Source organism: Drosophila virilis, chromosome 2 (genome assembly GCF_030788295.1).
Source record: "Drosophila virilis strain 15010-1051.87 chromosome 2, Dvir_AGI_RSII-ME, whole genome shotgun sequence".
NCBI lineage: Eukaryota > Metazoa > Arthropoda > Insecta > Diptera > Drosophilidae > Drosophila > Drosophila virilis.
This window is the reverse complement of record NC_091544.1, coordinates 26931912-27043646: the sequence shown is the minus strand read 5'-3', so window position 1 is coordinate 27043646 and position 111735 is coordinate 26931912. Positions and strand designations below refer to the sequence as shown.

Here is a 111735-nt window from a genome sequence, read left to right as displayed (position 1 = left end):
GTACATTTCGTCGTTTAGGAATTACAAGGAATTGATTTAGTTTGGTTTTGTTTTTTTTTTTTAGTTCTTTTTTTTTTTGGTTTTTTTTTTGTACTTTGGCAAGAAATTTGTAACATAACGAGAACAAACGTGAACAAAAATTCGACTACAACATTGACAAAGATAAAGATGACGCGCGGCGGCGTTCAACTCAAAATTCAACTAAGAAATTGATTTAGTGCATTTTGCGGTTGGAAGTTCGAATGGCGGGGACAAGAGGTTGGGGGTTAGCACACTAGGCGGGATGTACAGGTAACTCAGTAAGCAAGTTTGCTAAAAAATGAAAACCAAACGATGAGTTCATCAAATTGTATTTGCAAAAAGTGTTGCATACGCCGCGGCGCAAATGCAATAACTAAGCTATTTCAAGTACTTACGATGTACTGTATGTATGTGTGTATTTATGTATTTATGCGGCGATTAACATGTTCCTACGTCGTACAAGTTGCTCTATATCTATGTATCTGTACCTAAAAGTTGCGACTAACTGCGATAAATGCTCTTCAGGAGATGAAAACATATTAAACAAAAACCAAAAGAGAACAAAAATCTTGGTTATGCTAAGTTTTGGGTAAATGACTCTGTGGCCAGGGGCGACAGGACCTTCCACTAAATCTAAACAATACATTTTGGTAAAGGTAACGCACCGGGGCTGCCCGGTAAAATGTACTCACTAAATGGCTTCACTCGCGGATTAAAAGAATGCAAAACTTGGCAGTTTTTTACGAATTTAATTATAATAATCATAAATTCATACAAACCAAATAAATAATCATTACGAAATGAAAACCAATAAAAAAATAAAGGAAATTGCATTTTTAAATAATACAAATATATCTTTTAATCATTTGAAAATTCAACAAAAATTGTATATTTATTAATTGTAATAATAATAATAGCAAAAAGTTATGTAATGAAATTATTTGTGTGATTTTTCTTATTGTTTTCTGTTGTCCTTTTTTGTTTTATTGAAGTAAAATTAAATTTATTTAGTGTTCATTCATGTATAGTAATAATAATATAATAATAATAATAATAAAAAATCAACTAAAATATTCAACTAAATTACATTAAAAAGTAGACAAAGATGGGAGTTTGTATTTTTGTTTTCTGTTTTTTTTTTTTTTTTTTTTGTGGGCGTTGTGAAGAAACACGAAATAAAAAGTAGGCGTGTGGGCTGCTTTTCTCAATTCATTTTTGTTGTTCTTTTGTTTAACATAGGTAAAAAAAGGTACAAAGTATTATATTACACATTAAACAAATAATGCTTAAACCAAAAAGTGTGCTAAATTTCGAATTCACATTGAATCAGAGGGGAATCAAAAGAATAAAAAACGTATGCTAAAAATTTGATTTAAAATGAAAATGTATTTGGGTAGTTGGTAAAAATAAAAATTGTCATCAAAAAAATAAAACAACAAATATTTGCTACGCTGACATCATATTAAAAAGATTGCGTGTTTAATTTTGCGGCCCAATCAAATTGCCTAAACTCGACCAATTTGTACATTTCGTCATCAGATGATCTGAGAGAGCTCGTGGATGCTACTTGAAAGTCCTCTAAAAGTGTTTGCGAAACTTAAAGCAAGCGTTGGGAGCTATCAAAAATTGTTTTTAAAGAATTTTGGTTTGGGTTTAAACAATTTGAGTTTTTGTTAATGGAACGTCGCACAATGCGAAATTTGACCTAAAGATTATTTGAAGGGACAGCATAAATATACATGTATATGGTATATTATATGCAGAAATTTGAAAAGCGCGCAAAATTTATTGTTTTCTTTTTTTTTTTTAATTTTATAAACAAAATCATTAAAGAAAACAAACTTCCTTTCATTTATGCATATAGTTTGCTTTATATACACACACATATTTTCAAATAAGACTAAACAAAAACTGTCTTCATTTTAAATGTTGGTTATCAATTTAAATATGTTGTTGTTGTTTTTTTTTTAAGTATGCTTTTTGTTTTTTAATATTATGTTATGTATTTATAAAATATTTGTTATTGATTTTTGCTAAGGAGGTAATATAAATTACATTTAAATGTTTTTAATTAGTTAATTTAATTATTATTCATTTTCATTTAGATTTAATTTATGTATTGCTATTTGCATTAGGTAGAGCAATGTGTATTGGAAGTTGTGACTATTATTTAGTTTATTTATAGTTTAGTTAGGGCTTTTATTAAATTATTAATTTAGTTTTTTGCAATATATATTTTCTTGGTGGCTGAGGTGGGCATAAGTTTTTATTTATTTATTATTTTTATTTTAATGTTATGTATCTTAAACGTCGCTTCAACTTGTTCATTCCTTTAACAAAAATGTCAATAAGAGTTAGTTTGTTGTTGTTTTTGCTTTTTTAGTTTTAACACTTTACTTGCACATTGAACTAAAACAAAAATAAAATTCAAAACTAAATAAAAAAAAAACTAAAAAACACGGGCTGACTTATATGGTAGTTGGTGGTGCTGCCTTCGACCTTGCATATAGGGTTTGTTTTTTTTTTTCATTCTCTTCATTTCTAAAACTCTATTTAGAAATTGGGTGCACTGTGTGTGTGTGAGTTTGAAATGCCAATTAAATATCTAAACTATTATTATATAGTTGGGTGCAGTTGTGTGTGTGTGTGTGTGCGTGTGGTGTGTGTGTGGTGTGTGTATGCGTGTGAGTTGCCTATAAATAATTTATGTTTTTTTCATTTTTGAATTCATAGTTATACGTAAATCTTAAATTTAGACGAAAATTATATATGCTTGTTTGTTTGCCAGACTCATATATATATATATATATATATATATATATATAATTCTCTCAAGTAAATGCCAAAAAGTGTTGTTGCCGGGGGGTTTAGGTTAGGGTGTATTATATATATGTATGCATACTTATTAACTTAAGCATAATTCTATATAGGTAAGTATGTAAACGAACTTTTCACGTTGAATTGTGAATAAAAGTTACTATCACTTCGTTATTTTCCCCAATTTTTTCGGTTTTACTTATTGCTTGCTAAAAGTGTTGAATTATTTGAAGTACTTTTTTGGTATGTTAAATGGCGGCAAAATCGAAATGCCCAGTTATTAAGTGTTGGTAAACGCGGCACATGCGAAAGTTCTTCCACTCATAAAATCTAAGGCCTAGTCCCAGCTCAAAGAGCCCATAAATGGTATTTCGGAGATAACCAGGCCAAAAAGTCACCAATGCGGTTTGATGTAAGCCGCTTGTAGGGGGGAGGGGGGGGGGTTCAGTTAGGGAAGGGGCGGCAGGTAGGGTAGGAATTATGTTAATAATATCAAATTTATCACACTGCTGTTCATAATAATTTTTTTATAATTTTCCAAAAATTATTTACGTTACGTAGATTCACAAATGGGGTGGAGAGTTTAACAACAAAAATTTTCAAATTGTATCACAAGACAAGAAAAGAATAATAAGAAAAGAATAATATTTGAAATGAATGAAAGACTATTGGAAAATTCGAAAGGTTAACGGAAAACGTGCTTAATCTAAACGTGTTCACAGTTATTTGAGGCTTGTTTTTGGAATTTTTTACAAAATTTTGTTCGCAACGAACGACAACTCACAAATCGCAAATGTTTAACACTAAATTTTGAATTCGGGTCACAGTTTGGCTGTTCATTTTTTTTTTTATCCAGGCAATTGTGGTTTAGGACAATTTAGACATTTTTACAAAATGTTTAACACAGGGGCGGGGTTCGGGGGTAGATTTTTTAAATTTTTATAAAATTTGTTGTTTACGATAAACATTCACAGGTGAAAGTTAGGTGCGACGCAAACCAACTTGGGATCACTAGCCAAAGGATCTGAAGGATGCGACGCAATTCACAGATAGTTTGACGAAACTTAAGGGGAAAAGAATAGTTGATCTTAGGATCGGCACGTTTCAAACGCTATGCACAGACAAGGGGAGCTAAGAGTAAACATTTAACACAGTGTCTGCTGTTCAGGGTGGCCCTTTTTTTTAAGTTAAATAACTCGCTGTCACAGTTTGATCATAAATCAAATTTGGTTTTTTCTTTTAATTGAATTAAAAGTAAAGATTGAAATCTTTTAAAATTTTTACACAATTCTGAGTATAATTTTCACAGTTGGGATCAATTTGGTTTTTGCTTTTAATTTTAATAATTAAAAATATAACACAATTTTTTAGTTTAACTGAGGGAGGCTTGTTATGTGGGTGATTGGAGAGGATAAGGAATAAGGGAGACTGGTGACTTTCTGCGATGCACAAAAATAAACACAAAACAGGAAACATTGAACCGCTCTTTAAATTGTTTGGGATGTTTGCATACCATATATAAACGTACTTGTTAAATTTAGAAAAAAATACTTTGCTTAAACCTATTAAACCTATCGATAGCGAGTGATTTGTGAGTGCAAAGCACACAAAACACAAGAGATCCATCACAAACGGCTGTTCTGCTAAGTTGCCTTGCTGCTACAAATACTACAGATAGATACATAGATACACGAACATATATATATACGTATATATATATGTATATAATATATATGCATATATATATGTATAAAGATAGACAATGGTTAGGGTTGGGTCGGGTTGGGTTGGACCTAGACATATTCATACATAGTACAAAATGATAACCTAGCCAAAATGTTTATCAAAAAATTGCTTAATTGGGGAACTACTAACTTACTTAAGCTTATTAATTAATAATCACGCTGCGCCAAAATATTTGTTTGTTTATTTTTCTTTTTTTGTTTGTTATTAAAAAAAAACTTATATTATAGAATGGGTGGGCAACTGGTTGGCTCCTGATATACCAATTAGTTAGCTTGGGCGGGGGACTGCATGTGCCGGTTCACTAGCTGAATTATGGAAATGATTATAAATTTTTAAATTGAATTTGTTCTCTTGAAAACTGGTTGGGAAACTGCTTGTGGGTTGTGGGAATATGTGGTCGGGCCGTAGGGAGGGGGTTGGCTTTGCTGCTTTTTCAATTTGCTGACTAAAATCTAGAAATAATTACCAATCGTTTAGGTAAAGATGTGCAACTTATCGCTTAATTTAGTATGTAAATTTATGTGTTTTAATTTGTTTTTGTTTTTTTTTTTTGTTATATATGTATATAAATTGTAGCAAAATTTGTTTTTGTCGTACATTCGATTAATTATATGCATTATTTTTAGATTTTTTTCTTAAGTTTTGTTTCTGATTTTTATTGAGCAGCACAGCAAATTTTCATTTGTTACAACGAACATCAAATGCTTTGCTTTCAATACATTTTCTTCTCTTGCTAAATAAAAAACAAAAATGATACCAAAAAACAACGCGAATTTGGACGCGTGATGTAAACCGCATTTGCTTGGTCTCGTTTAGTTTCTTCTTCTTTTCTTTTCTTAATTTTTTTTTTTTTTTTTTTTTTGGTTCGGTTTTTTAGTATAAAAATTTCTTTTATAAAATAAAACTAAGAATTGCTTTTATTTAGGTTTTTATCTTCTGTTTAAGCTCAACAAAAGTAACAAGAAAATTGTTTTTGTTTCGTTTTGCTTAGTTACGTTTTGTTTTCTGCCCTTCGCGCAGTTTTTGACGCCGCGTTTTTTTTGTTTTCAGTAAAATCGTTTGCCATCTTTTTTTTATGTTAGTTAAAATTAGACACAGCAACATGGTTTGTTGGCAGGGGCAAGTTTTTTATTATAGTTGTTTTTCTTTATGCTTTTTGTTTTCTGTTTTTGGGTATATTGCTAAAAAAGTTGTTGGAAATTTGCTTTTTACCTGCCTGCTGGTTATGCGTGTTGCTGTTGCTGTTGCTGTTGCTTTTGCTGTTAATGTTATTGTTAATGTTACTATTCTCTGTTAAATTTGGCTAGAGTAACATTTGTGATTCAGTTGTTCATGTTTAGATAGTCGTTGAAGAGCTGCATGCAGGCTGCACCACCAGCCGGCTCCTCAAAGAGTTGCAGCTGCTGCTGCTGTTGATGGGGCGTGGCATTTATGTTGTTGCTGTGCCGCCAAATGTTGGCTGCTTCCAGCAGCTCGCCCGCTGTGGAGGACGAATTGGAGCTTACATCTGAGGCATCGTTGGCCTTGTGGTTGTTGTTGCCAGTGTTGCCGTCCTGGCTGATGTGCAAGTTGCAGAGGAGATCGCTGAACATGTCCGGTACGAGCGTTGCTGCATTACTTTGAGCCGCCGTCGGCAGCTCCCAGATATTCTGTGCCGCACTCAGCTTGGCATAGTGTGCAGCAGTTATATTGCCCCAGCCACTGCCGCCGACGCCGCTGCCACCACCACCGGTGGAAGACGCGCCCGATGAGCTGGTCAAGGAAGCGGTGGGCGATGCAGCATGCGGCAACAGCTCTTTGGCCGCATAGAAATTGTCTCTGAGCTGGGCGCAGCTGGGCGAGGTCTGTGCCCATAGCAGCTCCTTGCTGTGGCTGGTGGTGGGGCTGAGCGACGGCTGTGAGCCGCTGCCCGATGAGCAACCGCTGGTCGAGCCGCTGGTGGAGGCATTGCTGCCACAGCCCCACAATGCTGATATGGCCTCCGCCTGGGCCATGTGTGGGCCTGGCTGTGACCAGGCGTTGATTTTGAGGCCATTGTTATTGCCGTTGTTGTTGTTTTGTGAATTATGGCTAATCAATAAGTTATTAATACTGCTGCTAACACCAATGTTGTTGCTGTTGTTGTTGCTATTGTTTGCATTGCTGTTGTTTATGTTGTTCAATAAAAGTCCGTTGGCATCATGGCCCAGGCTCAAGTTGCCCAATTGCTTGAGCGGCTGCTGTTGTTGTTGCTGATACTTGCTCATAACATCCGCCATGGCCTTTGAGAAGCTATTTGAGAAGCTTAATTTGTGCTGTTGTTGCTGCTGCTGCTGCTGCTGCTGCTGCTGCTGCTGATGTTGTTGCTGTTGTTGTTGCTGCTGCTGCTGTTGTTGCTGCTGCTGCTGCTGATAGCTGGCAGCGCGAGCAGCTGCTGCTGTTACCAAATAGGCGGCTTCTGTGGCACGCTGTGTGGCAGCAATCGCTGTGGGGACTGTTGCGGCAGCGGCTGCTGCAACCAATTGTTGCTGTTGTTGTGCCGGCTGCTGTTGCTGCTGCTGTCTTACCTGCTGATGTTGCTGGGCGTGCGGATGGGCACCAATTAAATCGGGATTAATTTGCTGCTGCAGCGGGGCGGAGTAGTCAATGGCTGCATTATACAGCGGCTGCATGGAGGCCGTTGAAGCACCATTGGCACTGGCTGAATTTGGATTTGCGCCAGCAACCGTTGGTGGCTCCAACGGGGCCTCATGTTATGCGATCGCCTGCAGCCGCGTCGTATTGCTCTTGGCGTAGCAGTAGCTAAGCGGCTTGACAAAGTGTGTGTCCTGTGTGTTGCAAAAGGGGCAAGTGACACCATGCGAGTAATCGCTGTAGAAGCTCAGCCGCTGCTGCGGATGCATTAGCATCTTGAAGCAATTATTGCACTGCAAGAAAACGAAGAGAACATATAACATAAATCAATTTGGGATTAGCTTCAATTGCAGTGGCAGAAAACTAAGTGGCTAGCAAATTGCAAAGTGTACAAAAAAGGGTAGAGCAATAATCATTATGGAGCTTCAATAAACAGGATAAAGCTATGATTTTATTTAGATAGTTGAGTTTTTTGCTTTAAGTGAGCTTTATTGTAAATAAATGGTTCCCAGATTGATTGGAAAAGACATTAGAGCTTATAGTATTAAATTCAAAAATCTGTGTAATTTTACTAAAACCGCTCTCTGGAAGCGTTTAATATGTTTTTAACTTCATTTATTAGAGTCTTTTGCCTAATAATCTTTTAAGATAAGCTCTAAATTTTTCGATCGTTAGAGCTTTTGGATTAATAACTACTCTTCTTAAAACAATTAACAGAGTCAAGTGAGTAAGCTTAAGCATTTGGGATGTTTTAATATGCTTTTATTATTTATAAATATTTTTATTGTATTTAGTATATACTTGTTTAACAAAATTTAGTCACTTTCAGTTCTTATGCTTATTCATAAGCAAATCTCCTACTTTTTCTAAAACTAAGCTTGCGAATTTAAAACGATTGTAATGCGGAATTTGGACTCACCTTAAAACGCTCGGCACAGCAGGGCATGGCCGCAAAGATGTCATAGGCATACATGGTGCCAAGCACCAGACTGGAGCCATCCCAGGGCTCATTGCAGAATCTGAAAAGAGATGGTTGTTTTTTTTTTTTTTTGGTATAACGATATGCAGTAGAAACAGATTTAGTCCAGATTGAGTCCACTTGGGCACTCAGCACTCACCTGCAGCTGATGACACGACTGCTGGAGGTGCCATCCAGGCAGCTCATGCACACACAGGTCAAGTAGAGCATGCGTCCCTCGTATTTGACCTGGAAGGAGGGTATGAAAGGCACGTATTAAAAAGGGGCGGGCAAGAGGCTGGCTGCAAAGCCCAAGTTCACTCGCATAATTCATTCGCACAACAATGAATAATGATTTCTGGCAACTTTCTACACAGACGGAGGGGCAGCTTATTTTTATTTTCCTTTTCCTTTCCTTTTTTTTTGTGTTTGCTGGCGTATAAAAAGGGCTTTAACGGGCGACGCGACATAATAATTTCAAATAAAATGCAAAATGCATAGCAAACGCCCACGAGACGCAGGCCCTGACAGTGGCAGCCAAAAAGCAGCGAAAGAGTCGAGTCGGGGCGAGGACCATGCAATGGCACGGGCACATAGCCAGGGCTCAGACCAGCCAGGCCAGGCCAGTTGGCAATGAATTATAAATCCAGGTTTAAATTAAAGCGCAGGCAAGGGAATGCAGCATGGTGGTACGGTAGGGAGCGGGGGCGCCATGTCAGACGATGCATGACAAAAAGTTAAGGCTGGAGCAGCGAAAGCAGCGCCAACTGTAAGGCATGCGGCTCTGGCGTAGGTTGCTGCTGCCGCTGCTGTTGCACGTGGGTCGCATCGTGTGCGTCTCTGTGCAACTGCCACAAATGCAACAACAACAATTGCAACAACTGCGCCCGCTGGCAGTTTATTAGGCGCTGCCGTAATTATGCTGACTGAAATGGGTCATAAATTGCGAATGCTACAAAGGCAACTTAGGTGCGGCATGCCCCCAAATCCTACACTCAATTGCCCATTTTCCCCCTTGCCACATAATTTGTGTGCAGCTAGGCCAAGAGACAGTTTGCGACTTGGCTTTAATATATATTTTCTCTTCTCTATATATATATATTTTTTTTTTTGCCGCCTGTCAAATTTGCAACAACTAATTGCAGCTGAAAGTTCTGGCCACGTGTGGGCGAGTGAAAGCGGGCGGCTACGCGTGGGTGTCCCCCAGCCACATTTTTGATGGTTATTAATGATGAGCATTTAGGGTCTGTCTAGAGATCGAGAGAGACAGATAGAGAGAGAGGAAAAGGGTAACTTACCTCAATGCAGCCGCTGGAATGCTGCTTGGGACTTAGAAAGAAGGAGCCATCGACTAGGGGATAGCGATCGAATACAAGCAACGGCTCCTCGCACAATATGCAGGCGACGCGGCTCATCTGGGATTGGGCCAGCGAGGAGAGTATGAAGAGGCGTGTCTCATCGTTGCCATGATTGCCCTCGTCCTCAATCTGTAAGACGAACAAGAAGAAGAAGAAAACAAATACAAAACGGTTAGCATATGTGGTCGGGAATTTAAAGAAAAAGTATATGTATAATCAAATATTGAGCGAAAATTTATGTGTATATATATCTAACGAAAACTATAATAATGCCAAGGTGCCAGGGCATAAACTCAATATGCTTACGTACCATATATAGCTACATATGTTTGTGTGTGTGTGTGTGTGTGTGTATGTGTGGCAGACCAAAAGCAGGACGTTGGCGTCTAAGCGCAACAACAAATGAACCATAAAATCCAAACGTGCCCAAGCAGCCAGCCAGGCAGCCAGGCAGCCAGTCAGCCAAGCAGCTAGCGACGTGAGTGTCTAGTTGGCTAAGCCAAATGGCTAACAGGATGGCTAAATTGAAAGCACACACATACGGGCACACACAGAGAGCAGACCTGAGTCAGGGCAATTCCCCAATCGATAATCAATATGGCGAGCCGCAGCTCTAATAAAGCCGTCAAGCAGCCAAAGTCAATACGAATCCCAAAAAAAGCAAGATAAATAATAGTTGCCCAACTAGTAGATACCCTGTATGCTGCCTCAATACATTCATATACATCAAAACACATACACATCTTAGGCAGTGGCTGTGCTTCTTCTTGAACTCATCGTTCTCATTAGGGTAAATAATATTCTTGAATAACTTTTGTCTTTATTGGTCGTTTATGCTAATATTAGCACTTAATACTGGAAATGGAGTTTTCAACAACTGCATATTATACCAAAAATGAGTTTTTCGGCGGGAGTTGTGGAAGAGACATATGTATAACATAAGAAAGTTAAATAAACTTGATTTGTGCATATAAAACCAGAAGCTATATGATAAGTTTATTTTTTAAGTAACCAAGGAAATATTCATCGTTTGTATTCAATAATCAAAAAGTCTATGCAACAGGCGCACCTTATAAAACTTAAAGTCTAGGCTTGAACCGTTTACGCAGACAGATATTAAAAGTTGTTTTAAAGCTGGCTGCTATCGATCTTCTCCCGTTACATTTTTCATGCACAATTGTTGTATACCTTCTTATAGCACATTTGCACTGTTTATAGGGTATTTGAAAAGGTGTTGAAGGATGCACAAAATATGGACAAACACACAAAAGCTGGTTGGCAGACACTAATCAAAGTTGTAGGAGTTCGACTACCGCACAGGTAATTGCCGTTTGCCCAGGTGACCGCGCACACACGCACACACGCACACACGCAAACAGCTAAATACCGGCACAGACATGCTGCATTATTTAGTAATAAGAGCTAAACACAAGAATGCCAGGACACGTACGTCCTAATCAATTGCAGCAATGGGACCTCAAGCACTACGTGTTATGTGTCTTAGCTACAAGGACAAGTTTAATGCACTTTTAATAAGACGCTCAGCAGCAGCTAAACAGGACAAAGTTCAAGAAGTGCTACATGTACATATCTGCCGCTGCTGCTTCTTCTTCTTCTTCGTTTGACAATATGCAGAGAGAAATATTGTGAAATGTTGTGCAAATATTTACCAAGAACTTTTAATCTAAAGCCAAAAAGCATTTCGAATGTCTTCATTGTTGCGAGTTGGCCACACAAAACGAGTCGAAAAACAAAACAATCAGCAAATTAATATTTACACAAGGTGCTCTGCGCCCTCTTACTTTGCCCCGCCTCTTAAGTGGCAGCTAGTCTCATAAATTCTGTTACAACAATAAAATCAACGCGAGCTGGCATTAAACTCGATTAATCAATGTTTGCATTCATTTTTGGCCAGGCTCTCAGCTCGATTGAGACTGTTGACGGTTGGAGGCGTGGCAGTTGCCAAGTAAGCGATATGAAGCACAAATTTCACTCATTAAACAAAAGAACATTTTGTGCAAGGAGACGCTTAAGCAGCAATTGTGTTGATTGAGTAAGGGGTGAGTGCAGCGACAGGGACAGGCAGGCTGGGATCAGGGTTAGGGGTTTTGGCACAGAACAATTGCGCATCTAGGGTTACAGACAACAATAATAACAATATATATATCTATATATATCTATATATGTATTGAATGACATAGAATCAACGTTAGCTCTGGACAAACCACTGCCACAGACATGCCATCAATTTCAGGCAATTCCTAAAGCTGGCCAAAAATAAATTTCTATATAGCTTTGCTACGTGACAATTTGATAATTTGGCTGACCGAGCGGTCAAGTGGCACAACTTGTTGCAACTGCCACAAGAACTGCACAGAAATGTTCCAACATAATTTATAAATGTCGCGTGCTGCTTTGCTTGTTGGCCATTTGATGAAAAGCTCTTGCGGCATTTTCATATGCATGCAAATCATTTTCATTTTTATTGCTGCTCATTTTCTATTTTTACCAAATTTGTCAAGTGCGTTGGCCGAAATGTTGCCAGTCAAAAGTCGAAGTGCAATAAACTTTTGCATTAACTTAACTAAGTTGTCTGCGTGGCCAACAGCGGCAACAACTGGCGCTAATGAAGCCATTCAGTTGTCATTTCCTTGGCCAATAGCAGCAGCAGCAGCATAAATCAGCTTAGACAGCGTTTCGCTTTGACCATAAATATTCACATGCTATTAAAGGGTCGTGAAGTTGCCCCAGCAATAAACTCGGTAGCTCGTTTTTCGGCTGCCACAAATCAAAGTCGAGGCATTCCGTTATTTCTTTTTTCTTCTTCTGCACTCACGAGACGAGGACAACATGTGCCACACCCCCATCGAGCCACACCCCCTGGAAGACAATGGCAATTCAATTCGCGTTGCCAAGTGCTACGATTTTCATAAACACATTAAATTAAATTGCATTTCAATAGGGCGGCGGCAAGCGGAAAAGTGTCTCAAAAGTTGCCGAAATCCATTAAAATTGTTACTTTCTGTGGCCCATTTGATGGTCATAAATATTTTGAGAGCAAAATTTCATGCGTTGACTGGCGCCACTATTCAGACTGAGAGAGAAAGAGAGAGCGAGAGAGAGAGGGAGAGAGGGGCTGAGAAATCACGAGGATTCGCTGTATACATTTGAATTATTTGCTTCGTTATTTAATAATAATGCAATTTAATTGCTTGCTATTTTTGAACCTTTTTCACATATTACGTTTGGTTTAATTTCCATTTGTGAATCCAATTAAAATTGAAATACAGATTCCTTTTTTTTTAATTTGCAAAATAGTATGTGCGTAATGTGACGATTTTCGTTTAATGTATCTGTTGATTTGACTTGCATAAAATCTTACAACGTTCATTTAAAATATTTTGCATGTAAATTCTGTTTGATATCCAATTAAATATTGCATTAACATGCCAATATTATTTTACAAAATATGCGGCTGTTTTTTTTATATTCCTTAAAACAATAAATTAAATTAAATGTTTCCTTACAAGATATTAAAATAGAATTTAATTTAATACGATAGTTAATCGATAGTTAATGAGCTTTAATATCCACGCTGTGCTTTTCTTCAATTGTATCTCAAAGTTTCAATTTGCCACTCGTCCATTGACATTGCCTTTAAATATGCTTTGACTTGCTTTGAGCTTTATTAAAAAGGCAATAAGGCAACTTTTATATTTTAAACATGTTAACGTTCAACATGTGATAGACTCATGCGACACACGCACACATTGGTACTAGTGCGCGTGTTTGTGTCGTGTTTGTGCAGACAGTAAACAAACATGAAAGTCGTTTTTTGCCCCTTTAGGTGTATCTACAAACTCTTATTAAATATTTCAGTTGGTTTTTTCGCTGGCAGAACTGCAAAATAAATGGCGCTGCTTAATTTATGCGAGACTGTGCAACGCCTCATTAATCCACAATTGATGTTGGAAGTCACGGCCTACTCTTATGGTGGGCGTCCTTTTTGCAACCATTTGATGTCAAACGTTTTTATTAAGCCTGCTGCTGCCTGAGATCACAAGCCGGAAAAACTATCAACGTCAATTGACGATTGTCATTTGGGGAAATTGAAAAATCGTATTGGCGGAGGCTGGAGACAGGTTTGAGGAGCAGCAGGCGAGGCCAACAAATGAAACGCTTAAGTGTGGGCGAGAAAAGACAAAAGAAAGCTGCAACAAAATGAATTACAAAATGCCACTCAAGGTGCTGTGGGCGTGGCCACAGGCTCTGCTTAATTTAGCCAAGTGGCAGCCCAGATACAAGCGACAGCCTCAAATGACTTTTAATATTGCGGCATGCGAACTAGCTAAGCTGAACTGCTAGAGAGCTGCCAGCCTTTAGTCTGCTGCAGCAGTAGCATTAACAGTAGGAGCAGCAGCAGCACCAGATTAACTGGCAGCATTCAAAGCCAATGACAAGCCAGAACAACACAAGCGGACGCCGTATGACACTGACAATGAAATGGAATTGCAAACATGCCAATCCCCTACATCTAGCTGGCAAGCCCCTACACGCAACCCCCAAGTCGAGCAATGGCATCTGTGACTGCAGCACAATTTTCTTTAAAAGCAACTGAGGCGAGCAAACAGTCCACAGTTAAAAGGATATTAAATAAGCGATAAGGTAAAATGAGCGATAACAAGATACCCTGTGTTTTAGTAAACAAAATTAATCGTGTGTGTGTTTTAATCAATGTTGGGAGGGTACTGAATATGAATATTTAAACTCTATTGCTGCCGATAATCAACTACAGAACTAATCAAATGAAAGCAACTACCTTAACTCATGAATCAAACAAAGTGTTAGCGTACAAATCAGTGCATATTTGATATAATAAGTATTTCTTCTATATAGTGTAGCACAAGCAATAGCTCAAATCGAATACGCTCAGTTTACAGTTCAGTATATAGACTGAGTATGAAAGCAGAATAAAACATTGTCAGAACTTGTACAAATAGAGGCAAGAGCTAGGTATGGGTGTTTAGTAGGGATTTGGCAGGCGGGCGTGTAGGAATAAGAGCATAAGGAACTAGCAGGCGGCACTCTTATAAATGAAATGGAGTAATAATATTTTGCGACAACAAACGCAGCGTGGGGCACAAAATACAATAGCAAAATGGCAAAAAGGAATGAAGGCTGTATAGGGACTCGCAAACAGGGACTTAGGGCGCAGCTGTGCCACGGGACGTAACAATGCAACCAACAACAACAACAACAACAACAACAACAGCGCTGCAGACAAACAAACATTTCAATAAATTCAGAGGCAAAAAATAAAAAAGAAAAACAGCAGACAGACAATGAAAAACACGCAAAAGGAGTGCCAAAAGCAGCCAGGCAACGAAGCAACGAGGCAACCGACCAAAACAGATACCAGACCAATGCCAGACGGAAAGAGACTTCGCTTTTTGGTTAAAGAAAATCGCTCGGTGGCAGCAGGAGGCATGTTGCGGGTTAAGCGCTACTCGAAGTGGCTTAAGACCGTGTCGTTTGTGGCATGCAGCATGCAGCATGCAGCATGAAACCCACAACCCACCTGCCAGCATACAGCAAACTCGTGTCATTTGCACTTAATTCAAATGCGCGACACAATTGCAAACTGAAAACTGTATACAAAAAAGAAAATAAAAAAAAAAAACAAAATACAATGAAAAACAAATGAAAAATTTAGAGGAAACTAAGCAAAAACAAATGCACTTCTTTATGTCTGCATTATAACTTCATTAGGCGCTGTGCAAATTTTTGATAAAGCTGCCCACGAACTGCTTGGCTCTGGTTCAGTGAACTTGACGTTTGCCTTTCGGTAATTTGAGAAAATTCTGTTGAAATTTTCATATTGGACATATGCCAGTTAAATGTAAAGCTTGTCATCAATGTGCAGTGTCCTCTTCGGCCTGTCAGAGCCACAGAGTTGACTCTCAGTCACTTTTAATTCGTTTCTACACTTTTGCTGTGGATGTTATGCGTTTGTTGTGAGATACGTAACGCACTGAAGGACTCTTCATTGAGTACATAAATTAAATAAAAACATAATAAGCTAAGGCTATTTGCTATTTAGAAGAATATTATCCTGTACTGTATACAAACAAATTTTGAGGATTTAATGTACAATATATAAATTATCATAAATCATAAAAAAGCCCATCTATTGCAGTATTATATTTTTTTCTAGCTTTTTTCCATTATTTATTATTATTATTATATTATTTATTATGTTGTAATTTTTTTCATATTTTACAATTGTCGGTCGCCAGTGTATTTAATAATCGGTAGCTTTTATACGAATAATTCCTATGGTTTCATCTCTTGCTGTAATTTTTTATTCAGCTTTTCAATGACATTTTTTGCATTTTGCCATTAGCTTTATTTGTTGTTATTGTTGTTGTTGTTGTTGTCGGGAATTCAGTGTCTCCTACTATCATTTATTTGTGCGCTGACTTCGCTTTTTGCCTGGTCTGACCCTTAAATATCAATTTGCAAATAAATTGTATTTGCCCTTTTAAGTTGTTGTTGTTGTTGTTCTTGCTTGGCCAGTCTGCTTTATTTATCGTGCGTTCAATGTTCTATAGCATAATGGACTTTTATTGGCAAAGCCAATGCCAATGGCAAATGCTAAAAGCTGTCAGTCCTTACCCCTCTAAAAATTAAATGCAATCTTCAAGCACATTTTATTCTTTTGCCGGGCGCCTGTAAGTATGCTCAGCATTTTTTTCGTTTTACAGTTTATTGAACCGGCCCCCGCGGGTTGTCTGCCACATCATTTTGTATTTTAAAATGCCCCAAAGGCAATTATATTTGTGTATATTTTTTACATTTCGGATATACTTTATATACATTGGGCGGTCATGTTAGAGCTACCACGCCCCCTGCATTTAAGCAAGTCATTTAAATGCATTTGACGGTGTTAATAGTTTTATTATGGCCAATTTCTATGCAGCTAAAAAGCGCAGCAAATTCCACAGCCAGTCATAAAAGTTAATTGTTTAATTATTTTTCTATTTCTTTCAGATTTTTTTTTGGCTTTTTTCAAGTGCTGCGGTTGCATGCGTTTTATGATGTTACAGTAGATTGCTTTGATTGGAACTTAAGCCCTGGCATATTACCAGGCCAACTAAACGAACTGTAAGCCATTTGGCTGGCAGAGAGACACACACACACACACAGGCTTACAGAGAAAGAAATTATACTCTGCTCTTTGGGTGTAATTTCTTCCACTTAAGTTAATACCCAGTCGATTTAGCGCTTAGACATATATGTGTGTATGTTGTATGTGTGTGGTGTTGTGTGTACTGTTACAATGTGCATTATTGTGTAGTTGCTAGCGCTATTTCTGTGCGCTGCACGCGCTTATCAGTCCAGAACGAGCACACGGTGCGTATGAGTGATAAACTAGACTATTTTTATATAGGGGCACATATAGGGAGGAGGCGGGGGTGTTTAGGATGGGCCTTATCGCCGTTGCGGATCAATGAACTTTACACACAGAGAACTACACTAATAATGCGTTCTGCTCGCATTGCAATTCTCAGCTGATAAGCTGCCAATAGGCGCGGCAATTGGCATTTGCTTTTATCACACGCGCCGATAAGGCAGCAACAAGAAGAAGTTGTGGAGAAAAAAACTGCACTTTTTTTTTGCAGTCAACTAATTGGTCGCGGCAGGGGAGACGGGACGTCGGGGGAACAGTTGAAACAAAATACATTTTTTGCTGGCCCCTTTATTTTTATTTTATTTTTTATCAACTGCGGACGCATTTTGAGCATATCTTTATAATTGCAAAAAACGGAAAAACTAAAGGGAAAATGGAAAGAAAGCAAAGCCAAGCGGAAAGCAAAGCAAAACTGAAATGCCAAATGGCTGTCTGCATTTTAATTACACGGGCATACACACACAAAAAAAAAAAGAAGATGAAACGAGCGAAAATTCTAACCTCGAATGCTCGAATACAATGGCCAAAATGGGCGTCAAGTTGCACTCTGGAAAACGTGGAAAACTTCATGGCAAAAGTTTGATTAAGAAAAGGCGCACGAGGAGCAGATGGGATTCGGTCTGTGGTTAGGTTGGGTGTCGCAAGTTCAAGTTGAAGTTGAACTTGCATTTAAAAGATTTTTCGGCTGCAACTTTGCAGCCACAATTCAGACACATTTTCAGCTAAGCAAAAGTTCAAAATGTGCTGCGTGAAAAATAAAATATAATTAAAAGGCAGCAACAACAAAGCCAGCTCAAGCACAATGCAGACAGACAACAAACACGCACACCGCACATAATGAAAATGTCAAAATAAACACGACATTAAAAAATCAACCCCCCCCAAACAGAAAAGTGACAAAAACAAGAAACCGAAGCCAGTGCACTGCAAGCCATTTTAAAGGGGCCAATAAAAGTCAAAGCAGCGCAGCAGCTAACTAGTAAGGCAATAACCGCACACACACACCGACAAACACACTCACACGTTTACACACACATATATGAGAGCACTAATCGACAAAAGGCTGCCAAAAAAAGACGATGCACTCGCATAGGTGTCAGACGTGGCGTATACGCAATATCGCTAAGTGGCTTTGCCGCGCGTTCTGATTAGCATTTCTAATTAAGGCGACGCTCGCATGTGCGCAGGATGATAATGACTGGCTGCCAGACATACACACACTCTCACACACGCACACACACATACACACACACCCGTTTTGTATTTAATTAAGAACATTATTTTTTTACGGCTTATTAAGCGTTCTTTTGTGTTTTTTTTTAGCGGCTATACAAAGCGTGTCCAGACAACCACGCCCCGTTCTTCATTTCAAGTGAAAACATTTACATAAATAATTAGCGACACTCTCAACTGCTGCATGCCACACTTGCAACAACACAAATTTTCAGCAAGTGCCACACAAATTGCAATTAATCAAGTGGGCGGTTGGGCGTAGTAATTCGTTTTTTGTTTTAGCGAGAAAAACATAATACTCGCCGTCTGGCTGACAGTTTAACTGACTAAACAAGGTGCGATAAGTGTCCACGGGCAGCGCGAAATCAGCGCAGGACAATGACCAAGGCCGAGGAGCCGGTATGAGGAGCGGCCAACAGCCAGTAGAGAAGCAGCAGCAGCTGTTGAAAATGAAAATGATTTAAAGCACATGGTCGTTGGTCGACTACGAGGACAGCGCCCCAGGATCATCACCCCACTGCTGTCGCTGCCGCTGCCGCTGTCGCTGCCAACGTTCCTTTTGTTAGCAAGCTTTCCGTTGGCTAAAGCAAAGTTTTTAATGCTGCACTTTAAATTTGAGTTCAAACACTCGGGAATTGTATTTTAAGTGGAGCCAACCAGGCTTACCTTATGCTATGCGAAAACAAATTAAATTACAAATTGAAATTCATGATCTGAGACCGCAAACAGTTGATGGTAATCACACTAATAAACATATTATATACACAAATATATTTAGTCCAAGCACAGAAAGCCTACTCTAGGCATATAAATAGCACCTGATCGAATTGTTTTAAAAGGCGTATGCAGATAAGTACAGTAAAAATGTACTGTTAAGATGATAAATATTTTTTATAAGTATGAACAAAATCGAAACTTTTTTAATATATTATTAATTATTATGAAGAGAAACTTTTATAGCCCGTATTTATAAGTTTCAGGTTTGATTTGTGCAAATAAGAAATATATAAAAGCTGCTTAACATAGGCAAGCCCCACTGTACATCTGTATTTGTTAACCTAAAGCTATGCGGTCAGGTTACCGTCATGAATATATTGCAGCTTGTTGGTAAATGGCTAAATTTTGTTTTCGTTCTTGCTCGAGTTACATTTGTAGCAATCATCCACACACACACTCATGCATACACACACAGAGATAAGCACCTGAAATACCGAAAGCAACCATAGATGTAATTAAATTGCAGTTGCGAGCAACTCCGTCAGTAATTTGTGGCTGAAGGACGAATTTTGAACCTGTGTCGGCGGCGGAGGACATTGAGTGGCTGGCAAAGTGTGGTGCTCAGGAGGGCGCAGGGGCCTGCATGTTGCTTCTTGCTTGGCTGGATTATCATTGTGAATAATTTCATTACACACACGCACACCTACACATATACACACGCACCTACAAAGCAAATGCAGTCGTGAGAAACAAATAAAATTTCGAAAATAAAACACAAGCTAAGAGAAAACTTCAAAGCAGACAACAGAAAAAAAAAACAAGCAAAGGGCGTAACATGATTGCGTTTTCGACAACTTTTGGGTGCAGTCTTAGGGGCGTTGGGGGCGTGTCTTTGCTGGCAACAGCACTCTTCGATAATTAATTTTGCCGTCAAGGACTCGCTCGCATCACATTTCAAACTAAGCGCCTTATTGGTAATGAAAGAAAAACTTGGCTAAACAGAATTGCTAAAAAAAAAAAATACAAATCAAAAACCAATAAAAGGCAATACAATGAAAGTTATATATGGGAGCAGGCCAGGACATGGCCAGGAGCAGTCGGTTACTTCTCGTCAGGTTCAATGCACCACGCGAGGTGCTTTATTTGACTTGATTTTATCTTTATTTTATTTTTTCATATTATTCTCGTTTTTTGGTTATTTATTTAAAAGACGCTTAGACAAAGCCAGCCGCAAGTAGCAGGAGTTTAAGGAGAATTGGGCGACAGCACTTGGCCCGACTGATAGCAAAGGCAAGGCAAGCAGCGCGCATAAATTTTGCAAGCGCTGCAAAAATGGTGGAAAGGGTACACCACGCCGAATATTTAATACCCTAGGGCATGAATTTAGGAACCATATAAGGAAAATCCCCGATTTAATACGGCTTTTCGGATATATCTAGGCCGATTCTTCGTATCGAATTATATTCTATAGTTTTCCTGATAAGCTTCCCCTCATTTATAACGAGCATATAGACACGAAAAATGAGAAATAAACTCCAAATATGAACGAGATACCTTGATAAGCAAACAGAACTGATCCCTTGCCTATTATTCGACTATAATATATATATGTATTAAGTGAATGCAACAGAAGTGCGACTATTTGAGAGACTGAAAGACTATATAACATAGAAAAAACACATAGCATATAGTTCCATCGACTCGACTGTTGGCGTTACACATTTCGTGACAAAATGATAATAGCCTCTACAAGGGTATAGAAAAGCTCGTGCTGCCCGAAGGATTCAAAAGGATACGCAGCGCAAAACGTTAAGTGCGCCGAATAAAATAAGAATGAAAAAGGATATGCCAAAGAAATTGCAAACTTAAATCAATAAATAAAGCATAAAGCGTAGCAGAGCAGATCAGAGGCACTAGGTGTGTGAGAACGGTGGCAGGGGGGCTGGTGTAGATGCCGCAGTAGGAGTCAAAGGAGTCGCGTCAACGTCATTAAATCAATGCTGCCGCCTGTCGTTTGCCGGCAATAGATAACGAGCAGGACGACAAGGAGCAGAGGACTAGCAGCAGCGACTGCAGCTAAAAAGTTTGCCAAGTTTACCAAGTGACATTAACACAAACGACGCCGAATGCGGGACGCAGGACTCTGGAGCAGCACATTAAAATATTCAAGTCGAGGTCTCCAGGACGAGACAAGTGTCTGCTGCTGCCGCTGCGTCCTCCTTGCCTCGTGCTCGTCTGCTGCGTCTGCTGAGATGCTGTCAGCGACAATGCGTTAGACAATGCCAAAAACACAATTGGGGCGTGTCCAAGACATCAAGTGAAGTGCGCATCAAGTGTGGGAGCCAGCTGAAGTGCGGGCTAAAAGCTTGGTCCTAGTCTGGTCTGGTACTAGTCCAGGCCAGCCAGCACAGACGCGGCTGCACAATTGTTTTTGTGCATGCCGTGGCAGCAGAATTTGATTGAATTGCACATTGACGAGTTGATGGATTGGTTTAATCAAATAGCAGCCAGGAGTTGCCAACGGTTGTGCCAGCCAAACCTTAAAGCGCATCGATTTTGGACAGCCTTGGCCTTCAGACGTGCCTCTTTTTGTGGGCAGAAAAAGCACGTGCGGCCGGAAATATATATATGTTTTGTCTCCCAAGCTGTTGTTATTCTTGCCAAAAGTCTTAAAGCCAAAGCCAATGTCGCCGATAAGCTGTCAAAATGCCGACAACATTTGGGCAACAACAAAATTCGCAAATGGCTCTGCAAGAGCCGATGGCTATGAGAGCTGAAATCCTTTAATGTCCTGTTAACGATAAGCCGGCGGGATATGCAAAGGACTTGGCCAAAACTAGCTAGAGACAACGAGCAGTGAATATTAAAACAAATAAGCCAACATAATGGACTGCCCCCAGGACACAAACACAGAGAGAGAGGGAGAGAGAGAGAGAGAGAGAGAGAGAGAGAGAGAGAGAGAGAGAGAGAGAGAGAGAGAGAGACAGAGTGAGCGCCAGACACAACGCAGTGTGTACACTGAAAGGGCAGGCGGTGCGGTGCAGAAATTTGTCGCACACTTTGACCCATGTCAAACAAGTTAAACAGCAAGGAAAACGTCAATAGACCAACATGGAAAACGTGTTGGGCCAAAGTCAAAGCCGTTAAGACAGGTCTAGCTCTTTAATATTATTTGCTCTGGTCAATGACATGCAGTCGTCAGGTTAGTTAGTTGATTTAACTGCCAGTTAAAAATGAAAATATTTATTTGGCAATCAAATAGCAGACCCAACATGAAATGCAAATGTTTGTGTGCGCGCCCCAACTCGAGGCAGAGGATGCGACTAATTGCTGTTAACTTGAAGCTGTCTCCATGCCAAAATTAATGGTCACAAATTTGTGCAGGCTGCCCAAATACCCGCCTGGCATTCAGGTAGTTGCTGCTGCCCACAGTTGGCCAAAATAAAAGGCAGGTTCAACAAACTTTACCTTTGCCTCGTAAAAATCAATAGGCGGCGTCGCTGTTGTCGCTGCCGTCGGTCGGCCTGTCCCGACTGTCGTCCAGTCGGGTTGCCAGTTTTAAAATACATTTTTCGAAGCGGCCAAAAAACGAAATGCGCATCAAAGGCACTTCAAATATCAGCATAATCGTTGCCAGAAATGAGCTCTGCCACGGAGTCGAAGGCAACGTCGCCGCATAAACATTAACAGCATCTGCCACATCTCGAAAGGTCTGTTATGACATAAGATACCCTGCATTGTTAGACAGCTTAAAATTTGAATTTGCACTGCCTATTTATATTTTACTATAAACTGAACTTTAACCATCAATCAAGCATCTTAAGCTGGAGTTTTGTAAATTAAAATGTTCACCATAAATTAAAAAAACAATATAAAGCCCCAAAATTGTCGACTCCAATTTAACGCCAGATATATGGTTCGTGAACCGAATCACTGACAACATATTTGGCAGCCCTCAGATAGGTATTAAATGGGCACTAGAAAGCATTTAGCAGCTTTTGCTTATAGTTCTTGGTATAACCTTAGTATAGCTTATCTTTAATATGAAGATACTAGGCAATAATAACTGCCTATGTTGAAATTTAAGTTGCATTTTTCATATAAACGCTGAACTACTCTGCCAAACCGTGCGTACAGGGTGTTTGCGACAGGCCCTTATCAATGAATAAAAAGCAGTACACATAAGCATTCACTCACTCATATTCATACTCAAACTCACACTCACAAATCAGACGAAACGATTCAAGTGGAAGTTTGCAGCAGACAGCGCGGGTTTCTCTCCGTTCTTGTTGTTGCTGTTGTTGTTGTTGTTGTTGTTGTTGCTACTGGTTGCCTTGCCAAGTTTTTAAAAGCTATTTTTGGGCACCTTTTTTTAAGTTAGCGAAAAGCAAAAAATTATGAAAACGAAATTTGCAACTGCAGTTCGTGCCACAGCCGCACACAGTACAGGAAAAGGGTGGTGGGGAACTGTAGGAGGAGTGGGGCGAACGTTTCTGTGGAAACGTGACAAAACTTCTGGCAACTTCGCGTCAAGGAAATGGGCGGCAGTTGGCGACGATTGGCAGCAATCGATAAAACACGATCATGACCAGCAGTAGCGGCAACAACTGCTGCAGCCGCCGTTGCGGCACTTAATTGAGTTGTAGCCTTACAATTGCCTCAACAGCTTGCCACAAAATGGGGCGTCGAATAGTTTGCCCGCCTGCAGCAGGCGGCACGCGCGATAAGCAGCTGCAATAAGCGCCTCTTATCTGAGATAGATGCAATTATTAATTGGCGCAACATGTGGCCCACACTCCTTGCCTCTTGCCACTTGGCTAAAATATTACGCACACCATTGAGCCGCTAACTGTTCATGTTGTAGTTGTTGTGGGTGTTGTGCAGCCCGAGTGCCGTTAACTTGCCACAAATGGCCGGTGTTGACCCCCGGGGGGCTCAGTTGCACAACCCAAAACGGCAGCGTCGCCAACGTCTATGGGAGTAGGAGTTAAAGGAGCGGCAGATGAAGTGTAGGGTAGGGAGGAGGACTTGGTCAATTTGATCGACTGCCTTTAACAGAAATTGTCTGGCCAATTGGCAGCTGTGCGAGCGAGCTGTGCATTTATGTACATAAGTAAATTTGTCTGCATTGCCAAGTCAAACACAAGCGGTTCCATTGACTTGGCTAACAACGTGCAAATGTTGCCAACTCTTTTAAACTGTTGCCAACTGAGCTAACGAATCAATAAACACAAAGTTTTACAAAACTTTTAAGCAGTTGAGTGCACTCTAGTTGCGGTTGTTAGCTGACGATCGATGTATAATTAATTTTATACAAGATATTTTCATAATTATCAAGAAAAAATTAATTAAATTAAATTAAATTAAAAAATTAATAAGTTTTGGGACAGAATCAAGCTTTGAGAATCGAAACAATTCAGACAAAATGATGACAAATGTTTGCTTACGAGAATCAATGCGATTAAAAATATAAAAATTAGCCTATTTTACAAATTTTATAAGCAATTTGTGGCTAATTTATGCGCTTTGCTAAATTTGTTGTCTACTTTTTGGCTGGCCTTGAAAAGCGCTCTGTGAACGCAGAGAGAAGGCATGGGAATGGTAATGGCAGAGCGGCAAAAGCTTTTGCCTAATTGCGTCGCAATCAATTCGCTGGCAGCAACAACGATAACAACAACAACAACAACCACAACAACAACAACAACGATAACAAAGCACCAAAACCAAGCACATGTCATTTTTTTCATGCTTATAACACTTTGGTTTTGTTGTTGAGGCTTGCTAATTATTGTCATAGGTTAGTGTAGGCAGAGAGTCCAACAACAACCGCAACAGCAACAACAACAGCCACAACAACAAACGAAAGTAATAAACATTTAGAGCTGCTGCCGCTGAGCAGCTGAAAGCAAAAGTGTTCCGAGTCTCAGAGTTTCAGTTTCATTAGTTGTTGGTGTTGGGGTTGCTGTTGTTGTAGTTGTTGCTGCTTTGCCATTTTTATGGCACTCTGTTTGGCATTTTAAGCATTTTCACAGCAACAATGTTGCCCACACACATTTGCGCCGAGCAGACAAACTTTTGTAGAATGCCAGCACGCCGCATTTGCAATAATTACAAAGTGACAACAACAACAGCAGCAACAAAAACTGGCCCAAACATTAGGCAACATAAGCAAAAATTTCTGGCCTGACATCTTTTGGGCTTCAGTTTTTTTTTGTTATTTTTATATCTATCTTTTTTTTTTTTTGAATTACATTTTTAGTACGTATTTAAGTGCTTATTTTGTGGAGGGCAGTTTGCGGTGGGGAAACTTCTGCATATGTTGCCACGCATTTGAGTTGGCATCTTGTCAAAGTAAAACATGTGGCAGGCAGCTTTTTTCTATCATTTTGTCTATTCATTTTTTTTTTTCTTAGCTTATAAACAAACATTGCATTGCGCCTGTCATTAGAATGGATAATTGTGGAGGATGGGGACGGCATGACGATGATTGACAGCCAAAGCGCGGCAGCAGCTGGACAACGTGTTGGGGGGAACAACGTGTGGCAGATGTCAACTAATGTTGGCACACACACACACACAGACAGATACAAGTAGCAACAGCTAAAAGATTAACAATATTCGCTCGTAGTCAGCTTTGGCTGAGCCAAATGGCAGATTACGCTTAAGTAAGAGTATCTCTTACAGCTGTAAGCTGACCGCTTAGCCCATACCCTAACCAAAACTTCCTGCGCAAAGCACAATGGCTATATTTTACAGCATTTGTTTAAATCTAAAATTATTTTAAATTTGTTCGCAAAGAGGAGACAAATAAATTTAGTTTGAAAAACTAAGGTATATTTCACATTTTATTGCGTTATTTAATGCATTTTTTATGAAAATGTGCGTTTCTTTATTTACTTATTTAACGCCTTTTTAACCTTTTCATTATCTTTTAATGAATTATTTTAAGCCAAAATTCAATTCCATTTTTTAATAATCGCTTAAAATAATTTATTTTATAAGAATAATTAATATGTGTACTTATAATAATTAAATTAAATATTTAGATTAATTAATATAAGTTATTACTTATTCCTTGTTTTTAATATTTATTTTATTTATGTAATTAATTATAATAATAATAATTATAAATTATTACTCATTCTTTGCCTTTAATATTATTTTCTACCTTTTCTTCTAGTCATTTTACGATTTTTATAAATCTATTTTATGAATTTTTAATAATTTGCTTTTATTGATTTATTTTATTTTTTAGTTTTATTATTTCTTTGTTTATTTCCGAAATATGTTCTTTGTTAATCGAATAGAGTACTCAGCAGTCGTTGTATGTCTTTTAAGCTGCTCGGTCTTTCTTTTTCTACATATTTATTTTTTCTTTTCCTAATTTGCATTCATCATCAGTGCACAAACTAATTGCAAATTGTTTGCGTGTGTATGTGTGTGTATGTGAGTCGCGCTGTGCTATTTCTATTTTTCACATTTTCCGCACACACACACATGCAACAGACGCCGCAGCTAGGCGGGTTAGCGACCGCAAAACTATCTGACATTAGATTGCGATGGCGGCCAAACGACAACAGCCGACGCCAGCAGCAACGCCGGCGGCACCGGCAGCACCAGCAGCAGCAGCTGTTGTTGTTGTTGCAATCGGCAACGTTGGCGACGTTTTCTGTGCCGTTCGGCACGTACGTTCTTTCAGTAGAGAGAGAGAGAGAGCTTGCTTTAGGGTCAGAGCGGGAGCGGGAACGCAACAATTATGACACACGCTGCCAATTGGATGGGCTTTTACAGGCATTGGTGTTGCAGCAACATGTTGTGTTGCATGGCAACAGCAGCGGCAACAAAATCATATATTTTGGTCAACTATTTTTATGTAGAATTTTAAGTGCAAACTCCTGTTGCAATGCGCTGCACAAACATACATACATTGTGCAACATATACTTTATCTGCTTGCAGCAGCAATTGCAGTCGCAGTTGCAGTCGCAGTTGTTGTTGCATAGAAAGAGTTAGCGGGAGAGTTAGCTGTAGATCTGCCAGGCAGATTGCTGGCGAACGCTTGATTGAACGTTCGCTTTTATTGCCACAACAAATCAATTTTGCCAGCTAAGCAGCAGCAGCAGCAGCAGCAAAAGCAACAACAACAACAACAACATGTTGCAGCAGCAGCAGCAACGGACACTCCCCAAAGCGCTGCTGATCAAAAACTTCAGACTACTTTGTAGCCACTTGCAACAGCGCAACAAACGCAAATGAAATGCCGCAAAATGTGTTTTTTTTTTTTACATTTTGTATTGTCTGCGCAATTGCAACATGCCACGTATTCAACGGTTGCAACTTTGCTGCGCGTTGGTGGCGCCGCAAACTCGAAAATTGCGAGTCTCAGCGAGTCGCTGCGCGTCGGCGTTTCATTTTTATTGCCCATGTAAAATATACATCAATTGACGGCACCGGAGGGGGGCGTGGTCGTGTCTATGATTTCTTAATTGATTTAGCCGTTGCCTTAAGAAGCGAGACAGTCAAGCGAAAATGCAACTGATCGACTGTGAGATACTCTTAAAACAACATTACACAGTTTTTAACCATTTTCAATGGGTTTGGGTATGTAAAGCAAGTTCGTAAGAAACGAGACAGTCAAGCTAAATATGCAGCTAGTAAGCGTGATCGACTGTGAGATACCCTGCAGCCTATATTGACTATATATTTCGTGTATGAAATCCCATATACCCATTTTGTTGTATATAGCTCTGTTAAACTCTGAGTTCAACTTTGATATACTCTAGACATATAAATTTGTCTTCTTTTCATTGTTGCCGGCGTTTTATTAAAATTAGATAATACCCTTTCTCGTTTGTTTTAGTTACAGGGCATAAGCAATGTTATGCAAAGCGCCAAATGAGGTGATCTACGTATAGCGGAAATGCCCTCGGCGCGTTAAGAAAAAACAACGCCCACCCAAAAAAAAGAAAAGATATACAAATAGATTTCCAAACGAGATAGTTGAACAACAAATTGATCGAACCCAATGCTCTCATCTATCTAACTGCCTCTCAGAGCTATTCTACCTGGCTGGAGCCGGGCTTGGCTCGTTGCGAACGGGTCTAAGGAGTTGTAAGCCCCAAATTTATGGGTTTCGTATAACTCAAATTTATGTGCTGAGCGTTTCGCTTTTCAGATTTTGATTTCGATTTTGATATTATGTCGTTTGGGGCTTTAATCAGCTCAGATCTTTTGATCTTGTGCCGAAGGTTTATGTTCAAGATGTTGTTTTTGTGGTTGTTGTATTTATTGGCCAGCTGACCCGTTACCGTTATTAATTAACAGCTGTGCGCTTATTATGCAAATTGCCACAGATGCGATGCCAGACAACAGCAAAAGTTAACGTGGGGGTAAGCCAACAACAACAACAGAGACAAAAGCTAATAACTATATATATATATATATTTATAGACATATCAAGGTAGCGCACATCTACTATATATATATCACAGACTTTGATAGCATTTGCGGTTTTTTGTGCGAGTTACTCACGATTGCGTTCAAGTGTGGTTAATGATTCATTCATACATATAGGAAATGTCTGTAAGAGTTTGTACATACCTGTAATAAAAATAGACAAAGTTTAGATTAGTTAAATCACACAGAATTGCATATAATATGGAAAAACTAATACTATATACAACCAAGTAAAACGTAATAGTTAAGTTAAGTGATTTAGAGAATAGCTCAATAAATTTAACTTTATTAAGGAAATGCTTGAAATATCCAGAAAAATCATAAAAATACACTTAACTAAATGGAAGTACGTGGTTTAATGAATAACTCAATGAATTTTACTTAAAGCAATCTCTAAAAATATCTGAAAAATATTAAAGAAATTTTGTGATTATCTAGAACATTCTTAATATGAACTTGCCTAAATCGTGCTAAGTAAAGTGATTTAGAGAATGGCTCCAAATTATGACTAAATTAACAAACTGTTTAATTTATCCACATTTTTATATTAAGCTTGGCAAAATCTAACATTTTTATCTTTAGAAAAAATCATGGAACTATAAGACTAAATTATAGAAAATATAAATAATGATAAATATAATTTACTATGTTAGTATATCATATTAGCTGATTATAAAGGTTATTAGTAACCAGTACAGTTGGATAATGTATCATTCATTTTAGCTAATGTTGAATTTTAAGCTTGACCAACTCTGACTATCTTATATGCAATTAATATTCATATATAAAACTCTCTAAATCCCAAAGATACATTAACCTGCGCGTATACCGACAACACACCTTTCATAGATTAATCGCAGGCAACTCCTTTAAAAGGTGATCACAATTTGTAGAAGAAGCATATCCATAGACGACTATTTAAGCAGTTGTAAGGTCTATAATTTAGCATTAAGTTATGCAGATAAACGCAATGCTAAGGAGCTGCATGCATCATCTTTTTTGTGACCGACAATGCATTGGAAGTCTTTAATTTGGCCAGCAACAGCAACAATCGGACAAATACAACAAACAATTTATTTCGCAATCAATTTGACAAATGCTTAAAGCTTACACATATGGCCAAAAGGCGATGGCGCGGCAGATAGGCACCGCCGAGTCGTTGAGGCTGGCCGACCAGCTGGCTTTTTATAGGCCAAACAGAGCTGTGGTCGCAGTTAAAAGTTGCTGCGGCAACATCGCTGGGCAACAAGTAGTCGTTTGTTGTTGGCCTGGTCGCCACTTTGTGGCACATCGTAAATATTTTGTGGCCAATTCTAGAGTGTGGCACCAACATAAATGCGCACAAACAGCTGCCAATCGCTGCTCTGGCTAAATGTCTAAATTAGCAATGGGCGACATTTGCTGGCATTGACCCACACTGGCTAAAGCCAGTGTTGTGGGTGCGAGGGTCAATGCAGCAGTTATTCAAATTTATGCGTGCCGCGCGACAAAAATTATGCAAAAAACATGCGACGCGGGCGCAGTTGGCCCCAAGCAAGATCTATGCAAACTTCAACATGCTGTGTGTGTGTGTGTGTGTATTTGAGCATCAAGGTGTTAATTGCAAGACACACACGCATACACACACATAGTCGCCGACTGTTGGCCGTTTGTGTGTGTTAATTAAATTGAATCTCATTAAGTTCAAATTACAGTCAAAAGTTGTCGTCGTTTGTCATTTGTCACAGGCGCTGCACGGCGCCTGTAATTATGCAGCGCTAATCGACAATGACGGCGACTGCCACCCCACACCCCAAACGATAGAAACCCCCCTTTCCCCCTCTAAATGCATATAGAGCCTTAGTTATTGCCCATTTGCAAGCATTCAAGAACACGGCAAATAATCGTTATTTGCTCTCGACTGTAGGTGTCGCAAGTCGTGATAGCATTTGAAATTTATTTGAGCTGTATGCAAGTGTTTGGCAATCGAATTAAGCTAGAGCTACACTGAGAAAAAAGGTGTAGAATATGTACATTATATTCGTAGAAGCTATGCCAAGCGCAAAATTCAAATTTAGCTGAATATCTTGATCAAAATATCTGATTTCTACACTAATCTGTTAAATTTCGACAATAATCTTATAAATAGTGTTGGTAAATACCACAAAAAACAAAATGTGTTACAAATAATAGAATGGTACGTTGAAATTCCTTAAAGGAAATGCTTAGACTTTAGTTTATAATGTTTTTTATTTTTGTTTGTCTAGTATTTAGATATATATTTTTGTATTGTGATTTTTATTATAATTTTTATTATTTATAAAGTATTTAGTTATGCATAGCCCGGCTTACTTTGAGCACACGTGCCAGGTGACGTACGCAGAGCGGTTTTTCCAATGACAACAAAGTAAATCTTTTTTGGCCCAATACAATAAAAAATCATTTTTATTTTTACTGGGAATTTTGATTTAATTAGAATTTTACCAATTTGTTATTTTTAGTAACCATCAAAATAAATGTAACAATTTTTAATCAAATTGTGAAAAAATATTTACAGCGTGACTAAAGTGCAGCTTATATGCAGCTTATGCTCTTAAAAATAATAAAAAAGAAACATTAAAAAAAAAATAAAATTTGTTATTAAAATGATATGCGACACGTTTGGTGCTCGCTTGTTTGTCGTCTCGTTGACTGTTTGCGTTTGTTTATGCATTTTTAAAATATTTTTTTTCTGTTGTCATGGACACCATTTGCGAGCTGCCGGTCATTACCATGAAAAATGCAGTAACCCCCATAAGCCCACCCTGCCACACACAATTGGCAAACAAAAATATTTTAATTGATTTTGTTGCTCAAAATGTTTGGTGTGAAATAAATGTGTTGAAATATTGAAAAATTGTCATGCAAATTGCATGTTAAAGGCTAAATCGAAGGACGCGCCAATATGCTAAAGTGTGCATAGAGTGTGTGTGTGTCTGTGTGTGTATGTGTGTGTGTGTGTGGGAGTGTGCGTGTGAGAGTGTGTGTAGCTGTTAAACAAATGCATTTTACATGCAGGCTGCATTAAAAGGCTTTTAAGCAGAAATTGTTCGGCTCTTGATTTTTCGTGCTGCATTCGACTTGAAAACTTTTTAATAGTTTTTTATGTTCTAATGAAACAATTATTTGTTTGGCACGTTCCCTGTGCCCATCTGCTGTTGGGCAAAAAACAATTCTTTGTTGTTAGTATTCAACTAATCGACGCTCATAATTAACACATTTAGCTAATAACTTCAGGCGAAATAAACAACATTAATCACGCTTTAATGGCGTATTAATAAGACAAACAGACCAGAGCGGAGCTGAGGGCAACATCCACATTAGTTCCATCATTTCCTAGAGCCCACTTTGGTAGTTGGCCCACGGCTGCTGCTGCTGCCAACTTTTATAGCAACTTTCAACACACACACACACACACACACACACCAGCTCATGTGTGCAGAGCGGCTTTTCCAATAACAATAAAATAAATCTTGGCCAAGAAAAACAGATAAAAACAGCATTAGCTGGCCATAAAGCAAACTGGCCAAGGCAGAAGGCAAAACCCACGACGCTTACAGGTTAAAAAACAAAAAACGACGACGACGGCGACAATGACAAAGACGGCGACAGCAATGTCTGGGGACAGACGGCAGCGACTTGCAGACAGACAGTTAGACAGATAGTCAGACAAGTGCCAAGTTAATTGCATTAAAAGTGAAATAAAAAGCGAGCGCGACAGCAGCTCAGATAGCAAAAATTATGAAGTGCAGTTGTTGCTGTTGCTGTTGCTGCTGCTGCTGTTGCTGCTGTTGCTGCTGCTGCTGCTGTTGTTGTTACTGTTGATTGAGGCGCATAATCAGCGGGGCGACGCCATCGAGCGCATTAAGTTGTTAACAGAAAATGTTTGCTTCATTTGCGCTATGATTGCTGCGAGAGATGGCAACAGCGATGGTGTGTGTGTGTGTGAGTGAGGGAGATGGGTAGTGCAGAGCAACATCCGGTGGGTCAGGCGTTGGCTCTGGCAACATCTGCTGCTTCTAGCTCGCCGCCAACTTGTTGCCGGGCAATGCAAAATAATTGCCATCACAATCATCTCGCTACCTCACTCTACCTCTTACTCTCACTCACTCTCTTTCACTCATTCTCTCGCTCACACACTTACACATACTTGGACACTCCATCTCCATCCGTCACGCGCTCGCTTGCGCAACGTTTCTTGGCACTCTTGCCACATTTTCTTATCTATAAATAGTTTTGCTGCCCACGCCGCGGTCAATAAACCCGCGACACATGCAAATTGCACTGCAGGCAGCAGCAGCAACTGCAGCAGCTGCAGTGGCAACAGCCAAATGCAAACAATTAGCAGCGCTGCAGTTGAAAAAAAAAGAAAGAAAAACTTCAAATAGCATGCTAAAAAACAACTATTCAAATTCAAAAATACCCTTTAATTATATTTTTAATGCGAAAAACAATGTCCAAAAATTGGTATATTTCGATTAAAACAATCGTATATTTGAGAATGTTTTGTTGTCTAAGCTCTTTTTCATTTAAAGTTCTAGTTGCAATGTACATAAACATATTATGATTGTTAAATATAGTTCATTATTTTTTATTGGTTTTAAACATTGAGAAGACATTAACATAAATATAACATTTTTATCAAACCTGTTATATAGAGTTAGTTAGTTTTAAAACCAAATCTAAATTGCTTCCTTAAAATTGATAGGTGTAAATTATATGTAGTAATATTATTTAGTATTATTGTGCAACAACTCAATTTGGTTAAAATTTGAACTTTTAATTATACTCTCTTTTCTATGATTATTATTATTTTTGTATATTCTCCAATTAAAATTCTTCTAATATTTTTTTAGTCACATGTTTATTGCCAGCACAGCAACTTTCCGGCAAGTCGCATATGCCTACTGCTACCCTACAAGTATTGCTTGCACGAAAGAGAAAAAAAAGCACCGACCTATCGCACACTTTTTGTCATTGGGCCGTTGTCGTCGAGTTGATTTTTCGTTGTTTTCGTTCCTTTTTTTGTTTTTTTTTTTCTTTTTGCTATTATCAGACAGCGACGCCGACAGCGCAGTCATGTAATGCGCGTAACAATTTCATTTTGTTTTACAAAAACAACAGTTCGCTCTACCGTGCATTGTTGTTAGTTATTTTTTGTTTCGTTTCGTTTTGTTTTTTTTTTTTTTTTTTTTGTTTCGCTTTTGTTGCTTGTTTCCTCTGCTGCGCCGCTCGTTGCATTTCGTATGCAGTTTTTAGCTGGTTGCGGCAGCGGCAGCGGCATCGTCCATTGCACTCGCAGCTCAACGTTCGAGTTCGACGCTGCTGACGTGGGCGGCCCCCATATTTAAGCGACGCTGACAGCGCAGCGACTGAGCGGCTGCTGCGCTCTTGGCCGTTGCAGAGGCACATTAGCAAATCACATAATGAAATTCATCATTTATTGTTGCTGTTGTTGTTATTTTTCTTGCTGCTGCTGCTGTTGTTGTTGTTGGTGTTGTTGTTGTTGCTGGCAGGCAAATTTGACTAATTGCAGCAAGCGATGTCATTTTTTTTTATTAGATTTTTGTTGTTGTTGTCGCTTTTTCTTTTTGGCTGTTGCATGTGGCAGGCTTTTGATGTTTTTGGTCGATAGCTGCACTTGTTGCCTGTTTTATTTTAATGTGCAACATGCAGCAACTTTGTAATTAGGCGACTGCATGACTTTTAATGTTAAATGCCGCTTGTTGACATTAATTTGCATTGTTTTTTATTTGGTTTGGGGGAAATAACTTTAACATAAAAAAAAGCGTGTTGTTCAACAAATTTTATGTCTGTCAGACGGATGTTTGGCATCGTTTTTGTATTTTTGTTTAAGTTTTGCAACGAGAAACTGGCACACAAAATTGTGAATACACCAAGTAGCGAGTAATGTAAACAAATGCGAAATTCGTAAGGATATGTACTCATAAAGAGCCAAATATGTTGACTCTATAAATTAGTACGAGCTAAGCTAAGTAGCTCGCTTTTAAGCGTATGCTAATCAACTGTTTTACTAATTAATGACTAACATAGTGCCGCCATAACTAAACGAGTTTCCCATCGAATTGACATAATTAATGCAAAGGCTTATGCTAAACCCGTTTAGCATATGTTACTTGGCGCTTTACTAAATTGCTAAATGTGATCAAAGTCATTTCAGCCGCGACAGCAAATCACATTTTGTTTACAATTGAATGTCAATCATGTGTCATATGTTTATAATATGGAAATAAAGTTGTTGCACATTGCAGGCAATTAGGTAAATCAGTTAAGTTAATCGCTCGCAGATATATTTACATAAACACATACATACATACACGAGGTTGCCCCATTTAAATGCACAGCACTGTTGCTGCCGCCGCTGCTGCTGCTGATGACGTCGTCGCCGCCGTGAGACTGCCAAAGATCAACGCGCAACGGAGTGAATGCACTCGGAATGCGCTTCATGGCAACACGGCCAAGTGTCAATAGCTGCCGCAGCTCCGCTCATCAGCCAAACAAACTATCGTGACATGCACGAGGGCTGCTACAAAAGTACTTTCCACTTATAGAAAATTTTATAATACTCATTTTCTTTTCTTTCTTGGCAAAAGGAATACAATCAAAATAAAATTTTTTATTTTGCGAGCAATTACGGTATAACTTTACTACTCTTGAAGTAATTTTTAATAAAGTCGGGTGGAACATGAGTAAGCGAAATACAATAAATAGGCAGGTATTTAACTAATATAGTGGCATATAGATATTTGCATAATTTAACGCTCTTTTATATTTATTTTCAATCGAAATTGTTTGTGTCACCCCTCGTGTGCCACTTTTTGGGATTTTCTTTTCACATTTACAATTGCATTGCATCCAAAATTGCGGAAAAATGATGACAAGATGCGTGAATTGCAGCTGCTTCTGCTGGTCTGAGTGGCCAGCGGCCAGTGGCCATCGCCGATAATAGAGCCCACAGTGTGTGCACACACTATCCATATAGTGGCTGAGGCGGCATAGGTATAGCATTGATTTGGAGCGATGAACTCGTGCGGCCTTCCACCTCCACCTCCACCTCCAGCCAGTTGTGTCTGCCCTCTGCGTGTGCGATGTTTGCGTTTGGCTGTTGTTTACATGGATTTGCATTGGGGCAGCAAAATTGAAAATGCAAGCATTTCGCAGCAGCAACAAGAACAAAAACATAACAACAGCAGCAACAGCAACAACAACAACAATTATAGTAATAATAATAGTGGAATGCAATTATTTAAGTGTACATTACGACTTGGCACACACATGTTATTAGCAATAACAATAATAAACAATTGAAGGCGATAATTATGCTGAGCACTTTTACGATTGAATTAACAAAACCAAAGACAAAACGAGAGATGGTGCAGGTTGGGGGCGCAGTCAGTCAGTCTGTCATTCAAATGTTTTGCAAAAACAATTGCAAACTGGCAAAATTAGAAGAAAATAATGGCATTCACTGGCCGAAATTTAAATACCCTTGTGAACATGCATAGAAAGCTTTATTTCCGATCGATTTACTTTGCATATAATATACTAGTCTCGTACGGGACTTTAGATATGCGAGAACAGCAAAGTTCTCAACAGTATTCCGTACAAAAACTCATTTCTAGTACAATATGGTGTGGAAATCTAATGATAATCAGATTTTTCATAAAGATTTGTTCAGGATATATTGAAAAACTATAGATTTTTGAATACAAAAACTTAGTTTCTGAGCAATTATTCCTACGGCAGCTATATGATATAGTAATCCGATCCGATGATGGGCTTAAAACTGAGAAACTAGTATACTAGTATATAGTAAGCCCTTCGACCGATCGTTTCAAAGGCAGCCGTATGATATAGTGGGCCGATCCGGCTAGTTCCGAACTTTGAACTGCCTGCAAAACAATAAGACGAACCTTTGCAAAGTTGCAAGACGACTGAGAGACGAGTCCGCATAGAAACAGATAGGCGAACAAGGCGTGATCAACTCATCTGTTGGAGAATTCTCTTACTCTAAACGTTACACAGTTATTAACAAAACTAGAATACCCTCTACAAAAGTTAAGATTCTTCCACTAAAAATTCGCATGAAAACTGCATAAAAATGGGGCATGAAATAAAAACATATTATTACGGTTTCAGTTTTCACAGCTGGCCAGGGGCGGACATGGACTGCTTTTATGTTGTACGCGTTCTGACCCAGACAAGGTTTATGGACTTGTTTTTCAAAATTCCCATCAAGAAATAAATCGCATAAGTCACGTCCTGCTCAGCATATAGAAACGGGGAATAGTAGTTGTTGGTCGAGATTATGGTCAATATTTTTGCTATTTACATATAAAGCATTACGTTACATAAGCCACACTCATAAATATTCTCTCCCCGTGTGTGTGTGTGTGTGTGTGTGTGTGTGTTTGTAGTTTCACTATACTATACTCTTATCGTATACCCTAACCCCCGTACCCGACGACAGTTGCCTACTGCCTTTTGCTGATTAACTTGCGCTTAAAAAAGCAATTTGTTTCCATTTTTATGACTTAAATATTGTATGGCTTTTTATGATGTCTACATCCTTGAAACAATGCTCAATGGGTATGCGTGCCTGTGTGTGTGTGCTTAAGGTTTATCAGTTACGCTCTACCCCACAGGGAATTCATACTCAAGTTGTGCACTGTTAATTGACTTGATATGTAAGCCAACTGAGCTTTTTAATTCTTGACTTAAATTGATAAAAAAAAAATCATAATAATAATATATATAAACCTATAAATAGGATTCGTTATTGTTGTTGCTGTTGCATGACGTAAGTCTTTTGGTTACTTTAGCTCAATAATTTTTATGCAAATGTTCTAATTGTTGTTGCTGGTTTATATATTTTTTTTTGTTTTTGCAACGGATGCTGTCCAATCGTAAAAACAATAAAAATAACAACAAAAGCGCTCTTAAAAATTTGCATGTACATTTTCAGCAGCAACAACAACAACAATCGCAATAACAACGGCTACAACTACGACATTTCAGTGTGCATTTCCCTAATGCGTCGCCGACATGCCACAGAAAATTTTCAGTTGTATTTTTCTTCAATTTTTTTTTTTTTTTTCTATACTATATACCCCATACTGACAAAAATGGTGTAAACGGGGTATGATTAAATTGTTAGGGCCTTAAAAATATTTTAAAAAGGCAGCTTGTTTTGCCCTAAAAGGTACTAACTGGATTTGTGATCAGTTGTAAACGGTTGAACTTTCATCAGCCTGGCGCTAGTTAACCCAAATATTATCATAGTTATGTGTGTTGAAATTGGTATGTAGCCTCTGTTATACCCTGTATCTAAGGAATAAAGGCGGCTATAAAGAAGTTATATGCTCTACATGCAGTAAAAGTACACGGTATTTCATATAGACCACTTCAAGCATTTCGTATTCCATACGAATGTTCCATTTGTTAAGTTTACAGGGTAACGCTAGGTTTATTTTAGTTAACTAGAGCATTTCATACATGAGGTTTCAGTCGCATGCTGAACATTTTAACAAATTGCATTGCCTGATTCTTGTTTTTGGGTTAATGTCTCATTGTCTTACGCGTGACAACAACAACGAGCAGCACAGTGGCTACCATAACTACATCACCACCAAAAGCAGACGATACAATTTCTGTGATAAATAAAATGATTACAAAAGCGTCCCAGGCCGAAACAAAGACCAAACAAGTCGCGAACTGCGAGACGGCAGCGGCGACAAGGATTGCCAGAGACATATATGAAATTTATATAGAGAAATATATATATATGCCTTATATGTGGATGGAGCCCACAACAACGCCAGCAATTGCTTGATTTATGTGCGGCCCGATAAAGAAATAAATAAGAAATAAAAAAATACAAAAATGATTATGCCACCAAGTTGGGCCACGTTGAAAAATATGTTGAAAATTGGATTTCAAGCGTATTGTAAGTATTTAGCGAGAAGTCGAGCTCCAGCTAGTTGTTAAAGCCCTCGATAACGATGATATTCTCAGTTGCGATAGCCACACACCAAGTCATAGAAGGGAGAGCTGTTCCCGAGATTAGCTGGAAAATTGTGTTTACACGCGCCTTTGATGACCTAAATTTGATTAACTAGCTGCGAACGTGGCCCTTAGCATGGGCCTAAGTCAGCTAGCCACAACAACTAGTAGTTGTTAGCACTAAGCTACAAGACAGAGCGTGAGACGGGGCGCAGAAGCAGAAAAATTCCAGCGTTTCGAAATTAATTATGTCACATTATGTAATCTGATAAGAGCGTTGCGGTGGCTGTTATTGCTATTGTCATTGTCAACCCTGTTGCTGTTGTTGTTCCTACTGCTTCTTGGGTAAATTGAGACCATCGACAGTGCGCAGCCGCAACGTCAACGCGCCCTGCAACACGCGGCGCGACCCTCTTCAAAAAATATCTGCCAGCGAAGGATCGATTCACAACAATGGGCCAAACATGTAAGAAGTACCCTAAAAGAACCCAAAAGGTTCTGGCTCTGTTTCAGGTTCTACTAATTCGCTCAGGTAAAAATACTTGCTGCGGCAATTTCTTTTTGTTGTCTTTTTGGGCAAGAAATAATTTTTTCTCCTTTATCAATATACTTAATTCGGTAGTTCAGTTGAGAGCATGCGCCTTCGATATGGTTTATGCTTTTGTTGGGTTTCATTCAAAAGAAATTCCTTCGTAAAAAAGAGGGGGGCAAAATGAAATGAAATCTCGGAATCGGTCACTGGAAACTTAAGATGGCTATGGCATATTCCAATAACAGGTAAAATTATGGTATATTGTAAGTGCTCTAGTAATTGAGTGTTGATCAAGGCACGGAGAGAGTTGTCCAGCATTGGGTTCAAGCTGAAATACTGAAATAAAAAGCCGAACGCTTGCACAAGCGATGTATTTCAAAGCGCGAGAATAATAATTCAGAAAACTGACATTATTTTATTCTCGCGGAAAAAAACCTTTGAGATTTGGATGAAAAGTTTGCTTGGAATTGGATCGATTATCGGAATTAATCTTAAACTGCACCTAAACGACCTACGCTCAAAATTGGAAGTCTTTAGCTCTTATAGATTCTACCTACTGCCTGTTACATACATTTGCACAAATACATCATACCCATTTCATTACATTCACCCATTTTTAATGGGTTAAGGGTATAACAAAAATTATTGCTGATGAAACGTTCAGATATGTACATATATCATCTTATTCCTAGAATCTGTTAAACAGCTTAAACATAATAAATAAAACCAAAAAGAGAACTTATTTTCGCAATTATATATCTTAATAACAACCCCTAGGTTCTTTCTATAATCGTTTTTAAACAATCATTTTTTGCCATAAAATCCCATTAGCGACGTACAATTCAGTGACTTCTCAAGTGTCCCGCAGTTGGTTTCTGCGCGACCAACTTTTGGAGTGGACTTTTGCTTACCCCGCAGCTAACGCTTCCAAACTTAATCCGCTTTATAAAATCTACAACGTCATAAATACAAGTTATGAGCCTTAATGTGGCCTGCAACCCTTTCGGGCGCTGTGGCAGGCGGGGGGCGAGTAAAATCGAAAAATTACTAAAAGGTGGCCAGCAGTGCATATAATATAAAGCATAAATGGGCTTAAAATTAATTGAAATTGTAGCCCACTTTTATTTTTATTCTTTTTTTTTTTTGTTGGCCATAAATCGCATTGGCTGAAAATTCCAAAGTCGCCTGCATATCGTAAAATGCATAATTGACGTAAATTTCGCTTTAAGCCAAAATAATTTGTGCATAATTTAAGCGCCGCCGACGCGATGTCTGCGAGCCAAGCTGAAACTCTAAAAAAAAGGGAAGGAATCCAAAAGCGGAGGTGAGTTTGTGTCAACTTTATATGCAGGGCACATTAAAAGCAGCACGCCCACTCAACTTTCCCACTGGCCGTGTCCTGTTCAGGCGGCAGCAGTGCAAGTGAAATGTGTATATGTTTTTAATTACATTTTTCGCAGCGAAGGGCAATTAGCCAGCTAGCCAGCCAAGAGTTGGCCATATTTTAAAGTGCCAATGGTTAAAGTGACGCATTTTAGTACGTTTTACAACACTGGCAGTCGTTTGTCGCAGTCCTTATCCTCCTTGTCATTTACATCAAGAGCACAAATGCACTTTATCAGCGGCAACTTATCTGAGCGCCAGGATGAAAACACACAGGAGTCAAGGTCCAGCTGGGAATTGGCCATTTTGGTTGAAAGTAAAAGCTGCGACGAGAGAAATTTGTGCAAATGGCATTTTGGCAAAGAAGCGTTTCTTGCTCTGCGATTTATCAGGCGGCCATTTAAATTCATAATTTTTGGCAAGCAGCATGAAATTTATTTAAATTGTTCGGTCCGCAAATGCAGCAGACAGCTTGCGGCATTTATTGTTGTTGTTGTTGCAACACAACAAAAACATGCAGAGTGTGCGGCGAGCTGAAAACGGGGAAACAGCAGCAGTAGCTAATCCCGAGACGACGTTGTCCTGCGATGCTCGCTTTGCGTCTGTAACTAAAATTGCGGATTATGCAAATAATTGTTAGCTACAAAAAAACAACAAACAAAAAACCAGAGCAACGAAACAATGTACCAAAAGGAAAGCGGAAATGTTTTTCCAATTTAGTTGCAAGGACATGCGCCGAAATATGCAATTATGCAACGGCGTGCTGCAGTTTGTGGCAAGAGGCAATTAAAATGCGTTGCATAAATTAGCAGAGAAGCAAACAAAAAGCAGACAGAAATACAAATTAGTTGCGGCAAATGCGTACAAGCTGCAACTTGCACTTGCCGCAAGCAGCAAGCGGCCAAACAGCAGGATGCAGGGTGTCGTTGCACATGATGCAGACATGCATTATATACACGCACACATAAGTGCACACACGCGCCAGCCAGACAGTTAATCCAACCCTTAAGCGCACTTAATATAATATAATTGCAAACATTATAATAATCAAATGAATTTGCTCCGCGAAACATAAAACAACATCTCATCATACGAAATTTTAAGCCTATTTATTCTGGAAATATTTAATGATTTGTTGCAGCTGGGAACTCATTTCATTTCTGATTTGCTCTAAAATAGCATTATAAATAACAAAATATGACATAAGTCTCCTCCTGTTTCTGTCCGCCTATCGATTTCCTATTCCCGGCAATCGCAGCGAACTTTAAGCGCATCGCACTGTTTCTTCATATAGACCCCATTTCCTTTTATATAACGTAGTTGATTCTCTTAGTGATATTCTCTTTTAATTAACCGCTTTTGCTTTTTGTATTTGAAAATATGTTTTGTACTTCTCGTTCTCGTTTGATCGTTGTTATAGCAGCTATATGATATAGAGATCCGATAAAACCGCTTCCTACAGATGCTATGCCTGCAAAAGAAAGACGGACCCATGCAAAGTCTCAAGACGATTGCTTTAAAACCGATTTTATCGAAACTGTCAGATGGACAGACTGACATGGCTATTCCAACTCGGCTGTTGATCAAAAATATATATATACTTCTATGCGTTACACGTAATAACGTCTTTAGTCCTTTAAAACCACTTGATAGCTCGATTCCGCTTTGAGTCACATCCATAAACGTTTTACTTAGAAATAGCATTGACTTGGTTTGATTTTTGAATAAATAAGTGTTGTTATGTACACATATTTTATATTTATCCATATTTTACAGTTCATAAATTTTCAAATACTTCAGCGTCATGCCTAGTAGAATATACATATGAGCTGGCATTCGAGCAGCTTAGCAGCAATTGTTAGGTCCATAAAAGGTTTAAGTAAACGTAAAGAACTTTGTCTTAAATTTCAATTGTACTCTTTTTTTTATATTTATTTAGCTGACAGACTTTTGGGCTGACTTTTGCGTTGACTCGCACAGCAAATGGCAACGCCGTGTGGCAAATTAATTGCTCGGCGCAACCCCCCGAAGCTGCGACCCGAGCGCTCAGAACCTGCGCAGTTGAAAATTTGCGTCTTTGTTTAGCCAAATGCGCAGTTGCAAACTGAAGGGACCAAGGACGAAGGATCAAGCATATGCGCAGTATATAAAACGCCTGTCGGCTGTCAGGGCCAAATTGATGTGACATTTGAATAAAGGACTCAAAACGTTTGACGCAAAGACAACCGCAGATAAGCCGAAAGGCAAATATACAAAGGCAACACGCATACGTCTCAAATAGAGAGGTAAATAGATGCCCGACACTACTGAGCGTCAATTGATCACAATCAGGGCTTTCTATAGAAACAATGGACAGCAGTTTGTTCACCTTTTCAAAAGAGGGACGAGCATGTGGCAGCTTTTGAGCTGCCACCTCAAGCGGCAAACGAATTGAGTGTTGCTGCGCATAAAAGCAGCAGCAGCGGTAATAAAAAGTGTGCAATGCGCTAATAAAAAGAAAAAATACAAATTTAGCCATTGTTGTTGCCTTCCTAATAAAATGTGCGACCATAAACTGGTGTGGCAGCAATGGCCAACGTGTCGTATGAGCAATGCGTTGCAAATTCGTTAAGGTCGCAACTAATAAAGTTGCCCCAAGTGCTTTCGGGCGCAATTTAATGCAGCGGAACTTTTGGCTAAAACTATTTCAACTTTTTTTACAACTGTTTTTGGGCATCAGCATGCATCAACGTGCAGCGCGCAACGCACAACTTGCAACGCGCTACGTGCAACGTGTGTTTATTAAGCGCATTTATGCGTTGTAAATAAAATTCATTCATTCAAACAACCAGCAAACTGTGACCAGGCATCACCAAGAGCAACAAAACAACTAAAGAGAGTGAGAGAGAGAAAGAGAGAGAGAAAACGAGACTGAAAAAGAGCGCGTGAGTGACACAATTTGGTCTATAAAATATTTGAATGTTCGCGACGTGCAAAGCTCTGGCTGCAAGGTGCAACATCCTGTCTGCTACAGTCAGTTGATTCAGCAAATTAATCATAAAAGCCAGCATAAAAACTTCCAGGATTAAGCAATTCGTTAGCTGGAATAAACTGGATAACTGAATATTTAAACTGATCTTCTAGCTACTACTGACTAGATATTAAAAAGTAGACTAAAAATTCGATAAAATATATAAACTAGAAAAGGATACCATTCATTTCACTTTGAATCAACATATACAAGGACTTAAACTGAGATAATTATTTCATTTAACTTAATCACCAATTTATTTTTTAAAATTTCAACAGCACCCAAATTAGAAAGTTAAGTCATTTACCAACACTACTACCAAATTACAGTCACCGTAGCAATAGTAGAATTTAAATATATTTTCCACCCATATACATTTTATTTTATATTTTTCGACATTTACCAACACTAAATAGCACGCACATTACATTCACATTTAACTCTAACATTGTCTTTCCGCACACATCCTCCAGTTTGACTTTATGTACACCTTTGCGCTAAAACTATCATTTTTCTGCAATTTTAGCCTCAGGTAATTAACTTAAAAGTTTATCTAAGCTGAGTTGGAGTGTGCCTAGAACTTTGTGTAACTTTTGCCAGACTGTGACCACTTTTTGTTTGAGTCTATAAAGTTTTTAGTTTTAGTTTTTCGCCAACTTACCCAACACTACACTTAAATGCAACATTAGATTTATGTAGAAAAGTCCGTAACATACCTGAAAATAAAGCAGAGAACAAACATATGAAATTAATATCAATTAGAAAGCATTTTTAGTCATGTTGAAATGAAATTTTAATTAGCGACTGCCTGACTGGTCAGGTCAACCCGGCAACCAGGTCCAGGCTACAATATAATAAATTAGAGCAGGGCCAGGCGAAAGTTTCCTTCAGTTGAGTGAAAATCAGCAAACGCACATAGACCAACGTTTCTCCATTACACATTACACATGACACAGGATACACAGCCAGACCGAGCGCGGGCGTCATAAATATCACATTTGTGGCAGAGACACATGCACACACACACACACACACACACACACACAAACGTATGTCTGCCGCATTGTGTTTAGTGCTGCATACAACGCGGCGCATTTGGCATTTTATGAGGTGCAAATAAAAAGTTTGCCATAAAAATGCCATAGACATGTGTAGAAATGGGCAAACGGCGCATAAAAATGCATGTCTGGGCCAAAAGAGGCGAGAGAGAAAGAAAGAGCAATCGGAAATGGGCGTGGTGTGGGGCCAGCAAAAACATGTAAGTATCCTGCAAACGGCAGCCAAGCTGTCTGGCGCCACGCTCCACCCACTGCCCTCCACACGCATGCAAGCAAAAGCGAAAGGTGCACTTCAAAGCGCGCCTTTAAAGAGCTTCAGCGAATGCTTTAATTAATTTGATGCTGCCAAAGTTGCCACTTCATCATGCAACACGTCATGCACAGGTGCAATTTATAAAGCAACAGTAGACAAAAGGGGCCAGCAGTGGCAGGGCAGCTGCAGAAGTGCACGCTTGAAACGGTAATCCTGACAAAGCCAGTCACATTTATTATTGAACCCAAGCTATTTGCTACGTGCCACGCCAAGCGAGTGCAACAAATTATTAGCGCACAAACATATATAGTATAAGAAGCATAGGAACTGCAGCGAGGGTTCTGTTTGTGGCAAGTAGGAGGGGGTAACAGACATGCAACGCATAAAAACAATCGATGCATTGAAATTGATTTGCCAGTTGAGCTCAGGCATATTAAATAGTTACAGCCACGGCCACTCAATGTAGTGAGACATGTACTCAAAATGGTTCATAGAAATGCCGCAACCAGCGAATGAATTCATGCATTCATCCATTCAAGCATTCAAGCACTCAAGCACCGATTCAATCCAAAGGCGAAAAGTAATGTAGCTGGAACACAGGACAACACGAGTTAACAAACTTTAATTAGCCAAAGTAAATAATCTAATTACCAGCAGCCACAAAGACAAAGTTGGCCAAATCGAATTAGTTGTGTTTGTCTAACTGATTAAATGCATTATTAAGCCAAGTTAAGTGTTTGAGAAGCGCAAAGAGGAGCGCACATCTCTCCACTTGATACAGATTATGAGAAGCACATGTATATATATATTAATTCAAGGGTTTTAGAAGTAAAAAGTCGTACTTAAATATACTTTTCGATTTACTTTTTTTCGTTTACAGCATGAAAATTATGAAAGAAGGATCTGTATTCGTATTTCAACTAGGTAAAAATAATGAGTATAGCACGGAAATGGGCAAAAATGCATGTTAAGTTGGCAAAGCGCTTAAGCAGCGCATAATAGGACGCAAAGTTTATTAAGTGCATGAGAAGCGCCAACAGAGGTACACTTTTCAATAAACTTGATATTAAATATAATTTCATCGTCGAGCACATATATTCTTATAAATCAATGAACGGAAGTGAAGTGTAGACAGCAACAAAAAGTTTCTTCATTTACTTTGGCTGTTACTTTTTCATCTGCTTCTTGCCAGTTGCTTGAACTGCCACAAAAACGTTGGCGGCGACTGCATTTTACAAAAGAAATCGAATCGAAGCGGCCAACTTTATTTTATCAGCGTCGCGACATCAGCAGCAACACGAAGAAACGTTGGCAACAATTCGTGGCAAGACGCCCTCGTGGCCCTCGGACAGGACAACTGCTGTGAGGTGCAAATTTCTTATGCACATACACACACACACACACACCCAGCACACACATGCACAACAAACTAACAAGCAGCGAACATAAAGCAAGCACTTAGAAAAGCCAAGTCTACTGCCATGTCCTGAGCAGACACTTTGGACCCGGCCATAAAGGTGACAATAACTTAACGAGCAATGAACCTACAACAAGCAGTTGTTGTTCTTGTTCTTGTTGTTGCTGTTGTTTTTGTTGCTTGCTGCTCTTGACGTTTGCTGACCGGCGACATGGCGCAAGGAAGTGCCACTAAATTGTTGCAGATAACAAAAAGCAAGCGGGCGGGCGAGCGGTCAGCAAATGTAACTAAAGGGAACTTTGAAATGTCAGCATGTGGTCGCAGCCACACAGAAACGAAGCGAAACTGGTAACTGACCCCTTCTGACAAGCTCCCAGTCTACCTGTCTACATCTCTCCATTTCACTCTCTCTGCAAGAGTCTCACTTCTTACCTTACCTCGCCGTCCAAGCATAACAAAAATGTTGCCTGTTGTGCATTTTGATCAGCCGCATTTAACATGTGCAGCAAACGCGTCAATTTTGGCAGTTATTTCGCATCGAGTACACACAACTTACACAAACAAGCACACACACCTGGTACAACATTGCGTATGATAAATGGAAGTTGAACTACCTTTTGGATTTGCACGTGCAGAAAAAGGCAGCAGACAACGAACCCGCAGCAAAGCAGGCAAACATTGTGAAAGCAGGCGCAGGCAGGCGGTTGGGGAGAGAGCATTGCGGGTGCGGCGAGAGGATAGCGAGGGTAGCTCTTTAAGCCTGGGCATGCGAAATGAGCTGTTGAAATGGCAATTTAAGTGACTGTCGAGTAGCTGCTGAGTAGATGCCAGATGCCAGGATAAAAGCACAACGCGCCAAAAGCAACAATACAACAAAACAGGCAAACAAATTCAACAAAATACAACTAAAAAAGAAAGAGAAAAAACAAGGCAACAGTCGATTGCCGAACCATAAATACCCTCACCACATATAACAGTACAAAAGTATAATACATATTATATTCTTACACTCAGCCGTCATCAATAAATTTTCGTTTCAATAAAAGTTAGCTTTATTTCGGTCTATCTCATAAAATTGTCTTGATTTTTAGGTAACAACTCTAATTTGACCCATATAGTAATCCAATACCCTATTCTAGATGTTATATATACACTTCAAATCCTACATCGAGCCTTCTGATGAAATTCATCAGACATATATCTATCAAATGCTTAATGGGCATGACGATGGCTTCTCAAAGTGGTTGCATAGTGTACAAAATAATGTATAGTGCCCACTAGCAAGAGTATCAGAGATATACTTGAGAAACGCGCGCACAGAAAGCTTTGCCAAAGGGCAGCAAATACTTGCGGCCAAATGCTTACGTGCAAATCATTTGCACTCACTGTCAGCCAGGCAGTCAGTCAAGGCATTGTGTAGCTGTATCTATAGCTGTGACTGCAGCTGTATCTATAGATATATCTGTATCTGTATCTGTTAGCTGTTAGCTGTTGGTTGTATCTGCAGCCTGTATCTTATAGTTTACAGTCTGACGCCTTTTGAAAGAAGGCGGCGTCAGCGCTGCTTTTCATTCATGATAGATGCATTTGTCGGAGGCGACACAGGCACCGACACCAACACCAACACCCACGAACACACAGAAAAGATACTCAGCTCAGACAAGGTAAGAAATTAATGCATCAAAGCATCGCAGACGCTGCTCAAGTGGAAAACAAAGTCGAGCACAGGATGTGGATGCGGCTACGAATGCGTATGAAAAAGTGCTGAAGCGTAAGTAAATCGTTTGTCGCACCAAAATCATTAAAAAAGCATCGGACGAAAATGCATGTGTAAATAACCGAAAGTACATCAAGTCAAACTGGCCAAACTGAACGAATGATTAATTGCCGAGCCGAGCTGGCGTCCAGCTGACAATTTAAAATACCAGACCAAATGCTGAAGCACCACACGCTGTGGCCTGTTGCAGTGTCATTAAAGAGCCATCATTTAAATTAATGATAAATCCATAAAAAAAAAACAAAAAAAAAAAAATATTAACAATGTCATTAATATTTTGACAAAGCGTTAAAAATTCAAAGAAGACAAAGAATAAATTTAAAAAGATGATTTATATAAATTATAATTAAAACCGGCACAAGTCTCGGGCACGAGTCAGGCAATTTTTTTTTTTGTTTGGGAATTTTAAGCCAATTTACATGTTAAAAAAAAAAAGAAAATTTTGAACTGCTGTCGCAGACGCTCATTAATTTGATCAAAGCTCCAGCGAAATAATATGTTGTTAAAGCCAACCACAAACAATGTAAAACTCGCATTTTCTTTGGTTTTTTTTTTTTTTTTTTGGGTGAAATATAGAAGGAAAAAATCAACATCATTATTTACATGTTGCTTGCCACATGACGTCAACGCTTCATTAATCATTCACAAATGAAGGAAGTCTAGAAAGGCAAATGCATAGTGCAAACGCGGACCAGGGTAGCGGAAGGGTATCTCTGCAGCACATGCACAATATCATTAATCGCCTGGCAAAACTCTCACTTTCCACGCGGGGGCAATTAAATGACGCTGACTCTGGCACTCACTTAAGCGCTTTTAATTTAAAAAAACAAATACAGAAGCAAAACTCAACAACAATAAAAAATATATATTAAAAGCCAAGTCGATTCGCAATTTTTCATTAAACAAAATTAAAATGCTGATGACGCGACGCGAAATAAAAATAAGAACAAGTTAAAGAGGAAAACTGCAGCAGCAAAAAATAAATGAAAATAAAATAGAAAAAACGCGCACAAAACACAGCAAAAAAAACGACATTAATCATTGCAAGCGCAGACAAGAAGCGTGCGGGTGGGAAATTGTCGCGTGTTGCTTGTCTTTTTGCTGGCTGCATGTGTGTTGCAGCAGCAAAAAAAAACTTGCAACATGCAACTTGCATGATGTGCGGCATTTGCTAGACAAATGCCTGATAATGACCGTCATGTAAATGAACAGTCAGCCAAAAGAAGAAGCAGCAAAGGAAAACCCAAAAAACAGCGCATGGGTATGCCCCAACTCACACACCCGCACACACTCAAGCAGCCAACAAACACATGTTTGGCAAGAACAATTTAAACGCCATAAAGTATGCCATAAAAAGGCAAAAGTTTACACCAAAATAGACAGGAACAGCCGCTGGGAAGAAGGAGGGGCCAGTTGTGGGCGGGTCACGTCATTAGCCCCGAACATTAGTCATGGGTAGATTTGTTGGCGGCGTCAACAACTTTCTCGATTTGCCAGCCACAAAAGACGCACACGTGGAAAAAGCTGGAAACTTTTTGGGTAGTAGGAGCACGCATGGCGCCTCCAGCAGCCTGCAGCAAATGTATCTATACGGCTGCAAAGGACATTAAACCCAAGCCGAGAGCGGGAGAGTGCGAGCGAGAGCGAGCAGTCACAGCGCAGGCGCCTAACATAGGGAGCCGAGCCGCCTAAAAAGCTTCTTTTTTTTTTTTTTTGGCCCAGCCGACCGGCTTATTCCCGTGGCCATGGCCGTGACAATGAGCCGGCAGGCACCAGACATGGCCATGGCCGTGAAAGCCCAACACAGGCCACCGCCAGCCCCTACTGCTTTAAGTAGGCGCCTGTCCTTGCACTTGGCCTTTGCGTAGGCGCACGACTTGCCGTTCGGCTTTTTATGTTTATGTTGCGTTGGGATATTTTCGGTTGCGTAAAATGTTAATAAACTGCCGTAGCATGTTATGGGGTAGGTGTTTGATGAAGGGGCTTGGCTTGAGTGTTTGTCGGGTGCTTTGACCTTGCGGCGCGCTGCTCCGCCGAGAGGCATTTGGCAAATGTGCGGCACGCAGACATTTCGTCCATGTCTGTCTGCCTCACTTATATATTATTTAAACGAAGGACAAATGTTTCTATATGCGTGGGAAAAAACAGACGACTGAGAAGGAGGCTGTGGAGGGATGCCCGGGTTGTCCTGTTTTGGGTATTAGGGAGCTGAGCTTTAAGTGCGCATTTTATGGAATTTCGTTAGCTAGACACAATTTAATATAAAGGTGTCTGAACCTTCAATAAATAGCCCCGAATCTGAATTCGGTGCAGGCAGTCAAGCAGTCACAGGGCAATAAAAGTCGCGCTTTTCTTTCATTTTTCTTTCACATTTTCTTTGCATTTTCCAATTTTGGGTTTCTTTCAGGCATATTTAAATTTGTGTAGAGCATTTGAGTTCGAGAGGCTTTGTCGTAAAATTGATTGGCTTTTGTGAATGCCTTTCAAACATTTTGTTTTTCAAATATTATTTGGCCAGCAGGTGCTTGAACGGCCAGGTCAGTGGCTGACCAGCGTGCGAAAAGCGGTCAATGCACAGTAGAACAGCTGCTTTTAAATATTTATGCAAACTTCAGTTTTTCTTTTTCTCATCTAATTGGCAACTTTGTAGACGGCAGCTGCAGCAGCAAAAGGAGACGAAGAAAAAAAACACCAAAACAGAAAGTTGACGTGGAATGCGTTGCACATCCTCAGGAGTAAGCTTTGTGGAGCACATGGCCTCATAATGGCTATAATAAAATGTGCTTAAAGCGCATTATAGAGCGCCAGCCTGTTGGTGGTGCTACCCGTCGGCTGTCTGTATAATGGGCGCCAACTTGTTCCCTCTTTCATTTTATGGCTAGAAATTGGTAATTTCGTGCATCGATGCCAGACGAAGGACGAGCAGACGAGGCAACGGGCAGGATGCGAACGCGGGGCCAAAAGGCGACGCATACAAATTGTCCCATAAAAGACATTGCATTGGATCAAAGCAGTTTTCTATTATCGTTGGATTATGCGACATAAGGAAGACGACAGCGTTGATCAGTCAGGCATGGGTGTGTGTGTGGCAGGGCGTGTCCTTGTCTTGTGTGCGTGTGTGTGCATGCTGCATGATGTCTTGTGTTGATTAGAAGCTGCCGAGCTATGTTACAGTCCATTAGATGCACATTGTGTGGGGGTTTTTGAAGGCCATGTTCTAATCTAAGCAATGGGAAATTTGATGAGTTGCACTTGTCGGGACCGACTCTTGGAAAGTGGCAAATAAAATTAGTGAAACAGACTGAAAAGATGATTGCGACTATTCAATAAGATTTCATTTAAGATTAGTTATATAAGAATATACATAATACTTAAACTCGAATAAAGTTTAACTTAATGGGATCTTTGCTAACATCATTTTCAATCAAGTCCCTAACGCTCTGAATCTATGAGTTGTGCATCAATTAATAAACTGTCTTCAGGCTAAGGAAGTTAGATAAAAATTTAAAATTTTATAATTTTCACAGGAATTCTTTTGTTTATTATTTCGTTTTACTATTTTATAGTATTCCCTACCCATTAAGTTGTTTTTTCCTTTTGTATTTGGAGCTTGTTTTACTGAATGTTTGTATTGTTAGCATTTAAAAACCCTATTCAAATCCAACATTGAGCTTTATGCTTTTATTGCAGTCCAGACGATGGCTATTCTACCATTAGCTCATATCTGCCACGCCCTCAGCCTTTCGGTTGCTCAGTGCTTGTTTAAAGATACACTTGAGCTTATTTATGACTCTCACATTTTGCGAATGGCATTTCATTTTATGATAAATGATTGTCCGTAATTAAAGTGGCTCTCGCTGCACTGCGGTTTTAGCCCGGCTGCTATTGCTGCTGCCGCGAACAGAGCTAACAGCAATATGCAAGAGTCCTGCCTGTTCGGTCCTGTGCTGTCCTGGCCTGGCGCATTGACCTCAAGCGCAGGACGTACAAAAACGGAAACTGAGCAAAGTTAATAATGTGCAGCAGGCGTTGGCGCAGTTTTTCTTTCTCTTCTTTTTGCATTTTTTTTTTTTCAATGACTGGCAGCCTGTTCCTCCGGCTGAATGACTTTGCTGAGTAGATGACTGGCGGCTGCTTCCTGCCAGGCAGCTGCAACCGAGCGCCAAAATAACATGTATATAAATAAATATAAAAATAAATTGAAAATTGTATTGTTGTACCTATGAACAAGTGGATATATGTGCTGATGTTCACATATGTTGCACTTACAGCTGCTCGTAAGGACATCTACTCTGGGAATGGCACAACTACACTACACTACGCTACAAATACACGCTCTAATTGTTGTTATTATGGCTTTGTTTATGCACAATGCGGCCTCATTTTAAATTTTTGGCATGCAAAGGCAAAGGCATGAGAAATAAGTCGGATCAGAAGAGCGACTGAAAAATTACTTTTAATTTTATGTAAACTCTACAAATTAAGCAATTTATTTTCATTAACGCAAATAAAGGCGACCCGCACAAAACTTACAAGCAAAAAAGAAGAGAAAAAAGACCCAAAAATATATGATTTCAACGCCCTCAAGCGTGGCGGCGGCACCCACACACACACACACACATACATACACAATCACACACACGCGCACAACAAAAAATTGTGCGAAAAAATGGCTCGAAATAAATGTTAATTCGCATAAAAACTCGTATGATATCACAGCAGCTATTTCTGTGGTCCCTCGTCTTGGCCATATGTTGACAACAAAAGCAGCCGTAATTAAAAAAGAAAATGTTGTAAGTAGCAAAAACAGAACATGCTACAAAAAAAAAAAAACAACAACAATAATAATAATACAACAAACAAAAACCGAAAATAAATCAAAGTCAAGTGAACAACGCAAACATAAAAATTAAATGTGCCACTTAAATGTGCCACATTGAAGCGAGTCGACTCGACACGGCTCGAGTCGAGTTGAGCTACCAATGGAACTTGCCTTGAATCGAAAATTATTTGCACATTAATCAGATTTATTGTCCACAGCGCCAGCCTAAATACTTGTACATATGCGAGAGTAGTTCTCTCTAATAGACATCTGGGGGCGAGACAATGCCAACAACAAAACAATGCTGCAACAACAATAACAACTACAATCCTATTGCTGGCCTGTTGTTAGGTGTCTCGAGACGCGCTTTCGAGGGTGGCTAATGACTACATAGACTTCAGTCTAGAATCTGGAATTATGTCATCATCAACAAGCGACGCGGCGAATGGTTTTAATTAAAATGTTCGCCAAAACTTAAATGCAATCGGTGGCGCACATAAATCTTCAAGCTGTCATTAGAAACTATTGCAACGATTAAAACAATTTTCAATAAACTAACGCATCAAGTGTACAGCTCACTGATTGAGCTGAACTCTCTTAATGCACAGCGAGTCTTAAATACTCTTTCCCAGTTGGTATAATTATCGAGAATGTTGCAACATTTAAGTGCTTGAAAAAATATATTTTAAAAGAATGCAAGTATTTTTATATTAAAGCGGTCGATAATTTATCGAAGGCAAATATTGTAAATAATTTAGGAAAAGCTGAAACCCTTTTGTCTAGGGTTCGATATATACAAACAAAAGTAATCGATAATATATCGAAATTCAACATGCTTTTTGATTATATAAAGCTCTTTTATAAACAGAAAAATATTGTGAGTCTTTATTTAAAGCACTCATCTGCCCATAATATTGTGCAAATGTACATATACATATTCATATATAAATAATCATATTTACATATTCCAAATATTTTGGACATCGATAACATATTAAAGGGCAACAATATTTTACTAAGTTAAAGATACGCAATAACAATTATTAAATCGATTACTTTTATGCCAAATAATTCTTTCATCATTTTTATAAAAGATATTCTGTTACATCTTAACATTAGTATGTCTGCTGCTTTTGTAAAGACAAAAATATAACAATTGTATAGAGCTTACAATATATGCATATATAGAGCCAAAATGGGCCTTCTCAGAGCTTACTGCTTTGGGTCATTAGCGGCACAACAGCTGGCAGACGCTGGCATCGACGACTTTGCTGTGCGAGATCGTCAACTGAGCACTTGGGAGAACTGTCAAACGGTTGCCACTCGACTGATGCGAGTGTAGCGTCAACATTATGAACATCATGAGCATCATCATTATCATTAGTAACATCATTATTGCTCATCAGGCAGAGCAATGGAAAGAAACTTACAGCGGACATTATGTCAGTCAGCTGTCATACGGCGAGTCTCAGACTGAAAGTCTAAATTCGAGTCTGAGTTTTAAGGCACAGACTGAGACAAGCTTCAATTGCAGCCAAGCGACAACAGCAACAACAAAACGAGAAAACAATAAACACATGAAATTGTTTGCTGTAAAGTTTGTTGACTTGTGTCGCCGCTTGAGTTGCCAGCAAACAGAGAAACCAGCGAAAATTGTGTACGCATAATAAATAATAAATAAAATACGAAAAGGATTTTGTAAATGTATCCAAATTATGATACAAAAATGAATATGAATAAAAATGAAAAAACAATAAACACAATAAACCATCATAAATTTGAGCGTAAAACGGTTATAATTTAAAAGACAGTCGACACTTTTATTGTTAATGTCGCATTTGTCTCAATCCTCTCTTCCACTTATTCAATTCCCCCCCTTCTTTCACAAGCTGTGTAGCCAATTTCACTTGTAGCCAAATGAAGCGTTAACTTGAAAAATTGCAAGCCGTCGCGGTTCACTGCGATTCACAACAGCAACTGCAACTGCCACTGAAAAAAGCAGCAGCAGCTGCTGCAAGCAACAATGCAACATAAATACTTTTGCCTGTCAGGCCGAACCCTAAAAAATTTCAATTAACTTTTGTGCGCAATGCAATAAACTAAATTGCAGAGAAAATTTATAAATTGAGAAAAATTGCTTAAATATTTTGAAGATGATTTTGTTTTAAAAAGTTATTGTTGGCTTGATATTACCCAGATATCTGACTAACAGCACTTTCTATTCTTCCTATATATATAACTATATGGCAAAATTTAACAGATTTTTATTGCTATTTGTTCTGTACTTTACTTTGATATTTCAAATTAAATTCATTATATATTTTTGTTTAAAATCCGGAGCTTCAGTCACTTAGATATAATCTGCATTGAAATTTCTTAGATTTATAAAAAAAATTATATGAGCTTTTCGGACAAAATATCATACGAAGAACCAGTGAAATTTTCTATTATTGAATAGATTGTCAATAGTAGTGCAAATCAAAGATTATTACAAGCTATAATTGTTAATTAAAAAGCATGCCTAAAATATTAAAAAAGTGAAGAAGTAAAGTTTCCAGATTCTTTATTGAACTGAAACTTTCAATACTTTGTTACAACTAAAACCTTTCGTTCATATACTTTTCTTTTTTATAATTATACAATATTGAATGTCAAGAGCTTCAAAGTCAACCGTATTTGATTAACGCATTCGCTGCTGTCGCACTCATTAATATGAACCTTAACAAAGCTTCGGTTTTGTTTGCAGTTGCCTGTATATAAATAAGCCATCAAATCAGTAAGTCATACATATATATTAGAGAACACATTAAATTGAAATAAATTCATAAAAATTGCCAGACGAGGTTTTAATTTTATTGCTGCATAGGGTGGGTGTGGATACGTCTCTCAATTATTTTCGAACTACGGCTCTAGGCGAGACTCAGCTCGATATATATATATATAAAGATTGCAATTGACGGAACAAACCAAAAAACAATATACATGAATTCGCGTTGATTTTATTGCACATTTTTTTATTCACTTTTTATTTATTATTGTGAATTGTTGCCGGGGATTGTAAACAAATGCTTAATTGTTGATGGTAGCAATGCAAATTACGTTTCACGCTTAACGTGTGGGCAGACTTTGAAGTGTTGTTGTTGTTGTTGGTTTTCCTTTTTTTTTTTAGGTTAAACAAGTACAATGTGTGTGTGTGTTTGTGTGTGTGTGTGTGTGTGTGTGTGTGTGTGTGTGTGTGAGTTTGACTGTATATGAATGAGTGTATTGAGTGCTCGTTAACATCAAAAGTCAATGCATTTTTAATTTGTTTAATGCGCCGCTTTGGGCATTTGTCGTTACAATTAGCGTATCCGAAAGCTACCTCAACTACACACGTCATGTATGTGACTCAGGTGTGCGTGTGTGCCAATATTCATATGAAATGCATGGACCAGGCCAACAGCCAAACACTCTGTGGCTAAAACAATTTGACATTTTGTGGATGTGCGGCCCAAAGGTTCAACAACATTTCAATGTCAAGTCGGCTCACGTTTCAGTTGTGTCTGTGTGTGTACGTGTGTACAAGGGGGATGCCAACGTTATCCTGCGCCTGTTTTGGGCAGGCTGCGAACCTAACGACCAGCACAAAAAGAGAGATGACACCTATAACACAACATTATTTTGATGAGAAATTTGAAATTAAATTTTTGGGCCAAATGCCATTCAAAAATTTACGTAAAAGGACATAAGCCGTCCATTGACCTGGCCAAACAAATGTTTTGTTGTGCTTTTAATAGATGTACAAGCAGAGCTCTCTGTGTGTGTGTGTGTGTGGGTGTGTACTTTGGGCTAATTTTAATTAAGCAGCAGAAACCAGGCGCAAATAAAGCGCCAAGTCTCAGCTGCTCAAGCTTAAGACAGGCTTTTGTGTGCATGTCTGGTCTGGCCGTTGAAAGGAGGGTGGAGGGAGGGGGAGTTAAGCATTTGTGGTGTAAGTACAAACACACGCATAATTATTCATTTTGCAACCGTCGTCTTGTGGCAGTGCCACTTGAGCTCTTCTGCATATGATTGCCAGCAATTTGCGCCCGGAAAGGCAACAAGATGCAAAAATTGAAATAAATGACAATGGCAGCTTGATAAGGACAGATATACATATATATATAAAGTTGCATATACATACATATATAGTGTATGTGGGTATATGTCTGTTAATCTGTCTGTCAGACGTTGCAACATGTTGCCATGACAATGACTGCGACTACAACTTATCAATGCTGCTGCTGATGCTGCTGGCGCCGTCTGCTGCAGGGCATGTCTACCACAATGCACATCAAATGTTCAGCTGACAACAACAACAACAACAACAACAACAACAACAACATGCAACGTGTAACAATGTTGCGGCGTCGACGGCGACAGTTACAATAAATGTCATGTTAAAGGCAGTCGAGCAACAACAACAACAATAACACCCATCAGTTGCAGCTGACAAGAGAACTACCAAAACTCCGGCGGAGTCTGAAGACTCCAGACGCTACTCAACAACACTCACTCACATGGTGCAAACATGTCCCACAGCCATTTACCTGTGCGTATATAGGTGTGTGTGTGTGTGTAGGCGTGGCTAGAGCAGAACTTTTGCATAAATTGCGGCACTTTAATAAACCAAAAATGTGCCACAACACATAAAACTAAAAACTAATAAGTGCGGTGCAATCAAGACTTGCTAGACTGGCAGATGCAGTCAAAATAAAAAATACATATAAAATATATATATATATATATAAAATATATTTAAAAAATGTACATAAAGTATCTCTACACTTATTATCATTGAAGGAATTGAAAAAAAATAACGCGCTTTACAATTCAAAATCTTCTTTAATTTTAAAGAACAGAAGTTTATTTAATTACATGTAGGATCGTTTAGTTAAGACTATATTGGCATAAACTATAACGTGCCTGGAGAAGAACTCCACACATGCAGCGGCACACACATACTCACATAAGCTACGATGCACACACACACATATATATATATATATATATGTATACATAAACATATACATATATATGTACATATAGTATACACGTATACATATAGACATATTTGGTTGGGCAATTTTTCGTTGCCTTTTGTAGATTTGAAATTGCATAAATTATTCTCGGACTGGCGCCTACGAGACGCATTTCATGTGGCACGTTGCACATACGCCTAGGCAGCAGGCGCATTTTGCAGCCGCTGACATTTTGGGGCAGCCACAAACAGAACAAAAAAAAATGGGCTAAAAGAATAAAGAGTGCAGCAATCAATCTTCAAAGTGTCAACACTTCCAAGAGTGTCAACTAACGTGCAAAAATATTCGGACAGCATTGAGAACTGTGTCCGTGGAATCCAGTTGTGCCACCCGTTGAGATTTTTTTTTTGTTGCTTTTTCCGGAAAATGTGCACAGTCGGCGACGGCAGCAGCTTGAAACGGAAATGTTTAGAAGGCTGTAGCATGCCGCTGATAAGAGTGACCGACAACAAAAAAAGCTTTTCAAGCACTTTTGAACAGTTTAAAATACATTCATTTTAATATATTTTGAAAAATAAGAGAAAACCCCGATTAAATTGCCAGCAAATGTCTGTGCAAATATTTATCTATATGTATTCGAAATTTCAGCTCCAATTCACGACATATGCGCTCCTAATAGCCAGATGAACGTGCCCATCAATCATTTAAAAAATAACTTATTTTCTTGTTTAAAGTTCGCTTTTTTCCAGACTTTTATTTTCGCAAGAGGACTGCAAAGACAAAGATTGATTGGCATATACAACCTATAATTTCAAATACCCTAACTGAATCATATATGATATATACTTTTCTGCAATCAATTTAAAACAACTACAAATTTATTATTATTCTTGCAGTTGCAAGTTATTTGTTCATATATATGTATTATTTTTTTTTTTTTTTAGATGCTCTTTTATATATTTACTTACGACAAAAGCTTCCGGTTCACATCAACAACAAAATAAATTAAACAATTTACTTGCATATTTTAACAATAATTTTCTTTGTTCTTTGTATTTGTTCGTTATTCAATTTGGTCAATAATTCTATTCATTATTTTATTCATTGGGTGTATTCAAAAACTGAAAAGCTAAATTTTAACGAAGCCTTTAAAAATTCGGAAGCTTTTTATTTTTAATGTAGTTGTTTATAAGTATTTTCAATTCAATATTATTATTTAAGATTATTATTTATTATGATTTATTATCTCATCTTTTTTTTTAGTTGGCTATTTTATTTGAATGATTTATTATTACTGTTTATTATAACTATTGCCATTATTTTTGTTATTTTTGATATAATTATTATTAATTATTATTATTTTAATTATTATTATTATTGATTATTATTATTAATTATTATTATTATTAATAGTTCTAAAATATTTATTTACACATATTTTGGCATTTTATAAAATAAATAATATAATTATTTATTTATTTACTTGTTTTATTTAGTTTTAAAATTTTTATAATTATTTTGTTATTGATTTAGTTTTGTTGTTAAATTCTATATTTCTTTATTATCGTTTTTTAAATTAAATTTTTCGTTATTTCGTTTTCACTTTCATTTATTTAATTTCATTATTTTTTCTACGCGTGTATATACAATATTTAAAAATATTTCTATAAAATAATTATTTTTTTTTTTATTCAAGCAAGAGTTCGCTAACAATTCATAATTCATAATCCCATATACCATTTATCCTTTTATTGTAAAGAGTTGAATAAGCAGCAAAATTATAAACGCGATCTTTCACGCTTAATCATCAATATGGGACTCCACCCCAGTAAATGAAGAGGGTATCGCAGTACGACAACAACAATTAACAGATGTGCCATCAAAATGTGAAGCGTAATAAATGATGAAACAAGATGACTTAAGTCGCAATGAAAACACGCTGGAAACTACCCGAAACAGACGCGAAATTTTCCAAGCTGGGCGTTTTATTTTTTTCGTTTTTCTTTTATTTTGTTAATTATAATTATAGCTGATTAAAAGCTGAGACGAGTTTGGGCTTGTGGAACACGCTAACTACAAATTCCACCCGAAAGAGAGAGAATGTTGACAGCTGACGGGGACTCTGTCCTTTGAAAGGACCCGCAGGCAGTCAATGATATGCGTTGATTAAAAAATCAGCGATGCGGCTTAGGAACAACCCTTTTGGGAATCAAGTCGCCAATTGCTGAAATGATTAACAAGTTGACTTGTGTTAATTATTATGAAACCGGTTTCATTTTGATGGCTTAATCCTTTGGGCAAACAATGCGTTACGGCTAAGGACATGCAGGAGGTACGAGATTTCCCTCTGCCTGGCACTGCAATCAGTGCAATTGCCAAAAAGTATTTGAATGCGCGTTGTATTTTTTTATTTTTTTTTTTCTGCTATTCCAAAAGTTTGTTGAATGGTTATCCCCGCAGTTGCCGCCTAACCTATCTAAACTTGGGCTGCCAACTTGTCTGGGACAAGTTCGGACCCAGAAAAACTTTATCTTATCTGTGCAGCGAAAAATAACTTTTAAAGCCGTTGAAGTTGCAGCGGCGAGCAGCTAGCATGATGCCCGAGTGGGGGCGGGGGCTTTAGGCGCTTTAAAAACTTTTGGCCATGCCAATGCCTTCCTTCCACTTTCCAAATGGCAAATCCTAGACAGTTAGTCATGGCAGGTTTATACAAATTTAATACGCCAACGCTTCGGATTCAGTTTTGGTTTCAGCTTCGTTTTCGGTCCGGGTCCGGGTCTGGGTCTGGGCGATTGCATGGCATTTTGAATGGCATTAAATATTTATAAATTCAATACAAAATGCAATTCGAAATGCATGCCAAGCGGCAGACTGCCAAAATCGACCGAGAGGGAAAGAAAACACGCACAAATTACAAGAGAGCAGGAGCGGGTCCAACAAAAATAAAAAAATTGAATTGTAAAGTTTTTAAGAGCAGCGTTCCAGACAAATACTGAGCTAGGCAGCTGGGAGCCACATAAGTTGGCCAGCGATTCAGCTGTTACAGATAAAGATACACAGATCCACAGATACATTCGCAGCCAAAAGATATGCACAGCGACAGGTAGTCGCAAATATTTTGCTATTCTTATGCACAGCAAGGCCCCGCTCCCTCACCCACACCTCACTCCTGGCATTATAGTATATGCAATTGTTGTTGTGTGTGTCCTGCTAGTGTGTCTGCCGCCATAAAATATTCAAAGTGAACTCCAAAGGTTTGCATTTTGCTATCTGCATATAAGTATAAGAGTGAGCAGGCGAGCTGTCCCTTTTTATGATTTTATGTTGCTGCTGCGGCTGCGTCGACAGCAGCTAATTGCCACTTGAGCAACTTGTGCGGTCTGTTCGATAGCTGTACGTACAGTTCAATATCCGCTCTACACAAAAGGCAGACATTTCAACAACAATAACAACAACAAATAAAAATAATAATAACCGCAGCATAATATCAAAACAATGTGCAGTTGAAAATTGCTTGCCTAATTCCTTTGGTGGATAACACACACACACACTCACACACAATATATGCCGACATTGGCATAACAGAAAGTGTAAACAGTAATCTAATACAGTAGCCACATAAGAAGCTGCAACAAATAAGAAGACCACATCGAAACTTAGATACCCTAGATATCTAGATAATTTAGCGATTCGAACCGGCAACGTTCTTTATACATTGCATCTACAAGTAGCTAAGTTAGACATTCGAGTAAATAATTTAAAATATTATAGATTCATCTCTATTTAATATTATGGTCTATTCATTATGCGAATCTTTTTCTGTATTTATACCCTTATTTATACCTTAAATCAATAAAATACTCATAGAGAGAATATATCTTTTAAGTTATTCAATACTTGACTGCTCTTACATTAAACACATATATTTTAAAAGTTCATAACTTTAGTTAACTTTTATTAAATGCCCCAACGAATGCCCTATTTTCTTTTCATATCTGTGCGCTTCTCACAACAAACTGACACATTTTATCTGTTTTATGTGACACCTAAAATATATTTGTATACATATATGAAAATAGAAAGAAGACAAAAAACGTAGCCAGCAATTTTCTTGTACTGCTTTTCAAGTTAATTTTGTCATTTCCTTTGCTGTGGAACAACATCTGCAAATTATCTGAAGTTTTGCGCTATGCAAACAATGCCACAACAAGCCGCCCCACCCTCTCCTCCCCTACCGCAAGCTATAAAAGCCATATCCATGCCCTGTCCCAAGACCGTATCCAATTGCTAGTTTGTCAAGGCAGGCAGTTTTTTCTATTTTCTATACTCGACATCTTATCACATGTGTGTAGTTTTCCAAGAACTGAATACCCAGCGAATTGGCCATTTGTGAATGAATGCAGCAATCAGAAATGTGAATAAGTGTGAGTAGCGAGTGAATGAGTGTGTACAAATAGCCAGAGTCAGCTAGAGTCACAGCTACTGCTGATTAATGAGAAAATAGCGCGAAAAATAAAATTTTTCCACTTATTCAATTTAAGTGTTTACAGCTCGCATTCGATTATACATAAAGGGTATAGTATACATTTTATAGATTTAACAGCAATAACTCACCTTAACTTGATAAGAATTCAAACGCGTCTTTGGCAGCAAGTTGAATGATGAGAAATCCAAGCGACGTGAGAAGATACCGTTGCAACCAGAGGTGGAGCTGTAAATGGAAATAGAAGCAAATGCGATATAGAAACAAAATCAAATAGGTATAAATATATATTAAGATGTATATGTAAACTAAGATTAATGCTCGACCTGCGGATATCTCGTATCTGGCTATAACAAATATATCTGAGTATGTTATAAAACACTAGAGAAAGTAAGGATATACTCGGCCAAACATTTAATACCATTGCAATCATTTGCCGATATGTGTTTAATGACAATATCTTAGAACACAGAATATTTAGACATCCAAGAGCTATTTTTTAACCGATCGTTTCTATGGCAGCTATATGATATAGTGATTTGATCCGGTCATTTGTGACACATGTACCACCTGCAAACAGAAAAATGAACCCAACCATAGACGATAGACGATAGCTTTACAACTGAGAGACTGGTGCGCATAGAAACAGACGGACGGACAGCAAATCTGCTCTTGATTCTGATCTAGAATATATATACTATACGGGGTCGAAGATTACTTCTTTTAATACGCACTACAAATTTCTTGACAAAATCATAATACACTCTACAAGGATATACAGATGTAGCCATACTTAAGGCAAACCAAAGAGTTTTGATTAATTCCAGTTCCTTAATGCGAGGTATCATAGTATCAATGTGCTATTGTTATTTTTCATTATTTCAGCACAATATGCAGGGTATGCATAATATGCGTATACAACATAAATAAATATATACATTGTATATTTTATGACAGCATTTTTCTTCTCACAATATTCTTACGCTGTTCGCATCATGGAATTGCATATCGAATATTGACAGCTGACAGCCAACGGAAATTGCATATGGGTTGTTGCACAAAGTGACGTCTCAGCCAGATAAAGATTTCCTTTTTGCCATGAAGCACACGTATTTCGATATGAGACCAACGACAAGCGGTGCCCCGCCCTAAAAATGTTTCGGTTTCGTTAAGGTAATACGTGCCGTTTTAAACTTGGCCGAAAGGCACAAGAACAGCTGTTAAATATGAGCTAAGCGTTACCAAAAGGGCAATATTTGCCAATGCATATCACAAAACTAGATTATCTACGCTTAATTTAAGACATTTTTTGTGCTTGCGTCATTTGAAATTCTTGAATAATATTTCATATTCAAAAAAATAAATGGCAAAAATAAAAGGAAAGAACAATTAGGTAATCTAAAGTAAAGCAAATATCGTAAAAGTTTTATAAATAAAACAAAAACAAACAGCTGAGTCAAAATTAAAACAAATAAAAATACAAAACAAATTTTATACCCAAAGCTGAGTTTTCTGTTGTTGTTGCTGGTTTTGTGCTTTGTCACGGACATTGGAAGAATTTCATGGTTTTTTTTTTATGTGTATAATGCCCAAGCAAATAAAGTTATCAACAATACTCAATAAAAAAAAAAAATAAAACAAAACAAAAAAAATGTGCAAATATATACAATAAAAAAAAGACAAGCAAAGAAATAAACAGAGGGAGAGTATATGAAAAATAAAAGCGGAAAAAAAGAAATGACGAGAGCAAAAACAAACGAATTTCTTGTTGTGAATGTCTCGGCTGACCTTGACATTGAATAGATTAAAATATTGTTTTTGTTGTGCAAATATTATCAACGCAACAATTTAATGTGTTATCTTTAAGTCGAGCGAGAGAGAGAGAGAGAGAGAAAGAGAGAGAACAAACAACCTTCTATATAGCAGCAACCGCCCTCCGCCCACCCACTGAACTTGAACCGAGTAACGCCCCTTATCGAATTAGCGCAATAACAATTACGTCCACTAGAGAGCCGAGACTATTTTTAAACACTCAACTTTAAGTGCTGCAAAACGATTAACTCTATATATGGACACATACACACACAGGCATAACTATATATGCATGCATTCGACATCTATTTGAATATTGAAAATAGTAAACAACTCGAACGCTTTTCTTTTTAGTCACCCGTTTTTGTTGAGGATCAGCTTTGAGCCAGTCATCGCATACCCTTAACAAATATCAATTACCTATCTAAAATTTTAAATTAAGTATTTGATTTAATTAAATATATACATAGGAATAATTTGTAATATACAATGAATCATCTATGTTCATATCTATCTATCATATCATAATTCGCTCTTCAAAAACTTTAGAAATAATAATATTATTTTCCTATTATATAGAAATATTTATTCTTAATTTAACATTATTCTATTCGATATAGAACATTTTAATATGATCACATATTTGTTTATGTTATCCAAGAAGTTTTTGATAGGCCTTGAGGCAGCCAATACTGCATTTTATGCCCAGCTAATTAATTACAGGGTATAAATCCAGCGCACACTAGAGCTTTTCTTTTTTTGTGTATATATATCAAATATAATATATATGTTATTTATATTTACACCTCTTTTCGTACCTCAATTATATAACACAAACTAGAGCAACAAAAAAAATAACAAATAAATTAAAAAGAATACCAGACCGAATGTCTACGTGACCCTCCCACCGCCCCCTTTCCAGTTCAACCCCTTCGTAGGCAGCGATCGCTGCTGTGGGACAGCAAAAATTAGTCATATGCGCGCTTATCAACGCGCGTTTAAAGCGAAATTGTAATTTATTTTTAAACAATTACACAATTAAGGCAAGCAAAAGGCAAGTTTGCGACGATACTTAATTACATAATGACAACAGAGGAGCGTTAAAGAACTTTTTATTTTTTAAAAGGAAAGTGAAATATAAAAAAAAAAAATATAATTAATAAGGAAAGAAAAAAAATACTTAAAATAAATAGTAAATAAATAAAAATATAGTAAGACAAAACAAATGCAATATACTCTAATTAAATATTTAAATATATGTACATACGACCAAATAAAATAAATACATAATAAATATATTATAAACATTTATTATGAATACATCCAAAATCTTGTTAAAGAAAAATATATAAAAATAATATAACTAATAATACAATATAATTAGTAATATTTGAGAAAAATAAGCAAACAAAATGAATATAAGTATTATTTTAGAAAATAATATTATATATGTATTATATATGTATATACATATGTATATGTATTATAATAAGTTTCAAGTAATAAAAAATACAAAAAAAAAAATTTTATAATAAGTATGTATGATATTGATAATATTGTAATTTCCTATAATAATAAAAAGTGAGGCATATGTGCCAAGCCACATAATTATTGATAAAGTGCCCATCGACTACATTTAAGTTAATTGATCTATAGTCGTACCCTTAACCAAGCGGTAATACCCATAACTGGGGTGGGTTAGCGCAATCGGCCACGCCCATAACAGAGCGCGTCCGAATTTGTAGTAAAATCGTTTTGGCCTTTTTTTAATTTATTTAACTCGCTGTTAATTGACTCGCTGGCCAATTGAAATTGGCAATGCAGCTGCCCGTTGCCAAGATTCATAAATTCGTTGCGTTTCATTTTGCTTTTCTTTTATTTTTTGGGTTTCTTTAATGTGTTTTATTGTTTATTAATAAAAGCGCGGCCGATGTGCATATGGCTAATGAATTTTAATGGCTGTGCTCTCGGCTTAATTTCTGTATATTTTTTTTTCTTTTCTTTTTCGGGGGATCCGAACGCACGTGCGTTGCTGATTGCCAATTTTTTGGTGTATTTTTTTTTTTCACTGTGGCTGAGTGCTGACTGTTAATTAAAAGCTGTTTGAATGGTTATTTTATTCATTGGTATATCGCAAAGGTAAGTGGGTAGCATATATACTCACATTTATATAGCGTATATACTCCATTTAAATGCCAAGCACCCGCAATAAGCAATAAGTAGAATAGGCTCCAGCTGAGCGAGCTGTAATTTATAGGCGACGAGCAACAAAACTTCGTCTTGTCAAATTGGAGTTGGCAGCGAAGTGCCCTGCCCCGCCCGCCACATCCCGCCCCATCATCTCAAGCAACTCAGAACAAAGGCTAAATTAGAATATTAAACAACATATAACACACCAGTATATACAAGGTTTTAGTTTTTTATTTTTTGGGCCTTTGTTTGGTTTTATTTTGGTTGAAAGCAGCTGACTTTGACCTTGCTAGAAATTACATGTACAACTTGTGTTGTGCATATACTTCACAGCCTACATCAGGGCATTATAGCTAGGCCATGACTTTTGTTTCATGTGGTTTCTTTTTAAAACACTAACAAACAATGAATATTCTGAAATTAAAGAAATGCTGTTGTTGTTGTGTCGATTTGCGCTGTGGCTGTGTCATAATCTATGCGATCGAGTTCTTTTTTGCTGTCTGCGGTCTTTGCCTGGGTGAATGTGAGTTGCGCTCAATCGGAAAGTTCGCTTAAGGCTAAAACACTTCTGACAGGGTCTGAAAATAATCACTTTTGGATAGTGTTACGCATCGGTTATATGGCGCACCTGATTGGCACCGTTTTTCTGCTCATGGGCATCATTTTAGTAAGCCCCAATATTCAATATATATATATTATATATACTTATTGAAATAAAAAAAAACGTATAGAAATCGCCTAGCTTTTTGATGGTTTATTTGGTAACAAATGGCATACACGTTTTTACCAGCACTACATACCTCATTCTCTGGGCTTTGCGATGTGTTCGTTGTATTTATGTTGTGACGTTGTCAACTTTTGGAATTTGTATGTACTTATAGCATATACTCAGAATATTTATATATTTCTATATCTTTTCAGTGTGTAGCATTTACTTTTGGTTAATTGTCTACTCATTACGACTCAGATGTAAATGGGAACAGTCAATAGACTATGATGGTTCGGTTTTCTAACTGTATTAGGCATATCTTGGTTAAAAGGTTTTTTTTAAATTCAAAATTCCAAATTTTTTTGACATCTTATATACAAACCTTCTGAAAATCTCATTACTTAAACAAAGTTAAAAAAAAAAAAATATATATATATATATATATATATATATATATATATATATATATATATATATATAAATATACAATAAAAATAATAATCACAACTAACCATATTTCATAAAAGCTTAATTCGTTTGACTTTATAGTAAAAAATATTTGAATTATATTTACTAGTTCTAGAAATAAGTATTTAAATATGATATAAAGAGTATTTGATTGCCGCCTTTTTTAATTTATTTTATTTTCTTTACATACTGTTTTAGCAGCTTTTATTTTCGGTGAGTTTGCTTTCTGACATTGTTTTTCTTTGTTTTTTTTCGGCCAAATTGCTTGTTGTTGTTATTTGAACTGCTCTTATGTACTCTTGTCCATAATTTCACACTAATTTGTAAATTTGCTTTTAATGCCAAAAACAAAGAGTAAAATGTTAGAAAAATAAATAAAATGTCTGTAATTTTTAGCCAACTTGTTTGTCTACGAAACAATCTCGACTTTGCTAACCTGCAGCTCAAATCAAATTAAATACAAAAAAGTGAGGCGAAAAATGCGAAATGAATTGCAAGCAATAAGAACCAAAACGAGAGCAAGTTTTTTTGTTGTTGCTGCATTTGTTGTTGCATTGCTTCGAATCACTTCATTCCGTTGCAATTTTCAATCACGTGCTAAGTGCTGCCAGACATAGCAGACACGAGAGACAATTTGTCTGCAGCGTTAGCATGCAACATGAAGGGGCAACAGCAACAGCAACAGCAACTACAACTATAACAACAACTAGTGCTCTTCACCATGGCAATTGCTGCATAATTTCTGTGCTCAAACAAAGGCAGCAAAGCGTAGAGCGAGTGGAGCTCGGATCCTCGTACAAAATCGAGTGGCAACTATTTGCCCTATCACGTACAAATTAAAAATGTGAAATGCTTCAATTTGGTGCAAGCAATGCGCTTGCAACACAAACAGACACACACACACACACACAGGCAAACAGGCAGACACACAAAGCAGTTGCAACAGCGGCAAAATGCTCTTTACAACGGGGCGTATGAATTGTGGAGCATCAAATAGATTGAGTTGCAAACTTGTTGTCGTTTGCTTCCGATATTTAGCATTGTCACGAAATAGCTAAGTGCTCGACTAGTAGATACCCAGTATTCTAACATAGAGTAACCTTTAATTCATGTGCTGCTAATTATAAACATTTTTAAACTCTAAATTCATTTTTCTGCCTGTTACAGTGCGTTGCTTAACTAGTAGATACCCTGTATTCCGAGCTTAAGTGACCTTTAACATACATGCACTTCATGATACAAATTTTTAAGTTCTTAATTCTCTTCGGCCTGTTACATTCCGCTGCTTAATGCCTATATGCCCTTTGTTTTAAATCCTAGTGCTTACAGGGTATTCAAATGTTTGATTTTTGCAAAATAACTTAAACGTGCGACAAAATATGTTTAATATTATGCTAAAATTGACAAAAATAGTTTCAAATAGTCTTCCAAAAGCGTCTGCCAATAAATTTTTCAGTTTTTTATTGCAAAAACGCTTTACTATTGACTTTTTTGTAGCTCAAATTTTGCATTATATTCAAACAAATTTGAGAACAAACGAGTTTTTTAACATGCATACATAATTATATATAAAGCCATTTTTCAATATGTATGTCATACCTTAGTTTTAATATTTTAATTAGGTCTGTTGTCAGGCAAATGAATAGTTTATTTTTTTTCCAATTATTGACTATTCGTATGCCTCTTCCGTTTGTCAATACAAGCGATCAATATAATAAGCTGGCCGACTTGCATTAAATGCCAAAAACGATCAACCTTAATAACAACAGGCGCCAACTGCCATGAGAAACCTATTGAATTTGTCAAATAACTTGAATTGTTGATATTTTTGATAATTTAATTGCAGTTGTTGTTGCTGTTGTTGCTGCTGTTGCTGGGCCACACCTAGCCATAAATATCGGAATACATATAAATAAATACCAAATAGTTGGAGAGGTACATAATTTTCGTGCATTTGCCGCAACTCACGTTTTTCACATCAATTTCGCGACACAACCAAAACCAAAATTCAAATTCAATTTTCCATATGCGCTGTCTAGTGTACACTGTGCACATATATTTATATATTTTTTTTGTTAGTTGCAAAAATTGCAATTGCAATTGGATTTCCATAGCTGGTTATTGATTAAATTTGCCACTTGGGCTACTTGGTTAGACAGAGCGGCAGCCGGCAAGTCCACGCCCCTAAAATCTAGACAGCCAGCCTCGGGCTTGAACTTTTCAAAAGGCACACACATTCACACACACACATACACACACTCGCACACACAGTAGGCTGGAGAGCAACAAAGCATTAGCTACCTGCCAATTTGTAGCCTCCAGGAAAAGCCAAAACACAAACAAAACTACAAAAACTGAATCATTGTGATTGCGAGGAAGCCATTTATTGGATTGCCCATTCGAAATGGCAAAGTTGAAGCCACAACGAAAAAATAAAAACAAAACTGCAAATAATTTATCTCTAATTTACTTTTTACTTTCATTTCGCTCACAACTCTATTTTAGTCGATTATTGTGGGTGCAGTCTGAGAAATACAAATTTAGATAAGCATTTTCATATTTAGTTTTCCGCAAACTCAAGCTAAGCTACAAAATTAAGTTACGCACTGCAAATTTTTGGCAATTTATTAAGATTATGTCGAATTTGGTTTTTCGGATATTTGAGTAAATGGAAAGGAAACTTTGGCTTACAACAAAAGTTTCAAACATATAAAAATGATCGGTAATTCAATACGAAAAACAGCGTAGACTGAACAAAGCAAACTGAAAAATGTTCAAAATTGTAATGTATTTTTATGAGAACCGACAGCTTTTTTAATGCCAATTGTCGATATTTGTTGATATGCATTAATTCAGAAATCCCAGAACCGATTGATATAATACTATTTTCAAGCAAATCTCATTTACATGCCAAAGTCAACAGTTTAAGCATTTAAAATTTTCGAAGTTTCAAATGTCGTTTAATTGCTCAATGAGTTTAGCGTGTCTATTTAGTTCGCTATAGCGGGTGTTTACTGGCCAACATGAATAAAATAGGCGAAACCACTTTTAAGCGTTGCTCTCCCACAAACTGACCGCAAATCGCCAGAGCATCGAACACGAAAATAGCCGTCGACTGCAAATTGATTAATGGCATTAAATGCATTCAACAATTTCCACCCGGCAGCAGCAACAAGTTTTTAATGTGTAATGTGAGACCAAACGATTGTAGTCGAGTGTTTGGTTTGTTGGCTGCCGATCTACGCTTATTAATTGCTGTTGTTGCTTTGGCCCAATATGGCCATTTGGCTGGCCGTTTATCCCATATCAGATCGGTGCAATCTTCAGCCAATATCGAATTGCGGCAACAGCTAACAAAATTTGTGGCCATTTTGCAAAATTTGCGCGCAATTAATTGCGCAAATTGTAGTCCAACAACAGTGGACCATAATTTACATTTAAACCATGAATAAATGATCGATAGGAATGTGTTTATAAAAGAAATTTATGCATTTCTTGGCGCTGCCACAGATACAAATTTATGCATGTATTTAGCTTGACTGTTGCCGCAATCGTGTCTTGCTCAAGCACAAATTAATAAATATTGTATAATAATAAAAACAATATAACTAATAATATCGCATTTTTTAAAGACCAACACACGAGCTAATTAAATGCGCCCGCAACAAACCACAATTGCTAAGCGGCCCACATGACGACAAGCACTTCTAAACATTAACAAATGAGAGGAAATATTAATATTTTCGGCTTGTCGAAGATCAAATACCCTTTTAGATATACGAGAAAAGTAAAAGCATAATAGTCAGAATATAGAATGCTGAGGATGATTGAAGTAATCAAGAGCTGCTGAATCGTCGTCTAACTTTGGCACCTATATAATATAGTCATCTGATTCGTATATATAAAATTTAAGGGCTGTTTAAATGCATTGCACACTACATCACACAATTGTTATACTCTAGGCAAGTGTATGACAAAGAGAAAAATGCACTTGAATCACAATAGCGCAACATAAATCATAGCTAAAAGGCCATGTCAGATGAGATCAGTTCCAGCTACAATATGGTCTCTTAACACACCAGCTCTCCAACATACAACAATGACAACACGCACGGGCCAAGGAGCAGCCCAGCCCCAGCTGCCCAGTTATAGCTCCAGCGCTGAACTTTAAGCCCAGTAGCCAAGCAGGCGGCAAGGCAGGCGTGTGCCAGCCAATTGGCAATTGGCATTCGAAATGCAATAGAAAAACGTGAATGTCATTAGAGTCAATTCAAGTTGATGAGCGAGATTCAAAGCGAATCGAGTCCGCGTCTAGTGAAGTTGTGAGTGGATTTAAACTAGTTCTGGCTGCGACAGGCGACCTGGGTGCGGTGGTCAGGCACACGAATTCAAACTTTAAGCACAAAAAAAATAAAACTAACCTAAACAGAATGAGAACAGCGACAGTTAAAGCTAACATTCAGACTCTTTAACGTTTTGGGCTGAAAGTGCAAGAAACTCATAAATTAGACTGATTGTGCAGCACACACAACACACAGCTGCTGTCAGACGGGGATGCACGTTGTGCGGTCAAATAAATAGAAAATTAGCCAGACATTGGCCAGTCGAGCCAAGCAAAAAACGTACAAATAATGCGGCAATATGTTGTTGCTGTTGTTGCTGTTGTTGCTGTTGCTGCTGTTGTTGTTGTTGCTGCTGCTGCAACATAAAGAAAGAAAAGCAACGCACATTAGTTGCCATAAAGGCAACGGCAACATCTCTCATTGCCGTTAATTAATTGCTAGCGGCCAGGCGGGGTTCACCACTCAGCCATGCTATAGTTAATACCAAAAAATTCATTTGGATTTACTTAACTTTACTTTATTCCCTCATAAGTTGAGCGATAAATTTTAGCGCCAGCTGCCAGCCACAGACGCACGTCGAGTGGTGTAAAATATATCAGAGAACAGAATTCTTGCTCAGTTGAGAAAAGTAAACCAATAATAAATAAAATATAGCAATCTGTTTATGATATGCAACTGATTAACTGCACATTTAAGATCATCAGGAAAAACATCAATTCATTTAATTGTTTTTTTTTTTTGTGCCACAGCGATCCGATTTAACATTAAAGCTATCTTAATCAAAAGCTAAACAATGTGGCAAAGCAATTTGCAATACAACATAATATTCTGCTCCAAACACTTCTGATCAAGCATTTGTCATTTCGAGCATTTCCCACATTTTAGCATATTTCCTTCTTATATTTCAGTGACATTTAAATTTATTTTTTTAATTATGCTGATCATAAATAAGAATTATTTATTTACTTATATTTCTTTAAATGGACATTTAAATTAGTATTTATGTTTTTTGTCTCATTAGCTATTTTTGGAAATTGATATTTTCTATGTATTTTTATTAATATTTATTGATACACTTTTAACTATAGTTAGTTGTAGTGATATTGATGTTTATATATTTTCTTTATATAATTTCCTTTTCATATAATTTGAAGCAAGCATCTAATTTCTGTTAACAATCAATTTATGAGCCTTACAAATTTATAGCCCTGTTATAAACCTACAAAGATTAACTGTTATTTGCCTAATAATCACTAAATATCACATTTTTTTTACGTTTTTACATACTATAACTAGCGATAAGTTGTTATAGTATAATTATTCAACAGGCATCGCAATTTTTTATGAGTCATACAGAAAAATGAATGTGCCTTAAAATTGTTAACGCTTGCGTGTTAATCGCAAACAAATTAAAAATGCCGCAAAAATAAACACACACACGCACACTCAACGCTGGCGGCACACACACTCGCATATATAAATATATATTTATAAATATATATATATATATATGAATATATCTATACTGAAAACTTGTTAATGAAAATGCCACAAAATTCCCATAATGCATTCTATGCCAAGCCGGGCCGGGCGATGCCTGTGGACAACATCACGCTGTGCTGCCCCATGGCAGGCAGGCCACCAAGTGGGCGAGAGCAGACGGCGGGGATAGCGGGGCAAACAGAGACACAGAAGAAACTGGCGCGCCAAGCTGTGAAAAGTCTCATTACTTTGGACAAATATGCAATTTGATGTTAGTTGGGTGTTATGGTAGTTATATGCAGTCTTATGGACTGAGAGACAGAGCCGACTGCCAAATGTGAAAAGTTGCCACGTTTTGCTCTGCTTTGGGGCAGAGACCGCAAAAGTTGGGCGGCAGGCATAGCGCATGTGGTTGCGCTCGCGTGTTGCGGTGGCAAGTTCAGACAATCAACAACAACAACAACAACAACGAGAAATAAAGAAAAACAGACACCTAGACAGACAGTTAGACAGGCAGCGTCATAGATACGACACATATGCGGGCCAGGCCTCTATGGCCACTAGCCAGTTGCAGCTTGGGACTTGATCCCTTTTCATTTCTCATGCCACACGCACAGTTTCTTTTTGCAATTAAAATGGATTTTGCATTTTGTGCCTCTTTTTTAAGTACCCTGTTTTTAGTTAGGAGAGGAAATGTTGGTATTAAATTATTTAAAACCACATGAAATTAAATTTTGTAAATCATGAAATAATTAATAAAATAAATAATATAGGAACAACCTTAATAATTTAAGATTTCAAACTAAAAATTATTTATAAAGCCAATTATTACTTAATTATTTATCGATACCCCTTCCTCTTGGTCTACAATCGATAAATACAAAAATACACTTCTAATTTGAGTAAATCTCAGAGTTTAGAAGAATACAATACAATTAAGATGATATGAATAAATCTTTTATGTAGCTTTTATTTCGCCACTTACCTTGATTTTAAGTATAATTTACTGTAAATAATTGGTTGACAACTGGAAAATAGTGTACGCAAAATACGTGCACTTTGTAGCACTTCAGAGCTAGACACAGGGTAACTCCCAGTCGAGCACTTTCGATTAGACGCATGTTACTTGAATTTGCAACATATGTAGACATTTTTCAGAGGCGTCAAATTAATTGCCACAAGTTGCGCATGGGATAGTGTTTCTTCTTCTACTTTTTTTTCACTTTGTGTGTGTGTGTGTGTGTGTAAATTATTGGAGGAACGAGTGAGAGCCTCTCGTTCGTTTGTGGCGCAAAGATTTGCGCAAATATTTGCGACTGGATGCAAAGAGCTTAACGACTTTTGGCTGTTGTTTGTCTGGCCGTGTTTGCTTGTTAGTTTGTTTGCTGCCACAACACACACACACATACACAGAGAGAGATAGAGAGTCAGGCAGTTAGGCATATCGATGGCCAGACGCTCATTTACACGTGTAAGAGAACCAGACCAGACATCTAATCGTTTGATTTTGATTTAATTAATGCCGTTAGCTAAATATGCACACAAATACACACTCACACACACACACAGCGCACATTTAATTAGCTTTTTCGAGGGTTCAAACACATTTCGTGGAACTAGATTTAAATATTTAAGCAGCGCAAGCAAATGATAACCAAAAACTAAACTCTTAGCTCTAAACTCTAAACTCTCATGCGTAAAACTGGTTGCATTTACTTAAAAGTGTCTTAAAGATCGTTTTGAGATCTTTGAGTAAACAACAGCGTTTAAGCCATGGGAACACCAGCTTGGCAAACACATAAAACGCTAAAGATGCGCATTTGTGTACCTTTTCAGCTACAAATCTATCTTAATATTAACAAATTGAGCTGTCAGCGGCACTCTTTACTTATTTGAGCCAACTCAACAAAAGATTTGAATGCTCAGCTGCCGCCGCTGGGCGTTGGCCACCAAACAACCAAAAGCCAACAAGAAGTTGAGAAAAATAAAAACATATTCATCAGATAATTAGGCAACAAGCGACGCACTGCTGCTGCTGCCTGTTAAGCTTTGGCCATTAATTCCAATTGCCAATATTTTTGTAGCAATTTATTTCTGATGCCAAACAAAGGCGCTTGCCGCACGTATCTATGTAATTGTGTGAGTATCTACAACTGTATAAGAAAAATGTATCTTTTTTCATACATACATGTCTGTATCTGTATCTGTATCTGTATCTGTATCTGTATCTGTATCTGTATCTTTATATGTATCTGTATCTGTATCTGTATCTGTATCTGTATCTGTATCTGTATCTGTATCTGTATCTGTATCTGTATCTGTATCTGTATCTGTATCTGTATCTGTATCTGTATCTGTATCTGTATCTGTATCTGTATCTGTATCTGTATCTGTATCTGTATCTGTATCTGTATCTGTATCTGTATCTGTATCTGTATCTGTATCTGTATCTGTATCTGTATCTGTATCTGTATCTGTATCTGTATCTGTATCTGTATCTGTATCTGTATCTGTATCTGTATCTGTATCTGTATCTGTATCTGTATCTGTATCTGTATCTGTATCTGTATCTGTATCTGTATCTGTATCTGTATCTGTATCTGTATCTGTATCTGTATCTGTATCTGTATCTGTATCTGTATCTGTATCTGTATCTGTATCTGTATCTGTATCTGTATCTGTATCTGTATCTGTATCTGTACCTGCAAATGTAATCTATATGTATCTGTATCTGCGATTGTATCCTATACGTATCTGTATTTCTATCTGTTTCTGTATTTTTATCTATTCCTGTATCCGTATCTCAATCAGTATAGGTATGTATATTAATCCGCACCAATATCTTCATCGATATCTGTATCTATGTCGGTATCTGTAGCGGTATCTGCAACTGTATCTATATGTGCACTCCACCCATTTGTATGCCACAATTCTCGCATTTAGCCGCCCCAAACTGACACATGACATGACAGGCCCAAAGCTTCAAGCCACAATATCTATCATGAACAACGGGCTAAAGGGGCAAACTGAGCCACAACTTCGGCAAACTGTCTGTGATCTGTCTATATGAATGCACACATACACACGTGATTTATATATTCAATTAAAGTTCGCCGCCGCAAACGGACAGCAACAGCAACAACAAGAAGAACAACTATAAATCGACAAACATTTTTCATGTGCCACAAAATATCTGCCTAAGACGTGTCATTAGACTGGGCGCAACTAGAAATAGATACGATAGATCAAAACTGAAACTTTGTACGTTTTAATTGACCGCACGGCACGGCAGGATAGTATACCCTATAAAAGGTGTATTAGGTGTGGTATTTTAGGATTTATATAAATTCATATAAAATTTTAACTATGGCAAAATTTAATGGTTTTGAATATATGATAAACATTTTGATATGTTTTCTTGTGTTACTTTGTAATTTTCACCTATAACTTTATAGAGTATCTAGTTGTTTAAACGGTCTGCTACTACTACTGTTTATTTTTATTTAATTAAATAACATTATTGTAGTTATTATTATTGCTGCTGCTGTCTGGTTATTTATGAGCCACGGCATAGGCTTAGATTTTTAATTAATTCAAGGCTTTTATGGCACGCTCGAAGTGGACGCCGATGCGAACGTAGCTGCTGGCGCAATCGTCGAAGCTCTTCAAAAAGTGTTGACTTGCCCAATAATTGTGTAATTTAGTTGTTGTTTTATTATTTTATATATATATTGTTGTTTCTGTCTGTGGTCAGTCAACGCACTGAGCTCAGCTGCAAATTAGACAATAAAACAAAAGTCAAACAGCAGCAGCCACAAAACAAATACCCCGTGGCCGAGCCCGACACATTGTCAATGCTTAATGGGCGTTGGCGTGAAAATTCTTTAGAAAAATTACGGAAAATTAGTGCGCATTGAGCGCGCACAGTTGAGCGACCTTTTTTTTTTTTGGTGTTTGTGGTACGTGAAGAGGGTATAATAAATAATAATAAATTAGTTGGCCAAAATGTGCAGCCCTCAGAGATTGCAATTCAAATTCATTAAAACAATCCAAGTTAGACAAGTCATTCGGAGCGGGTCTACGCCTGACCAGCAGCACGTCAGCATAATTAGACCAAGACCGCGACAGGGAGGAAACCGAATAACAAAAAAAAAACATTATAAAAATAATGTTGGCCCACGCTAGATGACGTTGGCAATTATTGTTGTCGCCACCGTGTTGCACCCTCACACATCAAAAATCAAGCGCCGCTCCAAATGCCAGGGCCAACAGCAAAGTCAGCGACTGGCCAAATATGCCACATATAGTATAGCCATATATATACAGGGGACAGATTGTGCCTGGGCCCACCCGCAGAAGCGTTGGCTGCTTGTGAATTGGAGTGAAAAGACGCGTTGCTTAAGTGAAAAACATGCAAATGAGACAACACAGCAAAAGCAACAACAACAACAACAACAAAAGCGGACAAAAAATTAAATGAAATTCATATGAAAATGTGGCAAGTGCTGGGCCTGAGCCTAGCCCTAAGCCCTAGCAACATGTTAAGCGATATTTATATGCTTTTTTTCGAGATTTCTTATTAAGATAGCACAAGCAAAGCCGCAGGTCAACAACAACAACAACAACAACAACAACAACAACAACGACAACACAACAACCATCGACTTAGTTGCAGGTAATTGTTGTTGAAGTTATGACAGCAAAGGGCATTTTTCATGTGGCAACAACAGACAGAATGGCAAACAGTTGCAGATAAGCAGCCCCAAAAATGCGGCACAATTAATTCAAGACCCTCATAGACAACACAATAAAGCAGATATATATATATATATATATATATATATATATATATATATAACAGCACAAAATGCCCTTTACTTATGAATGGCACTTATAAATCCGCAGACAAATTGAGTGAAAACAGCTGCCCAGTGCAGCTCTATATAGCATAGCATCTATACGCTACAAGCATACACTATATAGAGCTCAGAATCTGTATCTGTATCGGAATTGTCGTCATCATGACATAAGCGCAAGCAATGCGAACTGTAACTGGGTGGCCAATAGAAACAAGCGTATTTAATTACGATTTTTTACTCTTTTATAAAATATAAGTTCAACTATATATAATAGAGAAATAGACGATAAGACTAAAGAAAATTAGATAAAAATGCTTGTTGAGCCCATAACAAAGGCGCGTTCGCAGAAATGAAAATAAATTGTTAAATCGAGTGCTCAACACAAAATACAACAATTGCGATAAGAAAATAAAGGCATGTGGCAAGTAGTAAAGAAATAAAAAAAAAAATAATAATAATAATAAATAAAAAACTGCTCGATTGAGTCTCAATAATATGACTAATTCGTAAATGGATTGGGTGAAAGGAGGAGTCTGTCCAAAATATACAAATAATATTTAATTGGAAAAACCGCAAAAAAAAAAAAAAAATACAGAGTCAACTCAATTTATTACTGTGTTTTATAGTATATTTGTATACAACTTATTCTTCGGAATCTATTAATAAACCTTACATTATACAACTGTCCGTTACATATTAGTAACAAAAATAAATTGCAAATTTACATAAATATATTAAAATAAAGCAAAAACTAGGCGCAGCTACCTCAACAGCAAACTTGTTGGTTATGAACCGGTTGGAGGGGTAGGGAGATGGGCCATAAACAATCGATCAATTAATTTATATATTGACATTTCATTAATTACATTCAATTTGCAAAGCATGTGAAATGGAAAACTGACCAAATGAAACAAATGAAAAAAATTACATTCTGGATGAATCATGGGCAGAGTGAATGTGTATAAAATCAATTGGTTAAGCTTTGAACAAATTCAAAAGCTAGCAAGTGTTGCAGTTGTTGTTGCCATTAGGCGCAACTATTTACTGTTAGAGCGTTGACAAGTTGACTTAAAAGTGCATTGAAATTCTAGTTAAGCCATAAACAACAATAAATATATGATGTCAACAATTCAAGCGGCCAAGCAGCAAGTCTCTCTGTGTATGTGTGCGTGTGTTGGAGGCGGGTAGGGGCGTTAGCAGGGGATGGTTTGTGTGGGCGACAAGTTCAATTTCATTTCATTTCATTTAGCGCCGACAAAAGCAACAGCAACAACAACTTTATTTTTTGCTAAGTAATTTACAATAATTGTTAACGATGACGTTGTTGTTGCTGCTGGCAGCGCAATTTAAATGCAAATAATTTTGTAAGAAATTTACATAGTTTTAAATTTGAATACTTATAATTACACAAATTGGTAACAAGAAAGGCAGCAGCAGCAACAGCAACAGCAGCAACATTAACAGCAACATTCAACTGAAATTGGCTTAAAATGAGGCAAAAGCAGACACGCCCATTTGCCCACTAGTTGCCTCTGCGTTCACTTGTTCAGTGGTTCAGTGCGCTTTCTACAATACATTACAAGCCAATTTTATTTTTGCAGCAGCAGCAGCAGCAACAGCAACAAAACAAAAGGTTCAACAGACGAAAATTGTGCAAAAGCAGCAGCAACAGCAACAACAATAGCAACAGCAGCAACTTGAAGTGTTTAAGTAACTTGTAACAGTAGCGCAACAAATAAATTTATTTGCCATTGCAGCAGCAGCAGCAGCAACAGCAAAGCGGCCGTTGGCAACATGCGAAGCGCCACTGGGCAACATGTTGCTGCCGCTGATCACGACGGCAACAACAACAACAACAGTTGCTGCTGTTGTTAATGAAGATGATGTTGCAAAAGCATTTTATGCCGCCTTTACTCTCCTGGTGACGTTCGTTGTCGCTGCTTGTGGGCGTGGCATGCCACACTGCAGTTGAAACCGAAAGCGACGCATCGCCGCTTTCCTTTTCCAGTATTGAGCAATTGTTGCCCCTGCTGCCAGTTGCCTTTAGCTGTTTGAGAGATTAATTAAAAAACTATCCACTTTGCGATTGCAAGTCGAGTTTTGTTCTCACGCTACCCGCTTCGCACAATACTATATTGAAATAAATATATGTGTATATATTTTTGTATATGGAAATAATTATAAAATCAGACACGTCGGTTAAAAGCACGCGCACACAATTTTAAATACGCTTTATTGTTATGATTATTTGAGGCTTCAAGTTTTTGTTTGTCCTATCTTTCGGCATGCCCTTGGTTAAGGTGTTCAATAGTGTTCTTTAAAAGTGACATATTTGTGGACATATGTCTACTACAAACATGTCCCATCAGCACCCATACTGGAATCTATATCTATCGCAAGTTGAGCTTTTGTTTAAACAACTTTGTTGTTTTTCACAATTGATTGACAAAATATTACAAAATGTTGCCTAAATCAGCCTACTATATTGTATACATTTTCTATGTGGTTTAATATTTCTATTTACCCTGTAGCTAAGCTAACAAGGGTATTGAATCTTCGGCAAACGCCAAATACATTTAAAAAAAAAATTTTTTTTTTTTTTTTGGTGTGTCTTGTATCGTTGTTTCACCCAATTGGCGTAAGAAACGTGCCAAGATCGGCACCGAAAATTAATATGCAATTAATCGGGCACAACAAGGAACATGCCATCAATACTAAGCATATTAAACAGCGACAACAACGACAACAACAATTGCTGTACGTGCACATGTCGCAGCAGAAGGTAAAAATGTGTTGTCGATAAGCGATCAAAAGCGACAGCAACAACTGCGAAGCGACAGCTAAAAAGTCACCTACTGAGGCACAACAACAACAGCAGTAAGACAATTTTAAGTAAACCAACAAACAAATAAAATAAAGAAACAGCGCTGAGGAAGGAGACGTACTCAACGTAGCCGCACCCAAAAATGTGTCAAAGATCAACTGACAAAAAACGTCGGACGGCGGCAAAGCAATAAACAATATAAGAAACAAAAAAAAAAAAAACAACTTTTCTAAATATAAAAAAAAAATAAGGCGCTGCCCAAAAAAAAGCAACTAAAACAAATGCAATTGAAAACGAAACTAAAACTGCAAATATAAAAAGATTTAAAATAATAAAAAAAAAAACAGATTAAACAAAAACTTTACTAAGGCCCAACAGGTTTGGCGCCGTGAGAATAATAATTAAAACGTGTTGCTCTTTATTTTGAAGCCATGTGAAATTTGCGCTTGGCCAGTAGGTGGGTGGGCAAAGGCAAAGGTGAAGCAACACAACTGACGACTGGGCGTGGCGCAAATTTAAGTATATATTCACAACAAATTATCAAGAGCTACAATGATAATAAACAAAATAAATAAATAAAGAAACGTCATTTAAATGGCAAAGTCTGACTGCAGGTGCGGCGATCTAATCGCTTGCCCAGTTACCAATTGCACAATCTCTGCGCAGATTAAGTCGAGGCAGCGCACCAAATCGGGCCAAATCGCCAACTGTAGCCAAAATGCAACTAATTAGAGCCCAATGGAACTAGCTGAAAATGTCAAGCCAAAACGAAGATAAGATTGGGTTGGAAGCAGCGCTTGAAGCTTGGATTAAAATGAGCTTAACTGGCGTTAAGAGCGTATTAATTAAGCTTAAAAACGACTTTAACTTTTTTTTTTAATATGCTTTAAATGCTTTACGAAATATATAAACACTATTTTCATGAATTGAGCCCTTTGAGCCTTTAGATTACGTGAAATATTTCAAAGCGCATGAAAGCATAAAGCAGTGCTCGTAGCTTAAATTAAAATGACCTTTTTTAATTTTAAATGTTTTCCCAATATATAAAAACTATTTTCATAGGAATTGACATTCTCGTTTTCTGTTTTACCAATCAATTACCTACCCAATACTACACTCTTTTGCAAACGAAAATAAAGCTTTATGTATATGAGCTTTAAAAGCACATAAAAGCTTAGCCATAAACTAATATGTTGCTTGTTTAGACCCTTATTCGAATCATTTCGGGTTTATTTTAGCATATAGCTCTGCTCACATTAATTATATTAATTCAAGATAAAGAATTTAATTTTACTAAAGTTTCATATTACTCCTAAAAAACACAAAAGAGCTTTGACGTTCTCAACATTCAAAACTTAGTTCAATCTTATATAACTAGTTGATCTTTCACACTACAACAAAACGTCACACATAGCACATGCAAGCTTGTGATAATCAACGTGTATACAAAGTATGTACAAAGCGATCTATTGAATGCATTTGCAGGCTGTTAAGCTTGTTTAACTATAAATGAACGCTTTTTGCACTTTCAGCTAATGTCATTGAGCAATAATCATTCTAAGTAGTTGCTGTCAACTTTTACTAAGTACTTGTACCCATTTATATACGTATATGCCATGAGATATGCATTTCAAATTACATTTCATTTGCAAATGTCAATTGGCGAGGGCCGATAAATTTCTTAACAAAGCAGCACCATTCATACTTAGCATATATATAAATGTGTGAGTGTGTTCATATAGTATACGCACGACTACACACGCATAATGTCATTGATAGATTGTCCATTAAGCGGGTGAGTGCGATAAGCAGAATATGTCTAATGAAAGGCCTTCTTTCTTTACAGCCAAGTGTGATGCAAATGAAAGCCAAAGTTGAGCATTGATAACAGGCGAATATTTGCCCAAGTGCGAGCCACACAACAGTCCCCAGCCCCACCCAACCTCTTCCCGATGCCAATAGCAGCTTCAAGACAAATGCAGCTGTCTGATAAAAAAAAATATATATACGAACTTTAAAGACGGCTTATCAAGAGCCTTGAGCCTGAAAACTGCGGCGCCTTAATGCAATATAGCTCAAAGATATATAATGGAATATATGCCTGCATATACATATATGAAGCTATGACAGCTGATCTTCTCAAGTGACCCACTTGGCGCGTGTTTGCGTATCAGCTACGACAGCAACAACAACAACAACAACAATAACAACAACACTTTCATTTTCACAGCCATGAAACAACAATGCATGTGTCTTGTCTCGAGTTGCTTTGTTTAAATTTGTGTTTCGTAAATATTTGCGCGATTTTTTTATTTTTGTTTCTTAAGCGTTTTTTTTTTTTCACTTTTTTTTCTGTTTCTTGCTTTTTTAGAAAGTGCGTGCGCAATCGAAGTTTTTAGTTAAACAGCCGCCCAGTCAATAAATAACCGCTTCATGTCAATAAATTACGCAAAAAACTTCAACTAAACGCTGCCAGCAACAGCAGCAAAAGCAACAACAAAAGCAACAGCAACTGCAACAGGCGAATGAACGCCACGCCGACAATGCACTTTGCCAAGGACAGATTCATTGAATAGTGCGACTAGATTGAGTATAACTGTGTGTATGACTATGAGTGTATGCACAAGTATGTGTGTAACTATGAGTGTGAGTCAGTATGAGTGCGAGCGTGCATCTTAACGAGGGAAGCTCAATAAATAGGCCTCGCATAATATTATTCATTAAAATATCACAAAATACATCTTAACAATGCGACCGCTTAAGCCAGTTGAGAAATTTAAAACAAGTCATTTGAAACTGAAAATTGCATGTGTATCCGTTGAAATGATGTGATTATTCAATTAAAATAAAATTTTACTGCGAAATAATAACTGATTGACTTACTGAATGACTGATTGAAGCAGTTAATAAATGCAAGATTGATAAGAAGCAGTTTTTTTATAGGTAAAAATACATGTGCAAGCTATCGCTTCTCATCGAAAATTTTCGACTACATTTCTTTAGATTTCTTAATTAAAATATAGCAAACACATTCAATATGTTTGTTATTTGACTTATAAAACAGCCCGCGTTCTATTCGCCTTGCATATTCGAGCTGCATGCAATGTAATGTGTAGAAAATCAACGCCGCCAGCTGCTTAAAAATAATATAAATATCGCAAAATAAAAAAAAGACTACGAGGCGTATGCGCAATATTGACAGTGAAATCGTAGAGCGATTGGGGGTTTATGTCTACAATAAATACGTGTATATTGAAATACAAATACATAAAGATTGTATGTGTTATATATGGTTTAATGGCCGCTGAAACAAAGCGCAAGGTTACAACAACAACAACAAGAATGGAGCTAGGGGGGCCTAAGAACTCTAGGAAATGCCAACACACAATCAGACAAGGGTCCGCCCGACTGCCTATGTGTCTGCCTCTCTGTCCGACGTTCTGCCTGTCTGTCTGTCTGTCTGCCAGTCTGCCAGGGGCAAAAGCTCCACTTTGCTTTCGTGTCTGCATTTGGTTTTTAATTTTTAAATATTTGCCATATACGCTGGCTGTGTGTGGGGCCTGTGGAGGGTGGGTTAGGAAACATACTTCAATGCTTTGTTTTCATTCATACGGCCGATGAAATGCCAGGCACGTACTGTGTGTGTGCGTGTGTATGTGTGTGTGCGAGTGTGCACTTCAAGGCTTCGCTTTTTCCAACCATATAACGCATATATATTCCGGGATTTGTCGATTTTTTTTGCTGTTATTGTAGCCTTCACTTATCTAGCTGTACAGCATGAATTCTTTTTTAAGTTTTTTATACATTTTTTTATTTTTATTTTTTTTTTTTTTAATTTTTGCCAGCTAAAAAAATTGACAGCTGAATAGAAAACGCGACGCGTAGCGGTGGGGCGGATGTCTGCCAATGAATACGTATTTTTTTGCAGTGCAAACTCTGCGCGAACGGCAAATGAAATTTTGAGGTTTTTTTTTTTAGCGTTTTAATCAATATGCAAATAATTTGGCATGGCTGGAAAAATTGAAAGTTTTGGATGGTTAATTAAAAAACATAAATTGTCGCATAATGCAATACGCGAATATTTCATAAACTTTGGCATCAACTTTTGTGTGTGGCAAGCGCGACGGGGCGACATTTGTTTGCCTAACTATTTGACAGACGCGACGCAGTCGACGCAGATGTCTTAAAGTGCATTTACCTTAAAGTGCAGCAAACTTGTGGCGTGTAACCAAATGGGCGTGTGGTGTGCGAGTGTGTGTGGCTGTGAGTGTGCGTGTGCAACTGTCATGCGTGGCACGTTTTTTTGTGCAATAGTATTGACTGTTGTTGCCGCTGTCGTTGTTTCTGTTGCTGCTGCCACCGCGGTTGCCCCATTGCCGACTTGTTTCGTTTGACCAAGTTGAGCTGCTAGGCCAGCCTAATGAACAGCAGCTGCCCCCAAGCCCAGACGTATGAGTAATATAAATAAACTCTATTAAAAATTTGATTATATATTTTAAGAAAAAAATACATATAAAAGCAAGCTTAACTTTTGAAGAATATAAATCTTTCAAAAACAGCTATCAATGAGCTGTTGACAGCACTATATAATATTGATCCATTGATATATGATGTTCATTTATATATGTCTAGAAACATCAAAAAGGAGTGCAGCTATGTGTTTAATAAGTTAATCCATCTCAATTAAACTAAACATATGTCCACTTGGATAATAAAACTATTAATTGATCAGCAGCAGATCTAGAATATATATAATTTCGGGTGTCGTAGACGTCTCCAAATTTCATGGAAAAATTATTATAATTTCTGCAAGGGCATACAAAATTAGTGGGACGTGTGCCCGTTTTCATTGTAAGCCAACTTCTATGAACAATTAAAAACCCATAAATATTATAAGTAAGGCACATTAAATAAGCAAAAAAAAAAAGAACTCCACTTAAAAACGAATAAACTTGCATTAAAATATCACAATCCGCCTGTTCAAATTAGAAATGTAAACTCATAACTCACAAAGCAAATCCTCGTCTCTTTTTCAAGCTAAATTTAAGCTGCCGCAGCGCATTTACAAATTTGGTAACTTCAAGTCAAATGTAATTTGACAGTCAGGCAGCCACCGACAACGTAATGAACGCCAGTTAAAATAAAAATAATAATCAAGAAAATATAAATAAATAACTAAAGTCAAAAAATCAACAACAACCATAAAACGACGCACAGATAAATAAAAAAGATTTAGCCAAATGGCAATTGACAACTGGCAAATGCTTTTTATGGCCATAATCAATTGTGCTGCGACTTTTAAATGGACGCATAAAAATATATGTATACAAATATATATATATATAAGGTGCGTAACGAAATTATACGAAACTTTTTATTTGTTAACTTTTTTTTGTTTGAGTAATCTTAGAAGTATAGTAATGCTTTATTTTCGAAAATGTATATGAAAGCAACATTATATAATAACATAGGCATTTAAATGTTCATAGGTTTTAAAATATTTGAAAAAATAAGAAAAATTACACTTTTCGAGTGTAACGATATTATACGAAAACTTGTTTTTTTAGCTTATAAAACCATAAGTCGTTGAGATAATGGCTTAAAAAAAAATTTGAACATTAAATAGGGCCTCCTTGTTCTTTTCCTACATTGAATAACCTTCTTTTCATTGAGTTTATTAAATTTGCTAAAAGGGTTTGATCCAATTTTGTCCATTCTCTTAAAATCCTCCTTCTTAGTTCAGTAACACTATCAAATTTCTTATTTTCGGCGTAAACACGACGTACAAGAATTCCCCAGAGGTTTTCAATAGGGTTCAGATCAGGTGAACACGCAGGCCAGTCCAAAGTATTGACTGAGGATGACAATAGGTAGGCCATCGTGTGACGACTGGTGTGAATTCTTGCGTTATCTTGCATGAAAATGTAAGGACTTTCCCTGTTATCCTGTAGGAAGGGTAGGAGAGTGTTGTCCAACACTTCCACATAATCTACGCTTGTCATTCTTGAAGTAACAAAGCGGAGTTCAAGGGTGCTACACTTGGTAAATGCACCCCATACCATAACAGAACCACCTCCAAAATTCCGTTTTGAAAATACGAGGGGTTCCTTACGCAAATCGTGCCAATAGCCGCGAAATCCATCTGGACCATCTAAATTAAACTTTTTCTCATCCGAAAAAATAACCTTTTTAAAAAAAAAATATTTAAAAATCTTATGTTGCATGTGTTGCATCTGCATGTTGCATGCAACATTACAAGACAACGATTCCTTACCAAGTCCCAGCACGTATCAAGGTTTTTAAAAGCGAATTCAAGTCGTGCTGCCTTGTGGTGATTTTTGAGAGTTGGCTGCTTCTTCATTACTCCTCGCACTATATGTTTGGATGTTTTTAAAGTACGCCAAACGCACATTGGTGACACTGGAATGCTGCTGTATGCAGCAAGTTGACGACACGACAAGGTCGAATTACTTGCTTTTTTCAAAATTTGACGCTTGTTACGGCCAGACAGTTTGGATTTTCTTCCAGCATTATTATTTCTGCCGTATCCTTCCTCATTTTGTAAAAAATTATTGATTACGCAGCATGTTCGACCAATTAATTTCCCAATTTGGTTAATTAATAAGCCAGAGGCTTTAAAAGCGAGAATTTTCCCTTTTTCCTCTTCAGTCAAACGCGTTCCTCGTGGCATTTCAATGATTTTTTAAATAAAATTGATAAAATTCAAAACTACAAATCAAACAAAGTTGATACGCACGCCTAAAGATCAGTTTTTCGATTGTTTCGTATAATTTCGTTACAATAAAATTTCAGCAAAACAACGGCTTTTAGAAGCAAATCTAACGGGACATTTCCAGCATAGGCTAAATATAGAATGTAACGGTTCTCTATTGCACATTATGCTTTGAATTCTCATTTTATTCCATCGTGCGAGTTGATTTAACAACATTTTCGATTTGTCGAGTGTTTGAAGTAATATTTTGATAGTTTCGTATAATTTCGTTACGAACCTTATATACAGTATGTCAATAAAGTGTTTTGACTAACGAAAAAAAACTAATTTTTTGGGTTTAGTTGAAAATAAATGTACCTAAAAGTGAGAATTTTTTTTCAATTCTAATTTATTTCGATTCTATATTTTTCCTAGAACTTAATGGCAAAAAGAATTGTTAAATAACATTACCCAAACATTTTATAAAATTAAAAAACTAAAAACATTCAAATTTTATGCTGTCAATAAAGTGTTTTTACACGAAACTTTATTACTAAATAACAATGTTAAAAAAACAGGAATATTTTTTTTTAATACTTTGTGTGGCTGCCATTAGCGTCACATACAGCCTGCAATCGCCGTTTCATTGAAACAATAAGGTTTTGTATGTATGTACATTTATTTTCAACTAAACCCAAAAAATTAGTTTTTTTTTGTTAGTAAAAACACTTTATTGACATACTGTATATAAATTGAAAATTGTGCTTAACGTTTGAACAATAAACAATGCTTGCATAATTGATTTTTTGATAAACTGATTTCACAATTCGTTAATAATATAATAAAATATATCAAATTAAATAAATAATCAGTTGCAAGCGATGTGCAATTATGCAAATAGGATGGCTAATTGCAAAAGCTGCCAGAGCAAGAGGGGACAAAAATAAACTTTTAAATTTTCTCTAAAAAAAAAAAACAGTTGTCTGGCTTGTGTCCGGGGTCTGAACAATGCGACTGACAAAACAGACCATAAAAAAAAAACACGGACTGTTCCAGGATAAGCACAGGACACGGCATCCAACAACAGCGACAGCCAACAATAAAATCACACAACAAGTAAAAGGGCTACAGTCTGGAATGCACGACTAGGAAATACCCTGAAGTTTCTTCAACCAACAGCAAATACAGCTCGAATAGGGAAGAAGCGCGGCGGTTGCCAAAAACTTAAAAAGTGATACTGGATCTTTATAAACTTTTCTAGAAGCTGCATGTCAAATTTGGTAACTCGAGCTCATAAAACCTAAAGGACTTGCTCACAAAATAGGATTTCAATATCGTTGCCTTAATCGGCAAAGCTCGTAATGCGAGGCTCTTATATGGACGGACAGACGAAGTCGGCTATTGATGCTGGCCAAGAATATATATATATATATATACATATATACTGTTACATTCATTTGCGCAAGAGCATCATACCCTTTTTGACGGTTTCAGGGTATAAAAAGAGTTGAGAAATTGAAAAATAAAAGTTACATATTCCAGCGAGCCAGACGACAGTCATAAAGTTGAATGAATGAATGAAATGTCTAGTCATTGTCATTGTGCAAACTGATGGGCGTGGCCACGCCCAGCTCCAACACAGACTTGATCGCGTAATTAGCGCGTCTGACCCTACAGAAGTCCCCCGCCGTCACCGTCCCCGTCCCCCCAGTACCCCTTCGCGCTGCAGCAGCAACAGTCGCATAAATCACAAGCAGCGTTGCGCCCAGTTGTTGGTTTGTCTAGGGGCCACTCAAGGCGTGCTGTCCTGCCGCCGAGGACTGGCGCCAGGATAACACAGAATGAAAATGAAAATTGATAGCGTCGAGCGTTTAAATATTTTATCGATTTAATGCGCACGTTACAGTCCAACATGTCCGCTTTCCTTAAAGCCCGGCTACAAAATTTTAAATCACATTTTGTGTAAGCCCTGACAAAGAAGTTGGCCCTGATCTTGGCCAGGTGCGTGGCGCTGGTTTGCTACATTCTTAACGAGCCGCGCGCCATCTCTTTGGGCAAGCTGCTAAGCCGCTTAAGTCAAGTGGCAACCGTGTTGCAGGCTCATGTTGCATGCACCCGCTGCGCCAAGTGCTGAGGCATTTTTCAGCAATTTTAAGCTGTCGTCTTTTGTTGTCGTCTTGGGTCGCCATTTAACCCAAACTCAAACTCAAACTTTAAACTGCAAACTGCCAACTTGGGCAAGTTTTGCTTTTGTTTAAAAAACTTCTCATTGTTTTTGTCTGTTCAATAATATATAAACTTTAAATTTTTCAATTAAAAAACTTTTCACTTGCAGTTCGAGACGCTGTTGAAGCCGCGTTGCTTCCGCCTCTGTGCTACAGGGCTTTGCTATACCCTGTTCGTGCAGCATAAAGGAGTGTGTCTTACTTATCAACTATACTCTACGCCAGACTCTAAAAGTCAATGCATTGTTTATATTGGCTTGATCGACAGATCTAAGCAAAACATTGCAATTGCCACGCCTACTATCGCGCACAGAATTAAATGGAATCGTCTTAGGCTGCTTTCCTGTCGAGAACAGAGTATAACGCAGCCGGGTTTTCCTGCACTATCTTTTAATTTCTGTTGGTCCTTTGCTGTTCTTTTTCTGGTTGCAACTTGTAAGAGTTCCAACTTACGGCATGGAAATGCAGGCGCATAACTGTAAATAATTTGCCGAGTTGCTGAGGCTTTTGTGCGGCAGCAAGAAGCAATGCCAGGAACAAGCCATGACAAAGAGGAAGTCGACAAGAAGCAGCAGCAGCAGAATGAGCAGGAATGGTAGCAGGAGGACAATGTTGTGTCTTTTGCGGTTATCCCATTCCTGCGGCTGTCTGGTCCCCTCCCGGTCCTGCTCCGTGCTCCGTGCTCCGTTCATGACGCTGCCTTACTTAACATGTAAATAATGTGCACGAAAAATTATGAATGCAGCTAATTAGCTGCCAGGCAAGCTGGCAGCCTGGATAGGGCGGGACAGGGAGAGGGGCAGGGTGCAGTTGCTCCTACTGGAAGCGTCTGCTGCGCGTGTTGCATATTCATTATGTCATTGAACCATTAAACTGCGCTTAAATGTTGCTTTATGGCGCCGCGGGGAGCGTTTAACTTAAAGCGTCAACAAATCGCACAGAGAGCGAGAACCAGCCAGAGAGAGGTAGAAAGGAAGAGAGATCATCTTTAGACAATTCCCAAACTCACCCACCATCAATGAGGCAAGCGCAAAAGTTGTGCGCCACTTGCAGCGATTTATTACCTGCCCGTTGCGCCACTTGAGACATTCAGCCAAAATCCCCACTTGACTTACCTGTAAGGAAAACAAAAACAATACAAAACTTAAATTGAGTATGATATTTCGTTTTATAATGGGTTATAATGAAAATTTTCCCAAAAATTTGGATAATTTTTGGAGGGCAGAAGAAAAGTGATTTGTATTTATGTTATATATATAATTAGGATGTATGTTATGTACGTTATGTATGTTATGTATGAATGTATGTATGCTATGTACGTTATGTATGTTATGTATGTTTTGTATGTTATATATGTTATGAACGTATGAACGTATGCACGTATGTACGTATGCATGTAAATATATAAAAATGTAAAAGAGTTTTAGATAATAAATTAAATTTAAATGTGTGCAGCATCAGGAAATAAGATCAGGGACATATTATAAAACTAATGAATGCTATAAATATTTATAAAAAAAATAGCAAACCCTTAACACATTAATAAATTGTATAAATTTTAATCGACTTATATTCTGACTAAATCCAGACAAAGCAATATCGAAGGAGCACGGAACAAAGAAATATCTGGTTTTCAGGTTTTAACCGAGCTACAGCTATGCATATATATTGATGCTATATAAAGTTATATTAATTCAAGATGATTCGTTGAAAAGAGCGAAAATTATAAATAATTATTTACATCTTTTCTTCTGGGGCTCATCTTGACCTGAAAATCAGCCAAGAAGTTGTTTGTGTTGTTGTCGTCTTTCTTGTCGTCTTGTTGTTGCTGTTGTTGTTATTGTTGCTTTATAATTGCTGTGCAACAAAAATACAACAACAACAAAAAACGGCGAGAAAAAGTGCTTTGCATAAATGTTGAATAGCGGCCGCGTAAATAAATAAAAGGTTCGCCTTTTGGCCATTTTGGCAAATGTCCTGCAATAATTTTAACAGTCGCTGACAGTTGCGGCCAACAACAACAACAACAAAAGCAACAATAGCAACAACAATGACAATTCAGGCGGTTAACGAAATGATGCTGCACATGACCATGTTGCATGACTTTGTAAACTTAAAAGTCAGTTCGAAGTTCGAAACAAGTCGCTTGCCAGAGTCGTTTTTCAGTGAGGAGGGGATGGCCCCTCTCCTGTCCGACAACCCTTCACGCTGCAGCTTGTTTATGCACGCGATAAAATTGTTGTTAAGAAAACGAAAAGGAAAAAAAAAACAATGACGAAAATGTACTCTGTAAAAAAAGCCTTGCGGTTGCTGCCATTGTAACTGGGCCTTAATCTTAAGGTAGCATCTGCTGACGGTTGACGCTATTTTTTTTTTCTCTTCTGCTGCTTTAGCTCTTCTTTTTTTATACCCTGTTTCTTTTCAGCTTCTCAATGGCATTTCATTGTGTGCATCGCAGCGGCCGACCGTAGAGCTGCCCATGGTCTTATCGGTTTATAAGTAGCAAAAGGTCTAGGCCATAAATTTAATAAATATTACAAGCAAGAACAGTATGCGAGGTATATATGCGCCATACATTTCTATATATAAATATATTTATAAACATCTATATATAGCCAAGAACTTTGTGTGTGGCTTTATGCTAAATCAGAGAGCAAAAAAGGAGTAACAAGAGAGGCAAATATAATTTTGAAATATGAAAGAATGTCTAAAGAAAACAGCTTTTTTTCTTGGTTCAGTTTCTGGCAATTGTTCCATACGTAATTTGTGTGCTTAAGGGGGCCAAATGACTGAGATAAAATAGGCAAAACGCTAAGCTAGAGTTTAGATAGATTTATTCAAGCACAGCCAAATTAACAAGCCGATAGGGTTGTCAACACAACCTCGTATACATAATATCAGTGTTGTTAAATTTATTAACTTGAAGCGTTGACAACACTAATCAATAAGGCTTTTAGTATTGTAAATTGCAGCTTATTTTAAAGATGGCTGTGTTAAGTGATAAGATTTTGAGTGTTATAAATGTAGCTTAGCTGATTTAAAATATCAAAACGGTCTTCAATAAGGAATTCAGCAGCTGTTTTTGGGACTATCAATGTTAGTTTATACGACTTAAGGTGACGAGAATTTTAACGAGAAAACCCACTCTCTTCGATTAGAAAAAGAAAATTACCAATTACATTTTCAAACAGAACCTCAGAAGTTTATTGCGAAGTTGCGTTGCTTTCTACACTACTCAGTAAGAATTTGAGCTTTATTATTCAGTTTAGGATTTTCATGCATTAACTGATAGTTACAATAACTGCAGTTCAAAAATGCAGCAGCAATTGTCCAGATAACCTATATATTTGCTGTTAACCACAAACGCATATCTATCAAGCCACAATAAAACCCAATTCTCCTTTTTTATACATTTTTATAGTTACTTTCTTTTCAATTTATGCGGCATTGATATAAATCTGAGGCAAATGCAATTTTTATGCGCTTTTTGGTTAAATAAAATTTTATCGACAGCCTAAAAAACGAAAGTGAAACCAGCGATCGCAATAAATGTTGCATTTTTATTATCATTTTTTTTTCTTCTTCTTCTTTAGTTTTTTAGTTTGTGCCTGTTGTCATCAGTAAAGACGGGCGCGGGGCACAGCATAAGGGGCAGACGGGACTCGTCCCAGGCACTCGAAATGACCGAAAGTGAAAGTTGCCTCGCTTTTTTTTTTCTTTTTCTTAGGAGTAACTAAGTGTTGTGCACATATGAGCAGGTCTGCCTGCCTATATATATTTATATACTTATGTGAGTAGCCTGTTAAAGATCTCTCATATCTTTCATTAACTTTGTCGCTGGGCTGTGCAATGGTTTTCTGTGGTAGTTTATTTTTTAATTGAATCAACTGACAACTTAGTGAGGGGCTTCTTGTATTTTTTTTTTTTTTTTTCGTTTTTTATTTTCAATTTTAAGCATTTATTTTTAATTGTAGCTGGCGCCCGCAAAAAGTTCAATAAACTGCCAGGCAGTATCTGTTGTTGTTGCAGCTAAATTGCAACTGTTTGTTGTTGCTGTTGTTGCAATAGATACGTTGCAATTTTATTTGAACGCCGCCTTTCAAAGCGCCGCCAGGCAATAAAAAGCCAACGGCGTTCATCGAAGCCAACGAAGCAGCAACGATCATTGCCAGAGCTCATTGGCCTGAAGTGTTGCAGTTGCAGTTGCAGTTGTTGTTGCTCTTGCATATGTGTGTGTGTGTGTGTGTGTGTGTTGTTATTATTAATTATATCGGTGATTGGGTTGTCCATATTACAACAAAATTGTGGCGTGAGAAAGTTTTTTTTTTGTAGGAGTTTTGTGATAGTTGTTCGAGCCAAACGAAAATATACTCTCTCAATTGACACATGAACTTCGTTATTTAAGACAGAGGCAAAACATTACCATATAAAGGAAAAACTGTAATACAAATATATGCACATTTAAGAAAATGATCTTGTTTCAAGTCATAGAACTCTTTCGATTTATTTTCAAGACTACAGAACCCAAGAGACCACTTCCTAACTCTTTAAGACCTTAAGACTCAGTTTAAAAGAGCTGTTTAAGCTTCTCAATTTCACGCTTATCAAGTAAATGAGTCCAATGCGGAAACATAAGAATAGAAGAGTACAAAAACGTATCTAATAGATGGCGTTTAACATTTTCTATTATTTATAGCAAACACACAGTTTTAAAGGTAACCTTTCCCAGTTTAACCTTTGCTGACAGTTCATTTCCACTTGTTTGATTTGATAAGACACCTCAAGTACACTAAATTATAGCTCGTATAGCTTATAGCTCAACTTTGCATTATAATCGCATTTCGTGCACAACGGAGCCATTTAAATGTGTTGTATATAGAAAATATGAAGCGAAGCCCCAACGATTATTGACACCTACTCAATCACAGCAGCTTCGTTGGCGGCAACAGTCAGTCATTCAGTTAGTGAAGCATGCAGCATGCCACACCCTCACACGCAACGCCCACAGCAGCAGCAGCAACAGCAGCAGCAGCAGCAAAGCGCAAATGAAGCTTAAATTTTAATCGGCTCTTTCGACAAGCAGCTTGACGATAATGTTGATGATTTTTTTGTCGCCCATTGCTGAGACGCGCTGCAGATGCCACAACTAGACAGCTCTCGTCCTGCCACACATCCTGGCGGCGCACAGCCAGACAGACAGACAAATAGATGGACAGACAGAGCGTAGCGACGTTCAAAGTCATTTGGTTTTATGATTATTAGCTTGTTTAGTTCACTCTCAAGTACCAGGGAGGGCGACGGGGTAGGGGGTGTTGTTATGGGTTGTGGCGGGTCTTCAATTTCTTTCTTTAGCTGGCGGCAAACATATTCTTTATGCTTATATAATATCTATTTAGTTGCAGTCAGCAAGTGCTTAGTTTGCTTGTTTGCTGCTTGTTTGTTTTCTCTAACTCTCAAAAAGAGAGACAGAATTAGGGAGACGCTCTCTGAGAGTGAGATAGAGGGACAACCTCTGCTTTTGGCCATTTCTCTGTCACGACTGATTGCGTTTCTCTGGTGCGATAACCGTTGCCATTTGTATCTTTCCATCTTATGCTCATAACAATTTGACGCTTCATGATTTTGATCGGTTACAGGGTAGCGTGCGGACGGAGCGGTACATATGCTCGGTGGATTTGCCGGCCCTGTTCGTTTTTATGTTAACAACTTTTGCGTTTTGCTTAATTGAATAAGTGTTGGTCATGGCCAAGCAAATGTCAATGGCAGTGCAGAAGAGGAAGATGCAGAAGAAAGGCAACGCGGAGCAATTAAATATACGTGTGTGTATACACACATACATTACCCACTGTTAAGGAGCGCAGACAAACTGCAGGCATTGGAAGAGTACAATACAATTTGTATACCCTGTACTCATTAAAAGCGAGTTAAATGGGGTCTTATAGAATTAAACAAGCAATTGTAACAGGCAGTGGCAGGCTTCTTTGAAACCATAAAATATAAATATACTTTTTCTTAGAGCAGAAAGCTGAAATTGTCTAGCTGTCTGTGCAATCTCAGAAAGTACAAGAGCTACAGATTTAAGACTTGATCTTTGGATTCTTTTTAAAATAAATATCTGTGCGATCTCAGAAACTAGAACAGCTAGGAACTAGACGATGAAAAATGTGGTATAAAGGTCCTCCTTCTTTTCCTTATTCTTCCCACGTTATTGAAATAATACCTATTCGATCTCAGGAACTATAGGAGCTACAGATTACAAGCTTCGTATAGAGGATTTTCTATGCACTCTTGTTATAAATACTTATGATTCCCTAAGGAACTGCAAGATCTACATATTTAAAACATGGTAACTATCTACTCACTCTATTTTGCTTTATAAGATCTAAGGAACTTAATAAGCTACGAACAATAAATATTTGTTGTAGATATTATCGCATAGAAGAATTTTATTTATATTTCTAGCAATTGACTCTTTTACAGGGTATATCCCCGGCGAGCGCTTACTACTCATTTCCTTTTTGGGCTAACGGAAAGCGAGCGCATGTGGCGCTGATTTGCGGATTTCGAACGGACCCCAAATAAAAGTCGAACCCCAACAGCATGACGGGGACATAAAACGCGTTACGATTGCCTTTTCTCGGGTGTTTTTTGGTTTTTGTGTTTTTTTTTATTTACGGGTTTTCGTACTCTTTGGTTGCATGCAACATTAGCAGGAACAACAATGACTGCAACTTGACTCTTGGAGTCTCCGGCTCAGTTTCTCCGTTTTTTTTTTGTATCCAAAATTTTTGTTCATGGCAATAAAACCAAATTATTTTTACGATGAAGCAGCAAAATAAATAAATACATTCATGTTTCCGTTGTTGTACTTCTTCTTCTTGTTGTTGCCGTTGTTGCTGTTGATGTTTTGGGCTGCACCAAACGCATTTTAATGCCAGCTCTGCAAGGGGCGTGTCTGTCGATCATTAAGAGCATGATACAGTGCAACGAAAGGCTACCAAAATTTATAATCTACCCGAGAGATATACAATGATTAAAGCTTATCCAGAATGGAATGAAATGTCGGGCTCTGCAATTACAATTACCACTCGACACACACATCAATTACAAGCTTAACTGCCAACTGCGAAGTTGAGTCTTAGAGTGAAAATGAGAAATACCTCAAGCTTGTGACAGCCTTTGCAAATTGGCAGTCTGCTGACAAAGAAACCATTTCTACAAAAATATTTTCTAATATTTAAATTAAAAATATAATTTCTAACGAAATTTTCAAATGATTTTTTTGTATTTTTCAATTCCAGCAATCCTTTTTTAAGCAAAAAGAATAAATAGAAATTATCAAGCAAATTTTTCAGCTAGAATGTAATCGATTGATATTAAATGCCAATCGTTATAGATGAGATTTATTTTCTTTATCAGTCCTCTCCTGCTAAGCTGATTAATTTATTAATTAACTTTAGCCAAACTTCATGCTCTGAACCACTTTCGCTTAATTAACAAACATTTGCTATCGAAATGGATCAAAATCAAATGATTTATGAATGCCAGACGGCAGCAGCAGGCGGCATACAGTGCACAAATTTTCAAATTTTCCAACCCAACGCCAAAATTACCTTCTCCCCCCCAGAGCCCCAGCTTCTGCTGTCTGTGTTGGCCAAATGAAAATTGCAACTGTGCCCAAAACTAATAAACAAATAAAAGTGGACATAGAAAGCCCCTGATGCACAGGCACAAAAAAGGATGCAAGCGACACAAATTGCAAATCAAATGCACTCCAATAGAGCACACACGCACACACACACACACACACACACACACATTGCATTTGCATGCATTAAGCGGGGGGAGTCTTTTTTTTCTGGGGGGGTGGCAAAGTGGCAACTGAATCGTTTTAATGGATATCAAATAGGGCACAGGCAAGCAAACCAACTAAAGTGAGTGCTGCCCGTGAATGAGCGAATGGATGTGTGAGTGTGTGAGTGTGTAGGTATGAGTGTGTATGTGTGTGTGTGTGTGTGTGTGAGTGTTGCTCTTGTGGAGCCTGTAGCACCCGTGGGGCAGTTGCAGGCAAACACACAATTTTGGTTTTGTTCTGCAAAAATGCGAATGCGAATGCGAATACGGTATGAGTGCGCATATGAGTACTTTTCTATATGAATATGAGTGTGAGTGTGAGTGTGTGAGTGTGTGCGTGTGTGTGTGTATGAGTATGTGGAATTTTTCATTCTTGCTCTCAGAGCTGCTTTCATTTACGAGCCTCGTTTTTACTGTTGCCAGTTATGTTGTATTATTTTTTATTCCATGTTGCGTTTTTGTGTCTGGCAGCTGCTCGACGGCAACAACAACAACAGCAACAACAACAGCTACAACAACTCCAACAATGGGGCCGCAATATTGATTGCAATTTCAGCTTGCAGCGTAGAGGCACAACTGCGCCTGCTGCTGGTCCTGGGTCTGGGCCTGGGCCTGGGCCAGGGCCAGGGTCTGGGCCTCGCCTCGTTTGGCTCGCACAAAAGCCTAAATGCGCACACACACACAACCACATGAGGGCAGACAGATAAACACGGCACACACACACACACACACACACACACACACACACACTCATTCACATTGCGGCTCTTTGCCGGCTTTGGCAACTTGAAAGGCTTCAGTTGGCTCAGCATTTTGCTCTACACGCTTCCTGCCCTGCATGTTGGCCATAAGCCAGCGACTCCTTTGCAGTGTGTGTACGTGTGTGTGTACGTGTGTGTGTACGTGTATGCTGTTGTTGCAGCTGCTGGTGGGTGTTGCTCTTGCTGTGGGTGTACGCGTTTGTAATGGAGTTTGGCCCTGGCATTGTCTGTTGGCAATGAAAATCCGACTGGAGGGGACATGAAGCAAGGGGCAGCAGGTTCAAAAGGGGCGAACGGGGGTTGAGGGGCTTGACAACGTCAGACATGCGCCGTTCGATAGGCGACTGATGCATACGTGTGTGTGTGTGAAGCGTAGGCGCAGCCAGGCGACAGACAGAAAATACAGATTATCACATATATATACCCATATATAATATATGTTTACATACATACAACTTCCCAGTTGAATCTACCAATATATATATATATATATAATGCAGCGAAATTTATTCAAGCATTTTGTATTACTTGAAATGAATTAAGCTAGGCCAAAAGTTTAGTAGTCATGAAATTTCCACTACCTTATTCAGCACTTTTGCATGCATTGCTGGAACTACTTTCTTTTGAGCAGTTTATTCCCACTGGGTGCTTAGCATAGGTTATGCTTGTGTGCTTTCTGTGTATTATGTGTGTGTGTGTGTTTGAGTGAGTGTGTGTAAGGTATGCGTGTGTTTTTTTGGCAAAGATTTCATTAATAGCAGTTGCGGTCAGGTGTGGGTAGTAAAAGGTTGGGGCTGCGTGTGTTGGCTCAGCAATGCATACTTTATTTGCTTTTAAATAAAACTTGCCCCCAGCTTTGAATTTTTCTGTTCAATTTTTTTGCTAGCCCAAGAAGCTCCTTGATCATGTATGTGCTTTAATTTGCAAATGGTTTGTGTGACTTAGAAGGTATTCATTACCTTACGGAATATGTTCTCATGCTTTCAATAAATGTAATACCTGTAATACCTGATAATTCTGCTTAATTAACAAAATTTTAGAGCTCTCAATAAAATATAAATTACTTGAAGCGTTGCTGTACTTCTCTTATAACCCCAGCTCTAATTAGAAGTTATGTTCTTTATTGAAAAACTTTTTCCCCCACAAAATGTCTGACTATAATTTCTAATTGTTTACTGCCAAGTGTCAACGTATCTTTTTAATGTTTCCTCAATTTAGCTGTAAATGCCCTATGACCTCTGACCGCCCGTAGCACAATTCATTTCATGCTTCGCTGCGGCCCCTATACAAGAGGGTTTATTTGACGTAGGTATTCGCCGAAGAATATAAAACAAACAAACAAACCTAACCTTACACAAAATACCGATAAATATATATGTATATATATATATATATATTTAAGTATCGAGGGAACCTATTCCGATTCTCTCCACACACAAACAATACAACAACAATTGATGTAATGGCAATTTGCTTCCGCCATAATAAAAATTTTACATTGCAGATTTTATGCTTGAAGTCTAGACGACAGTTTTGGAACGTGCTCAATTAGTGTTATATGAATAACTAGCTAGCCCCGCCTTCCCGTCCCGTCTCGTGCCGCCTTCCCGTAATCATGTCCAAGCCCGAGGAAACAAAAAACAAAACAAAAACAATTCTCGAATGACATCTGGCGGCGATGCGAATGACGCGTCGCGCAATAATACTATTTCATAATTTTTACTACACTCAACTCTATACACATAAGTAGATACATATTCACGCAGCACATACGTATACAGTGGACACTCTTATAACGGACACGCCTTTTGGGCGAACGCTGTCAGTCAAACTCACGCCGAGCCCATTCCCCCTCTTTTGGGCAAACACGCTCCTCTTACCCCACAATCCCAATCACTGTCCATCCAAGTGAGTTGTCACTGTATATATATATATATATAGTTTATAACTTGGTACACGATATGGTTTAGAGGGATTGGGCGGGTGCTCCAATACGACTGCCTGGCGCGGTCCTATAATCAACAACCACAACAAAAGTCGTGCAAAATTTGTTAATTTTCATTATACCAAAACTATAAACATATTTTCGAGAGGGTATACTGACTATATACATAGAATGTAACACACTGGGAAAAACAAATGTAAAAGAAAGACAAAATAGCATTTTAATAACTTATCGATAACATTATCGTTACGAAAATAGTTCAGCGAGACTATCGATAATGTTATCGATTAAAGTTGTAATATCTAGTGTTTTTATTAGTTATAAGCTAGCGATTGTTTAAAGATTTGCACACATACTATCGATAACATTATCGAGCTTTGGGTCAGAAGAATATCGATGACATTATCGATTAACGAATGAACATCTCATTGATATGCTAGGCGAGACTATCGATAACATTATCGATCAACTGTTATTGGAGAAGTTCCGAACACTTTTTCAATTAACCTTTACAGCAAGTATATGGTATGTGCCATAGTCGAGACTACCCTTCAGCATTCTGCAAGCTAGTTAAGTATAATTTTTCACACCAAACGCGTCGCACTTTCGCGCGAGGGCGTTGCAAAGATTTGCGGCTGGTGGCGTCGATAAAAGCAAATTCGTAGACACTCGGTAATTGTTTTTCATATTCGTTTTTGTTTTTGTTTTTTTTTAATTTTTTTTTTTTTTTTTTTTTTTGCTATCTTAGTTTTTTTTGCGGCTAATGCATTTATTTTTGCGCAAGTATTTGCGTTGTGCCCTGCGCAATTTGTTTGCAATTGAGCGTTAGTTATTCTGCTGTGCCACCCCCTTCCCTTCGCCTAGCAATTCCCCAACAAATTTTGAAAAACTATTTGAATGGCAGCGAGGGGGACACGCATAGAATAGCGAAAGGGGCAATAGATTTGAGGAGAGCACACGACCGACTGAATCGCAACACGTGGGTGTGAAGAGACGAGGCGACGTGTGGGGTGCTAGAGGTGGCAGAGAGAAGGGTGCTGTGGCACACAGACCATGACTAATCACAACAGTGCGATGGCGGAGGGGGGAGGGCATAAATCATTTGCAGACAAAGCAGCGAGAGAAGTCTTTAGGCTGTTGCTGTTGTTGCTGCTCCAAACAGGAAGAGCTTTCTGCAAAATGAAAAAGTTTCGCTTTAGGCAGGCGAAAGAGCAGCATAAAATAAAAATCATAAAAACAAACGCCCAAACAAAATGAATACATAAAATAAGTCTTAACCTTGACATTGAATACGACGAATACATAAAAGAAAATGCCGGCAAACACGTTACACACACACATAGAAGTGGGAGGGAGATAGGGAGTGTGCGTGTGTGTCTGCAGAGCTTAGGCGCGCAATGGAAGGGAGTGGGAATTTAATATATGTATGTACATTGAAGAGACGCAGCCGCGCAACTTGAAAGTAAGAAAAATGCCAGAAATGTTTTGTTTAACAAAATAAGAAAGGAACAAATAAAACACGAGTCGCCGCGTGTGGCGCTAAAAATAGCAAAACAAAATAAATTTAGCAAAACAAAAATACACACAAAGAAGAAAAAAAACGCTGCTTTTATGAATTAAAAAGCGCGCACGCAAAAAATAACAAATCAGCCGGTTTTTTTTTTCTTTCTGATAAGCAGCAAATGCAATCCACAAGTAAAAGCAATGCGGCGAGAAAGAGAGAGAGAGAGAGAGAGGGAGGGAGAGCGTGAGAGAGAGGCGCAGCAATTGAGCGCTTGAAGCGAAAACAGATGAAAATTAAATGAATATGCGAAAGCGGCGACAACAACAAATAAGAGTGCAAAAAAAAAAAATAATAATGAAAACAAATAACACGGCCTTGAAAACTGGACAAAAGACAGAAGCACGACAACAACAGAGATGAACAAAGAGGGCATTAGAAGAAGTTTTTTCTGTTGCTTGACAGAGCAACAAATGCAGAGCAACAACAGGGAAAGGGTAATCTCGGGCCAAATATGCTGCACAGGCTCGGGGATCTTGAAGTGAAGAGAAAAAAAACAAGCAGAAACAAGACACTCCACGAACAACGCACATGCACGTAAGTACTTATAGATGTGTGTGTGTGTATGAGTGTGTGTTGTATGTTAAATGAGAGAAGAGCTGGAAATCAACAAGAAATAAAAGCAAAAAGAGGGCCACAACCAAAAATACAAACACGATCTAATTCTTTTTTTTTTTTTTGTTTTTTATTCTGCTTCTATTTGTGCCATGCTTCTGCTGCTGCTTCTTCTTCTTCAAACTGTTGTTGTTCAACGTTTGCTGCTTGTTTTGCTCTTTGACGAGCTCACATGCATACATACATACATATATATGTATATGTATAAGTGTATATACACATACATACGTTTGTATTTTTATCGAGCGCTGGAATAAATTTTAATGCGCGCCCGACGACGAATTCGCTTTAAGAAACGGAAATATTAAAATTGGGCATAACGAAAATAAAAGTAGAAATGTTTGTGTTTAAGCATTTACATAGTTCTATATATAAATTTATGTTGTTTATTTATTTCAATAATTTTTTGATTCATTTCTCATGATTTCTATGCGTCAGTCGAGTGCGTCTCACATGCGTCAGGGCAACTCTTCAATCTGCGCACGCAGTGGCAACACTGGCGACCTGTTGGGTTGGGGCATTGCAACGAATGACAAGGAGCAGGCAACAAATGGCAAACCTTGACCCAAAGTAGTTGATAAAAACACATACAAACAGATAAAGCAAGCGGCAAAGGAAAGCAAAAATAATAAACTCAATTCGATAAAAGTGAAACTCGTAATGCAAATACAAGCACAAGCGCACACACACAAACACACACACACACATGCATGTGTATATAAATAAATAATAAGTGTGCGACCAAAAAGGAAATAACAAGCAGAATGGCAAGGCACAAATTGAAATTCGCGAACAGAATGCTGCAAAGCAGCGATCAGTGCGCGAGAAAGAGACGGCGCGAGATAGAGAGAGCGATCGAAGGCAAAAGAGAGCGACAGCGAGAGCGAGAGTGCGGGAGAGAGAGTGAGAGCGTGGAGTCGTTAAGTCTGGTTCATTTGCATAATTGCAAGTGAACTTCCTTGAAAATATTTACCAAAAAAAAACATTTTGATTTATTTTGAAAATACTTTTTAAATATGCAAGTCCATGCATATGAACATTGACAAATATTGAATAAATTTCCTTCTTATAATTATTTGTTTTTTTTTTTGCAGCTGTTTGGCAAGCGAGAATCGCTGTCGGAATTATCAAGGTTATATAAGCCGCTGCGCTGTGGCGTAGTCCATGACAAACAATTGCTTTTAAACACTGGCCAACACAACATTGAAACCAAGTAAGCCAAAAAGGGTCAAATTTTATTAAATTGTTTAACTGTCGGCCCTTATAGAAACCTCTTAAAGGAAACCAAGAGTCTTATTAAAACCTCTCAGATTTTGTTTTTTTGTGAAATTTATAATACGATTTTCCTATGTTATGGAATTGTTTTTTTTTTTTTTTGCATTTCCAATTTTGCAAAAGGAACAAAAACAATACAAAATTCTGGCGTTACTCTTCACATTTGTCTTTGTGCAATTTTGGCTAAAAACTTAGCTGATTTCAATGCTATTTGCGAATTAATGGCGTTTTTCATGTTTAATATGCAAAAGTACGCAAAACAAGAGAATGCTTTAAGTATGAACAAATACATATATGGAATAAAAGTAAATTAAAAAATATCTATCGCGAAATTAATTCGGTTTATTGATATTTAATATTAAATATTTGCAAAAACTTTGCATTCATATTTAAAAATAACTAAAAAAAAAAAAATAAACAAATATACAAACAACAATTTTCTAAACAAAAAGAAGACCTTACCCAAAATAAGAATTCCTAAATATTTAATGTATATATATATATATATATATATATTTGTTTATCAATTTTATTAAATTTGAACGAATACCATTTCAATTTAAAACTCTTAATTCACTTCAATTTTTAGCAAACAATTGTAAAAATTAACCTTTTCTTTTCTACGCATTTTTGAAATCCAATTGTAAAATATATGTAGTTATTGCAATAAACTTAAATTTTGTATGATTTTTACAAATTGCATTTCAAACGTATTTTTGCCTATTTTTGTTGTAGAGTGTTCACGCAAAAGTTCAAATTTTGTTTTTAATTTGAATTATTGACACTGCGCCCACATGTTGGGAAAATTTGTTCAATTTATATTATGACACTAGCAGGGGCTTGCGGGGGCTGACTTTAAAGGGTAAGAGGGGGAGGTGTTATATTAACTTACCGCACACGCTCCGAATAGATTTCGACTTCTTTGTTCTTCTGCTGCTGCACGAGCTGCTGCTGATCGTAGCTGGCGAGCGGCTTGAAATTGCTGATGTTGGCCAAGGCGGGCAGCTGCGGGGGCTGCAGTAGGCACTTGGCCAGGCCGAGTCCGTTGTGCTGCTGCTGCAGCAGCTGCAACTGTTGTTGCTGCAAGTGCAACTGTTGCTGTTGTTGCTGCTGCTGCTGCTGCTGCACGGGCGATAGCGAGCTGTCCGCGCTGGACTGCGAGGCCGAGGGCGAACTGGAGCCGCTGGAAGAGAGGCTTCCAGCGCGAGCGCGCAAATCCAGGCCCAACACGTTGCTGTTGCTGTTGCTATTGTTGTTGTTGATGTTGTTGTTGTTGCTTATGAGTATGTTGCTGAGGGTGGCCACCACGCTGGCCTGCAGGCCAGTTGCATGGTTGTTGTTGTTGTTGCCGCTGCTGCTACTGTTGTTGTTGTTGTTGTTGCTGCTGTTGTGTGGCAAGCCGGAGCCAATGACGCCCACATTGGGATTGGGTGTTAAATTCGCCGAGTTTGTGTTAAGCGGCGCGAGTGCAACAACAGCCTGTTTCTGATTGTTGCCGTTGTTGTTGTTGTTGTTGCTGCTGTTGTTGCCGTTGCGATTGCGCTTCTTCTTGGCCTTCTTTTTGTCATCGTCTTCGCAGCCGCTGGCGCTGCCGCTGCCGCTGCTGATGAGCGGCCGCTGGTAGCAAACGCCCGTCGATGGCCACTCGAGATCCTTGCGCAACTGTCCGCGTCCGCACTTGCATATGCAGTTCTTGTAGACCAGATCGTAGCCCTTCTTTGTCCACAGCTGCTGGACGCGCTGCCGCTCCGACCAGCTGCGCGCCCTGGCGCTGCTCTTCAGCTGCTGCAGCACGCCCGCCTCCCACCGTTCGAAGCAATCGCGATGCATATACTGGCCCACGTTGCAGTTCTCGTTGTTGCACAGGACGCGCACGCAATCGGCCAGGCCCTGTTCGTCGAGCGCAATCAGTGCGTCCAGTTTGGCGCATTCACCGTTAGGATAGCAGCAGCGCGTCAGCTGAACGCCGACGCTGAGCGTCTGCTGCATGGGCGCCATGTTTGCCAAGTTTGATGTCGATAAGTTGTAGAGTTGCGGCGTCTCCTGCTGCAGTTGCAGTTGTTGTTGTTGCTGCTGCTGCTGTTGCAGTTGTTGCAGTTGTTGTTGTTGAGAGTTGCCGTTACCGCTGCTGCTGCGACGCGGCGCCATAAATTCGCACGTGTTTCACGAAATTTCTTCTTTTTTTTTTTGGCTATTGCTTTTTATTTGTATTTGATTTAAGCCTCGCTAAGCAGCTGCCTCAGCATGTTTTTTTTTTTTTGTTGTTTTTCTTTATGTTAACTTTATAAAATGTGTACACAAAATTGCAGTCTATTTTTTTATTGCTTAATTTATACCTGAGCTGAGTTTACAACGCGCGTTTCTAGTATCAAAAAAAAAAAATTGTATCAAGTCTCCTTTTGATTAATTTTTTGTTTTTTTTTTTTTACATGTTTTGTTTTGTTGTTTGTTTCTCTTTCTTCTTTTCTTTTTTCTGCACACACGCACAAAAATTGTTTATTTGGCGGCGCCGGTTTGTGTTTTTTTCCTTCACACACTACACTCTGGCTTTTAGGCGTTACATTTTTTTGTTATATATTTATTGAGTAGGAAAATATTTATTATTATATGCATATGAAACGTATTCGATGCCGTTTTTACTTATGTTCTTCGCTGCTTTTGCATTGTTTCGCTTTGCCCACTTCCAATTTTTGTTCAAGTGCGGCGAACGGAGAGCGCTGCGAGAAAACACAACCAACCAGATCAAAAGCGAAATTCCAACTAAATGAAACGAACGGTACACACGACGGCCGAACGCCCAGCGACGAACAACAAACTGAAACTGAAATTCAAAACACGCACACACACACAGACACACAAGCACGCGACCGGCAGAGGCAACACAAACTCATTCGTTTTATTGATGTCGTTGTAGTTGTTGTTGGTGGGTGGATGGGTCGTTGTGAGTTGTTCGATGTTGTCGGTCGAGCCGCACAGCGCAGCGGGGCTCGGCAGCGTTTGGTCAAACCATGACGCCGGCAGCGAAGCTGCATGTTTTCCTTTTTTTTTTTGTTTAAGGGTGGGTGGGTGTTGGGGTGGTTTGGTTGGCTGGTTTTCACTTTCCACCACCACCAAAAACAACGTCGCCACCTAGCTACGGAAAATGCTTGTTTTTCATTTGAGGAAAATTTCGCACAAGTTTTGGCGCTAAAAACGTCTGCGTCGTGCAGGGTGGTTTTCCAATTGTTGTTTTCCTGGGGGTTGGTCGGTGGAGCTTGCGACACTCGAGTAAACGAGAAAGGGATATAGCAGCAGCAAAATGTTCTATTCAAATTCACTTTCAATGCGGTTCGAACAGCATGCAAACACTAACATTTCCCCTTCAACATGTTGTACTGCGCAGCGCTGCACGAAGCTCGACAGCGCACCAGCCGCAACACGTCTGACGGCAGTTTATGTGCCTGCGCATGTGTGTGTGTGTGCGGTGGCATAAAAAAAGCCGGCAAAACAAACAACAGACAGCGTTGAACAGGGTTGCCGAGCCGCATTGCGTTGGAAATTGAACAAGAATCTTCTGGCACCTTAAGGAACGTGTTAGAGAGTTAAATGTTGCAAATCATTTATTTATATACATACATATGCAATTAAATGAACTTATCGAAACCTGCATCTAAAAACAGTTCCTGTCTCCTTGTTGACTATCAAATGTACTCGTATACATGCTATGTACATACACATTTCTATGTACATATGCATATACATACATATATGTATGTATGCGTCCATCTTCCCATTGAGTCTACTTTGTTTCGGTTTTAACTGGAATGGGACCCCTTCGCAACCCGTCTACTGCTGACAGTGCTTCAATTCGGTATATAATCCCAAAAAAATACACGCACACATGCATGTATGTATATATAAACTGCCATATAAACATGCATACACACACACACACACATGCACAGGCAACTTAACACAATGGCACACGAACAACAAAAAAGAAAGAGGCATTAAAAAAAAACAACAAGGCGAAGAAGGCATAAAACAGCAAAAGCAAAATGGAAACTTGCGAATCGAGTCGAATATTTTTGCACACTTCAAGGAATATGCATTCTTGCATCAAAGCCTGATATTTGTAATTAAATTTTTGAAAATTAAAATAGGGTACAAATGTAAAAGCTAATTATGACATAATAATTATCTATTTGATCTGACCGCAGCACAGCCTTATCGGCTTTAATTATGGAGTTAATTAATATTATATGTAGAATGAAGGGTATTCATTGAACTGATTAGACCGACCTGATGCCTTCCGTGTTGGTGTCAGTATCGCAGTTCTCTGTTGTGCTCTTCGCATCATCGACTGCTCTTATATTTGTATGGATGTATACATATACATATATATATGTATATGTATGCTATGCATGCTTATGTACATTTGCGTTATGCTGCTTCCCTTTTAGAGTCCTGTATTAAAACCGAAACGCAGACCGTGTTGCGAAAAAAAAACGAATATAAAAAACAAAATAAGGGCACGTGTAGGATGAGTTTTTTACAGTGGATGCACATACATTCATATGTAAATATCTAAATAAGTACATACATATACTTATGTATAACTTTATGTAAATATATGTACATGTTTGTAGTCGTATCAAATTACGTTAATTATGTCACAACTGTGCAAGAATATCGATACTTTCTAGCCATACATATGTACATATGTATGTACATATACTGGAGAACTTTCATTAGTCGATACTTTCCAGCGATTACTTATGTATGTACATATTATTACTTGCCTTTATGATGTACATATGTATGTATTGCTAAGGCTATAGGATGTTTTTACGATGTACCACCAATTACAAACATGCATGCGTGTATGTCTAATTACTTTCAATAAGTATTTGTCCAGGAATATCGATACTTGTATCGATAGTTCAGCATCTCAGCACCTCGAGCGTGTTGTGAAAAATGTGAACAAAAGGAGATGTGAAAATGTTGCCTAAGCTGTTGTGTCAGACACTTACTTACACATATGTACGTGTGTTCATACATAAATACGTGTGGTATATACATACATATGCATGCATGTATGTATATCTTATAGGAATCGAAGACGAAGGACTTGGCAAAAAGTCAAGGCCTATCCGCGTCCAACTGGCAAAGTCAAAAACTGCGTAGTTTTCGGTCCATCTTTTGTGCCATCTACCTGCATATGCATACATACATACATGTGTGTGTGTGTGTGTGTGTGTGTGTGTTTGTGTGTGCTGCTGGAGTGGGGTCGGAGCGGAGGGTAGCTGCTCTGATATAATAATTAAGTCAGGTAGGCAGATCTCAGCCATTGCGTAATAAGTTCGACAGTGTGAATGGGTGTGTGTGTGTGTGTGTGTGTGCTTGTTGTTATTCTAGTTGAAAGGATCGCGGCGCAAAGAGAGAGAGAGAGAGAGAGCGAGAGAGAACAAAGAGCAAGGCGTCAGCGGAGGAAGTTGGAATTGGACTAGTTTGCAGCGAGTTCTTTTATTCCTTTTCTTTGTGAATTCTTTTCTTTTCTTTTATTTTCTTCTTGCTGTTGTTGTTATTATTATTATTTTTTATTGTGTGCCTTTGCGCTGACCTAATTTTAATGACTAGCCAAATGAAACTGGGGGATCGCGGCGCAGGAAGACTTTTGCGGCCCTCAGGCTGGGACATAATTCAGCTTTAGCTCTGCGACGACGACGACGACACGCATCAAGTTTAATTTTCATAATTAATGGCAACTAAAGGCTGCATTCGGGCCCCCGGGCGGGCACGGGGAGAGTTGCCATAAATAAATGTCGGCCTAAACATGTGCCCGTCTTTTGACACCCAGTAAAGCCCAAGACTTCCTGTTTTGCGTGTGAAAGCGTGTCGCTTTTGGTCCCGAAGGAAAGACTGTGGTTAAGAAACACACATAAGAAGTGCACAGCGCAAGTACAGTGAAAGCTCTATGAACGAACGAACACTTTACAAAGTAACACGCATAAAAACTACGCAGTGCAAGTACAGTGAAAGCTCTATGAATAAGAAGCACACAGTGCAAGTACAGTGGAAGCTCTATGAACGGACAGCGGCTTCTTTGGCTTATCCACTTTACACTGTACAAATTTTATTTTCTTAAACAACAACTATTATATAAGAAAATTGAGCTTAAGAATAAGATTTTTAATTTATTTTAAACTTAATTGTGGGAAATCTTTTTTGTGCCAAAACTTAATTTTCTTTTGAAAAAAATATACTCGAAGCGGACAAAAAATGTATTTATCCAAGTAGTTATAAAGAATTTGCAATTGAAAATTAAATTCAATATAAATTAATTTAAATGTGAATAAAAAAAAACGAACTGCAAGCTATTTTTGTTTTTACATTTTTGCTTGAAATCTTTAATAAATAATAATAAATTTGCGAAAAGTAGAAAAAAAAAAACGATTCAAAACAAAGAGCTTACCACATTTCATTTTTTTTTTTTCGAGAAAGCTTTAATAAAATATAAAGCAGTATTATAATAAATATATAAACATGAAAAAATCTTGCTGCAAGTTGTATTCCCTAAATATTTGCGAGAAATCTTTTAGAATAAAAAATCAATATATAATAAACACAAAACAGAAGCGGATATCTAACTTAACGGAGGCATCGCTTATTGTAGCTGTGCTCCACAGAGAGACTTCACTGTACTCTAACTGAAAATTGGACGCACGAGAAATCAAGTCAGCGTTAAGCGGTGGTAGCAGACGCCGCAACACCCGCTGACCCCTACCGCCCAGCTGCAGCTCCTGAGGGTGTGTCAGTGGTGCACAGCAGATGCACAGCCCCCCCCTCATACCTAACACACACATATACACATATACATATACATATTTATATATATTTATGTGTTTATCAAAGCCGCGCAGTGGGTATTATTTGTAATTACCCATACTCCCACATTTATCCAATCGGAAGCAACTTTGAAACCCAAAATAGGGTTTGAAATTTTCATGCTGGCATGACAACCACGGCCACAGGCGAGTATATAACGGCATAAAGGCACACACATATACACATATACACACATACATATGTACATATATAACAAAGCGTATATGTATGTATGCATATACTCTCTTTTTGTGGCCCAGCTGAGCGCGAAGGGTGTCGTAATTTCGTTGCCAAAAACAACTCAAACTCCATTTTGTTCGCTGGATCTGGTTCTTTGGGTTTTGGGTTTTGCTTTGGCCTGCTCAGGGCCGTGGGCGTGGGCGTGGGCTGGCCCTCCGTTACTTTCGCCTTTCAATGCTTGAGAATTTGCCACGCGTTGGCGTCTCTTTTTGGGGCCACACACAGACACACACACACACACACACAGGGAAGAGCACTTGTATATGTAAACGAAATGAAGTCAGCGCTTGCATTGAAAATGGCCTATTTACCAACCCATATGGACTGGATCCATAGCGTATTTTTATTTCTTTGGTCTGAAAATCAGCTCTGCTTTGAACTTGATTCAATATATATATTCCATTCCATAATATTCAATTATATTCACAGATTTCCAAAATACTCAGATCAATTGAACAGTATTATTTATTTATTATATTTTTCAAATTCTTCTTCTTCCGAATGTCCATTTTTCCACAAATGCGAGTAAATAGACTTAGCTATAATTATGGATGAAAGCAGAAAGTGAAAGTGTGCGAGAGCGAGAGAGACAGCGCATAAGAGCTGAAATTTCATTTGTCCTTTGTGGCTAAGTGTACAAACAGAGAGCGAGAGCGAGCGAGAGAGAGAGGGAAAGAGAGCGCGCATCAGCAGGGACAAACAAGGATTTCGAGGCGCACGCACTTTTCGGCTCACTTGTTTCGGGGGTATTTTTTTTTTATACGCATATACGTGAGGGTATATACATAAATACTTCTACGCACATACATGTATAAAGTGTCATAAAAAT

The 111735-nt window shown here is 38.0% G+C and overlaps 1 protein-coding gene and 1 non-coding gene across 2 annotated transcripts; one reads left to right on the top strand and one right to left on the bottom strand.

The window, feature by feature from the left end:
• Positions 1–1133: 1133 nt before the first annotated feature.
• On the bottom strand, positions 1134–106569 carry heca (hdc homolog, cell cycle regulator). Its single transcript, XM_002056078.4, is given in 6 exon segments — positions 1134–7490; positions 8117–8216; positions 8316–8404; positions 9454–9642; positions 62296–62392; positions 104692–106569. Coding segments are annotated over 6 exon segments (3315 nt in total). The 5' UTR covers positions 105948–106569; the 3' UTR covers positions 1134–5906.
• On the top strand, positions 66517–67333 carry LOC26531757 (uncharacterized). The gene is made up of 4 exons (XR_011416242.1): positions 66517–66689; positions 66742–66833; positions 66898–67033; positions 67088–67333. It is a non-coding gene; the product is annotated as an uncharacterized protein (transcript).
• Positions 106570–111735: the final 5166 nt, after the last annotated feature.